At 40.5% G+C, this 142,785-nt stretch overlaps 8 protein-coding genes and 2 long non-coding RNA genes across 11 annotated transcripts in view; 5 read left to right on the forward strand and 5 right to left on the reverse strand.

Annotated features, from left to right (window-relative positions):
* The first annotated feature begins 1,683 nt into the window (after positions 1–1,683).
* plpp1a (phospholipid phosphatase 1a) lies at positions 1,684–18,136 on the forward strand. 2 transcript variants are annotated; one of them, XM_008291681.1, is made up of 6 exons: positions 1,684–2,207; positions 7,018–7,169; positions 9,043–9,323; positions 13,528–13,585; positions 16,018–16,194; positions 16,398–18,136. In XM_008291681.1, exons 1-6 carry the CDS (start codon positions 2,150–2,152, stop codon positions 16,515–16,517), a joined length of 846 nt encoding a protein of 281 aa, XP_008289903.1. In that variant the 5' UTR covers positions 1,684–2,149; the 3' UTR covers positions 16,518–18,136. The 2 variants fall into 2 exon arrangements, with proteins under 2 accessions (XP_008289903.1, XP_008289902.1); XM_008291680.1 differs by lacking the exon at positions 7,018–7,169 and adding an exon at positions 5,392–5,546 and having other exon boundaries at positions 1,695–2,207.
* mtrex (Mtr4 exosome RNA helicase) lies at positions 18,005–47,182 on the reverse strand. Its single transcript, XM_008291679.1, has 27 exons — positions 47,082–47,182; positions 46,600–46,740; positions 44,429–44,495; positions 44,258–44,320; positions 43,564–43,676; positions 43,245–43,419; positions 42,963–43,053; positions 41,756–41,880; positions 41,485–41,583; positions 41,141–41,261; positions 40,913–41,044; positions 35,669–35,748; positions 35,094–35,204; positions 33,371–33,472; positions 32,197–32,322; positions 31,441–31,591; positions 30,399–30,571; positions 30,249–30,317; positions 30,049–30,174; positions 29,856–29,966; positions 29,569–29,757; positions 26,271–26,434; positions 24,441–24,546; positions 21,980–22,036; positions 21,738–21,900; positions 18,859–18,963; positions 18,005–18,530 (listed from the first exon to the last, which is right to left on the reverse strand). Exons 1-27 carry the CDS (start codon positions 47,180–47,182, stop codon positions 18,478–18,480), a joined length of 3,114 nt encoding a protein of 1,037 aa, XP_008289901.1. The 3' UTR covers positions 18,005–18,477.
* Positions 47,183–47,240: 58 nt separating this feature from the next.
* On the forward strand, positions 47,241–60,771 carry dhx29 (DEAH (Asp-Glu-Ala-His) box polypeptide 29). The gene is made up of 28 exons (XM_008291682.1): positions 47,241–47,566; positions 48,533–48,606; positions 48,695–48,808; positions 48,921–49,050; positions 49,135–49,274; positions 49,349–49,492; positions 49,862–49,988; positions 50,220–50,378; positions 51,317–51,485; positions 51,740–51,860; positions 51,965–52,351; positions 52,434–52,700; positions 52,819–52,962; positions 53,062–53,238; positions 53,842–53,982; positions 54,720–54,864; positions 54,965–55,085; positions 55,598–55,682; positions 55,852–55,940; positions 56,910–57,038; positions 57,186–57,261; positions 57,339–57,563; positions 57,723–57,859; positions 58,733–58,823; positions 58,910–59,218; positions 59,292–59,423; positions 60,058–60,154; positions 60,388–60,771. Exons 1-28 carry the CDS (start codon positions 47,383–47,385, stop codon positions 60,441–60,443), a joined length of 4,170 nt encoding a protein of 1,389 aa, XP_008289904.1. The 5' UTR covers positions 47,241–47,382; the 3' UTR covers positions 60,444–60,771.
* Positions 60,772–61,986: 1,215 nt separating this feature from the next.
* Positions 61,987–64,949, reverse strand: LOC103364532 (uncharacterized). The gene is made up of 4 exons (XR_520550.1): positions 64,853–64,949; positions 64,615–64,699; positions 64,466–64,506; positions 61,987–63,129 (listed from the first exon to the last, which is right to left on the reverse strand). It is a non-coding gene; the product is annotated as an uncharacterized LOC103364532 (long non-coding RNA).
* A 649-nt stretch (positions 64,950–65,598) lies between these two features.
* On the reverse strand, positions 65,599–69,947 carry LOC103364546 (superkiller viralicidic activity 2-like 2). The gene is made up of 8 exons (XM_008291696.1): positions 69,847–69,947; positions 69,365–69,505; positions 67,194–67,260; positions 67,023–67,085; positions 66,329–66,441; positions 66,010–66,184; positions 65,728–65,818; positions 65,599–65,606 (listed from the first exon to the last, which is right to left on the reverse strand). Exons 1-8 carry the CDS (start codon positions 69,945–69,947, stop codon positions 65,599–65,601), a joined length of 759 nt encoding a protein of 252 aa, XP_008289918.1.
* Positions 69,948–70,005: 58 nt separating this feature from the next.
* On the forward strand, positions 70,006–83,585 carry LOC103364533 (ATP-dependent RNA helicase Dhx29-like). Its single transcript, XM_008291683.1, has 28 exons — positions 70,006–70,331; positions 71,298–71,371; positions 71,460–71,573; positions 71,686–71,815; positions 71,900–72,039; positions 72,114–72,257; positions 72,627–72,753; positions 72,985–73,143; positions 74,082–74,250; positions 74,505–74,625; positions 74,730–75,116; positions 75,199–75,465; positions 75,584–75,727; positions 75,827–76,003; positions 76,607–76,747; positions 77,485–77,629; positions 77,730–77,850; positions 78,363–78,447; positions 78,617–78,705; positions 79,675–79,803; positions 79,951–80,026; positions 80,104–80,328; positions 80,488–80,624; positions 81,498–81,588; positions 81,675–81,983; positions 82,057–82,188; positions 82,823–82,919; positions 83,153–83,585. Exons 1-28 carry the CDS (start codon positions 70,148–70,150, stop codon positions 83,206–83,208), a joined length of 4,170 nt encoding a protein of 1,389 aa, XP_008289905.1. The 5' UTR covers positions 70,006–70,147; the 3' UTR covers positions 83,209–83,585.
* A 1,166-nt stretch (positions 83,586–84,751) lies between these two features.
* pstpip2 (proline-serine-threonine phosphatase interacting protein 2) lies at positions 84,752–100,517 on the reverse strand. The gene is made up of 14 exons (XM_008291684.1): positions 100,440–100,517; positions 99,391–99,491; positions 95,382–95,456; positions 92,442–92,476; positions 91,969–92,075; positions 91,819–91,881; positions 91,180–91,272; positions 90,199–90,244; positions 89,484–89,563; positions 89,301–89,399; positions 87,612–87,708; positions 87,380–87,464; positions 87,231–87,271; positions 84,752–85,894 (listed from the first exon to the last, which is right to left on the reverse strand). The coding sequence occupies exons 1-14, from the start codon at positions 100,470–100,472 to the stop codon at positions 85,842–85,844; spliced, it is 1,008 nt and encodes a 335-aa protein (XP_008289906.1). The 5' UTR covers positions 100,473–100,517; the 3' UTR covers positions 84,752–85,841.
* Positions 100,518–108,469: 7,952 nt separating this feature from the next.
* LOC103364535 (uncharacterized) lies at positions 108,470–109,368 on the forward strand. Its single transcript, XR_520551.1, has 2 exons — positions 108,470–108,632; positions 108,735–109,368. It is a non-coding gene; the product is annotated as an uncharacterized LOC103364535 (long non-coding RNA).
* Positions 109,369–111,507: 2,139 nt separating this feature from the next.
* LOC103364537 (Golgi phosphoprotein 3-like) lies at positions 111,508–120,275 on the reverse strand. Its single transcript, XM_008291685.1, has 5 exons — positions 119,885–120,275; positions 119,234–119,365; positions 118,287–118,401; positions 116,713–116,873; positions 111,508–114,543 (listed from the first exon to the last, which is right to left on the reverse strand). Exons 1-5 carry the CDS (start codon positions 120,092–120,094, stop codon positions 114,280–114,282), a joined length of 882 nt encoding a protein of 293 aa, XP_008289907.1. The 5' UTR covers positions 120,095–120,275; the 3' UTR covers positions 111,508–114,279.
* Positions 120,276–142,110: 21,835 nt separating this feature from the next.
* itga1 (integrin, alpha 1) overlaps positions 142,111–142,785 on the forward strand; it is a 66,947-nt gene continuing 66,272 nt past the window's right edge. Inside the window, exon 1 of the mRNA XM_008291686.1 lies at positions 142,111–142,446. Within this exon, the coding sequence (XP_008289908.1) occupies positions 142,398–142,446 (49 nt within the window). The 5' untranslated portion in view covers positions 142,111–142,397. The remainder of the gene's footprint in view (positions 142,447–142,785) is intronic.

Consider the following 142,785-nt stretch of genomic DNA (forward strand, 5'->3'; position numbering starts at 1 on the left):
GACCCTAAATAGCCTAGGGTTATTTTCTGGCTTTCATCAGCGTCTATGTAATGTTTTATTCGTGTAGCTGTACCTCCATGTCTCTAGATGGCGTCAGCGAGCTAACATACTGCTGACGGACCTTTCTCTTAGTTGTCAGTGTACATGACAGCATTAATTATTACTGATAATTCATTTAATGCACCACATGTAACATTATCATGTCTTACAAGTGGAGTTATATATGTAAAATATAACTTTTAGTAACAATGTGGAGTTTGTTATATTGTAAGTTGCCGTAGCTACGATCAGTCTAGCAACATAATTATCAGTGTTTAGTGTGCTACAGTTAACAGATGTGGTCAGATTATTATTAGTTATTTAGCGGTGAAGTAGTTTCACGGTACAATTTTCCATACTTTTACAGGTTTTGATCTCTGTGACTGTGAACTGTCAGGATTCGTCCATTCTAAATGTGTTTTAAATTTCTGCAGCTGTTTTAAATGGGTGTAAATGTTATCTAACACTGATGTTGCAGTTAAAGTCATCAACATTTGAACTTAAAGTTAATCTTATATTTAAGTAACTAGACTGTATTGGTTAAAGTAACATTTACTTTGTGTAAAGGCGTCAGTTGGCGACAATCAGCATCAAGTAGTTGATATTTTTAATTTATCTTACACCAAAATTTAGAAGCACTCGGTGGTTTACCAGCTCTAAAAAAAAAAGAGAAAAAACAGAGAAACCTTGAAGTGGTAAAAGGCAAAGACGGGAACCTGAATAAATAAAATTAGAAACTGTTTCAGATTGCACAACAGGCCTAAAAAATACATAAATCAATACTGAAAAACCACCATTGCACTGCCACGGCAGAAATAAAACATGATACCACAGACAAATTTATTGCACCATATGAACAGGTTTGGTGAACTCCTACAGTCATCCTCAAATTTATTCCCATTAAAGAAAAGGCAAAATTCCCAATAGTCGCTCAAATAACTGGAAACTGAAAAAAGTAATAATAAATTAAAATTTGTTAAATTACAATTTAGCGAAATACGACATTGCTTTTGAATTGTGGTTGAAAAGAATAATTTTTAAAAAACAAACAAATCTGTCCTGGACAAATTAGAGCACTTTGCTGATGAGCAGTGGGCCAAAATCAGAATACCTACAATTCTACAATTTTATTTAGCAGACGCTTTTATCCAAAGCGACGAACATCTGAGAGCAGATACAACACAAGCAAGGATCTGGTCAGGAGGTCAACAGGTGCAGAAGTCTGATGGAGAGTTACAGAAATACTTGATTGCAGTGATTGGCTCAAAGGGTTGTTCAAGAAAATGTTAGTTTACGTCCCATCATGCTTGCTTTCTTGTGTGTGTGTGTGTGTGTGTGTGTGTGTGTGTGTGTTTGTTTTTTTAAAATATATTTGTTGAACCACAATTCAAAAGGAATGTCATGATTTTCATTAATCACGTTTGTCAATTTCAACTTATTTCAGTGACAGCTGTTTTCTTCCTTCTTTAATGGGAGGGTATGATTACATTTGAGGACGACTATAATCATCGATGGGGTATTTTTCATATTTGTGTGTTTGCCCCCACTCTGCCCACTGGTGCTGTAAACGCGCCACGAACTGCGTCGTATTTCCGACATTACGGCTGGGCCCTGAACGCAGCACCGGGGCCTGCCGCTGCGGTCAGCTTCGGGACTCTTCGGCTCCGACGTCGGCTCGTGTTTCAGGGGCTATAAACGGCGGCAGGTGTCCGTCCAGCAGACCGGGCCTCCGTCACGGCGGCTGTTGGTTCGATGCAAATTCCTCTTGAAGCGTTTTCTTGGTGATGTGAGTCTCCGGAGCGGCTGTAGGCCAACAACAACAACAACAACAACAAGCAGTACAAGGCGGGTTTCTGCTCCTGATATGAGCTGCTGCTGCGGACCGGACGCTCATCTATTTGTTTCTGACTTGGGCGTTTACTGAGCCTTTTTTTTTTTTTTTTTTTGAAACCTTCTGCTGCTGCTGGGTTTGTTTTGTTGAAGCGGAGGAAGCAGCAGCAGCAGCAGCAGCGACGTCCCGAGGAGGAGCATCGTCCCGCTGCTGTTTTATTACCGAGCAGCAGCAGCAGCAGCAGACAGAGACTCGACACCGAGACGGACGAGAGGCAACATGTTTGAGACCAGAGGGATCCCCTTTGTGCTGCTCGATGTAGTCTGTCTGGTTCTGGGTATGTCTTTAAACGCATTTTATTTTTGTTTTTTTTTTAATGCTGTGGACTGTTTTTTTTTTTCTGTGATAAGCGGATTTGTGAGCCGATATAATCCAGTGTTGGGATATTGAGCAGTTTGCCATCACGTGAAGGGAGTGGAGGGAGAGCTTCACTTTAATTAACCTCTTAATGCTGGTTCATGTATGTGATGCTTTTATTTTGTTAAAACCAATCATCAGATGCAGGGTATCAATACCAATCCTTGCCTTTAATATTGTATTATTGATTGTTTTACATGTTGTGCCATTCCCTCACATGGGCATGATTGTAGTCTATGCAGGCCACATGCTTGTCTTATTAACCGATTTAAACCATACAATTGAAGAAGAGAAACACTTTCTAACCACAACACTTGCTGCCTCTGTTAGTTTCCTGGCACATGTAGCCACACATGCCCCCTCGGAAGATCTGAAGCAGCCATAAAGCAGGTCTGAAGCTGTCCTGTACAGTCATAGGCAGAGTTTCTAAGTGTTTCAGCTCGCTGCAGTTTTCTCAGCAAGCCTTATATTTGCATAGAAGAGCTGGCAGGGCTGTTCTGATTCACTCTGTAGGCACCGGGGTTGTCTCAGGGGCTTTTTTGTGTCTTAGACTTGATTAGGAATGATTGATTTCTGCCATGACTCATGGTTTCCTCACACAGTCCTGCAGCATCTGCCCAGAGCTGCAATGATTAATCACTTAGCTGCTGATTGTTGTGTTATTTAGATAGTCAAATATCAGTTTGAGTAATTTTTTAAAGAAAAAAAGTCTGATTCTAGCTTCTTTACGTGGCGGTCAACTGAGTATCTTTGGGTTTGTGGACAAAACAAAACATTTAAGTCACTTTGGGCCCCGAGATCTGTCATTTTTCACCATTTTCTGACATTTTAGAGGTCAAACAACAAATCGGTTGTTTGAGAAAGTAATGGATGGAATAATAAACAATGGCAATGATTGTTGGTTGCAGTTGAGTTTGGATTAATGATCTGCTTTCTTCCCACAAAGGTGACTGTATTCAGTGGAGCAAACTAACAACTGCTGCTTCTGACTCATTGAAAAATCCCAAACGATTGTCAGTTGTTTGGTTTTATTGGCCTTCGTAGTAGTCGGTCAAACTGAGAGGAAGCTGAGCAGCCTTTTAGTGTTTGACAGCACAATGAACCTCAACCGTCCACCAACGATGAGCCAAAAACAAGCTTTTGAGAAGAGGCTAATTTCCCCTTTAAATATTATTGACCACCCAGGGCTACGGGTTGGTGCTACATTGCATAACTGTAATTTCGTAAGAGATTTGTTTACAGGGAGTATGGCTGTACAGTGTCCTGTTTGGGTTTGTCCTTCTGAATGAAGCAGACTAATAGTTTTTGAATTACTACCAGCAGGCATCTGTCAGAGTCTGTCTGCAGACGTACCAGCAGTCATGCCTCAATGCCAGCAATGCATGAAGCAGGGTCCACTTCATAAGAATGCAAGATTTGTTCAACTACACAGCATTCGTCCTGTTTTGCGTTATGTTATCTGGTTAATAGCATGTTTACTGCAGCAGGAAGAGAACCGGCGTTGACTCTCAGTCTTTGTGTTTGTGTTGGGAAGCTCCTTGTTGTGTCAATGGCAACAAGTTAAAGTGTAACGCGGCTGCTTGCTGCGGTGAGGAATTGTCCCGCTGCTGGTCTGAGTGGCGTCTCCAGCTGCTGGAGCCCATCAGCTGAGGGCGGCGGCAGCTGCAGAAACGGCACACTGAACACAAAATACCAGACACGGCTAAGGAGCAGCTCACTGGATGGTGGTTTATCAGCGTGCCGTGTTCCCTGTTTGTGCGTGTTCTTCCATTTGTGGCTTGTCAATGTGCATCAATAGCAGAGCTCCACTTTCTGCTCGAATGGATGACTGACTGCGTCTTTTCTCTTCGCTCTACAATGGGCTAAACCGGCCAAACAGTCAGAGAAACGACAGCGGCATTACATCCAGACTTTGGACTGTCACAACCAATTAGCATAATCTGTTATCTTTATGGTATTTTATCTGTAGGGAGTGCTTAGCTAAGTCCACAGCTCCCCTCACACCAGGATGACTCCAGGCAGGCATTTGGTGACATTAAGTCACTGGTGTTTCTGCTCTTTCAAACATCATGTTGTAGAGAATCTGGCTGAGCTCAGTAATGCACATTTTTGAGGCTCCAGCTTGAAGGATGTTTTTCTTATCTAATCTCATGAAAAGAGCGACCAACAATTAAACCATCCAACTAACAAGTGTTTCTTGTTTTGCCAAAGCCTGATTCAGTTTACGTTGTTGTCCGAAAACTGCCGAAACACTCGAGGGAGCCCCGTTGCCTGAGGCGTTCCTTTTATTAACACAAACAGGTACTTTAATCCATTTAAAGCAGTCGCACACACATCATCCTGCTGTCATATATAATCACTAATGCACTTATTGTGAAATAATCTGCAGCTGAAAATAGTCCCCAACAAAAAAACAACGCAACAAAACCAAACAAAAAAAATCCTGATAGATATTGTGATAGTAATGGCAGTTTTCAGTAGCAATACTCAAAACATTTAAAACAAAGCACGTGATTTTGCTGCCATCAGTAGCGAACAAGCAAGTTCCCTTTTTTCTGCGTGTTCTGAGTGTTATTTATAGGTCGAGGTCATCTCTGTAGCGCCATAGTGATTCATTAAGACGGTATCCTGTGACACATTTGGCCTCGATTCAAAGATTTCGACGTTGCTCTCATTCATGTTGCAATTTCGATAATATTTCAGTTGCTGCTGTAGCCTTGAGCTATGCCTTTGTTGGAGAGGAGGAACATGTGCTAAAAATACAGCGTCTAGTTGCTGGTGACAAATAGTTTACTGTTCTAATAATGAAGTGAGCGGCTTTTGAAGATGAATACATTGTTGGTTTTGCTCTTTTCATGAAATTTGATGACAGCAGGTAAACACAGAATAAATTAGGACGCTGTTGTGCTTGAACATTTCATTTCTGTAAGTAGGATTTTAAACCCTTAATGTTTGTTTTGCATTTGTGGAGTTTGTATGGATGCTGATGAACACAATTGTCCTCTAACTTGAGAACTTGTCTTCCTCCTGAAGGCCTCCACACTTTGTTTCAGCACCTTCACTCTCTCCTCTGTGATAATTCCTGCTAATCTCTCCCTCCACAGGAGGTCTGCCCCTGGCAGCCTTTAACCTGGGTAAGATCCGCCCCTACCAGAGGGGCTTTTTCTGTAACGATGACAGCATCAGGTATCCTTTCCACCACAGCACAGTCACCTCCACGGTGCTCTACACTGTGGGCTTCACCCTGCCCATTAGCTGCGTAAGTAGGAGTCGCTCCAGGCAGGTTCGGCTCACACACAACCTGTTTCACCACAAATATGTTGAATTGTTGAGCACATGGGCAAGCATGTGGGTAAAGGTGTGCCGTGGCCTCACCTCTAGTTCACAGAGTGACGTAAAGTAGTTCACTGCCACACCTACATGGAAAGCAGATGTTATAGTCACTGGGTCGTTTTGCTGCTGTGGCAAGTCAACATATCTGTGGTGACAAAGGTGTGTGATAGAGCAGCACATCAGAGAATGAACATCCAGAGCTTCATGTAGGATATCTTCTAGATAAAGTTCTGTGTTTGGTGCTACAGCCACGGCACAGCTGTGATATGAAGTTCTGCTACTCGTACAGGCTAAAGAGGATGTCCACTTAAACACAGCAGATTTAAAATACATCAACCTCAGAGAAAACTTTGAATCCATTTTGCACGCAAACACCCCCAAAAAAGTCCTTGAGTGTTTCTTTTACCAACGTAAGTCAGTGTTTAGTTTTCTTTACATCTGTTCTGTGAGGAGCTCTCAACTCCAGAGGAACAGACAATCTAGTATAAAAGACCCAAACCACAAATTAATCGATTAGTCTAAATCTAGATACTACAGAGTAAGGCCAGGCATTTAATCTTTAATTTAATTTTTTTGGCTTTTCATTGAATTATCTGTTGGGTGAACGTTTTATTACTGTTGTTAATCAGTGCAACAGACATGAAGGCTGCGTCCTCGAGGCCTTAAAATAGCTGGAACGCTCTTTGGATCAGAGCGAGTGCTTTTGGAGAATAACGGAGGCAGGATGTACGAGTGTGTGTGTGTGTGTGTCTGCCTTGTGTTACTTTTATGTTATCAGTGATTTATCTCTTGTGTCTTTTATGTATCACGAGTAGTCATAACCTCAAGAGCTTTTGTGTAACGTTGTTGTAGTAATTTTTTCCTTTTATGACCCACTTCGTAGTTCAGTGTGCGTTTATAGGAAGTGGGAGAATATGTGGTAACTTGAAGCTGGAACTTTTGAGGAAGAGAAACCTTTGCCATAAAGAGAGATATTAAAGTAACAATGAGTAACTTTAGAGAAAGTGTAACCAGAGCTTTTCATGTCACAGAAGCCCATCTGGAAACCCAATCCTTACTGCACCGGACAGTTCTAAAGAGAAAGTCACGGAGACGCGCTTGCCAGTCGCTCACTAACCTGCTCATAAATGTTGTTTTTGTGTGCTCTAAGGTGTGGGACTTTACTCCATTAACATCCACTTCTGATCGGCGTCTAACTCTCTGTTGCCATGCCAACACTTTAACCATTAACAGCGTTTTCTGAAAGCTGGCGAGGACGCCGCCGCCCGGCTGCAGAGACTCTCTCACCTGGCCGCTGCCTCCTGCTTTGCACGGGCACACACTGTTGCATCATGGGTAGACGTCCTACCGGCATCTAGTAACCTGTATTCTTTTCTCTCTCATTGCTTCTCTGCTAGCTGGACTCCCATTTGCAATACTCACTGCACAGCACAGGCCTTTCCGCCGGGGCTTTTTCTGTAATGATGATACGATCAAGTACCCCTATAAAGAGGACACCATTTCCTATCAGTTATTAGGAGGTGTTATGATTCCCGTCACTGTCCTCACTGTAAGTGTACCTGCTTTGTTTTGTAACGGTTCCCTTCTGTTTTTCTTTTTTTTCTTCCTGCTTTTTGTAATTGGTGTCTACCTTCATCTACTTACACACCTTCCTCCTAAATCCTTCCTCCTAAATGCAGTGTTTTTGCACTATTGTGTGCATGTTGTTTTGTCCGCAGCCACCATTAACCAGCTTGTTAGCAGCATGGTTTGAAAAAAAGCTTTCAAAGCTCTAACATTTGAAGCTGAGGCAGACTTTTATTTTGAAACTTACCATCCCTAAGCAAATCTCCAGCTACAAAAAAGAACATGACAAACGTGAAACTCTTCACAAAGAGTCCAGTAGTTATCTTAGATCAGCAGCTGCTGAATCTACCAAAATAAACAGTAGTTTTATTTTTAAAGCCTCTATAGAGTAGGTTTTATCCTAATAAGTGAAGAACTCATTTCACACAACATCTTTAACTGCAGTAAATAGAAATAAAGCAGCTGTCCCTTTTTATCCTTGTTGACCCATCAACAGTCAGAAGTTCAGTTCTTCTAGTGACACCTTTTAAATCTCCAGTATCAGGTCAGCATTAGTATGAATCCATCAACAGAAGACTTTAAACCACCTCGGCCTGTTGCAATGTTGCAAAGTACGCTAAACCACAACAGGAGTTAGCTGTTAGTCACTCAAGCTCAAACATACAAACACCTCACTTATAAGATTATTAGGAAGCTGGCTTTAATTCAGACTTCTAGATCAACCTAACTTAGGATTGTTTCCTATACTAAGTGGACATCCTCTTGTGGCCCTGATTGTCTCAGAACTGTGACATAAATGAGAACTCAGAGCTAACATTTTGCAGAAAAATACTTTGAAATATTGATATCACTCTACTTGAACTCATTACATAAGAAGCTACACCAGAGGATTAGCTTAGCTTAGCATTAAGACTGGAAACAAAGGGTCAGCCTGGCTCTGTCTGAATTTATCAAAATCCAACTTTATTGTTCAGTAGTTCCTGTAATTCCATAGACCATAGATCTGTGAAGTGCAACTTAAAAATGTCATTACTTGCACTGGTTCTCCTTTAGCAGTTTTGTCTATAGCTGACCACCTGCAGCTTGAGTAACTTGGACATAAGACACCTTATTTCACTCTTTTCAGACTCATTTTGAGTCACAGAGCTGTGACTAAAACTTGTTTGCATCTCTGAACCTAAGAGGAGACTAGAGGCTTCTCTGTGCTCAGACCTCTCGCAGCACGTGAGGCGTTTAATGAAATTCTTTGAACTGTAGCCTCTGTCGAATCACATGAGGTGTTTTAGAACAATCAGTAACTTGTAGCTTCAAGAAACAACCTGGGATACATGTTCCCTCTCTAACTGCATCAGTGTTTCCATGCCTATCAGTCACACTGTGCCACCCATCACCTTATCCTCAGCAGCAAAATGTGGGTGAACGTTTTGGGTGCACAGTTCGATGTGCCAGTGCAAATGATGTAAGAAGTTAGTCTGTAGCAGAGAGACAGAGCCAGGCTAGCTGTTTCCCTGTTTCCAGTCTTCATGCTAAGCTAAGCTGTGTGCTGGTTGTAGTTTAATACATGTAAAGAGAGAAGAACAGCTTATCTAATTGTAATGTGGAAAGTGAATAATCACATATCCTAAAAAGCCCAACTATCGCTTTAAACACAGTTTGGTTGCAACACAGACAAGAACCTTGTATGAAATTGGCCCAAACAAAATGTATTCTTATTTCCAACCCAGTGAGTGATGTTGGATTTAGGAAATATTTCTGGCTCTGGAGTTGTTCATTCAGCTGCATCTTCAATTTGAATCTGACGTCTCATATTTTCTGTACAAACCTCTAACTCCGTGTCCCTTCCTCCCCTCCCGCAGATGATCTTTGGCGAGTGCCTTTTAGTTTACCTAAACCGCCTCAAATCCAAGTCGTCGTTCGGCAGCTACGTTGCCTGTGTTTACAAAGCTGTCGGCACCTTCCTCTTCGGCGCCGCCATGAGCCAGTCTCTGACGGACATCGCCAAGTACTCCATCGGCCGCCTCAGGCCGCACTTCCTGGATGTGTGCAAACCCGACTGGAAGCTCGTCAACTGCTCGTCGGGGGCGTACATCGAATCGTTCACCTGCCAGGGAGACGCAACGATGGTCAATGAGGGCAGGTAGGTGCTGCTCAAAACCCTCTTTGTTTTGAAGAACTCTGATTAAGTAGAACTGCAGCGATGAATTGATTGGCTGATGGACAGAAAATGAAGTGCCATAATCAAACAAAATGCCAGAATTGTATCAGTTCCAGCCTCTCAAATTTGAAGATTTGTGGCTTTTTGGGCTGTTTGTTAAATGAAACCTCAAAATAAATCACTCAATTAGATGAGAGTGCTTTCGTGCATCCCTGGATGACTTCACCTTGAATTTGTTCATGATTTCAAATGTCCTCAATTAAACTTGCGGCTCTCCAGGTTCTTGTTTTGCTGTTTAAGCGATTACTGAAATCTGGGTCTCCGTTGTTTTGTAACATGCTGATGGTGTAAACACAAAGAGCAAAGGTTAAATGTGTCATTAAACGGCATTAATTGTGCAATTGCTCTTTTTCCATTTGATCCAGCAGCTGTTGAGGGTTTTATTACAGCTCTCAAGATTACACCTGGGAAAAAAATGCATCTACAATCTGTAAGAACAGCGAAGGATGATAAAGCAAACAGAGCAGTGTCTCTTCCAGTTTTCGACATCTCTTGTAAGAGATAAACACGTTACATTGAGTTTCATAGATAACAAACATTTATGAGCATTTATTCCAGACTTCCAGGGTTGATGTGTTTGGTTTTTTCCACTATTAAATCAGTTAGCATTGTGTTGTTTGCTGTTCCACATAAATAAGTGTTTTCACAGTCACGAGACGATCATGATTCAGAATTCTCTGAGCTCCAAGCAGTTTCTGTTTTTGTTCCCGTCACATTTTCACTGCACTAGAAAGACGAACACCTCTAAGGAAACAGCACAACCATGACTGGAAGTAGAGAGAACTCAGAAAGGTCCTATGAGCAATATGACAAAGTTACAATACCATAAATAATATAAAAAGAAAAAAACTAGGTAGATTTTTTTTTGTTTATTTTATCAAAACGAAGAGGAAAAACTGGAACAAGCATGTACAACACCCACAGGTGTTACAAATACTGGGGAAAAACATGGTGACTCTACATAGAATAGGTTTTTTACTACTTACATCTGCTCCACACAGCCCGTAGAGCTGCCAACACATGACTGTTGTTTGCAGCTGAGTCACTAACAGCTCTTCACTTGTGCAGAGAAGCACAGAATTTCTAAATGAGACATGTAGAGTCATGCCGTTTTGATGAAATATCACAATTTTGAAGCTTAGGTTTGCTTCCCAGTGGAACTTAAGTCACTGATGAGTAGTTCAGTGAATGTGGGAAAGTTGAACATTTGTCAGTTCTTTCTGTTCTTACACTTTCCAGCTGTGTAAATTGTGTAATTTTGGAATTTTTTTTGTAGCCGTTGCTTTAAACCTGCCATATTTTGTGTACTGGAGGGTTTAAGAGCTGTTAGACTTTCCAAATGTTAAAGCTGAAAACATTAATGACAAAAAGTTCGTTGTGAAAGATTTAGTGTTTATCAGTAGTAAAGACATGTAATGTAATGACATGTGGTCGTGTGTTCACTGAGGTGCAGTGTGAGGCAGTTGTGCGTCTCTTACGCTGAGTCACAACGCAAGAATGTGAAGCTTGTTTTCATTAAAGTCTCCGTCTCTTATCAGCTCCGAGCAGAAGGAAGAGTAGAGGGAGGAGAGGATATCCTCCGCTCATTCTGATGCAAGCACAACCACAGAGGATCACTTTGGTTATTATAGGCTGCACGGAGCTTTCTATTCTTTCATTCTGCCTAACTTTAATACGTGCAGGTTTCCTGTCCCTGACATTTATCCTGAGCTGCAGCCTTTGAGCCTGAGAGCCGAGACTAAACGTGCCCACCCACCTCTCGCCCTCCTCTGGGTTATCTGCTCCGTATTTACCGGGGTGTGGTGCTCTATGGCTTCCTGGAGCCCTGTTACTACTCTGCAGTCTGCTTATTTTTTTTTTTTTTTAATGGAGCATAAGGCTGCAAACATTCATCATCCAGCCAAGAGAAGGATCCGGTGATGCTCGGCAGATATCCAGGGCTTTTAAGATTAACGTCAGGACACATTATATTTCCAGCTGCCGTGTGTGTTTGGGATGTCTGCTGGACTCTAATGAGCGCAGCAGGAGAGCAGGACGGTGTGGTCTGTTCAAGATCATCTTACAGTAATTTGATTCCGTCTCACCTCAGGTTAACTTCCCTCCTGACAGACGACGTCTACCGTCAGTGTTTGTTTAAATGAGCACATGGTGAAAATATTAATTTGTGAGATGAGAAACTTTAGTCCTATTCCTGATGAACAGGATTGAAGTAGACAGAGTAGAGCAGGATCCTGCAGTTTTAATGTGCTGCACCGTGAATGCATAGAGGTCAGCATTATTATTGCATTCGCCAGCTGGGTCTTGTTACAGAGGCCTGTGTTAAGTGTCAGTGTTGGTGCTGGGATTAGCTAATTAATAGATTACCTGTAATGGTGATGATGATGATCGTGTCATTTATCAGTTACTTTCAAAAACATACACGCATTTGAGCTTTTCAGTTTGAGGCATTTTCTCTTTTTATCTTGTAGATTCAGTATCTTTGGGTCTTGGACTGTTGGCTGGAGAAAACCAGCAACTTCAAGATGTCTCCCAGATTACTACACTTTGACTATGTGACATTTTGGACTGTTAATTAATAAGACGAGTCTGTTGAGAACAATTAGATAAAACACTGATGGATGCATTATATTTTCAGAAGCACTTTCATCCTTAAATTTGTCTTTCATGTTCTAAGGGGCAAAATTATTACATTAAACTTTAAGGAAAATTCAGGCTTATGTCAACCTGACGCATTTCCCAATAATGTGGTTCTATGTATCAGGCCAACTTTGTATTCTGCACCATCAGTGACCAACAATAAGTTGCACAAAACAATGTTTATTGGCAAAGCATATAGCCAGGAAGTAATCCTTATTTGAGATTAAAGCTGCAACTAGCAGTCATTTTTATTGCCAATTAATCTGTTTATTATTTTCTCAATTAGTCAATTACTTTAGCCCAACATGACATCACTGATATTGTTTTAAAGTTTCCACTACCCAAATATATATTCAAGAAAGAATCCAGAGTATATTTGAATTAAAGAAGCTGGAACTGAAGAATTTAGACCTTTTTTTTCAGTTACAAAAACTAATCAGTTATCAAAGTAGTTTGTTATTATCAAATAACCAATCAATTAATCATTGCATCTCTGTTGTTGTTAGCCAATGGTTGTTCTGGATGACTAGCTTTTGTGTTTACTATTGATCAGACTTTACACTAAACACTCACACTAGTAACCTTTAATATTTGCTGTTTTGTGCGACTCATTGTTTCCACGAATCTCTACAACAGAGGTAGTTAGCCTGACCCTTAGACACACATTAATGGGAGATACAGCAGGTTGGAATAGACAGAAGTCGTCCTCTAAATGATACCTCGACATGCTCACAGTCATAATTCTAACATACAAGCATTTAGATTGTTTACCACCATCGTGTTTTAGTGTTAGAAAACCCATCAGATGGTGATCTATCCTCTGGCTACCATGAATGTTGTTGTAAAGCTTCATTGTGATCCATCCACTGGTGTTTCAGTTTGGACCACATTTCCAGAGCCGCGCTGCTTATGTGGATTAAAAATACTCCGAACCAATGACAGAACCTCTGTATGCGGCTGCAGTGGGTCAGGTTTGTTCAGTCGGTTTGCTGTGTGTAACTTGGCAGGAGACGCATCTTTCTGGTATTTACCTGCAAATGTATCCAGATAAGCTGCGTCTTAGATCGAGCTGTTGGTCCAAACTGCTGCAAAGACTCACCAGCAGAGCAGCCCAACGCTTCAAGTGTCAGACAGGAACGCACATGAAATTACCCAGTGTCCCGTAATATTACACTGTGTGTGTGTGTAGCTGCTGCTGCCGACGTGGTATAAAACCACAGCGCCGTTTTTATAAACAGGAACTAGTCCAGGGGGCTGTGGGGGGAGGAGGGGCTGCTGTCCACCATCATCATCCTTCTCAGGAGTCTCCAAAACACACAGCAACAAACACTGTAACAGCAGAGCGAGCCAGGACTGACCACTGACACTGATGCTAATAATACCGCCCGTATTAATACAACTGGACGCTCCAGTGACTGCAGCTATTTTAGACTGATGCAGGTTTGATGAAGCCACAGTGTTGATTCATGCTTTTGTCTCTGTGTTGCAGGTTGTCCTTCTATTCTGGCCACTCGTCCTTTTCCATGTACTGCATGTTGTTCCTCGCTGTAAGTACCAGTTAAATATTGATCTGCCATCATATCTACTGGAACAAAGTGTTCAACGGCATTTTACACAACCTGGCATTCATCCAAGATCTTGAACATTAAAGAAATGCGTCTATGCTGATTTACTGATATTTATCGCCTCGGCTTAAACCTGCAGCGCTGAGCTGTTGTCTACCAGTGAGTCATTGCACAAACACTGTCACTGCCTGCTTATGACCGAGGCCTTGACTGTAATCAGTCCTCTGATGCTTATTTTAACCGGAGCATCACAACCTTGTCTTGGATACGTCCCTGGTTTTTCCCACAATAAACTCCACCATAGTCTTAGTTGCTGTAGTTTACTTCGTCTCCATCGCACCACCTGCTCCCCTCTTCACTCCTGGCACACCAGTCATCACTGGTTAACATAAAACACATCGCTACCAGTGCAGCATTGTCGCCACAGAAACCAGATTTAAAACTACCATCAATACAGAGAAATGTAGCTGTGTAACCTTGACTGGACATTCATTTAAATGTCAGTCCAGCTTTAGAGGAGCAGTTTTATATGTTAGATTTGCCTCACAGGCAAGAGTTAGAAGAGAAGATCGATGCCACCCTCATATCTGTCCGTCAAAGCAGATAGCAGGCAGTTAGCTTAGCATCAAAAACTGTAGACGAAGCTAGCTCGACTCTGTCCAAAGCATCCATTAAAGACAAAGCTAAACGTAAAATCATCAGTTTGTGCTTTTAATGGAAGTTGGATGGTGGAATATTTCCAGCAGTGACTTCACCTTTACAGGAGGAAGAAGCTTTTTGTTTTTACAGGCCCAAACCAGTCAATATGCAGCTACAGCCACCAGTCAGTCAGACACACTCAGCAGAAAGACTGGAAACGAGACACTGTCCTGTAGAAGTGCAGGTGGAGCAGTTTTGTCATCGTTAGGCAAAGACAATCTGCTTGTTCCAGATCCAGTGTGAAACCTGCCAAACTGATATCGAGCATGTTTCATAATTACCGGTTGTGATCTGGATGGTTATAATCATCACATTACTGCTTGGAGCAGCAGGCGTTATTGCCAAGCTCTGCTGAATATTCTCACCCTCGAGGCCAACATAAGCTCCACATAGATAAAGTCGTACCTTATAACCAAATGAACAAACCGTGCTGGCTGCATCTTCCTGACCCCTTCCTCATCCAGGCTCGTATAACCTTCTGCTTTTGTTCTCAGTTTTAATACTGTGAAAGCAAAATTCTTGCACTCGTCTCTATTTTTGTTTTACATCTGCGTCCCCATGAGATCACGAGGTGGTGCACTGCTCCCTCCGACACCATAATCCTAACAATATCCTGCAGTGTGTGATTGTTTTCTTGTAGTGTGTGCAGCTCTGAGCTTAGAAAGACGAATATGTGTGAACGTTCTCCTCGTTTTTAAAATCAGTCGGGATGTTAAAATTGCAGTGCGAGCCCCGCCTAATGGACTCTTGGTTGCGGTCCCTAATTTAATGGGCTGATACGAGCTCGTTATCGATCTTCATTAGCTGTATTTTGGCTGACAGAGAGAACAGGGTAGATGGCTTCTCTGTCTGAGCGACACAAAACTCCCATAAATGCTGTGCAAAGATCAAAGTCTAGAAACAACAATATGTGGATGTCCTTACATGAAGACTAGCAGTTTCCTCTTGTCTTTATGCTAAGCTAACTGGCTGTAGCTTCAGGCAAACATTAGATCATGATCTTCCTAAAATGTCAAACTATTTCCTCCCTCTTTCCAGATTGTGCACCTTTTGATGATCTAGTGACACTTATCAGCAGCCAAGTGTTGTTTGTTCAGAGTTTTTCCATTTTACTGTCCATCCTTGATAAACTTCAGAGGCTGCTGATTCATTCAACAAGCAGCAGATAAAAATAGACTCGGGGACAAAGTCCTGGCACCAGCGGGAAGCTCTTCTCCCCCGAGTGCGCTGGAAGTGGGAGTATGAGAAACCGACGCCCTTTAAACGACAGTATTTGCGTCACAAATAAAGGGGTACAGGAAGATATGAAACGCAGATCCAGATAAAGCGGTTAGGCTCGTCCGTTTTGTCCTTGATGCAAACGGAAAGAACGGACACGCCCTGTTTGTAATCCGAGCAAATGAAGTTTGTCTGGTCAGCTGTGTTTAATTGTGTCATAAAGTCATAAAATCTTCATCTTCTTAAGTTATGAATTCTGCTTGGGATGGTCAAGGTCAGTTTGACGGTGAAATGTGAACAGCAGCGCCTCAGTTTTCCTTCTTGATGATCTAGTCTTGTGTTGTGGAAATGTGCTGAGTCATGTGCAGCTCATTTTCCTACCGCTGTGTCAGGAATGCTTCCCACTACACTAACACTTACTACAGGTTGACAGTGACAGGCTGGTGTTTATTATGACCAGCTGCTCTGGATTGTAAAAGCTCTTCCCCTTTCCCCAGCTCTACCTGCAGGCTCGGCTCCAGGCTGAATGGGCGCGACTCCTCAGACCAACCATCCAGTTTTTCCTGATTGCTGCCTCGGTGTTCACGGGATTGTCCAGAGTGTCCGATTATAAACATCACTGGAGCGATGTGCTGACTGGACTCCTGCAGGGTGCCCTCATGGCTATACTGGTGGTGAGTGATGTGCTCATCTGAGTTTACAGTGGAAGCAGTGACTTGACATTTTGTGATATTTGCTTATTTCATGTCTTTCTGGGAGTGTGATGAGAAAATTGACTTTTTTTTTAACTTTTGAAAAGAGGGCACAGCTAATCCTTTCACTGTTCCCGACAGTTAAGCCCCAGTTTCATTTACAGATTTTCAATTCTGTCCTGCAGGTCTTCTTCGTGTCCGACTTTTTCAAGCCTCGTGCGAATTCCCGTAAAGAGGAAGACATCCCCCACACAACCCTGCAGGAGACGCCAACGAATGGAAACCACTTTGAGAGTCCCAACTAAGCTAAGCGAGCAGCGGCGGAGACCTCTGCTCAGTCCAAACGCACACCAGGATCCCAGCTCTCTAGCCTTTCATCTCACGCAAATTCTCACCCGATACCCTGCATGGATTTACAGTATGAAGTACTTGATTATATGTCGAGTAAACTGTTGGATGTCTGAGCATCCCAGAAGAAACTCTTGGAACCACACCAGGCCTAATTGTAAGACTTTGTAATTTTTGCTGTCTTGTCCACCAGTTCTCTGCCTGGAGGGAAAGTGGTGCGACGCCCTGCCGACCCCCTGTAGATACGCTGAAGTGACTGAAGCAGACGTAGGTTAGAGGCTAGAGATTCTGAGCGGACGGGAACCATTTAGCATGTATCGATCTACTGAGCTGGTGGGAAGACTTGCCTGCATGCACCCACTAAAGGGTCTGACCACTGCTGGGAGAGAGGAGGGTTGGAAACCTGTGAATGTATCCTGCTTAGTGCTTTTCCTCACCTGGAGGATCTGATTTAGGGTCAGTTTTATCTCCAGCACCCAGAAAGAGAAATCTGAGACTTTGCTGCCTTAGGTCCAGTGTTAATAAAAGGGCTAATCAAAAGAGGAGTGTTTGTTTCTTAAGGCTACACTGTGCTGGAGGCTAAAGCTGATCCTGGACCAGAGGACAGCAGTGCTGCTCATCTACAGCAGCTGACTCCAGGAAACTACAGTCTCACTCTCCAGCTGTCTCACCGAATATTACAATCAAAATGTTTGACTTGTAGCATGTTTGGTCAGAGTGTTGCAGGGTAGACTGTCAGTTTGAAGGGACAGTTTGGGTTCTTTGAAGTAGAGTTCAGGTGCATATCCATGGTCAGTGTCTTACCTACTGGATGGTTGTCAGCTTGCTCCTAGTTTGGAGAAGCCCACAGGAGGACCAGTGCAGAAGCTAAGAAGTGTACAGCTGAGTACGGGGTCATCAGAATATATTGCAGCCACCTAAAAAATGTGAATATTAGTTTAAGGTGGTTATATTTGGAGAATTTCCATGCTTCACTTTGCTGTCAGACAGGAAACAGAGTTCTATCACTCTAAGTTAACAATTTACCTGAGGTTTACACCGAAGGGATCAAAGCACCAGACTCCATTGACGAAAACAGGAATTTTAGTTCTGATCTGAACTAATGTGTTCAAACACAGCAAAACCACCACAAAAACTACAAGTTCCTCATGACAGCAGGGAAAGTATTCCAAATATGGCATACACGTAAACAGACATTTTTCTGACCGTCTTCAGCAGCACATTGCTGAGCTTCTGTGCAGGGACACTTGTCTGCTTCTTCAGACTGAAGTAGAACCATCTACTATCTACTTTAGGCAATAAACTGTGGCTACAAACCTCCAACACTTCAAATAATCCAAACTATGCCTTTAAGTCCCGCGTTGCCTTTGCTGGACTGCTGCTGCTGCTGCTATCACAGCTCCCTGTGTATCAAATGTAAACATTAAGTGAACAGACAACGTGCTTTTATATAATCTGTATGTAAACAAATCACCATACAGACTTTTATTGAAAAAAAAATGTTACAAATATGTACAAATGTTTAAAATAAGGAAAAATAAAGCCATTTTACTTAATAACCATAACATCAATGAAACCTAAGTGTGATGTATTATGTCCAGAGTCGTCAGATAAAATTGAAGCATGTCGGATTTATCAGTTTGTCATTATGCATCGTTTTGCTCATGTAAGCAAAAAGCAAAATAAAAGCATGAATGTTGAATGTGTCCTGGCCGCATAGATGCATTCATCACGAGTGGAAACACGAGTCAGCAGGACGCTAATGTTAAGGTAAGATGTTGTGATGATCAGAACAATTTTCCACCTAAAAGCCAAATGAACGTTTTGGGAACAAACAGCTCACAGCTTGACATCTGTGTGACAGTTAAAGAACAAAAGACTAAGAAATCAGTGGATCAGGATCAAAGCTAAAGGCGACTATAAGTAGAGACTGGCAGCAAACACGATGTCTCTCTTGATCTTCGTTATACCTGCAGGGACACAAAGGAAATTCATCATTTATTCAATTCATTAAAAGTTTCTTTAGCATTTAGCAAAGAGGTTTTGCTGTTACTTGGATAAATTGCACTTAAAAAAACAAGAAAACAAAAAAACTGACTTGATGTTCGGTATCATAAATGAATAATGTGTAGGATTTAATTTACATATATCTGCCAGTAATACCTTTTAAGATTTACGTCTATTTCAAAGAAGACAAAACAGCTGCTTGTATTTATGTGAGGCTTGATGCTGTGACTTCTGCCTTAAAAATAACCAACTGATTTTCTATAACACTACATTATGAAGTATGTTTCTTGCCTTCAGCGAATTTGTTCTCCAGCTCCGTGTTGCCGATGGCTTTAGCTGCAGAGCACATTTGTCTCAGCACCTCCTCCAGACGGCGCATGCAGCGGATGATGCTCCCTACAAAAAAACAAGACATAAAATACAGCGTTGAAGTGTTTTATATAAAACAGATTATTAATAAAGCAGAATTTAATCCAGCATTAATTCACTTTGAAAGTTTGATGGCAAAACATCTCGGAGGTATTTGGATGTTTTTGGCCTTAAACAGAAGATGTCTATGATTACAACTCTGCCAAGATTTTTGGCATGTTCATCAAATGAATGACCAACATGCAAAGCAAAGGAAACATACAGCGTAGATACCAAATTAGTCAATGTGCTGAGATTGATAAACCGCAAAACTTAATCAAGCTGAAAACCTCAATGCATGAGGGAAATCGCAACACTCATAGTTCCCCTAAAAATACAATTCAAAAACCTTATTTATTGAAATATTAATTAGAAAGACCAAAAACACATTGATGCAAAACCTTCCTATTAAATTAAATCAGTAACATTTTAAACCCTTATCATAAGAAGGGAAAAGGGAGCAACTTTATATATATTTCCCAGACTCAGTCTAATATTTTATGTTTAAAAGCATTTGCAATAATGTTCTAAAATCTGCGATTATTTAAAAGAAAATAAATGTTTAAAAAAAAAAAAAGGTGCTTATTAATGAAGTCTGAGGCTCTTGGCAGAGGAGGAAGTTCTTTCTTCCAATTTTTTTTACAATGAAGTGTTAAGACAACAGATCGTCCTGTCAGAGGAGGAATTTTTCACGGCGTATGATCTGACTAATACGGGCTTTACACGTCTCCTGCGCCCAATGAAGAACCGACAGAACTGAAATGATCCTGGCAGCTGTAATCCAGAGTCATTCACAGAGTCATTTATCTCGCTGCTGACCTAAATATTTGAGACATGCACACACCGTCTTTCAGCACAACAGAAGATTACAGCTCACTTCTTAAAGGATAAGAGGAAAGTTTTGGAGTTTCTTTTACCATCGGTAATGATTCCTCCTGTTCATGCTGACCAGTAAAACCTTAGTTTCTGAAACATTTTCAGTATAAACAACAGCGGACACAGAAAATCCAGAGTTCAAAGCTGAAAACACAGTCAGAATGGCTCAGGCACATCAGCTTCTGATAACCATTCAATTAGATTTAAATATTTTAATGGCTAACATCAACATGAGAACCATTCCAGTGGTCAAACGAGCTCCTGATTGTTTGCTTTAAGACAGATTCCACGGCTGTGAACTTGTCCTTTAACCCTCTAAGTCATCTTCTGGAGAATTGTCCCAGCAGGATGTTTCCTGTAAAGACCGTCTCATGAGGAAAACACAGACATCGTATTCAACTGATGTAATCACCAAATTCCAAATTGGCGCAACAAGAATTATTTTGGAAATTTCTCTCTCTGTCGCCAAAAACACACACTGAACCTCCGTCGAGTTTCCCAACAAGAATTACTTCCTTGTTACAGTGACTTCAAATGTTTTACAGCTGAGGACAGCTGCTGGCACTCAGAGAGCTAAACTATTGGGAGAATGACGGGCTGGGAATCGAACCACACGCAGTAAATCAGTTTGTGAACCTCCAACTGGCTGCATGAAGGGAGATAGTGAAGAAACCAAAAGGTGAAATGGCCACGATAGCTTCAATTATTATTATTACTGTTCAGACTCTTTACAACATACTGAACAAGTTAAAGTGCTGTCGTAGTTACAGCAACATGTAGAGAAAGTTCAGTGAATCAACAGAACAAAACAGAGGCAGTGATATTATAAGATTGTTAGCTGGTTAACGTGGAGCTGGGTTTAACTACTTTATGGATTTCTGAGTTTCAGTCCAGACAAATCTGGAAGGTCACGAGATGATTCTTTAGAGATGAAAGAAGAAGAAGAAGAAGAAAAAAAACTGCCACTAAATTGTGCGTCCAAATAGTCATCTGACTTGACAACAAGGAGTCCCAAATACACACAATGTTCCTGAAACTGGCTACATGTCATAACGTTTGGGAATAACCAGTTTATTATTTATCAGTCCCTTATTTATCAGACACTTCCACCCTGGGGGAGCACTTGGACGGGGTGGAAGTGGCCGGACCACACAGGCAGTACTTGGCTGTTGATGCCAGTTCAGTTAGCGGTCACACTTCTGTTTCCACCATCAGTGGTGGCGGGGGAGTGGCAGATACGCTCCACCGTTACCATCCATGTTTACTTCCGTGAACAATAAGCACGCTCGCTGCATGTGATGTTGTCGTGTCCTCTTCTGTGCATGCGGAACACTTTTGGGTCGTATGAAGTTCACACAATAGATCACATACAAGCTGCATTTAATTGGAAATGTGAACGAACTCACAAAAAAACAAAAAAAGAAAACGGATTTCACAAAAAAATCCGAATTGGGCATTAAGTCCTGCAGTCTGAACGTAGCCAATGTGTCGGATTGTTAAGTCAGATAAAACGCCGCTATCCTTATTTGTCACATAAAATGTCACGTCAGAGTCTGAATCCAAGGCTATCAGTATGTTAAGGCTATTTTAATGGGTTCCATTAGTTTTTCCTAAAAACCTGTCGGATAGCAAGGTTTTCAGATTGTTAAGGGTCGGCGTACCGAGTCACGACTGTACCTCAAAATCACACAGTATTCACCTAAATGTACTTTCTACCACTGTGCCTCTGGGACATGTTTTGGTATAATTTCAGCCACATTATGGGCTTCTTCTGAAAACCTTAATGATCTAATGACCCAGAGGAACAAGTAAAGGTGGTCGGGTTCATACGAAAGGTTCTGTCATGTCTGTTGGATAACAATAATCAATAATAATCAATAACCTACCTTCAAAGACGTCCGTCATCTTGCAGATCTGAGCGAACGTGGCCCCGTTAGCCCAAGCGAAGATCACATCCATCAGGTGAGGTTTGAACTGGTTTAGATACGTCTCCTCGTCCACCTCCAACTTGGCGTCCGCCGACACCTTAGCGATGCGCTTCGCACACTCCTGAACACACAGCAGCAGCGTTAATATTGTCACCAAACATTTAACTTCTAGATGCAGCTTCTGTCTCACGGCGTCTCACCTGCATTTGTCTCAGCGGTGCAGCCAGTTGTTCTGTGAGTTTTGGCATCTCACTGGCCTGGAGGGTAAACGACAGAGGGAACAGATTATTGTGTAGTTTCTTTTTTAAGCCTGCTATAAACACGTCTGATAAGAAACTCATCAAATCTTGTCAGAGCAAAACTGTATAAATCCTGCTGCTCGTTGCTCAGACGTGTTCCTGAGCACTAAATGAGAAGAACGAGGCTTCTGCTGCTTCTGACAGTCAAACATTTGATTCCGCTTTAACAACTACTGGTTTTATTACTGCAGTATTATTTTTAATCTGAACATTGTCTGAAGCAGCTGTCAGCTGTTTCACATTCACACCTTCTGCTTCAGCTTCCCAGTACGAACACAAGCAGTAATTTATTGATGCTTTCACAGCTTTGACTTTCCTCTCAACAGGTTCATTCTGAGCCCTTAAAGGAATCACTCTTGCCCAGAGTCAGAGGAAAAGATCGACTCTCACATCTCTTCAGTATTAAGCTGCTGTTAGTTCAGCAAAGGAAAAGCTTCTTATTGTATCATAGCTTCACATTTAACAGCCAGAAATGAAAGCAGGACTGATGTCATCACCTTATTGTTAAAAAATCAAAATAAGAAAAAAAGTATTATTCTTTTACTGTGTCCCCCATGTAAGCATCACATTAGTGGTTAAAGGAATCACATATGAACAAACTTGTCAGTACAGCTGGACACCATTATGCTGCTTTTATTTGGGGTAGTTTAATCGATCCCCTTTAGTAGTTTTTGAATTCACTCAGGTCTCCTCTCTTATTTGCTCTAATGCAAAGCTTAGAAATGTGAAGAATAGCTCCAGGTGTTCTGCTTCAGAGATAAGAAGTGTCGTGCTGTGGATTTATGATCGAATGTTATCAATAACTTAGAACTTAGATGTGCACAACTGAATGTGTAGAAATACTTTGGATCTTGTTTCAGTCATCAGGGGTAAAAACAATAACAGGTCAAAGATAAGCCCAGTTCACAGGATGTTTGTGTAGGTATATAGAGCATTAAACATCCTTTAACTGCCTCTCAGTGAGACAATGTTGTGAAATGGGAAACAGAGTGACGATATGTTTTAATGTGATATATTGAGTTTCAGTACCTGACAACTGAGTATTGGTACAGACGCCGTTTTCATTATCTTCCTTTGAGGAATATAAACATATTTCTCTGCTAAAACATGTCTTTTCTCTTAAATGTTATTTCTTCAACACATGAATTATTTAGATATGAAAACAGTCTGAAATCAAGCACTCAGCGGCACCTTTAGTGACTGACGTTTGGGGAGTCTACAGGTCCAGATAACGACTTCTCCCAGCGCTGGATATTTTCTTTCAAAACCAACTGAAATCACATTAAGTCCTCTCTTTTTTGCAGTCTAAAATAATGTGCTAGTGTCTTTTTTTATTGTTAAAAGACAAACATTACTTCTGTTTGTCCCCGTAAAAAGGCTGAAGGGGTTGGTTGGTGTTTGATGACAGCTGATTGTTGTAAACACAGTAACCACAGCAGCATCTAACCAAACCCAAGCACACTTGCAGCTTATATGTTGTTGTGCTGCAGCTGAGCAGGGAATTTGCTTTTTACCTGCATACTGACATGAGCAGTGCACTTTTACTCAGTAAAAATTGTGTTGGCTCATTGAACAAACTTAAGTGCAGGAAAAGAGGCGTTTTCATGTCTATAAGTTAGACAAGAAGGTGAATTTAGCTGAAAAGCTCATGTTGTATAGCGACTGGTGTCATCTGTTCCACCTACAATACAATGAAAATTAATGCAAAACTGGTACAATCATTAAAAAGATTTTTGTTCACTTAAGATTTCAGATTTTTCTCTAAGGAGTCCACAGGACAATAGATTTTTTTTCCACTAAAGCAAAAATCCAATTCATTGTCGATTGGACTCACTTGGAATACGAGAGTGGTTTAGAAACACACACAGATCGGACGCTAACATCTGAGGCTAAACTAGCAGCAGGTGGTCTTTGATGGCAGGCGACAGCTGCGAACACACAGGTCTGGTATTGCAAACATGACAGCTGCTTGTCGATGGTCCCTCTCTGACGTAGCGTTTAAATAAGATAAGACTGGCGGAGGCGACGACGACGACGACGGTGGGAAACAGGACTGAGTTTGGCCAGAGTTTGGTTCTAGTCAGAGGACTGAGCTGATGTGGAGCCAAAGAAAAGGTTTGTTAAAACATCTGATGCTGGATTGTCTCATTGGGAGAACAGGGTTCATTAGACAAGACAAACTCACACCAAACTCAAGTTTCTGTTTTGGTTGCAAAGCGGGGGAAGAGGCCAAGAATGCGAACGGAGCTTGAATGTGTGGGAATGGGAATCGGTTGTTTGTGTCAGTGTTCGGGAGCGGCTTAAAATCTGTTTCTACAGAGAATTAGAGGAATTATATGTGTTTGTGTGTGTTGGTTCATACATTCTCCTGGAAGACAAAGCAGGACAGCAGGGCGGTGGCTTGTTCAACCGTCAGGTCGTTGAAGAGACCGTTGAACACCATCTCCGTCAGTAGAAGCTCGTCAGCGCTGGAAAGATGAATGCACAGAATTACGTTTCATGACATTTTATTAAATTATCAAACAGGAGCAGATACATTAATCCCTTGCTGTACTAAAATAGTAACTATAATTAAATGTGGGGTGGCTATTGGAGTCACAGGAGAAACCAGATGCCCGTTTAAATCTGAACCACAACACTGACATTTGTGCTGAGACTTGATGCTCACCAGATGAAATCCACGGTCACTGTCTCATCATCAATACACAAAGCAGGCTGGAATCAGAAGTGGGCACGCCGCCATAACTGTGGCGAAACCCCACTTGTAAACCCTCCTACTACACTGTAATAAAGAATTCCACTTATAAAGCACTTCAGCCAAGAGATCTGCACCATTAAAATCAAAGTTATAATAACAATTTCAACAGATGGCCAGACGTCTTTCAATCAGCTGCACCAATAACGAGCACATTTCAGAAGAAAAGAAAAGTAAAAACCACAAGCATCTGCTCCATGAAATTCAGTTTAAAACGTAATATTAACTGTCTGAGCCCCAAAATCCATCAGTGGGTTTGAAAACCATTTTTTCTATTAAAAATGACAAAAGTATTTTTTTTATTATTATATCAGACTCAGAAATTGTAAAACAAGGAAGTGTTGGATCTTTAACTTTCCAACAGTCTGTGAGCATATCGTGTGTGAAGTGTGGTTAGAAAAAATAAACCAAAAGAAGCTTAGATTGTGGTATTTTATCAAAACCCCAATTCTATGGGTCTCATTTAAAACTTTGCACCAGATCATGTGAAAAACTAAAATGTCAACACAACTGAAAAGCCACAACCGACTCAGCTGCAACCAACGATCATGTGACAAATATTCAGGGGCTTTTCGACTGAGTTTGCACAGAGCTGAAAGGAGACTAAATAAAGCATACCTGGTCAATAACATAAACGCAGTATGTTTCAAAACCTACATACATTTATAGCATTATAACTGTGTCATACAGCACAAACCACATCTTTGTGTTTCTTTACTCGTAGCTGTGGTTGTGCTGTTTTCACAGAGGTGCAGGACTTTACATTGCAGTGAAAATGACGCCCACACTGAGTAAAAATGTGACAGGAGCAAAGACAACTGCTTGAGTTCAGAGGGTTAGACTGTCGTGTGTTGATCTCCTTCTGAGCAGAACACAATCTGGTTTAACAGGCTGACAATGAGCCACCATGCTGTATGTATTTTTTATATATATTCATTTTTTTTAATAGAGTATTTATTTTATATTTTATTGCTATTTTATTGTTTATATCACTGTTAAACTTCTTGTCTTGTGACCATATTAGCTGCTGCAAAAAGGATGCCTAGCGTTGTATTTCTTGTACGATGACTATAAAGCTTCTTCTTATGATTTTTCTTTATGATCTTAATCATTTCTTCTGATCCACTCACGTTAAGGGCTTGTGGATTTTGATCATTTTACACCACAAGCTAATCTCTGCAGAGTTCAAGTATCTGCTCCACCGTGCAGTTCCATATTCACGCTGTGGCGTTTAGTGAATGAAAAACTTCCACTTTCACACTGACGAACTCCATCTGTTGGAGGAAGCGGCTGCTGACTGTGATAAACACGTCAGCTATGAAAATGGAAAACTGTTTAGTCCCATCTGCGTTAAGTATCCAACATAACTCAAAACTACTGATGGGCTACAGAGACAGCTGAGAAGCAGAAGCCTGTGTGTTCTCCATCCTTTCCTACCTGCTAATTTCACAGGCGACCCGGCCTTTCATCTCGATGACATCAGACGGACTGGCGAAGCCGAGTCTTCGTAGAACTCTCTTCCTGCACTTCAGCTTGTCCATCTGCAGGACGGTCCGAGCTTTCTTCAGCTCCCGTTTGGCTGTTCGAATGTCTCCTGCGATCTAAAACACACAAAAAAACATACCATGAGACCTTTATCATATGTAACTCAGTGAAGCTCTTCCAGGGTTTCTAAAAAAAGACTTTGTAATTATTAAAAGCTGTGCGATAGCTAACAGCTGTTTTCAGTATGAGATCATTTCAAACGGTACATTAACTGTCAAAGGGATGAAGCAGTGTGTGAATGTTGTTGTTCATCTGCCTGCTTATCTAGCACCAATCATGTCCATTATCCCCATTCAACCTTCAGCCCTCATCGTTACAACACACCTCTGAGCCAAGGAGGCAAACACAAGTACAAACATATCACCAACACAGCTCATTACTCAAAGCAAGACACTCAAAATTATTGCTGCACTCTCTAACTGGGGCCTACGTATGTGCTGGTAGAGAAAATTATTATACATGCACATATAAACTGGAAAACCAAGACCTTCTGGGGCTTGTGTGCTCAGGAGCTAATGCTAAAAAATGGTTCTGTCAGTACACAATCCAGGCTTCAAATGAATATGGCTTAATAGCTTCACTAACCACTGAGTATAATTGTAAGACGTGACGAGTTCAGACAGTGCTATCTGTTTTGCTGTTCAAACAAGGTAAGAACTACTGTGGCATCTGAGGAGATCAAACTGAGGATTAGCTGCTGGGGGCTGCCCACGGATTGCAGAGCTGTTAATAGAAAAGCAAGTTAATCTTTTACTCCACCAATCAAACTTAAAGTAATCCCATTTACACTGTACTGTTGAGCCTGCGATTTCACTCAACGCTCAAAACCACAGTGAGATGTAAATATTTATGCAAATTGTCAAACACAGCTCGGCTTGTTTTTTTTCTCACACTGGTAAAGCCACTCGTGGTGTTTTGCATCTATCACAATAGGCCTTGTAACTGCCACAGTATGAACTGAGAGAGGTTGTACTGAATTGAACTGAACAGTCTGAGTCTTCAGCAGAGCACACAGATGCAGCACGTGCCAATTCATGATCAGAACAGTACAGATTCCTGAAATATCCTATGTTAACTGGTTGGTCCTAGTGTTGACCTTGTACACTTTCCAGTTGAGGGGAATTTTCTAAGTTGTAACAGGAAGGTGATCAAGAGTGGATGTCAGCTGTACTTCCTGTTTCTGGTCTACGCTTCTACGAGAATTATAAATGTCAGTCTGACAGTTAGTGGTCCAGACAGAAATATCACCTCTTTGAGGTGGACAGTTTCAGTAAATGTCTCAACAAGTGTTTCATAGAATTCGATGCTAATGCTGCTGTACTAGCGTTAGCATCATCTAGCTCAAATGGTACAATATTTTCAATCCCAGAGCCTGGTGGCACATAGGTTTTTAGGGCATGTGTGTAGTTTGCAATGCAGGATATCATGGAGAATTTAGTGGCTTCAGGAGAATAAAGCGAGAGAGACCATGTGACAGCCTTCTAGAAAACTGTATATTCAAGTCAAGTCACCATTATTTATATTTATATATCTAAAGCAACGGCCGTTGACCCAAAGTGCTTTCCAACAGAAAAATAAGATTGCTGTTACCAATTAACCTAACAAGCTAATATAATGACATCAAGACTTAATTATTAAGGATCAAAACCCTACAACAAAATACATGAAACACAACTTTACCTAAATCATAAATATTAAGGCACAGAACAGTATTAATATTTAGGAGATTAACCTTACCATTTTAGAACTATAGTTCTGACTCTACTAACCAAATATGTCACTAAATATGTGACTATCCAACAAATTCAAGGATTCTCTGGATTCCCTATGAGCAAGCTTTTTATATTGAGATGACACCTGAGATGTTTTCTACGCGGCACAGTGGAGGGGGCACCATCATGATCTGGGGTGCTTTTTCCTTCAATGGAACAATGGAGCTCCAGGTTGTGCAGGAGCATCAAACAGCAGCTGGCTATGTGGAGATGTTGCAGCGGGCATCCCTCATGTGCTCTCGTCTGTGTGGTAATGACTGGGTTTTTCAGCAGGACAACGCTCCAATTCACAATGCCCGTCTGACCAAGACCTTTTTCCAGGAGAATAACATCACTCTTTTGGACCATCCTGCGTGTTCCCCCGATCTTAATCCAGTTGAGAACATTTGGGGATGGATGGCAAGGGAAGTTTACAAAAGCGGACATCAGTTCCAGACAGTGGATGCCCTTTGTGAAGCCATCTTCACCACTTGGAGCAACATTCCCACTAGCCTTTTGGAAACACTTGCATCAAGCATGCCAAAACGAATTTTTGAAGTGATCAACAATAATGGTGGAGCTACTCATTACTGAGTCAGTTTTATGACACTTTAATTTCTGATTTAGGGTTGTTGTTTTTTTTTTTTTAACCTGTGGTCTTAAACATTTGATCAGCTGATGAACAGCCTGTTGTTTTCAATAAACTGCCTGCTCACAACTTTTGGTCTCTTGTTCCCATTTCTTCTTTTTGCATTTTGAAGCTCTACTTAGAACCTTCCTAAGATCCAACAGTGCAAAATGCAAATTCATGCAATTGTTTAACTGGTCTTAAGATTTTGATCAGGAGTGTATATATACACACATATGTATATATCTTTCAGAAAGAATGTATCTTGTTTTTATTTATGAGAACTGTAATTATACTAAAATAAGATTAGTAAGCATTCTGCCTTCCGCTCGTTGTGGAGTTCCCCCTGGGGGATGGGTGGGACCACGGAGAGTATTTATGCAAGACAGACGCTGTGAATGATTTGTTTCTCTGCAACTGCAGGGGAGTGGTGCTGGTGCTTTGTGCTGAAACACAGTCTTAGCAAGTGTGGTTTTTGTTTGCTGTACAACAACACAGAAAGACCCATTACGTCAATGCATTGTAAAAGAAGATTCTTCAACTTGTGACCTCTCGTGGAAGTTTTCTGCTCTCTGACCTGACTTTCTTTCTTCCTGTATTTGTCTGCATGAGCATATATGGCCCCAAGCAAATGGCAAAATTCAATAAAAGGTCACAGATTGTTATCTAACAAAAGGTAAGCAACGTCGATAAATAGAAAAGATTAAACAGTTCAATTGTAGTCATACCGCGGCTGTTGTTTCATGGCACGCTTATGGTTATACTTTGACATTCAACTCTCCTGCACACACATGCACATAAAGTTTCTTACCAGAGCTTTCTTCTCACAGAGAGAATAGACAGATTCCAAGTTGGGGTCACTGTGCAGAGGGTGGGAGTACATGCGGTGCTCAAAGGCCTCCACCTTCTGAATAACCTTCTTCAGTGCAGGGTCTTTGATTCCCATGTCATCTATAGGGTCGAGAAGGGGAACTCCATCTGGAAAACGCTTCTGCACCTCCTACGGACAAAATGATTTAAGGGTAAGAAAAATGATTTAGAAAATGATTTTGGGTAACAGTTTAAATATCTTTGTTTCTAAATGGCTGCACTTTGTACCTGTATGGACTTAAACATGAGCTGTCTGTTGTCAAAGGGCCTCAGGTCTTTGGGGATGTATAGACGAACTGAGCTGATGGAAGTGAGGAGATGGAGCATCACTGGAACCACCTGGACAGAAACTGCTGGTTATTACAGTCATATTTGGGTATGCAATATGTACTTGCATGTGTTTTGTGTCTGTTTTACCCACCTGCATCTCTCCAGTCTCTCCCGGAGCTGCCGGTTTAGCAGCCTCAGTCGCAGAATCTTTTACACTGTCCTTACTACAATGCAGCAAAACCTCCACGACGTACAGAGGCTCTGAGTCCGTAGTGGCCTACATGGGGAAGAGGGCATTAGTCACACATGTTAACGCATTCATGTAGAGGTAACATAACGGCATGAACTCACCTTCACATTAGACTTCTTGCAAAAGTTCACAACAACTCCCCAGCCAAAGTCGGCCTCTTCATTTTTTACCTGTGGCATCAAAACAAAGTTATTAAGGGGGCATACGACAATCTACAATTACTGAAAGACTGCAAGCATGTAAATACGTACCTTAACGAGCCGCCCGGGCTGCAGAAAAGGCAAGCAGTACTTGGGTTTGTGGATGAATTCTTGTATCTCTTTACCCAGTTTGGCCAGCTGCTGCCTGATTTTAAAGTAAGTGACCACGCTCTCTTCATTCGGAATCTCAATGTTGACGTACTGCTCCTCCAGCTTCTTAATTTCTGCACAAAGAAATCAGAAATTTATTAGACCAAAATTTAACCATAATACTCTAAACACTCTAAACCCCCAAACCCACCAGCAGGTTTGCGTGGCATGTCAGATTTTTTTAACTTTCCAATGGTCCTTGAACTAATCACCTGTGAAGCACTGTTTGGTCGGGAGACTTAACCAAATGTAAGCTTCAAATCATTTCAGCAAAATTAATTTACCCTATATTTCTCATTTATAGATTCACTAAAAATAAACGGTTGTTCTCACCAGGTTCTGTAAAAAAACACAAAATTCTGTGCTCCTCGGTGCAACTGGGAAGTCATTAAAGACTCAGCTTGGACCAACAGTCACGTGACAAAAATTCATGAACTTCTCAACGGAAGTGCAGAAAGAAATACTTTCAATTTTCCCTTCATTTACTATTTATGGCATTATAACGTTGTAATAAAGCAGAAAAATGAGTTGAAACATGAGTTCTCTCTACATGCCATGGCTGTGCTGTTTCCGTAAAGGTCTAGGACTTTACACTGTAAAAAATGTATCCACAGTGAGTAAAAATGTGAACAGGAGCAGAACAGTCCCAGAAACTCAGAGGGTTAAACTAGTCAGCATCTTGACGTGGAAGTAATTCACACCAAACCGCTGATAGTGATCTTTAATCTGGCAATACAACACACATCACCCATGTGCTTATGTCAAAAATGTTTGTTTACCATTTGTAAATAACACAAAACACAGCATCAGATGCTGTGAAGGTTTCTCTTTGATATTTATTTTTTTCTTAAATACTTGGTAATCGATCCAGAGATTGCTTTGCTGATAGAATCAATACTAGAGTGTGTCTACCAGAGCAAAGGTACGTATGGAAAATGCTTACTTTCCACTACACCAGGCAAAGCCCTGTAGTGTTGGAACTGGTAGAAAGACTTCTCCAGCATGTATTCTGGGTTGATCTCCTCCACACGCAGCAGGTTAAGCACCATGTTGTAGGTCAGGTGGAAAGCACTGTTCAAAGGGTCTGCTGATCCCTGCACAGCATGGAAAAAAAACATAAAAATAAAAAGCTTTTACTGTAGTAAAATACAGCTGTGATTAATCATGCGTTTTGATAAAAATGTCAGCATTATACCTAAGGTGCCAAGAATGCATGAGGTCTAAGTAAAGGCAGACTGAAGTCATTTTCCCCACTTAAAACACTGATTAAGATTTTGCAATCACAACCTCTGAACCACAGATACGCGTTTGACAGCTTTCTCCAAGACTCCCTGGGAGTTAAGTGCTGTGCCAGAGCCAACAAACAGTTTTACATTAACACAACCTCTTTCAAAAGCTATGCAGCTACATATTTATAGCAGCAAGGCTATAAATGTGTCAAATCAAAGACGAAACACCAAGACTCTCTGGCTGCTCTGTGACTGTGTGTTGTCAAGTTTTGACAAAGCACCAAATGGACTTATGATCCACAGAGAGAACAACTTAAGAGTCACTTCTGACAATTTCCATTCAGTCGTTTTCAGCAAGACCGGAGGGAAATATGTTTAATACACGGGATAGTGGGATTATTTCTGCAACAATATCACACGTAGACAACAGTTGTGCAAAGATATGATGGAAGCAGCCAGTTTCACAATACCTTGAGTAGCTGTTTGCCCACAGCTGGACTCATCTTCTCGTCCACCATGAAAATAACAATTCCCCTGTCATCCATTCCTCTCCTCCCAGCACGCCCGGACATCTGGATGTACTCACCTGATGTAATCTACACCACATGCAAAGACACACAATATTAAGAAGAAATATATTACTGAATGCGACCCAATACCTGCAATACACGTGGCCTATCTGTGGTTTTTGACAAAGACATAGCCTGTTCTACAACTGAGAAAACAAGTTAAACCCATCTAAGGGTGAGAGAAAGTTGTTTTGATAATGTGCAAGTGCATATTTTCACAATTAGTGCTAAGTCAATTATCTGCAATTCTAGTACAGATATTTAGGTTCTGCATGAACCAGTTTCCATAAGCCCTTTAAGACTATTCCCTGCACCACACATGGCCCCGACTAAACTCCACATATCTGCTGGCCTTAGCAAAAAAACAAAAAAACAAAAAGGCAGATAAGATTATTATTTTGTGCTGAAACTGGAGCAGCTCTTGATTTGAAACACAGAGTGCTTCAGGAATGAGTCTCATGTGTATTGAAGTGTGAGTGCCTGCGTGGAGCTTTGGCACCATCAGAGGCCCCAGATGTTACTGATGAACCTCTTGGAGGGCAGTTTCCTTCTCCCCCTTGCTCCCTTCAAGCCTGTGTGTGTGTGTCTGTGTGTGTGTGTGACTCTTGGAAATGTATGAAGTGAAGATGAAGGGTGCTTCTAAGTGACAGCAGCTTCACACACAGCCCCCAGCTCTTATAAACAATACGTGGCTGTTTATGTGGCGTTGCAAGCTGCGCCGGTTGAAGACCTTATAAAGGCCTAAGAGCAGCACGCTGTGTAACAACTACACACAGGACAGAGCTGTTTTAAAGAGACAGCGCAGTTGGAGAGCTTTACTTTTTTCTGGACACTCACTGAAGGTACAGCAAGTTAGCTTTCTTTCTTCGTGGTAAACTTTTTCAGTGATGAATGCCTAGTTTACATAAACTACGTTATGTCAGCTCATCTTCCAGCTTATGTGTAACCACAGTCACAGCAATGGAAACTAAAGTTCCAAAACATAGTGTGCGGAGCAAATCCAAAAAGGCTGCTGAGATCATTTCCTCTTGACAATATAATGCAAGGAACAATAATTGTGTGTGTGGGTACTTACAAAGCGGTGACTCTTGCCATCAAATTTCCGTGCGCTGGTGAAGAGCACAGTTCGAGCTGGCATGTTGATGCCCATTGCAAATGTTTCTGTGGCAAACAGTGCCTGGAAACAGAATAAAAGGCATTACGAGAATGTCATCTCAATATTTACACTATGTCACTGTCAATTCAGCTCCCAAGATGCCCTGTAGAGTTTTCTACATGAAGTAAGTAGTTTCTCAGCCAAACAGCCCTCTGTGCTGTCTTAGGGCTGATAATCTTGTTCAGGGTGTTATGTTCCTTTAAAACATCTGGAACGCCAAATTTAAAGCCCAAAAAGATTGTAGTGTGCTGAGGTGGCGAATTATAGGATGACAAACAAATATAGGATCTCTTAAAGAAAATACTATAACGTGGTTGAACAGGAAAAGAGTCTGAGACTGGCAGCAGGAAAGTGTAAGTGTCACTGGGTGAGTCCATTCATGCACAGGCTTCGTCATACATGTGCAAATCGATACAAACAAATCTTTGGAGTTGCTTTCCTGTTTATTCTAGAGTGTTTACATTTGAGAGCAATATTTCTTCATTTTACGTTTAGATCTTGTAATGATTTTCCTCAAAAAGCTGCCCTCTGTCATAAATGGACTCTGCTTGGGTGCAGATGTGCTCTGCTCCTGCATAAACCTCAGATCCAGTGTCTACAAAAAGTATTCACCCCTCTTTGGAAGTTTTCCACTTTTATTGCTTTTCAACGTTAAATAAAAGTCAATACAATTTAGCTTTTGACAAGAAAGTCAATTAATTTCAAAAATATCAAATGTATCTTAAGTGTTTGTCTCATTTAAGTCAGTTTTCAGTGGATGCACCTTTGGCTGCAATTACAGCACTGACCCTGTGTGGAGAAGTCTTGATGGCCTCCTTCACTCATCTCTTTGATGCATGGTCACTCAGTTTTTGAGGACAGCCTTCTCCTTTGGCAGATTCACACATTTGCCATCTTCCTTGCATTTTTTATGGTAAATTTAGCTGTACTCCAAGAGATATTCAGTGACTTGAACCACATCTTGTATCCATCCCCTGACTTTTCAAGAAGCTTTTTCAAGGAGTTGTCTCGAGTGACAGTTTCTCTTCATGGTATAGTTATACCCATGGGTAGTGATTCACCAGCGACTGGACCTTCCAGGTACAGGTGCCCTGATACTACAATCCCTGAGACACGTTCACTGCACTGAGACGATCTACATTTCACTAATTGTGTGACTTCTAGCACCAACTGGCTGTGCCTGTTTCAAATTAGGTGAGTCACTTTAAAGGAGGTTAATATTTATGCAATCACTTATTTTACATTTAATATTTTGTAATTAATTGGCATTACTTTGTAGAAATCTGGTTTCACTTTGACATGAAAGTTTTCATTGTAAATTCTTGTCAAAAAAGCCAAACTACCATGATTAACTACCATGAACAATGAACGGGGAAAACTTCCAAGTGAGGTGAATACTTTTTTATAGGCACTGTACACCGTGGCTCTACAAATGTCATGTGGTTCAGTTTGAGTGCATCTCCTTGCTTTCAGAGGGCCCTTGTGTTCCTGCAAAACTTCTGCTCCTAGATTTGTGCTCTTGCATCTGTGTGAAACAACACTACAGAACTGTATCTGTCATTGCAGTAGAACTGCTGAGAGTAACAAGCCCTTATGGTTAAAGTGTGTGTTGAGAAGCATCTTCACATAGAGATGTTGGTACCTTAAGCAGGCCTTCAGAGAAAAGGATCTCTATGGTCTCCTTCAGGATGGGCAGTAATCCTCCGTGATGGATTCCTATGCCCCTCTTCAACAGTGGCAGCACATGCTCGACCTGAAGAACAGCAAGAGGCCCATTAATGCTGAAACACTCAATTAGAAAAACTGTAAATTCACCAGTTTTGTTCAAAGGATCACGGTCATGTAGAGTGGAAAAGCAACCCTAACCCCTGTAGTGGAAAAGAGTTGCTGTATGCTTGTGCCATAGTGGTCGACCCACTAACAGCTATTACCGCAAGACAGATGGTTTTCATAACGTGACGCAACACAGCAGGGTGAAATAACAGGAGCTCAGTGTTTAAGCCTGTGTTGACATTATATGGGCAACCATTTACATTAAGGCTGGTTAGCTGTTTTCTCTTAGCAGAAAATGACTGAAGGAAATGGTGAGGCTTTTTTTTTTTCTGAGGTTTTACAAGGTGGCAATGTTGGGTTCAAAAACTGGATGGTTCTAAAAAGCATCCCAAACTGTGAGGAAACCGGGTGAGAAAGCATGTGAGAGACAGCAGGACTGATTACCTGAGGCAGTTTCTTGTCTTCGTCAGAAAGACAGTCCACTGCATTGTTGAACACCTCTTCCACCAGACGTTTCTCGTCATCTGGAACAAACCAACAGTGCAATTCTTAACATTTTCTCATGGCTAATCAGACAGTGTTCTAGATATGAGCACAAAACCATTCCTTACATCTTCAACAGTTCTTCTTTATCTAATGTTATTTCAAATGTAATTCCTCTTGGCACACGTGGTTAATACGGGACACTGGGGATTTTAAGAGACTGCCTGCAGGGAAACTTCAACCACTCGGGACTTCAGGGAGTCTCTGTTGACTATAGATTTTATCTGATTTTGGAGCCATATGTTCAAACAAATATGTCTCTTTCTTGTATAATTCTGTACAAGTGTTTACAAATGTTTATACTGTTCAAATGATGACTGGGTTTTTCGTCTCTGATTGAAGCTCCATTACGAAAACAAACACTGTCTGGAAAATGATTGGTTGCTGACACACAATAAAATAATAAATATAAGTACCGACTATGCCCCCGCCATCCGTATCTCGTTATTGGGATAATTACATTACAATGTTTGCTGTCTCTGCCCATCGCTATCCATGTGGAAACTGAGTCACAGGTCTTTCTTTATTCATGAAACCATTCTGGGAAATGTTCCTTCTTATGTGCGAGTATTAGTCAGAGACTTGGAGTTCCACAAAGTCTGATGGCTCAATATTTATTTTTAATGTCACAAGACTTTAGAACCAATGAGACTGGCTTAATAACAAAGTAATGTCACAGTTAAATGGACTGCTAGGGTAAAGTAAAAGAGCAAGGTAAAGTTGGCTTCAGTAAACCAGTCTGATAAATAAAATGGAACACCCAGCACATCTACTTTACATCATACATTACACAGAGCAGGCTTATTTCAAGCTCAAGTTCAGTGTCTAAAGATCCTTTTACAGCTCCCAAAGGTCTTTGCACCTTAATGCATGAGAGCACACGAACATACACTAACAAGCTACAACACTACACCACTGAGGTGAAGTGAATGGCATTTATCATCTTGTTACAAATCGACGCTTTGCCAGGAAGCCTTGGGTCCTCACACACGTGGATGTTACTTTGGCCGATCATACCTTGCCATAGCAACAGCACTCCCCGATGGCAGCAGCTTCCTCCAGCAGTATATAAATCGCCCCGCCACACCACTAAAACTGCTCAGGAATCGCTCAAGGAATACAACAAAAAGCCCAAGGCAGTGATCTCGCCTCTGAACTTCATCATTTCCAACCAACAGGATCCACTGCCAAAATCCAGACACCCACAGGAGACCCCCAGAGGTTCTATGTCAATGTCCTGATGGGTCAGAGCTGTTTTAGAGGGCATGAGGTGGACCTACGTAATATTAGGCAGATGGTTTCAATATTGTGGCTGATTGGTGTACACTTGTACTATTGTTTGAGCCTTACAAGTACTGAGCCAAAACTGTCATGTTTGGTCGAAGCGAGGGAAAAGGCCCAAAAACACAAACCAATACAAATTTCTGAATAATGTGCATGTTTCATGGTAGTCTGACCAATCTGTGTTCGTTAGAAATTGAACACTTCTGACAGTAAAGGAAAGGGCAGAAGGTACCACAGTATTATGATTCATCGAACGGTGACATACGTATCCCAGTCAGCAAAGGTCTAATGAAAGATGTGAGTGAGCTTCATTATGGGAAATGGGAGTCAGCGTTATTGGAGCTTGATATGATGGAGAAAAAGTCTTTATCTTGGCTTGTGTTGAATCAATATTGAGGGCGAACACTAAATTTTAATTCTATAAATTCCACAAAAGGTCAGTTGGGTCAACAAAATCTTTAGGAATCATCCTTTGAGGAGCATCAGTATGCAAACCTAACCCACAGCTATGTGACCAGTATTTGCTGAAATATTTGGTCTTGGATGAAACTGCTGGATGTGCAGACTCCATCAACCTCAGGCTCAGCCAGTAGTGGCAAAAACATCTGTAATGCTGCTGTACAGCCAAAAAACAACTACAGGTCAACATCACAACATTACCATCTAGATATATGCCCATTCTGTCAGTCTTTGCATAAATCAGCCAAGACTTTTCTAATTTGTCTGTTTGTTGCTGCACGCGGTTAGCTGGTTTGTGTTTCGGCACCAGCTGGTCCCCTGACTCCATCACAGCCCTGCCACTCCACAAACACTGCCAAGAAACTATGTGTCACAGCCAGGGAGGGAGAGGGAGTCTCTAAATAAAAAGAAACTGAGTAAAAATACATGGACGAAATGAAGAAAGTGCAAAATAAAAAATGTAGACGAGAGGGCAGGGGGTGGAGAGTAGCTGGTTGAGAAAGAGAGAAACCAGAGGAGCCACGTGGCTTCGTGTCCTCATCACAACCCACCTACACACACACACAAACAGAGGAACCTGTGTACATACACACTGGTTAAACAATGTGGCTTCTCAACTGTTTGCTCGAGAGAGAGTTGGTCTCTGCAAGTTTGTAAATGACAGACAAAAAAGAGAGAAGACAAACGACTGATGCATTTATAAACTGCAAATTTAGGTTTGTGTCAGTGTTCATTTCCTGTAATTATTTCAACAAAATTTGTTGTGCAGTTTTTCTGAGGCTCTAAAATAAAATCCTACGAGTAGTGAAAGCTTCTCTGTTTAAAGACTATAAAACGTCACTGCAATAATTTAGCGATCGTTACAAATCTGATTACGTTGTTTCAAATGTTTTCCTCAATCAAGTGAAATCTTCTTCTGTCTAATGAAATTATCTGACTATTACTGCTGGATGTAATCTGCACTAATTTCTAAGAAAGCTAGCTTGCTCAAGAAAACACATGAAACTCTTGGAAATAAGCAGTTATCTTTGGCAGAGTTTCTCCATTTTTTTTGCAATATTGATAAAAATTGGCAGATATTACAAAATAAAGGCCTTCAGTGCTGGAAGAGTTTGCTGATAAAACAAACCTCCTCATTTATAATAATGTCACAATGCAGCAAAAACAAACCAAGACGAGGGAGGGAAACCTTTCCCAAGTAAGACTACATAATCATGTTTTACTTCACTCAAAAAAGCCTGCAGCAGGTGGATATGAGCCAAGCTCAGTGTACTGCTGGACTATTTCCAACCATGCAGAGATTTGTCCTCATGAAGTAACTCTTCCACTCATTCACTGGACCAAACAGCAGGACCAACTGTGCAGGCACAATAAGCCATATTCATGGTGGTGAGGATCCACTCAGCGCAGCCTGCCAACAATTTAGCATTTTGGTGGGCGGTTTCGCCTGCTTAATTTCAACTACTTCCCCAACTCTCTCAGCGATTTATCACAAAAATGTATTTACGACATTTCGGTGTGCAAAGTCAGTCTGCTCACCAGCTCTAGACCGAATCAAAAGTATGCTCGATGACTGATGTGCTGATAGTTTGATGTTTATACCTGATAAGTTTCAAATGCAGTAAAATGGCTGCTAAAATCAAAGTAGTTTAATATTAGCTAGTAAGAGGTGCATTAAGTCAAGCTCCTATTTAAGCACAGAGGTTACACAGTTCTAGCAAAACGATCAAAATCATTCTGATCAATATCGAGATCACAACTATTCACTGATATTAGAGACAAAATATTTTCATTACACTTCCATGTTTGAATAAACAGAGCACTACTTTAACTTCTATGATGTACTGCATTTGTGTTAATGTACAGATTACTGCATCACACTACAACGTAACTTAAGCTGAAATGAGTGCATCTCCTCAGGACAAAGTGTAAATAAAACTTCAGCCAAATCACATCACTTGCTGAACATGTGCTCTTTGATAGACACTGCAACGTACCAATATTCCCAAAACGCCTCACATAAGATGCTAGCTACGTAGCTGTGCGCAGAGAAGCCTCTAGTCTCCACTCGGTTGCTGCATCTGACACAGGTATGTAACCAAACATTTGTTAGAAAGAAGTGAAATAGGGTTTTCTAATGGCCAATTTATCCAAGTTTAAAACAAGTGGTTTTATCCACATGTTTTTTGTTTGAGTGGAGACTTCTAGGAGTTGAGTTTTCTATTTACATATCAATATCAAATCCAATCATGTTCATTTAATGGTACTGAGCCCAAATTGTCACAATGATTAATATATATGATGATTTGTGCAGATCTGCTTTCTGCCAATTTGTACTATTGGGCAGCAAAGACCTTTCATTAATGGCATAACAGATGTGCTGGAATGCATTCAGTATCATCGCAAAATTCCAGTAATCAGAAGAATTACAACAGTCAAAACTATTTAGAGCTGCTAAGATTAGTTGGCATAACGGATGGTGCTGATGTTAAAAAGGTGTCAACATTAATATTTTGAACCAGCACATGGTTTTTAGTTCACTATCCTATAACAAATGTTTTGTTGTCAGCACCACTGCGTAATTATTGCATCGTGGTATCACCAAAGTCACAGTACAGTTACACAGTAAGTAAAAAAGGAGCTGCTTTAGCTGGTCTGAGCTTTTAAAATACAGAATGTCTATGTTGCACTGTGTTTAATACGCAGAACTTTCTCACTTTGTTAAAGGAATTAATAGAAATTTGGAGTTCCTTTGGAAATGCACAACTAAGTCAAATTAATTCAGCCCTCTTCTTTGTTTACTTCTATTATGTTGGAGATTTTGGTGTAACCCAACAGTTTTGTACTTTCACACGTAAACCTTTGCTCACATTTTGCACTGTGCTGCAACATACAATGACATACAGTCTGTCAAAATAAAATGAACTTCAAACAAATGGTCATTTTGCTTTTTTTGGAGAACTATTGTTTACATTAATTGACTCATCGGTAATCTACTTACAATGTAAACACAGTTGTTGTGGGCAGCGCTACAACTATTTTACCCCCCAGTATATATGCTTGGTAAATACAAAAATGACTGATCTATTTTATTTTGAGTGTACATTGAGTTTGAAATCACTTAGCTTCTCAAGGAAAATAAGACGACTGATAAGTGATCTCATGCCAAAAACACATCACTTGCATTTGATCTACTGCTTTAGTGCCCCAAACCACCGACACCATTGTGTATATCTGCTCAACCTGAACATGTGCTTGTTGGATTGTTACAAAGGTCAAACAACTTGACCTGCTGAATTACTACCCATGTTGTCGTCCTCAGCAGAGTGACAGGCCAAGTATAGCTTTCTTGAGAAAATGATTACAAAAAGAAACACGCAGAATTTCCACAAATGCACATACCCCTGTTAAAGTCCAGTTTGGCCACCTGCAGAGCGTAAGCCTCACACTCTTTCTTACTGAAGCTGAAAATGATGACGGGCTGGAAGTTCCTCTCCATTATCATCTTAACTATCTTGAACACACTGGATGGACCTAATGGAAATACAGAAACATATATTCTGAGGTGAATTACTTACATTGAAGACATTTTGAAGACACTTAAAAACTGGCATGCGCACACACACACACCTTTGGTTCCTCCTTTCCGTCCTCTTGGGTCCCACTTGCCACCTCCACTGCTGCCCCCAGAATCCCCAGAGTCTCTCAGCACCTGCATAGCTGTGTTGAAATTGTCTTCTCTGAAGTCTCCCTAAAGAAAAGCACAAACACATGCAGATCATTCATATCATGTAATGTCTGGTCCTAAGTGACATATTCAAATTTAGAACACACAAATGGTTACCTTGATCCAATATGATACCAAAATATTATGGTCTGATGGCAGAATCATCAATTTAAAGATGGTGTCTGACTCCTAGTCACTGATTGATTAATTCTGATAGACACTGAGTGTAGTTTTTACATGTACTTACATTCTCATCAACAACCAGATGGAGTCCGTCACCCCCTGCTGGAAAGATGTAGTGTTGCAGTGGAGTGGGGCGGTAGTCTGTGTAGACCACATGACAAGGCTGCAGGGGACATTAAACAAACACTATTAATTAATGAATTACATAAACATGACAAACACAATTAGCCTGATTACCTCATATAAATAGATGGCTAATTATCATATCTATTTTTCATACAGGAGGATGAAGTAGCATCATCTCTATCAATATGTAAGGCAGTGCAACATCATACCTGTTTATGTAAGTGACAAATCCATTCAGCAAACTGTTTGGCATTGGGGATGGTGGCTGACAGGAAGACGTAATGCACATTGTCTGGAAGAAGAATGATCGTCTCCTCCCACACCACACCACGCTCTGAAAGACACAGAAAGCAACGGGACGTGTGACTAACAATGGACCTCTCTACCAACCTACAGCTTAGCCTTCCTCACATGAATGTTCAGAGTCAGATTCAAGGTGGCCTGTTCTGCTCAGTTTGTGGGAAAGTTTCACTCACACAAATCTCAACAAAGAATAAAAAGAAGGCTTTCACACTGCAAACTATTGCATGTTACTTTGAGAGATCAGCAGAGAAAAAGTTAAGAGATTAAGCAGCGTTTGTCATTAGAGCAGTGCAGTCATAAATAAAGAGGGAATGGTTTCAAATAAAGGATGGCAAGAAACATCTGTGTAAAGCAAAGCATACCATCACGTGTCAAAGTCATTAAAAAATGTAATGTTATAGCCTCCAGTAAATGACATTAAGTGATGGGTGCAATATTTGACCCTTTATGAAGACTAACAGCCGTCAAAGTGAAAGAACTTTACTTCATTGTAGAACATGCTGTGCTGAAAAATGCCAATCCATCAAATATTCATTTTGCATTAGGTTTGTGTTCGTTACATTTTAATTCATTTTAAGTAATGCCACCATATGTTAACCCCCAAAATCTACTAGAAGGTATGAATGACATTACTGTAGTTTTCGTATTTTTGTGTGTTTTTTTTTTTTTTAGTATTGTCAGATTTTCAAGCTTTTCTTGAACTTCTCATTTACAGCCTGATGTGCCATCAGGAAACTTAACCAAATCTAAGATTAAATTTGTAATATTTAATGAAAGTCACTTGTACTACATGTCTTATTTTAAAATTTCCCAAAAATAACTTTCTCTAACCAGATTCTTTAAAAACAAAAAAAAGAAAAAAAATCTGTGCTCCTAAATCTAACTATGAGGCCGGAAGTCAGCTGTGAGTCCCTTCACAAATATAGTGAAGCACTACTTATATATCACTGACACATTTTGTTTGCACCAAAACAAAAAATGGCAATCAAGATAAAAAATCTGTTGTTACATAACAGCAAATCTCTTTATTCCAGTAGTTCTTGCATGAGGCTCAAATCACACAAACATCAGGTAGGCAACTGCGTTTGTGCTGTTTTTCTATTTTGTACATACCTGCATCTCTCATGTAATGGATCTCGTCAAAGACGACCCACGCCACTTCCCTCATGATCTCCGAGCCCCTGTACAGCATGCTCCTCAGGATCTGGGGTAAAAAAAAATAAAAAAAAAACAACAACTATATCACATCAGAACAACCTCTTGGCTCTGTCGCTACTCGCCAGCTGGACACTGAATCTGCAGTACACTTTTTAAAAAAAACAAAAAAACATTCTCCAATAAGGGTGATATCTACTATATATTATAATGCCTCCAATCCACACAAAACTGTCCTACCTCTGTCGTCATGACAAGACAGGAGGCCGTGGGGTTGATGGTGACGTCCCCAGTCATCAGACCCACATCCTGGAACTCTTCGTATATCTCTCTGTACTTCTGGTTGGAGAGAGCCTTGATGGGGCTGGTGAAGATCACTCTCTGCTTCTCTCTGAGAGCCAGTGCAATGGCATATCTGCAAGAAGATGATGAAGAAGTAACACGGGCTAGACCACTTAGCTGTCAGGAATGTATTCTGAGCATTATCAGATGCTGAAATGAAAACAACAACAACAACAGTGATTCCTTAAATAGTGTTGTGTTTATTGAGAATACTCACTCAGCACAAACAGTTTTGCCAGCAGATGTGTGCGCAGACACAAGCACAGACTGGTTGTTGTCGATACATAAGATGGCCTCACGCTGGAACGGGTCAAGAATAAAAGGGTACTCCTGCAAGACAAACAAGATGCATCAAAACAAAAACAACAAAAGCGTGACGCAAGTTCGTGTAAATTCACAAACACAATGCAGTGCTAAAGGTATTTATCTAGATTGTTTTCTCCTGACTAGATCCTTTTATGTGTTGTATCTGCTCTCTGATGTACGTTGCTTTGGATAAAAGCGTCTGTGAATGAAATTGTAGAATTGTAGGTGTGATAACATGAAAGTACATTTCTTTTAGAAACCACGTGATGCTGTTACAAAGTGAAGAAAATGATTCCAATAATGAGCCACCATACATAATAGAAAATGCATTACCACAAAGAATTTGAAACAAAATGAAAAAAGTGTTTTCCCCCGACACTGTCACAAAGTGTTTGTTCAAAGGGAATCGCTGGATTTGTTTCACTTCTCTCTGTAATACAATATGGTAAGGTCTTGACCTTACTGTGTAAAGTGTCCTGAGATGATTCATGTCGTGAATTAGTGCTCTATAAATAATACTGAATTGGATAGTTGGCAAACATCCAACACTGAACAAAGTAAATTAACTCCAAAAGAGAACTCTGACATTCAAAAGGCTGTTATACCTTGGCTGCTTTCCCCACACGTGGTTTCAGCGGTTTATATTCATCACTGGCAGGCAGAGCAACCTGTTAGGAAAAGGCAGACATTTTGACATGTCAAAGGAAATCAGTCAGGTAACAAGTGACCAATAAAAAAAAAAGATACACCAAATACATCAAATGTGCTTTCTTTACCTCATGTGAGCATCCTTCCACAGTTTCCACTTGCTCCACTTTCACTTGAGGCATAAACTCTGCAAGACTGAAATAAAAAAGGAAAAGACAACTAAGTATCTCCAACAAATAATTCACCCACCAACACTGAAAATAATCAATTGATATGACAGCGTATGAAAGGAGATATGTTTCCACTCAGAGAGCCACTCAGTTGCCAGTTTATTACATACACTTTGCTAAAACTGTAGATCAATACTGAGTGTAGTCTGAACACTACCGACCTTTCAGTGTAACAAAACACCATCGAAAAAAAGCACCACAAGCCGAAGCCTCCAAGATGTCCATGAAAGCTTTCTAAAACAGTGTAAACAAACCATAGTGCTCTCATCTTCATGAGGTTTTACAAAACTGTTGCACTGAACTGCATTGGTGCCAGAAGTAGGACTTAAGAAAAATGATCCAGCAATGCAATAACCCCTGTTTCACATAAAAGCACTGCAATCTGAGACTAGACTGATTGAATAACTGATTAGTAGATCTATGGAAAAATAATGATTAGAAACCATTTTGTTTAACTGATTAAAATGTTAGCATCATATTGTAGTCAAGAAAAAGTGAAAACATTTCTAGTTATCTATGAAAATTTAAAACAGTTTCTTAAAAAAAAGCATCTTCTGTTGATATCTGTTTTTCAGAAAACATAAAATAACACTAGACATTCCTTGGGGCTTGACACTCTTGATAAACTAAACCATTTCAAAATCATTTAATAATCGAGATAAACATGCAAGTTTTTCAACCCCACCATGATGTCCACATGCTGTTTTTAAATGCTAAAAGACATCATGAGCAACACTAGCGGTCAACAGAATGTCCAAGTATTTCTGCCTTGAAACAGTAGCACACCAATGACTGTCTCAAAAACACAGATTCACACATTCAGGGTTTCATACAAAACAAACCTAAGTAACCAATCCTGTAAATTTGAAAGTTAGGGCCTCCTGTATCTATATTCTTTAAAATTGGGTTTCTGGCTTGAACATGTGTTTCTGAACTACTCCAATATTTCATCACTGTGTAGTGTATGGAGTGCATGGTGTGCTGGAGCTGCTGTGAGAGACGACAAAGGCAAGAACTAGAACTAGGCCCAATCCCAACCTTTGAACTAACAGACTTTGAGGTCCTACCCTGTTTAGTGCCTGAGGATTTAAGGCTGTTAAAAGTCAAATAGTCAGGTGCACAAGGGCTCTGATACAGACTTTCTAATGCTTTAATGCACCCTTTCTGTAAGTCTGTATATCTGCAGACTTTGCTGAGGGACCACTGTGCCTATAGGTCACAGTAATATTGGCGATATATAAATATGGCTGTCCTGCCCCCACGCAAAATGTACACAAACTAAGAGTGAATAATGCAGTAAAGAAAGTCCAGAGGAAGGTTATCTATCAATGATAACATCTGGCTGCTTGCAGGGTCCATTTATTGCATACTTGTGGAGTTGTTTGTATAGTCAGTTAAATGTCTGCGTTGGATTTTACATATGTTCATGGTTTACCTGACTTTTGGTAGTTTGCTAAAATGAAACACTAACATCACAAACACGGAGTGGTCAACTGAGCAGCTTTTGACAATACAAATGAAACGCGAGTCAAAAAATCACTTTTCCTTTCTTTTTAAAAAAAAACCTGGGACATGTTGTTTCCACACAATGTGTGCTGTTGGGATAGGGGGTCCCATTTCTCTGTTATATATAATTTCAAGCCCTCACAAACTCACATACTACAGCTGTAATGCCAGTTAGGTGTATGAGGGTATAAATCTCAGAAGTTATGGTGGAGATTGGGACTGTGTTTTAGGTTTGCATTTTCTAGAGAAAGCAACAGCATAGTATTACATCTAGGACATTTCTAGCTAGGAAAAAAACGAGGTAAAATCAACAACCTGAGCAGACCTGTTGGTATTTTTCTGAGCAAGCATTTTAATTTGCTTTATACATATTTGAGTAGTTTAATGTACCAGCAACTGATAACAACGCTTGAATAACTGTTAATACAGTTAAAGATAGACAGTATTTTCCAAAGGAGCATAAATTTCAACATTGCTCATAAACCTGCAAGTGACTCTTCACCAACAAGTCCAGTTAGCATTAGCATCCTGCACAAGCACAATAAAGCTGCACTTGAACTCACTTCAGGTCATTAGCTGAGACTGTCTCATGTCGAGGCTTCTTCCCAAACACCACATCATCTTCACAGTCACCTTCTGCCTCCCTCTTGCCCCGGGTAGATGGACCCGAATCCTTTTCGGTGCCATCTTTACCTTTATCTTTCCTGGAAAAGCGAAGAACACAAGCAAACAGTTGTTAGCCGAGCTGCCTGAACCTGAACGTCACACCGGCCGTCAGCGCGATACTTGCACCTATAAACTTTACAGTCTCACAGAAGAAGCGGTTAAACGGTATTTGTAACGTACCACCTGTTAAACGTAACGTTTACCGGCACTATGAGGGTGTTTCTCCGTTGTTTAACGGACAAGTTAACCAGCTAACTAGTTAGTCGGTTAGGACTGTTTCGCTGACTGCACGCGCACACATGATGCTGCGTTCAGGTTCCCTGGTCGACAAAAGTTGCTAATTTCAATCACAAAACTTCAGTCCACGAATTAAACTTACCCTGTTTCTGTCGCTACACCGGCGGGAGTCTTTTTATTCGCCGTAGCTTGTTGTTCATCATCAAACACGCTGAACAAACCGTCTCCAAAGGGATCCGCCATGTTTGTTGTCGGCACGCTTCCCACAATCCAACACGAGGTCGTTGCACTTCCTCTACGGCGGCCGTGTGGTCCAAAAGCAGAGGAGAAACACCTCACAGCGTCGTTTTTGATCTGTGCTCGTCTATCCAGCACCTCGTCAATGACCCGGCATCTTATAGCAACGTAAAGGACCCACACACAGGCAGTGTTTTAGTGAGCTAATGGGCGGAAAGAAGAAGAAGTCGGCGGGGCAGGCGGCCGCTCCGGTGGCAGCAGCAGCAGCAGGAGGAGCAGCGGCGGGCAGGACTGGTGCTGCCGCAGCAGGGACCGGCGTGGCGGAGGAGCCGAAGAAACAGGCAGCAGGCAACAAACCGGCCAAACCAGGCAAAGAGAGCAAGTCTAAAGGTGGGGATACCTGACAACGCAGCAGATTCACCCCACACTGTGTTCACTCCACTTTATTTATGCTGTGTTCAGGAACATCACGTTACCTGCAGTGTTGACCAGCTGCATAGGTAGTCATCTGTCTGGAGTTAGTGATCAGCAGCTATTATGAAATGTAGAATGACTTTATCACACTTATATTTTTACTGTGCTGTTACATAAACTGTATTTTTGTTGTAGCTTCTATGTGCTAACAGTATATTGATTTTTTGACTGATAGGCTTAAGTGTTCTCCAAATTCAATGCCAGACTTTTCATATAGGACCCTTTTGTACTTTCCATACAGTTATTTGTAATTTAGTACGATAAAGAGTAGTATTGTGGTTTGGTTGCTATCCTGATTATGAACAGTTTTCTGGTCTGAGGTCTGGTCTCCTTATGTTTGTTTACCCTGATTAATACTCTGCATTTATCTGCTAACTTTCTCGAGTAGGTAATATTATAGAGTCCTGATGTTAGTATTTAATTTAGTCAGGTAAAACTGCATATACAGTTGTAGGGTTGTAACCTTACCATTTATTTATTTACATTTGTTTTCTAAATACTGGGGGCTCGTCTTGATTGTTAAGGTTTTACAGCTGATGTTTTTTGACTTGTATTTATTTTGCAGTTTTGCATCTGTAGATGTTTTGTTTCTACCTGATCTTATGGATAGTACTTGTAAATAGATGTGAATGTATAACAACATGAGATGCCATCAAATGCGTCCTCTCAAAGAGGACAACATGAATTTGTAAAACCATTGACATGATTGTTTAAACCCTAAGTGAGACACTCATAATATTATTAGACACCAATTTGCAAGGCAAAAGGAAAACAAAATGCATTGCTTCCATAAATGAGCAAATTGTGAGAATATAAATTGTAATCAAGGCCAAAAAAAGTGCCTCTGACATTGTCTATTGCTCTGTTTTGTCCTCATCTCAGCTCCAAAGACCTACAGTCTCGCCAACACCGCTCAGGTTGACACAGGCGGTGTCTCGGACAAATCAATTCTTAAAGTAAGTCTATTTCCGTTTATCAAGCGTGTTTCATGCTGGAAAACATTAGAAATGTTGACAGTGAATGTGATTCGACCCTTTAACTCAGGTTTCCATTCAAGCTGACCTGGAGAAGAAGATCATCAAGCTGATCAACGACTTCAGACAGGAGAATGGGGACAAAGGGCCCATATCAGGCAGACTTACAAGCAAGAAATTGCTGGTAAAGACAAAAATCATCCCTCTGATGCTTCACAAAGTTACTACATATAGATATATTTGGTGCTGTGACAGATTGTTGTATCATGGTTGTTTCCTTCTGAATGTTCTTGCAGGACCTGTACACAGCTCTGCAGAGGTTCAAATTTAAGAGAGAGCACATCGAGGAGGCGATGAAGAGCAGCGTGCTGTACGGAGGAGATCTCCACTCTGCTCTCGACTGGCTCTGCCTCAACCTTAGAGATGGTAACAGAGCTTCAGCTGTCATTTAAACATTGTCATCATAGTAGTTCTTCAAGATGAAACCAAATTTATCTCCTGTTTTACCAGAGGAGCTGCCGGATGGTTTTAGCCAGCAGATGCAGGAGGAGAGTCAGAAGAGCCGGCCTCGATTTCAGCCCGCTGTCCAGCCGAAACCTGAAGCCCAGAGCCCCAAAGCAGCCAACAACACCCGCAAAGAGACATCCAAGGTGTGTGTGTTTACTTGGCTGGTCGGATTTTGAGTTCTGTCACAAAGCTTATAAGTGCGCACGGTGTTTGCCAGGTCACTGAGAAGGATGAAGCTGCCAGCATGAAGGACTGGATCTTAAGATATGCAGAGCAAAGCAGTGATGAGGAAGAGGAGGATGAGGAAGAGGAAGGGGGAAAGAAGACACGCAACCCTGAGCTTGATGAAAAATTTGATCCAGTAAGTACAATTAAAGCAACTTAAAGCTGAGATCTAAATTATTTGTTGTCAGTTAGTGAACTTTATGATTCTGGTAGGCAGACAGCGTCACGCTAGCTGTTTCCTACTGGTTTCAGTCTTTATGCTAAGCTAAGCTAACAAGCTGCCAGCTGTACCTTCATATTTAATAGAAAGATATGAAAGTGGCATCAGTATTCTCATAACTGTGAGTAAGACGGTGAAGGTTTCTCAACATGTTGAACTGTTGCTCAAGATTTCTTTTTTTTTTTAGCTTTTGTATGCAGATAGAAAGTTGTGATAATCTGGTAAAGTAAATAACAGTATGGTGTAGTGATCCAATAATGGTGTCTATTATGTCTCACTGTGTAGAATGACAGGTATTTGATCCTTACTGCTCAACTGTATGACGCTAAAGAAATGGCAGCAGCTGCCAAGACCAAAGGAGACAAAGCGGGTCAGAGGACAGCACAGGACCGGATACGTGTCATCCAGCAAGGTGTGTGATGGTGTTTAAATGTTCTAGAACTTTTGGCTCACTTTCGTCAAATGTGATTTCTTTTCTTACCTCTTAAATTAAACATGTGCAAAAGCAGCAGCTTGTTCATACAATAAATGAAATAATACAACAGAACAAACACCAAAAAAAAAAAACAGATCACGTGTCATTTCTTATTGTGTTATTTAACCAACATTTTCCCGCTAATTTAACAGTGTTTTGTCTTTCTAGAAATGAAACAACTGGAGTCCCACCCTGTGTTCAATCCAGCGATAAAAGTGGTAGACGTGCCTCAAAAAGAAAAGAAAATAGTCCCTGTCAGTGAGGACAAAGAGGATCTCAGCTTCAACTTGTTTGAACAAGCCGAGAAGGCCCCTCCTGCAGAGAAAGGTACCTTCTGATCCAAGCTAGAGTCACAGGTTCTGTTTTTTATAAGATATAGTCAGTATAAAATATAACAAACAGAATATTTAAGGTTTGATAATGTGATGGTTCAAGTTCAATATACTGCATTGCACCACTGTAACAGACGCTGTAGGCATGAAAGTCACATCCACATAACATGAGTTTGTTTTCAAATTCAGAACATTCCCAAAACCTCCTGTTGTACTAGTTTCAAAAGCTGTTTTAAACGGTTCGATGACCTCCTCTTACATGATGTGGCTTAATCTTTTAAACCTCTAGGAGTGTCAGAGGGCACAGATGGTCCAAAAGCAGGAGGGATACAGTCATTTAAGTGTGTATGGAAGAGATTTTTAGGATGGTAATGTGGCACAGACAACATGCCAAACTCACAGCTGAGGAAACTGATACCATAAACCTGACAACTCATCGTTGCATCGTTATGATTAGAGCTGCAACGATGAATTGATCAGGTGTCAGCAGTTCTGTCAGTCAACAGCTATTTTGATATTCGATTGATCAATTTGAGAAAAATTGTAAAAATCCTCTGATTACAGCTTCTTAACCTTGAGTTTCTGGTTTCTTTATTCATCTGTGACAGTAATCTGGATGTCTCCGGGTTGTGGACAAACAAGACATTTGAGGAAGTTGTCTTCGGCTTTTGAAAACATATATCATATTACATTTCATTTAACATTGATCACAATTTTCTGACATCTCACAGACCAAACAACTGATTGATTTATATGGAAAATAATTGACATATTAATCGATATTAAAAATAATCGCTAGTTGCAGCCATGGTAAGACATATTTATGATCCCAGCCATGCTTTCAGGGCCTTCTGAGGACAACCTGCAGTTTTCAGAGGCCTCTGTGTGAGACAGATTTCGTTGCCGACATCTTTGTTGCATTTCTCTATGCAGTTGTGAAAAAGAATGAGCCGAAGGACATTCGCAACTTTGACTACACGGCCCGCAGCTGGACCGGAAAGTCTCCCAAGCAGTTCCTCATCGACTGGGTCCGAAAGAACCTGCCCAAAAGTCCAGCGCCGAGTTTTAACAAAGTTGCTGCTGGTCGATATTGGAGATGCAAGTAAGTATGAGTGTGCCTTTCTGTGGTTCACCCACACAACTGCTGCCACTTTCAGAGGCATGCATTCTGTTGTATATTGCTCTCTGAATAACTGGGAATTGCTAGTTTTTATTTGACATAGCATCCGTGCTGCCTGGACTAAAGCATGTAACAATCAGAAGATACAGAATATGGTGGCAGATGATGTTAGAGATTCTTTTTTTAGAGGCTTATTTAAATATATTGATTTCATATGATGTCTTTGAATGCGTCAGGGTGCGTGTTCAGAGGATTGATGACGTTCTGGAAGTTTGTCCCACCATCCTGACTGAGGACAGCATGCAGGCTCAACATCTGGGAGCCACCCTGGCTCTCTACAACCTGGTTAAAGGGCAGGTAATATGTGTGACATGCAGAAGCCAGCTTGGCCTGCTCCATCTCACATTTTTTGCTCCGGTTGTAGCCATACCTCTGTTCTCCTCGTCCCCTCTTTCGCTCAGTCAGTGCACCAGCTGCTTCCTCCAACCTACAGAGATGTGTGGCTGGAGTGGAGAGACAGCGAGCAGCAGCAGCAGGAAGAGAGCCGCACTGCCGCCAACAAACCTCGAGACCAGTTCATCTCCCGCCTCCTGACCAGACTCAAACAGCAGCAGAACCAGAATCAAGGGCAGGACTCTGAATCCCAGGGACAGCTGGGGCTGGGCGGGGCGGACGATGACGAGCCCGAAGAATCCTGGGAGAACCTGGCCGGTCTTGATATCGGGGAGCGAGGAGAAGAAGTGGAGGACAAGAGTGAGAAAAGAGGAGGGAGGACAGAAGGAGCACTTGAGGCGGCCAGAGAGCTCTTAATGAAGCTGAAGAATTCACCGCTCGCCCAAAAACTAAAGGTAAATACACTTTAGGTTTTCCTCACAGTGCAGTTTGCATTAAATAGAACCATGTGATTGAACGAGGATCCTACCTTCCAAGGCAGAGCGAGAGCAGCTTCCTGTCTTTCAACACCGACATCGCGTCCTGGAGGCTCTGCAGCGCCACCGGGTGGTGGTGGTGGCCGGCGAGACGGGCAGCGGGAAGAGCACTCAGATCCCTCAGTTCCTGCTAGAGGAGCTGCTGACTGGAGGAAAAGCAGCACAGTCCTGCAACATCGTGGTGACTCAGCCCCGCAGGATCTCCGCCATGAGCCTGGCCTGCAGGGTCAGCGAGGAGATGGGCTGCGAGGACGGACCAGGATCTAAGGTGGACATCCGTTTTTGACATATTAAAGCTTGTGTAAAACATCTTGCATATGTGTCTGTGTAGGAGGACTGGATGCACGCTCACCTGCTTTAATGACCGCTTTTCATGTTTATTTCAGTCGTCGCTGTGCGGATACCAAATCCGGATGGAGAACCAGTCCGGTGACTGGACCCGCCTGCTGTACTGTACGACCGGAGTTCTGCTCAGGAAGCTGCAGCACGACAGACACCTCAGCTCTCTGACCCACATCATCGTGGACGAGGTGACGGCTCCTGATCGAACACAGAATTTGCTGATTAAAGAGATTGTTTAAGCTTTGTTTTCACCGTCGGGTTCATATATTCAACTGCATCTCTCTCAGGTCCATGAACGCAGCGTCCAGTCAGACTTCCTGCTCACCATCCTGAAAGACGTCGTAATGAAGAGATCCGACCTACAGCTGATCCTCATGAGCGCCACGGTGGACTGTCACAAGTTCTCCAACTACTTCAACCGCTGCCCTGTTATCAGCATTCCTGGCAGGACTTTCCCAGTGGAGGTAAGAGCAGCAGTTTGTGTTTACTGTATGGAGAATTTCATGTGACTATCTGGTTGTCTTTTTTGAGAGTGGCTACAAGGAAAAAGCTGTACCAAAATACAGACGCAGCAACACCCCTGCTCATGTTGTGTCTCAATTACACAGACAAATTTCTTGCTCAGTTCGTCTTTGTAACTCCTTACAGCTTACTCAACTGATCAGCAGCAGTCTTTGAGCAAAGTCAAGTGTCAAACACAGACACATCTACAGGAGGCCCAGTGGTGGACTGCTCAGTCACAGCCACCCTGTCAGATTTGGTGCAAATTTTAACCCACTTGTGGACATTCCTGCAACCTGGTCACAGCAGGTGACGGGGCAGTGGTCAAAACAGTCAAACGTTAGACATTGAGAGGAACAAAGAATGGAGTTTCAGGACAGTCTGTCAGGATTGCAAGTCTAAACGTGGAACCAGAAAAGGCACCACTTCTTCAGCAGCCTGCATAAACCAGTTAGCATGTATGAAACAGAGTCAAGAAACTCTACCAATGGCTATAGCACAACCAACAACCAAAGATACAGCCAAGGAAACAGGACGTTTTTAAGCTTCTGTGTTTCTGCTTCCAGGTGTTTCATTTAGAAGACATAGTGGAGCAGACGGGATACGTCCTGGAGAAGGACTCAGAGTACTGCCAGAAAATTCTGGAAGAAGAAGAGGAAGTCAGCATCTCTGTCACACAGAAAGGAGGCAAGACTTTGCAGCACCAGGTAATGTTGGATCGTTTTAATAGTTTTATGTCTGGTGTTGATGTGTCAGTTGGGTTCTGTGTTTTGTTTTGTTTTTTGTTTCTCATCATAACATATTCTGGCATCATTTTATTTATTTGTATTTTATCTTATATGTATATTCAAGTTGATCTTGTCTTCATAGTTACCTCAGCAAATGGCCTCATCTCAAGCAACCAGCAGTGAATGCAGTTAGTTTAGAGGTTGTGTTACTGTCTTTTAGCTCTGTTTTTGGTCTCTACCTTCTCCTAGGGAGAGCTATTTGGCTTTTTCAATGCTACAATCACCCCTATGTTTACCAGGTAGCTGTTAACTTTGTTTAACAGAGCTTTACAGTGACCTTTGGTGCTGAACCAAAGTATACGTGCAGCTTAACAATGAACTAAAAGTCAGCGTAAAGCTCTGTAGACTTGAGGAAAGTTGGAGAGTCCAGTGATTATTCTCTGCTCTGCTACTACAAGTGACCCATTTGTTGCATTTTTTTGAATTGTTATATCTGTAAAAGTGACATTTCTCTTTGCAGGACTAATTGTTGTTGAAGGATGCTATCGTGCTTGTTTAATTGAGGTTTATGGTGGTACCTCCTGATTTGTCGACATTGTCTCAAACCACTCTGCTTAACTGACAGAGTGGACTGTTTGTTTGTTTTGTTTGTTTTTTTGTGTGTACTGTAAATTATTCCAGATTGAAGTTGATCTGTGTGCTGCTCTTTGTTCCAGGAGGTGATCTTGAGGGACTCGTCCTCCGGCTGGGACCTCGGCCCCGACCTGGACCACTTCAGCAGCAGGACTCGGCAGGTTTTGCAGTACATGAATCCCAATAAGATCAACATGGACTTGCTTGTTGACCTCATGGACTACCTCGGTACAACACATCAACCAGTCCCAGGCAGCATTAAGTACACAATCATACATGTTTTGGTTTGTGTTTTAAAGGCCTGTATGTGCATTTGTGTCTCCGCCAGATAAATCCCCACAGTTTGCTGATGTGGATGGAGCCGCTCTCGTGTTCCTCCCTGGACTGGCTCACATCCAGCAGCTGTACGATCTGCTCTCCTCAGACAAGAGGTTCCGGGACAAGAACAGGTGATGCACACACACTAGTGAATTATTAATAGAGAAATAATTCACAAATCAATCAATAATAAAAAATACCTGGTAGTTGAACTGAAAGGTTGCCATGGATTTTAAATGTTGGCCCTAAACACACCTGTGGAAAAACCCTAGATAAAGGTGTAAGGCATAAATGGAAAAGCTCCAGCATAAAAGGGAGCTGAAGACCATCAGGTCTGGTCCAAAATAAAAAGAAAGTACTGTAGACCCAAGACAATGTAACACCTGATCCAAAATGTGATCCTCTTGAATAGACAGAACACCAACAAGCTACAGAGCAAGTCCAGAGAATCAGTGTTCAGAGTCACACTGAACATTAAAGTCTCCATGTCTGTGACATACTGAGGACAAAAACAAGGATGACAGTGAGACAATTTACTTTAATACAGTATACACCTCCAAACTTTGGAAACAGGAGAAATGGTGAAGCACATTGAACTCAACCTTTTCCCTCCATCTCACTGTGAGTTTTGTCGATCTTTTAGATACAGGATTGTTGCTCTCCACTCGACCCTCTCATCAAAGGACCAGGCGGCTGCCTTCACAGTGCCCCCCGCTGGAGTTAGAAAGGTACTTTTGAACGTGATATAATAAGACACTGAGAAATACAAAGTTTGAACAATCCAAGAAATGTAGTACGATTCAAGAAAGTGAATTTATAACATTGTATTCATGTGTCTCACACTACCAGGAATTCTTTTGCATGTTTAAACTTGTCGTGGTTTTTCTTCTCTTCTAGATTGTGTTGTCGACTAACATTGCAGAGACGGGTGTGACTATTCCTGATGTTGTGTTTGTCATCGACACTGGGAAGACCAAAGAAAATAAGTAAGTATATATTATGTCGCTTGAAATTCAACTAGTTTTGCTGTTTTCTTTAGAACTAAATCATTCAGTCAGTTTTATCACTTTAACATGTGTTTTATCTGGTTGTCTGTGAATTGATACTAACACAAGACAAAGAGCCAGAAGGCACAACTGCTTTGAACTAACAGTTGCTAATTGGCACAAAACACAAAGTACAGCTGAAACTATCTTCAGTTTTGTAGGAATTTAGTGATTAAATAAAGTTAGACAAATCATAATTTTGTCCTGATGATGGCACTAGAAAACCAGGAAAGAGATCCTGAAGAGGAAGAGCTGAACCAAATATCTGAACCAAATTTCATAAGATAAGATCAGCTTTTATTGATCCCAACATTCAAGACGATGGTGCAGACATGTAGGGAACATCAGTAGAAAAGTTAAAAATAAGCAAGAAATGTACATAAGTGTTGTTGATGTCAATCTTCTGGTTGTGGAAAATAATGTTACTGTAAAGTTTTTCTATATGTAAAAACAACCACCCATTAATATTGCACAAATTCTTCAATTTGTAGAAAATACTTAGAATCTACTGATTCTTCTATATAGCAAAAAATGACATTGTAGAAACTCTTTAAAACTGACAAAATATGGATAATGAACAGGTTTAAATGCATCAATGATGCTCCAGAGTGAAATATAAATAACTGTCCATCATTTGACACATAACAAAAGTTAAAAGTCGTTACATTGTTGCTACAAAAGTCACGACATTATCAGGGAAATTAATATTTTACCTGATTTTATGGCAGTTCAGTCACTAGTTGCTGAGAATGAGAGATTTCATTCAGAGACATAAAGATAGGCTGACCACAGATCACATTCCCCACCGCTAGGAACATACCAATAGCATGAATAGTAGTGACTGTAATTGGAAAACATAACTGAAGCTGTTTGCAGGTAGACTTATCTCTGTTCTCTTGTGTCGTTCAGGTACCACGAGAGCAGCCAGATGAGTTCTCTGGTGGAAACGTTTGTTTCCAAAGCCAGCGCGCTGCAGAGGCAGGGGAGGGCAGGACGTGTTAGAAACGGCTTCTGCTTCAGACTCTACCCAAAGTACAGGTGTGGAGTTCATCATTCACTGTGTGGAGATGTGGATGGAAGCAAGAACACAAATGATTCTCCATTAGATGTAGAAGATGTATTCCAACAGCCAAGTCACACAACAAAACTGCATTCCTGTTTTAATTCATGGCTCTTTGGCTTCAGGTTTGATGCCTTCATGGATTACTCCATTCCAGAGATTCTGCGGGTCCCACTGGAGGAGCTTTGTCTGCATATTATGGTATATAAGTCACTCTCAGTCACACCTCAAGAGTAGGAATATACACAAAGGCAAACACTTTTCCTCCTGTCTGGTAGAAATGTCAGTACGGCTCCCCGGAGGACTTCCTGAGCCGAGCACTGGACGCTCCACAGCCCCAGTCGGTCAGTAACGCCGTCAACCTGCTGAGGAAGATCGGAGCGTGTCACCCCAGCGATCACGTCCTCACCCCTCTGGGACACCACCTGGCGAGTCTGCCGGTCAACGTGAAGATCGGAAAGATGCTCATCTATGGAGCCATCCTCGGCTGCCTGGAGCCCATAGTACGTCCCTCTGCCTTGTTCCTCCAAAAACAAACACTCTGATCATTTCTAAGTGTTTGACAGTTACATCTTAGTACTACAAGATTTATTCATTTTAGATATTTCAAACCATTACTAGCTTCTTATATTTTGTGAAAATTAACAAAAGACTTGTTTCAGGCGACCATCGCAGCAGCCATCACAGAGAAGTCTCCTTTCTCCACACCAATGAATAGAAAGGAGGAAGCTAACCTGGCTAAAGCTGCGCTGGCGTTAGCCAACTCTGACCACCTGACCATATACAACGCATATCTGGGGTACGGACCAGTCGGAAAACGTTCAAGTGCTTGACTGTTCTGTTCTGAGATCGATCGCGCACAAATATTGAGTTATTACCACTGAGATGTTTTCAGTGGAGACATTAAAACGAATAAATCAGTCATGGAATCTGTAGATACTGAAGAGCCATCCTTTTATGATAACCTTAGTTGTGTTTTCATGACCTGTCACGAGACAATATACATCTATAAAAAGCTAGTGGGGCTGATGCAACAGCGGCAGGAGGCTGCTTAGTCTATTTTTAGGCATTTCTTTTTGTCACCGTCAGCAATCGTGTAGCAAATACTGTCACTGCTGCTAATCAAAGTAGCTACAAAGGTCATTGTCTCAAATTGAAAAGCTTGAATGATTTATTTTTTAAGCAGCTATTGCATGAATCAAATTCATCCATTTGGTTCTCTTTCATCATTTAATCATACAGCATTGCTAAGAGTTATTGTACAATGTGCAGGAAGGTACAAACAAACATATAATTCAAATGTTAATGAATTCATGTTGTCGTAAATAATTGTAGGTTTAGTGTCCTGATTGGTTTTCTGTCCATGTTTGACTGATGAGAGTGTGGAAAATGTGTTTAATTGAATCCCATATGGTTAAAAAGGCCTTAAAAAGTCTTAAATCTTATTTGGTAAACACTGAAGAAATCTTGGAATATTTGCTGTCTATGTAAACAAATACACATAAACAGTTGTTATTAGTTGTTTTTGGTCCTTATTTGATAGATGTAGTAGAGACAGATGGGAGAAAAGACAAATAAAGCTACCACTTCACTCAAAAACAAACATTTTGGGGTATTTAAACAAATGATCAGTGTCAGGATTCATTTCTCATGACCTCCTTTATTCTTTTAGGTGGAAGAACTCACAGACGGAGGGCCAGAGAACAGAAATGTCCTACTGTAGGAAACACTTCCTCAATCGAACAGCTCTCATTACAATAGAGGTAACATGTCACATCTACGTACATTCTCATCTAGGATTCACTCATTTCTGTCTAATCCGTCGTGCTTGACTCCGTCCTCCCCACAGGATGTGAAGCACGAGCTGATGAAGATGATGGAGCAGGCGGGTTTCTGGTCGTCTCGCTCCTCCTCGTCTCGCTTGAAGCAGCAGCAGCAGCAGACGTCCTCGCTGTCCAAGCAGCAGATCTCCATCCTGAACGCGGTGCTGACGGCGGGGCTCTACGACAGCGTGGGCCGAGTCCTGTGCACCCCGTCGGTGGACGTGCTGGAGCGAGTGGCCTGCACTGTGGAGACGCCTCAAGGAAAGGCGCAGGTCCACCCCTCGTCTGTTAACCGCAACCTGCAGACACACGGCTGGCTGCTGTACCAGGAGAAGGTATGGATGGAGGATGCTGGTGGTCTTTTTATCTGTATTTTGCACTTGTGTTTACAAATGTTGGTCCCCACAGGTGAAGTACACGAAGATCTACCTGCGAGACACCACTCTGATATCGCCTTTCCCCATGCTGCTGTTCGGAGGCGACATCGATATTCAGCACAGAGAGAGACTCATCACTCTGGACGGATGGATCCACTTCCAGGTCAGACATCACAGAGAGTTATTGTGGGATTTGGTTCAGTGTGGCATCAAAACTTTCCATGAATTCATTTGTCATCTCCTTTTCTGTCACTTCCTGTAGCAGCAGCAGGTGTGTTCTGACAAACTTTACTTTGTAGGATGATAGATTGGATCTTCTCTTGTGTCTGTTACATTTCATTTGTGATGCTCTTGAGAGTAAAAGCCTAGAAAATATCACATCAGTCTAGTTCTTTACGGTGTCATCAAACTGATATTGAACTCTCACTATTAGTCTACGAAGCTGCAGATGGTTTAGAACTAAAATACATTTCTGATCAGTCCAGACCTCACAAGTCTACCTACTGTCACCAGAGTCAAAATCAAACATCAGATTTTATTCTCAACATATCTGGACCAAACTCCCAGAAAACTTGAGATCTGCTTTAAATCTCTTCTTTAAAGTCAGAGATTAAATCGCCGCTTTTAATTACATTTAATTTGGAACAATTTATTCCCATCTTGCGCTGCACTGTAATTTTATTCTCCAGTTGAATCTGTTTTATTCTGTTTTGACTCATTTATATCTTACATTATATTTTGCTCTTTTTAAATTGGGGTTCTATAAAGATAAACTTTCTCTACTTTCACTTTTAAAGGCTCCTGTGCGGATCGGTGTGATCTTCAAACACCTGAGGAAACTGATGGACTCTTTGCTTGAGAAGAAGTTGGAGAATCCTCGGATGAATCTGGAAGGTAAACCCAGGAAACACAGTGACAGTTTTCCCTTTAAGTCCTGGTAGTGTTCCTCCAACAACCAGTCAAGCTGCAGTTTACATTCATGTCTGTCTAGACTTGTGACCTTTTGACTATACACTTTCATCACTCCATCCATCACTTTATACTATTGGACATTTGTGTGAAGTGTTGTCACAATTGTAATTATAAATTCTTGTTTGCTGGATCTCACTGTGTCTGTCTCTCTGTAGGTGAGACGACCATCCCGGTGATTCTTGATCTGATCAAATCGGAGCATGCTGTGTAACAGCGAGCCGCCACAGGTTGCTACTGAAGAACGACCAACACCTTTTCTTCCATGATCAACTACAGCTACTATCAGCAGGCTTCTGTCTTCAGTTGTCCTGAAGGACTTCAGTACTCAAGATAAATGCCTGCAGACACACTGTCACCCAGTGGACAGATGTGGTGTCCGAAAGATGAACTGGTGCTTACCAGGAACTCTTAACTCACATTGAGGAGGACTGTATAATATGAAATGCATAAAGAGATGCTAACATTTAAAAGGACAAAACAAATAAGATAATGATGATGCCAAATGTGATGGAAATAAAGCTCTTTGTTTTTATTTGAAATGTTCATTGTGTCATGGTTGACAGTGAAAATAAAATCTTCAGTATTCTATTCATTATGTATCACATTACATTGTGTACATGAGGGGTATTGTTGGCTTTTTTTTTGACATATTTGAACAAGCAAAGGTTTGATCCTCTTTGAAACAGTACCTACAGATGAAGGTGACATACTCAAACAAATGACATTCTTCAGTTCTATAAAATCAAAATCAGTAGATCTGGACTAGGTGCTAATTATTGGAACATCCTTAGAGAGTGACAGGTTGAGCCTGACTTATTTAAACCTCTGCTATCTAGGGTCTGCTTTTCTAGTTGCTACTGAAGTGTGTGGTGTCATCATGCCAAGATTTACAGAGCTCTGTAAGGCCTTGAGGATAAAAGGTTGTGGGTGCCTGAGTCTGGCAAGGGATCTGATAAGAACAGTAATCTGAGATGAATCACTTATCTTAGTAAATCTTTACATTGTTAGGAACATGATCCACAAGTGACGTAGATTCTAATGACAGTTTGTCCAGGATCGGCCCAAGAGCAGAGTGTTTGATACAGAAAGGAGTCCCCATGAGCTATAAAGCTTTATCACTGGGTCTGCAGGTATCTGTTGTAGCTTCTGGTGTCAAAGTTCTGCCTCTACAATCAGAAGGAGACTGAACAAATTTTACCTGTACCTGAGACGCAACAGATTCAGCTGTACAATAAGAATATTAGAACAAAACTGCAATTTGACAGCAAACTTACAGGCAAAGACCAGGCTTGCTCTGAACAAATGAATCAAAGACAGAGTTGTTTGGCTTCAGTAAAAGCAGATATGTTCTGTGCTGACTTAAAAACAACTGTCCAAAAATTGAAGTTCAACCAGAGGTGGAGCCTTTAACAAGATTATGAAGCTACACACAATAGATCTCATTGCATAAAAAGAAGAAATGTAAGGTTGTGGAAGAGTACATTTAAATACCATTAAATGTTGTGAAGGGAATTGAAACAGGCAGTATATAGAAGAAAACCCTCAAACTATTTTGGAATTTTGCACTAAAGAACGTTGAAAAGTTTCAACAAGCTGATGTCAGAGATAATGGACTGCTATGGAAAATGTCAACAAGAAGTTACATCTGCTAAAGGGGACGATACCAGCTCCTGAGTGGACTTACTTTTTCAGAAGAATATCACATTTATTTATGTTTTTGTTGAATAAATGACTGAAAAAGCAAATTGTCCTTGTTTTGTTCAAGAAAGCCACCTTTATTTGTAGGCACTTTTTGGATCAAATGTTTGCTTGTTCAAATATTTAAAAAAAAAAAAAAAGAAAATTCCCATGAGATGTCCTTATTCATTCACAGTTGTACATAATAACAGGTGAGAATAGAACATTACACCATGTTAAAGATGTAATAACACAGTTTAAATTGGTGGACAAGGTTTGGACTACTGTCAACAGAAAAGTCTGAAGAACAGAAAACCAACACCAGGATCAATTAGAGAATCTTTACTTCTGGAACTTCAAATGCAGCCAAATTTTGTAGCATTTCTTTTTACAAATTGTGCATTTTTTTGTATAAATAAAGCAAAATTAAAGTGCAAAATTTTCAACAAAACTCCTCCAGTGATCATCACACATGCATCTGACTGACCGGAATGTCACCATAAAACTTGACAGTTCACTGAAGAATTAAGAAAACAGTGTGTTGCAATTTTGTAAGCGACCCTTTCCAATCACAGGATTGCTGTCAGCTGACACGCGACTTTCACAACATGGAGGAAATGAAAACAAGTAAACAGATGAAAATTTGTCCTACTTTGTCAATCTCTATTTTAAAACGCGATGATTTGGAGAAATAAATACGAGGCTGAAAGATGTAGTTATGTAGAAGAAAAGAGCCCTGCGTGACACACACAATAGTAACTACCAGGCTCTGTGTAGGAGTTCATCCAGTAATTAGACAGATGTCACTGTTTTCGGTTTGTTTAATCACTTTTATGTGTCAAGTTCAGCAAAATATGAATCAGAAATCCCCTTTGTAGCCTTTTTTAAATTTGAAAAATACATACTTTTGGATTATTTTAATATTTTTTCTCCTTAAAATAAAATAAAGACATTTCCTATACTGTTTATAACACAGTGATATGTTCAAAACGCCACACAACCTCGCCTTTAACTCCTTATGCGCACAGTTATGACACAAACTTTGCGTCTGGTATGAACTTATGTTTACAGGAGCTCACAAAGGAGGAAGTAATGACATGTAGTCGGTAAACTCGCTGTCTGTGCTGCACAACATGTACTATATGTCCTCAGGCAGATCTGTGTGCGTTAGTACTGGATAAGACTGTAGCCGGCGTCCTGCACCGTGGCGTAGACTGCATCTGCAATAGAGACAAACAGAAAAACAGAGGAGATTTTAGGCATGAAGGCACACGATCAAACAACGAAAAACACCTTCTGTTTCACACAAACGCTGAGCAGCCGCTACACTAAAACCACCTACATGAATGACACCAATCATCCCGATACATTGCAACGTTCTGCTGGGAAACTTGGGTCCTGGCACTCATGCTGATGTCACTTGGACACCTAAACATTGTCACAGGCCAAGCGCACAACCCTCATGGCAGCAGACTCCCCCAGCAGAACAACGCACACTGCAAAAACTACTCGAGGAACACGACCAAGAGCTCAAAACATTGACCCGACCCTTCTAACTCCCGAGATCTCAATCTGTCCTCTCTTCTACACATCGGCCATAATTCTTTTAGGTCTAGTGAATACATCAAGTTCATCATACACAACACTTCTACTGTTTTTGGCCTTAACTCCTTTCACTTTGCATCAGCTAATGAAACACCCTCAAACTTGCAACTGTGACTCCACTCACCACCTTCAAGCTTAAAATCCAACAGATTGTAGTTGACTGTTGCTCCTGCTGATCACGCCAGACTTCACTTGCACACACACTTATATATAAACACACATTTTCTTACACCTCATGCACATCTTTCCTCACTCACATGCATATGTTCCCATACTTCTTCTATGCTATGTTCATGTGTCTATTTGTGTCTGTAATTTACATGTACTGTATTTGAAGAGTTCATTTGCAAAAACAGATAACTCCATCTTGATAAACCTTCAGAAAACCCACTTTTCCGTCGTCTACCTAAGACAATATCAATCAAACTTGTCATTTCTACTGAGTCAAATCCACTCAACTTCAGTTTGATTAATATTATTTCTAGAAAACAACAACAAAATAAGTTTGGAGTTATCTCTTTTTGTATATGAACTCTTTGTTTGTTCCTGCTGGCGCCTCTTGGCTAGGTCATGTTTGCAAATGAGAACTGGTTCTGAAACTTTTTACCTGTTATAACAAAGGTAAAATAAAAAAAAATAAATGATCAAGCATCTGTGGAAGCCGCTGGAACAAGTCTAACCTACGGAGGGTCCATCCCACAGCCCACAGGACCCAAAGGATCCTCACCCCCAGAGGTCCCACAGCTGTTTTGGCGGCACAAGGGAAGCCCACACAACTTCAGGCAGGCGGTTTTTGTGTTGTGGCTGACTGGTGTGTTGACATCGCTGATACGGTACATTTGCAGTAATCAAAGTATGATATGGAGTAAACCTGAGATAGCCGCCTGCTTTGCCCGGTTGGTAATTCTAACTTGACTGCACACTTTACTGAAGCTGAAAAGGAAAACGTACCCTGACTGTTTTGTGTTGGCTCAGGTGGTGGCCGCCCTCTCCTGTAAATTCACCAAAACAAGGAAAATAATCAACACTGTGCCTTTAGTGCTCTATAAAAGTAGCAAAGAACAGGAATGAAATCAAAAACAGACAGATTTCTTGTTTACCTTGTGATTGGTGGAGGCTGCCGAGAGGGAGGAGCTACAATCGGAGACCTCTGACCACTGTAGAAGTTCTCATACAAAACAGCAGCTGTCAGAGAGGAAGATGGACACTGTTCACATAAACTGCAGAAACAGCGTGTGCTTGTGCATCATCTGATAATCACGTCCCCCCCGTTGCATTCCAGCGCCGGTTAATTGTTCATGGCACGATATTGTCACTGAATTGTTGCTGCATTCACACCTGCCGGTTTGTCGCCGGTCCGTCTGAGGTTTACAAAGTGTTCGATATCTTCCTGGATGTCACACTGCTCCAGCGACTTCCTCACTTCCTCATACAGCTTCACACACACATGCACACAAAGGGACAGAAATAATTAGGTCAGAGTCTAGTTAATATATGACTTTGGAGATAGAGTTAAAAGTTTGTCCTAGGAGGGGTTTTTTTAAACTGAGGTTAAAAATAACCTGCTTTGATTGTTTTTTTTGGCCACTTGCATACAAGAACAAGTTAGAAACACAACACTGATATACTTTAAAAAGTTGATATCGCAAATGTCTTAGCACCTGTTTTAACACCCATTCATTCATTTAGTATCGGGTTTGTGTTCATTTGATGAATGCATGTTCAATATTTACTCTCCTTTGTTTGTTTGGGTCTCTGGCAACTCCTAATGGAAACGTCCTTAGCTGCTAAATGCTCCATTATGTTCGGCTGATAATCATCTGCTGTTTGGTTCGAGGCTGATAGTGAACACTGGGTTTATCAGAGCTCTTTCACTGAAAACAGTTAGTCAGAACAGCGAGAGAGCTGTAAAGTTACAGGCTGTAAAACCATAACAATGAGCTAAAAGACAGTAAAACGACGTGATGAGGCACCACTTACACAGTTTGCATGCTCATTTGATAGGTTGTTAACTTTTTCTTGCCGTTCTTTGCTCCTGTCACATTTTGACTCACTGTCGGCTGATTTTTCTGAATTGTAAAGTTTTACAGCTCTAAAGAAACAGCATGACCATGTCTGGAAGTAGAGAAAACTCAATAATGTCTATTTTAAATAAAGAAATCACAAAAAATTAGAACATTGANGTTTGTGCTGTTTTTCTATTTTGTACATACCTGCATCTCTCATGTAATGGATCTCGTCAAAGACGACCCACGCCACTTCCCTCATGATCTCAGAGCCCCTGTACAGCATGCTCCTCAGGATCTGGGGTAAAAAAAAATAAAAAAAAAACAACAACTATATCACATCAGAACAACCTCTTGGCTCTGTCGCTACTCGCCAGCTGGACACTGAATCTGCAGTACACTTTTTAAAAAAAACAAAAAAACATTCTCCAATAAGGGTGATATCTACTATATATTATAATGCCTCCAATCCACACAAAACTGTCCTACCTCTGTCGTCATGACAAGACAGGAGGCCGTGGGGTTGATGGTGACGTCCCCAGTCATCAGACCCACATCCTGGAACTCTTCGTATATCTCTCTGTACTTCTGGTTGGAGAGAGCCTTGATGGGGCTGGTGAAGATCACTCTCTGCTTCTCTCTGAGAGCCAGTGCAATGGCATATCTGCAAGAAGATGATGAAGAAGTAACACGGGCTAGACCACTTAGCTGTCAGGAATGTATTCTGAGCATTATCAGATGCTGAAATGAAAACAACAACAACAACAGTGATTCCTTAAATAGTGTTGTGTTTATTGAGAATACTCACTCAGCACAAACAGTTTTGCCAGCAGATGTGTGCGCAGACACAAGCACAGACTGGTTGTTGTCGATACATAAGATGGCCTCACGCTGGAACGGGTCAAGAATAAAAGGGTACTCCTGCAAGACAAACAAGATGCATCAAAACAAAAACAACAAAAGCGTGACGCAAGTTCGTGTAAATTCACAAACACAATGCAGTGCTAAAGGTATTTATCTAGATTGTTTTCTCCTGACTAGATCCTTTTATGTGTTGTATCTGCTCTCTGATGTACGTTGCTTTGGATAAAAGCGTCTGTGAATGAAATTGTAGAATTGTAGGTGTGATAACATGAAAGTACATTTCTTTTAGAAACCACGTGATGCTGTTACAAAGTGAAGAAAATGATTCCAATAATGAGCCACCATACATAATAGAAAATGCATTACCACAAAGAATTTGAAACAAAATGAAAAAAGTGTTTTCCCCCGACACTGTCACAAAGTGTTTGTTCAAAGGGAATCGCTGGATTTGTTTCACTTCTCTCTGTAATACAATATGGTAAGGTCTTGACCTTACTGTGTAAAGTGTCCTGAGATGATTCATGTCGTGAATTAGTGCTCTATAAATAATACTGAATTGGATAGTTGGCAAACATCCAACACTGAACAAAGTAAATTAACTCCAAAAGAGAACTCTGACATTCAAAAGGCTGTTATACCTTGGCTGCTTTCCCCACACGTGGTTTCAGCGGTTTATATTCATCACTGGCAGGCAGAGCAACCTGTTAGGAAAAGGCAGACATTTTGACATGTCAAAGGAAATCAGTCAGGTAACAAGTGACCAATAAAAAAAAAAGATACACCAAATACATCAAATGTGCTTTCTTTACCTCATGTGAGCATCCTTCCACAGTTTCCACTTGCTCCACTTTCACTTGAGGCATAAACTCTGCAAGACTGAAATAAAAAAGGAAAAGACAACTAAGTATCTCCAACAAATAATTCACCCACCAACACTGAAAATAATCAATTGATATGACAGCGTATGAAAGGAGATATGTTTCCACTCAGAGAGCCACTCAGTTGCCAGTTTATTACATACACTTTGCTAAAACTGTAGATCAATACTGAGTGTAGTCTGAACACTACCGACCTTTCAGTGTAACAAAACACCATCGAAAAAAAGCACCACAAGCCGAAGCCTCCAAGATGTCCATGAAAGCTTTCTAAAACAGTGTAAACAAACCATAGTGCTCTCATCTTCATGAGGTTTTACAAAACTGTTGCACTGAACTGCATTGGTGCCAGAAGTAGGACTTAAGAAAAATGATCCAGCAATGCAATAACCCCTGTTTCACATAAAAGCACTGCAATCTGAGACTAGACTGATTGAATAACTGATTAGTAGATCTATGGAAAAATAATGATTAGAAACCATTTTGTTTAACTGATTAAAATGTTAGCATCATATTGTAGTCAAGAAAAAGTGAAAACATTTCTAGTTATCTATGAAAATTTAAAACAGTTTCTTAAAAAAAAGCATCTTCTGTTGATATCTGTTTTTCAGAAAACATAAAATAACACTAGACATTCCTTGGGGCTTGACACTCTTGATAAACTAAACCATTTCAAAATCATTTAATAATCGAGATAAACATGCAAGTTTTTCAACCCCACCATGATGTCCACATGCTGTTTTTAAATGCTAAAAGACATCATGAGCAACACTAGCGGTCAACAGAATGTCCAAGTATTTCTGCCTTGAAACAGTAGCACACCAATGACTGTCTCAAAAACACAGATTCACACATTCAGGGTTTCATACAAAACAAACCTAAGTAACCAATCCTGTAAATTTGAAAGTTAGGGCCTCCTGTATCTATATTCTTTAAAATTGGGTTTCTGGCTTGAACATGTGTTTCTGAACTACTCCAATATTTCATCACTGTGTAGTGTATGGAGTGCATGGTGTGCTGGAGCTGCTGTGAGAGACGACAAAGGCAAGAACTAGAACTAGGCCCAATCCCAACCTTTGAACTAACAGACTTTGAGGTCCTACCCTGTTTAGTGCCTGAGGATTTAAGGCTGTTAAAAGTCAAATAGTCAGGTGCACAAGGGCTCTGATACAGACTTTCTAATGCTTTAATGCACCCTTTCTGTAAGTCTGTATATCTGCAGACTTTGCTGAGGGACCACTGTGCCTATAGGTCACAGTAATATTGGCGATATATAAATATGGCTGTCCTGCCCCCACGCAAAATGTACACAAACTAAGAGTGAATAATGCAGTAAAGAAAGTCCAGAGGAAGGTTATCTATCAATGATAACATCTGGCTGCTTGCAGGGTCCATTTATTGCATACTTGTGGAGTTGTTTGTATAGTCAGTTAAATGTCTGCGTTGGATTTTACATATGTTCATGGTTTACCTGACTTTTGGTAGTTTGCTAAAATGAAACACTAACATCACAAACACGGAGTGGTCAACTGAGCAGCTTTTGACAATACAAATGAAACGCGAGTCAAAAAATCACTTTTCCTTTCTTTTTAAAAAAAAACCTGGGACATGTTGTTTCCACACAATGTGTGCTGTTGGGATAGGGGGTCCCATTTCTCTGTTATATATAATTTCAAGCCCTCACAAACTCACATACTACAGCTGTAATGCCAGTTAGGTGTATGAGGGTATAAATCTCAGAAGTTATGGTGGAGATTGGGACTGTGTTTTAGGTTTGCATTTTCTAGAGAAAGCAACAGCATAGTATTACATCTAGGACATTTCTAGCTAGGAAAAAAACGAGGTAAAATCAACAACCTGAGCAGACCTGTTGGTATTTTTCTGAGCAAGCATTTTAATTTGCTTTATACATATTTGAGTAGTTTAATGTACCAGCAACTGATAACAACGCTTGAATAACTGTTAATACAGTTAAAGATAGACAGTATTTTCCAAAGGAGCATAAATTTCAACATTGCTCATAAACCTGCAAGTGACTCTTCACCAACAAGTCCAGTTAGCATTAGCATCCTGCACAAGCACAATAAAGCTGCACTTGAACTCACTTCAGGTCATTAGCTGAGACTGTCTCATGTCGAGGCTTCTTCCCAAACACCACATCATCTTCACAGTCACCTTCTGCCTCCCTCTTGCCCCGGGTAGATGGACCCGAATCCTTTTCGGTGCCATCTTTACCTTTATCTTTCCTGGAAAAGCGAAGAACACAAGCAAACAGTTGTTAGCCGAGCTGCCTGAACCTGAACGTCACACCGGCCGTCAGCGCGATACTTGCACCTATAAACTTTACAGTCTCACAGAAGAAGCGGTTAAACGGTATTTGTAACGTACCACCTGTTAAACGTAACGTTTACCGGCACTATGAGGGTGTTTCTCCGTTGTTTAACGGACAAGTTAACCAGCTAACTAGTTAGTCGGTTAGGACTGTTTCGCTGACTGCACGCGCACACATGATGCTGCGTTCAGGTTCCCTGGTCGACAAAAGTTGCTAATTTCAATCACAAAACTTCAGTCCACGAATTAAACTTACCCTGTTTCTGTCGCTACACCGGCGGGAGTCTTTTTATTCGCCGTAGCTTGTTGTTCATCATCAAACACGCTGAACAAACCGTCTCCAAAGGGATCCGCCATGTTTGTTGTCGGCACGCTTCCCACAATCCAACACGAGGTCGTTGCACTTCCTCTACGGCGGCCGTGTGGTCCAAAAGCAGAGGAGAAACACCTCACAGCGTCGTTTTTGATCTGTGCTCGTCTATCCAGCACCTCGTCAATGACCCGGCATCTTATAGCAACGTAAAGGACCCACACACAGGCAGTGTTTTAGTGAGCTAATGGGCGGAAAGAAGAAGAAGTCGGCGGGGCAGGCGGCCGCTCCGGTGGCAGCAGCAGCAGCAGGAGGAGCAGCGGCGGGCAGGACTGGTGCTGCCGCAGCAGGGACCGGCGTGGCGGAGGAGCCGAAGAAACAGGCAGCAGGCAACAAACCGGCCAAACCAGGCAAAGAGAGCAAGTCTAAAGGTGGGGATACCTGACAACGCAGCAGATTCACCCCACACTGTGTTCACTCCACTTTATTTATGCTGTGTTCAGGAACATCACGTTACCTGCAGTGTTGACCAGCTGCATAGGTAGTCATCTGTCTGGAGTTAGTGATCAGCAGCTATTATGAAATGTAGAATGACTTTATCACACTTATATTTTTACTGTGCTGTTACATAAACTGTATTTTTGTTGTAGCTTCTATGTGCTAACAGTATATTGATTTTTTGACTGATAGGCTTAAGTGTTCTCCAAATTCAATGCCAGACTTTTCATATAGGACCCTTTTGTACTTTCCATACAGTTATTTGTAATTTAGTACGATAAAGAGTAGTATTGTGGTTTGGTTGCTATCCTGATTATGAACAGTTTTCTGGTCTGAGGTCTGGTCTCCTTATGTTTGTTTACCCTGATTAATACTCTGCATTTATCTGCTAACTTTCTCGAGTAGGTAATATTATAGAGTCCTGATGTTAGTATTTAATTTAGTCAGGTAAAACTGCATATACAGTTGTAGGGTTGTAACCTTACCATTTATTTATTTACATTTGTTTTCTAAATACTGGGGGCTCGTCTTGATTGTTAAGGTTTTACAGCTGATGTTTTTTGACTTGTATTTATTTTGCAGTTTTGCATCTGTAGATGTTTTGTTTCTACCTGATCTTATGGATAGTACTTGTAAATAGATGTGAATGTATAACAACATGAGATGCCATCAAATGCGTCCTCTCAAAGAGGACAACATGAATTTGTAAAACCATTGACATGATTGTTTAAACCCTAAGTGAGACACTCATAATATTATTAGACACCAATTTGCAAGGCAAAAGGAAAACAAAATGCATTGCTTCCATAAATGAGCAAATTGTGAGAATATAAATTGTAATCAAGGCCAAAAAAAGTGCCTCTGACATTGTCTATTGCTCTGTTTTGTCCTCATCTCAGCTCCAAAGACCTACAGTCTCGCCAACACCGCTCAGGTTGACACAGGCGGTGTCTCGGACAAATCAATTCTTAAAGTAAGTCTATTTCCGTTTATCAAGCGTGTTTCATGCTGGAAAACATTAGAAATGTTGACAGTGAATGTGATTCGACCCTTTAACTCAGGTTTCCATTCAAGCTGACCTGGAGAAGAAGATCATCAAGCTGATCAACGACTTCAGACAGGAGAATGGGGACAAAGGGCCCATATCAGGCAGACTTACAAGCAAGAAATTGCTGGTAAAGACAAAAATCATCCCTCTGATGCTTCACAAAGTTACTACATATAGATATATTTGGTGCTGTGACAGATTGTTGTATCATGGTTGTTTCCTTCTGAATGTTCTTGCAGGACCTGTACACAGCTCTGCAGAGGTTCAAATTTAAGAGAGAGCACATCGAGGAGGCGATGAAGAGCAGCGTGCTGTACGGAGGAGATCTCCACTCTGCTCTCGACTGGCTCTGCCTCAACCTTAGAGATGGTAACAGAGCTTCAGCTGTCATTTAAACATTGTCATCATAGTAGTTCTTCAAGATGAAACCAAATTTATCTCCTGTTTTACCAGAGGAGCTGCCGGATGGTTTTAGCCAGCAGATGCAGGAGGAGAGTCAGAAGAGCCGGCCTCGATTTCAGCCCGCTGTCCAGCCGAAACCTGAAGCCCAGAGCCCCAAAGCAGCCAACAACACCCGCAAAGAGACATCCAAGGTGTGTGTGTTTACTTGGCTGGTCGGATTTTGAGTTCTGTCACAAAGCTTATAAGTGCGCACGGTGTTTGCCAGGTCACTGAGAAGGATGAAGCTGCCAGCATGAAGGACTGGATCTTAAGATATGCAGAGCAAAGCAGTGATGAGGAAGAGGAGGATGAGGAAGAGGAAGGGGGAAAGAAGACACGCAACCCTGAGCTTGATGAAAAATTTGATCCAGTAAGTACAATTAAAGCAACTTAAAGCTGAGATCTAAATTATTTGTTGTCAGTTAGTGAACTTTATGATTCTGGTAGGCAGACAGCGTCACGCTAGCTGTTTCCTACTGGTTTCAGTCTTTATGCTAAGCTAAGCTAACAAGCTGCCAGCTGTACCTTCATATTTAATAGAAAGATATGAAAGTGGCATCAGTATTCTCATAACTGTGAGTAAGACGGTGAAGGTTTCTCAACATGTTGAACTGTTGCTCAAGATTTCTTTTTTTTTTTAGCTTTTGTATGCAGATAGAAAGTTGTGATAATCTGGTAAAGTAAATAACAGTATGGTGTAGTGATCCAATAATGGTGTCTATTATGTCTCACTGTGTAGAATGACAGGTATTTGATCCTTACTGCTCAACTGTATGACGCTAAAGAAATGGCAGCAGCTGCCAAGACCAAAGGAGACAAAGCGGGTCAGAGGACAGCACAGGACCGGATACGTGTCATCCAGCAAGGTGTGTGATGGTGTTTAAATGTTCTAGAACTTTTGGCTCACTTTCGTCAAATGTGATTTCTTTTCTTACCTCTTAAATTAAACATGTGCAAAAGCAGCAGCTTGTTCATACAATAAATGAAATAATACAACAGAACAAACACCAAAAAAAAAAAACAGATCACGTGTCATTTCTTATTGTGTTATTTAACCAACATTTTCCCGCTAATTTAACAGTGTTTTGTCTTTCTAGAAATGAAACAACTGGAGTCCCACCCTGTGTTCAATCCAGCGATAAAAGTGGTAGACGTGCCTCAAAAAGAAAAGAAAATAGTCCCTGTCAGTGAGGACAAAGAGGATCTCAGCTTCAACTTGTTTGAACAAGCCGAGAAGGCCCCTCCTGCAGAGAAAGGTACCTTCTGATCCAAGCTAGAGTCACAGGTTCTGTTTTTTATAAGATATAGTCAGTATAAAATATAACAAACAGAATATTTAAGGTTTGATAATGTGATGGTTCAAGTTCAATATACTGCATTGCACCACTGTAACAGACGCTGTAGGCATGAAAGTCACATCCACATAACATGAGTTTGTTTTCAAATTCAGAACATTCCCAAAACCTCCTGTTGTACTAGTTTCAAAAGCTGTTTTAAACGGTTCGATGACCTCCTCTTACATGATGTGGCTTAATCTTTTAAACCTCTAGGAGTGTCAGAGGGCACAGATGGTCCAAAAGCAGGAGGGATACAGTCATTTAAGTGTGTATGGAAGAGATTTTTAGGATGGTAATGTGGCACAGACAACATGCCAAACTCACAGCTGAGGAAACTGATACCATAAACCTGACAACTCATCGTTGCATCGTTATGATTAGAGCTGCAACGATGAATTGATCAGGTGTCAGCAGTTCTGTCAGTCAACAGCTATTTTGATATTCGATTGATCAATTTGAGAAAAATTGTAAAAATCCTCTGATTACAGCTTCTTAACCTTGAGTTTCTGGTTTCTTTATTCATCTGTGACAGTAATCTGGATGTCTCCGGGTTGTGGACAAACAAGACATTTGAGGAAGTTGTCTTCGGCTTTTGAAAACATATATCATATTACATTTCATTTAACATTGATCACAATTTTCTGACATCTCACAGACCAAACAACTGATTGATTTATATGGAAAATAATTGACATATTAATCGATATTAAAAATAATCGCTAGTTGCAGCCATGGTAAGACATATTTATGATCCCAGCCATGCTTTCAGGGCCTTCTGAGGACAACCTGCAGTTTTCAGAGGCCTCTGTGTGAGACAGATTTCGTTGCCGACATCTTTGTTGCATTTCTCTATGCAGTTGTGAAAAAGAATGAGCCGAAGGACATTCGCAACTTTGACTACACGGCCCGCAGCTGGACCGGAAAGTCTCCCAAGCAGTTCCTCATCGACTGGGTCCGAAAGAACCTGCCCAAAAGTCCAGCGCCGAGTTTTAACAAAGTTGCTGCTGGTCGATATTGGAGATGCAAGTAAGTATGAGTGTGCCTTTCTGTGGTTCACCCACACAACTGCTGCCACTTTCAGAGGCATGCATTCTGTTGTATATTGCTCTCTGAATAACTGGGAATTGCTAGTTTTTATTTGACATAGCATCCGTGCTGCCTGGACTAAAGCATGTAACAATCAGAAGATACAGAATATGGTGGCAGATGATGTTAGAGATTCTTTTTTTAGAGGCTTATTTAAATATATTGATTTCATATGATGTCTTTGAATGCGTCAGGGTGCGTGTTCAGAGGATTGATGACGTTCTGGAAGTTTGTCCCACCATCCTGACTGAGGACAGCATGCAGGCTCAACATCTGGGAGCCACCCTGGCTCTCTACAACCTGGTTAAAGGGCAGGTAATATGTGTGACATGCAGAAGCCAGCTTGGCCTGCTCCATCTCACATTTTTTGCTCCGGTTGTAGCCATACCTCTGTTCTCCTCGTCCCCTCTTTCGCTCAGTCAGTGCACCAGCTGCTTCCTCCAACCTACAGAGATGTGTGGCTGGAGTGGAGAGACAGCGAGCAGCAGCAGCAGGAAGAGAGCCGCACTGCCGCCAACAAACCTCGAGACCAGTTCATCTCCCGCCTCCTGACCAGACTCAAACAGCAGCAGAACCAGAATCAAGGGCAGGACTCTGAATCCCAGGGACAGCTGGGGCTGGGCGGGGCGGACGATGACGAGCCCGAAGAATCCTGGGAGAACCTGGCCGGTCTTGATATCGGGGAGCGAGGAGAAGAAGTGGAGGACAAGAGTGAGAAAAGAGGAGGGAGGACAGAAGGAGCACTTGAGGCGGCCAGAGAGCTCTTAATGAAGCTGAAGAATTCACCGCTCGCCCAAAAACTAAAGGTAAATACACTTTAGGTTTTCCTCACAGTGCAGTTTGCATTAAATAGAACCATGTGATTGAACGAGGATCCTACCTTCCAAGGCAGAGCGAGAGCAGCTTCCTGTCTTTCAACACCGACATCGCGTCCTGGAGGCTCTGCAGCGCCACCGGGTGGTGGTGGTGGCCGGCGAGACGGGCAGCGGGAAGAGCACTCAGATCCCTCAGTTCCTGCTAGAGGAGCTGCTGACTGGAGGAAAAGCAGCACAGTCCTGCAACATCGTGGTGACTCAGCCCCGCAGGATCTCCGCCATGAGCCTGGCCTGCAGGGTCAGCGAGGAGATGGGCTGCGAGGACGGACCAGGATCTAAGGTGGACATCCGTTTTTGACATATTAAAGCTTGTGTAAAACATCTTGCATATGTGTCTGTGTAGGAGGACTGGATGCACGCTCACCTGCTTTAATGACCGCTTTTCATGTTTATTTCAGTCGTCGCTGTGCGGATACCAAATCCGGATGGAGAACCAGTCCGGTGACTGGACCCGCCTGCTGTACTGTACGACCGGAGTTCTGCTCAGGAAGCTGCAGCACGACAGACACCTCAGCTCTCTGACCCACATCATCGTGGACGAGGTGACGGCTCCTGATCGAACACAGAATTTGCTGATTAAAGAGATTGTTTAAGCTTTGTTTTCACCGTCGGGTTCATATATTCAACTGCATCTCTCTCAGGTCCATGAACGCAGCGTCCAGTCAGACTTCCTGCTCACCATCCTGAAAGACGTCGTAATGAAGAGATCCGACCTACAGCTGATCCTCATGAGCGCCACGGTGGACTGTCACAAGTTCTCCAACTACTTCAACCGCTGCCCTGTTATCAGCATTCCTGGCAGGACTTTCCCAGTGGAGGTAAGAGCAGCAGTTTGTGTTTACTGTATGGAGAATTTCATGTGACTATCTGGTTGTCTTTTTTGAGAGTGGCTACAAGGAAAAAGCTGTACCAAAATACAGACGCAGCAACACCCCTGCTCATGTTGTGTCTCAATTACACAGACAAATTTCTTGCTCAGTTCGTCTTTGTAACTCCTTACAGCTTACTCAACTGATCAGCAGCAGTCTTTGAGCAAAGTCAAGTGTCAAACACAGACACATCTACAGGAGGCCCAGTGGTGGACTGCTCAGTCACAGCCACCCTGTCAGATTTGGTGCAAATTTTAACCCACTTGTGGACATTCCTGCAACCTGGTCACAGCAGGTGACGGGGCAGTGGTCAAAACAGTCAAACGTTAGACATTGAGAGGAACAAAGAATGGAGTTTCAGGACAGTCTGTCAGGATTGCAAGTCTAAACGTGGAACCAGAAAAGGCACCACTTCTTCAGCAGCCTGCATAAACCAGTTAGCATGTATGAAACAGAGTCAAGAAACTCTACCAATGGCTATAGCACAACCAACAACCAAAGATACAGCCAAGGAAACAGGACGTTTTTAAGCTTCTGTGTTTCTGCTTCCAGGTGTTTCATTTAGAAGACATAGTGGAGCAGACGGGATACGTCCTGGAGAAGGACTCAGAGTACTGCCAGAAAATTCTGGAAGAAGAAGAGGAAGTCAGCATCTCTGTCACACAGAAAGGAGGCAAGACTTTGCAGCACCAGGTAATGTTGGATCGTTTTAATAGTTTTATGTCTGGTGTTGATGTGTCAGTTGGGTTCTGTGTTTTGTTTTGTTTTTTGTTTCTCATCATAACATATTCTGGCATCATTTTATTTATTTGTATTTTATCTTATATGTATATTCAAGTTGATCTTGTCTTCATAGTTACCTCAGCAAATGGCCTCATCTCAAGCAACCAGCAGTGAATGCAGTTAGTTTAGAGGTTGTGTTACTGTCTTTTAGCTCTGTTTTTGGTCTCTACCTTCTCCTAGGGAGAGCTATTTGGCTTTTTCAATGCTACAATCACCCCTATGTTTACCAGGTAGCTGTTAACTTTGTTTAACAGAGCTTTACAGTGACCTTTGGTGCTGAACCAAAGTATACGTGCAGCTTAACAATGAACTAAAAGTCAGCGTAAAGCTCTGTAGACTTGAGGAAAGTTGGAGAGTCCAGTGATTATTCTCTGCTCTGCTACTACAAGTGACCCATTTGTTGCATTTTTTTGAATTGTTATATCTGTAAAAGTGACATTTCTCTTTGCAGGACTAATTGTTGTTGAAGGATGCTATCGTGCTTGTTTAATTGAGGTTTATGGTGGTACCTCCTGATTTGTCGACATTGTCTCAAACCACTCTGCTTAACTGACAGAGTGGACTGTTTGTTTGTTTTGTTTGTTTTTTTGTGTGTACTGTAAATTATTCCAGATTGAAGTTGATCTGTGTGCTGCTCTTTGTTCCAGGAGGTGATCTTGAGGGACTCGTCCTCCGGCTGGGACCTCGGCCCCGACCTGGACCACTTCAGCAGCAGGACTCGGCAGGTTTTGCAGTACATGAATCCCAATAAGATCAACATGGACTTGCTTGTTGACCTCATGGACTACCTCGGTACAACACATCAACCAGTCCCAGGCAGCATTAAGTACACAATCATACATGTTTTGGTTTGTGTTTTAAAGGCCTGTATGTGCATTTGTGTCTCCGCCAGATAAATCCCCACAGTTTGCTGATGTGGATGGAGCCGCTCTCGTGTTCCTCCCTGGACTGGCTCACATCCAGCAGCTGTACGATCTGCTCTCCTCAGACAAGAGGTTCCGGGACAAGAACAGGTGATGCACACACACTAGTGAATTATTAATAGAGAAATAATTCACAAATCAATCAATAATAAAAAATACCTGGTAGTTGAACTGAAAGGTTGCCATGGATTTTAAATGTTGGCCCTAAACACACCTGTGGAAAAACCCTAGATAAAGGTGTAAGGCATAAATGGAAAAGCTCCAGCATAAAAGGGAGCTGAAGACCATCAGGTCTGGTCCAAAATAAAAAGAAAGTACTGTAGACCCAAGACAATGTAACACCTGATCCAAAATGTGATCCTCTTGAATAGACAGAACACCAACAAGCTACAGAGCAAGTCCAGAGAATCAGTGTTCAGAGTCACACTGAACATTAAAGTCTCCATGTCTGTGACATACTGAGGACAAAAACAAGGATGACAGTGAGACAATTTACTTTAATACAGTATACACCTCCAAACTTTGGAAACAGGAGAAATGGTGAAGCACATTGAACTCAACCTTTTCCCTCCATCTCACTGTGAGTTTTGTCGATCTTTTAGATACAGGATTGTTGCTCTCCACTCGACCCTCTCATCAAAGGACCAGGCGGCTGCCTTCACAGTGCCCCCCGCTGGAGTTAGAAAGGTACTTTTGAACGTGATATAATAAGACACTGAGAAATACAAAGTTTGAACAATCCAAGAAATGTAGTACGATTCAAGAAAGTGAATTTATAACATTGTATTCATGTGTCTCACACTACCAGGAATTCTTTTGCATGTTTAAACTTGTCGTGGTTTTTCTTCTCTTCTAGATTGTGTTGTCGACTAACATTGCAGAGACGGGTGTGACTATTCCTGATGTTGTGTTTGTCATCGACACTGGGAAGACCAAAGAAAATAAGTAAGTATATATTATGTCGCTTGAAATTCAACTAGTTTTGCTGTTTTCTTTAGAACTAAATCATTCAGTCAGTTTTATCACTTTAACATGTGTTTTATCTGGTTGTCTGTGAATTGATACTAACACAAGACAAAGAGCCAGAAGGCACAACTGCTTTGAACTAACAGTTGCTAATTGGCACAAAACACAAAGTACAGCTGAAACTATCTTCAGTTTTGTAGGAATTTAGTGATTAAATAAAGTTAGACAAATCATAATTTTGTCCTGATGATGGCACTAGAAAACCAGGAAAGAGATCCTGAAGAGGAAGAGCTGAACCAAATATCTGAACCAAATTTCATAAGATAAGATCAGCTTTTATTGATCCCAACATTCAAGACGATGGTGCAGACATGTAGGGAACATCAGTAGAAAAGTTAAAAATAAGCAAGAAATGTACATAAGTGTTGTTGATGTCAATCTTCTGGTTGTGGAAAATAATGTTACTGTAAAGTTTTTCTATATGTAAAAACAACCACCCATTAATATTGCACAAATTCTTCAATTTGTAGAAAATACTTAGAATCTACTGATTCTTCTATATAGCAAAAAATGACATTGTAGAAACTCTTTAAAACTGACAAAATATGGATAATGAACAGGTTTAAATGCATCAATGATGCTCCAGAGTGAAATATAAATAACTGTCCATCATTTGACACATAACAAAAGTTAAAAGTCGTTACATTGTTGCTACAAAAGTCACGACATTATCAGGGAAATTAATATTTTACCTGATTTTATGGCAGTTCAGTCACTAGTTGCTGAGAATGAGAGATTTCATTCAGAGACATAAAGATAGGCTGACCACAGATCACATTCCCCACCGCTAGGAACATACCAATAGCATGAATAGTAGTGACTGTAATTGGAAAACATAACTGAAGCTGTTTGCAGGTAGACTTATCTCTGTTCTCTTGTGTCGTTCAGGTACCACGAGAGCAGCCAGATGAGTTCTCTGGTGGAAACGTTTGTTTCCAAAGCCAGCGCGCTGCAGAGGCAGGGGAGGGCAGGACGTGTTAGAAACGGCTTCTGCTTCAGACTCTACCCAAAGTACAGGTGTGGAGTTCATCATTCACTGTGTGGAGATGTGGATGGAAGCAAGAACACAAATGATTCTCCATTAGATGTAGAAGATGTATTCCAACAGCCAAGTCACACAACAAAACTGCATTCCTGTTTTAATTCATGGCTCTTTGGCTTCAGGTTTGATGCCTTCATGGATTACTCCATTCCAGAGATTCTGCGGGTCCCACTGGAGGAGCTTTGTCTGCATATTATGGTATATAAGTCACTCTCAGTCACACCTCAAGAGTAGGAATATACACAAAGGCAAACACTTTTCCTCCTGTCTGGTAGAAATGTCAGTACGGCTCCCCGGAGGACTTCCTGAGCCGAGCACTGGACGCTCCACAGCCCCAGTCGGTCAGTAACGCCGTCAACCTGCTGAGGAAGATCGGAGCGTGTCACCCCAGCGATCACGTCCTCACCCCTCTGGGACACCACCTGGCGAGTCTGCCGGTCAACGTGAAGATCGGAAAGATGCTCATCTATGGAGCCATCCTCGGCTGCCTGGAGCCCATAGTACGTCCCTCTGCCTTGTTCCTCCAAAAACAAACACTCTGATCATTTCTAAGTGTTTGACAGTTACATCTTAGTACTACAAGATTTATTCATTTTAGATATTTCAAACCATTACTAGCTTCTTATATTTTGTGAAAATTAACAAAAGACTTGTTTCAGGCGACCATCGCAGCAGCCATCACAGAGAAGTCTCCTTTCTCCACACCAATGAATAGAAAGGAGGAAGCTAACCTGGCTAAAGCTGCGCTGGCGTTAGCCAACTCTGACCACCTGACCATATACAACGCATATCTGGGGTACGGACCAGTCGGAAAACGTTCAAGTGCTTGACTGTTCTGTTCTGAGATCGATCGCGCACAAATATTGAGTTATTACCACTGAGATGTTTTCAGTGGAGACATTAAAACGAATAAATCAGTCATGGAATCTGTAGATACTGAAGAGCCATCCTTTTATGATAACCTTAGTTGTGTTTTCATGACCTGTCACGAGACAATATACATCTATAAAAAGCTAGTGGGGCTGATGCAACAGCGGCAGGAGGCTGCTTAGTCTATTTTTAGGCATTTCTTTTTGTCACCGTCAGCAATCGTGTAGCAAATACTGTCACTGCTGCTAATCAAAGTAGCTACAAAGGTCATTGTCTCAAATTGAAAAGCTTGAATGATTTATTTTTTAAGCAGCTATTGCATGAATCAAATTCATCCATTTGGTTCTCTTTCATCATTTAATCATACAGCATTGCTAAGAGTTATTGTACAATGTGCAGGAAGGTACAAACAAACATATAATTCAAATGTTAATGAATTCATGTTGTCGTAAATAATTGTAGGTTTAGTGTCCTGATTGGTTTTCTGTCCATGTTTGACTGATGAGAGTGTGGAAAATGTGTTTAATTGAATCCCATATGGTTAAAAAGGCCTTAAAAAGTCTTAAATCTTATTTGGTAAACACTGAAGAAATCTTGGAATATTTGCTGTCTATGTAAACAAATACACATAAACAGTTGTTATTAGTTGTTTTTGGTCCTTATTTGATAGATGTAGTAGAGACAGATGGGAGAAAAGACAAATAAAGCTACCACTTCACTCAAAAACAAACATTTTGGGGTATTTAAACAAATGATCAGTGTCAGGATTCATTTCTCATGACCTCCTTTATTCTTTTAGGTGGAAGAACTCACAGACGGAGGGCCAGAGAACAGAAATGTCCTACTGTAGGAAACACTTCCTCAATCGAACAGCTCTCATTACAATAGAGGTAACATGTCACATCTACGTACATTCTCATCTAGGATTCACTCATTTCTGTCTAATCCGTCGTGCTTGACTCCGTCCTCCCCACAGGATGTGAAGCACGAGCTGATGAAGATGATGGAGCAGGCGGGTTTCTGGTCGTCTCGCTCCTCCTCGTCTCGCTTGAAGCAGCAGCAGCAGCAGACGTCCTCGCTGTCCAAGCAGCAGATCTCCATCCTGAACGCGGTGCTGACGGCGGGGCTCTACGACAGCGTGGGCCGAGTCCTGTGCACCCCGTCGGTGGACGTGCTGGAGCGAGTGGCCTGCACTGTGGAGACGCCTCAAGGAAAGGCGCAGGTCCACCCCTCGTCTGTTAACCGCAACCTGCAGACACACGGCTGGCTGCTGTACCAGGAGAAGGTATGGATGGAGGATGCTGGTGGTCTTTTTATCTGTATTTTGCACTTGTGTTTACAAATGTTGGTCCCCACAGGTGAAGTACACGAAGATCTACCTGCGAGACACCACTCTGATATCGCCTTTCCCCATGCTGCTGTTCGGAGGCGACATCGATATTCAGCACAGAGAGAGACTCATCACTCTGGACGGATGGATCCACTTCCAGGTCAGACATCACAGAGAGTTATTGTGGGATTTGGTTCAGTGTGGCATCAAAACTTTCCATGAATTCATTTGTCATCTCCTTTTCTGTCACTTCCTGTAGCAGCAGCAGGTGTGTTCTGACAAACTTTACTGTGTAGGACGATAGATTGGATCTTCTCTTGTGTCTGTTACATTTCATTTGTGATGCTCTTGAGAGTAAAAGCCTAGAAAATACCACGTCAGTCTAGTTCTTTGCACTGTCATCAAACTGATATTGAACTCTCACTATTAGTCTACAAAGCTGCAGATGGTTTAGTACTAAAATGCATTTCTGATCAGTCCAGACCTCACAAGTCTGCTTACTGTCACCAGAGTCAAAGCCAAACGTCAGATTTTATTCTCAACATATCTGGACCAAACTCCCAGAAAACTTGAGATCTGCTTTAAATCTCTTCTTTAAAGTCAGAGATTAAATCGCCGCTTTTAATTACATTTAATTTGGAACAATTTATTCCCATCTTGCGCTGCACTGTAATTTTATTCTCCAGTTGAATCTGTTTTATTCTGTTTTGACTCATTTATATCTTACATTATATTTTGCTCTTTTTAAATTGGGGTTCTATAAAGATAAACTTTCTCTACTTTCACTTTTAAAGGCTCCTGTGCGGATCGGTGTGATCTTCAAACACCTGAGGAAACTGATGGACTCTTTGCTTGAGAAGAAGTTGGAGAATCCTCGGATGAATCTGGAAGGTAAACCCAGGAAACACAGTGACAGTTTTCCCTTTAAGTCCTGGTAGTGTTCCTCCAACAACCAGTCAAGCTGCAGTTTACATTCATGTCTGTCTAGACTTGTGACCTTTTGACTATACACTTTCATCACTCCATCCATCACTTTATACTATTGGACATTTGTGTGAAGTGTTGTCACAATTGTAATTATAAATTCTTGTTTGCTGGATCTCACTGTGTCTGTCTCTCTGTAGGTGAGACGACCATCCCGGTGATTCTTGATCTGATCAAATCGGAGCATGCTGTGTAACAGCGAGCCGCCACAGGTTGCTACTGAAGAACGACCAACACCTTTTCTTCCATGATCAACTACAGCTACTATCAGCAGGCTTCTGTCTTCAGTTGTCCTGAAGGACTTCAGTACTCAAGATAAATGCCTGCAGACACACTGTCACCCAGTGGACAGATGTGGTGTCCGAAAGATGAACTGGTGCTTACCAGGAACTCTTAACTCACATTGAGGAGGACTGTATAATATGAAATGCATAAAGAGATGCTAACATTTAAAAGGACAAAACAAATAAGATAATGATGATGCCAAATGTGATGGAAATAAAGCTCTTTGTTTTTATTTGAAATGTTCATTGTGTCATGGTTGACAGTGAAAATAAAATCTTCAGTATTCTATTCATTATGTATCACATTACATTGTGTACATGAGGGGTATTGTTGGCTTTTTTTTTGACATATTTGAACAAGCAAAGGTTTGATCCTCTTTGAAACAGTACCTACAGATGAAGGTGACATACTCAAACAAATGACATTCTTCAGTTCTATAAAATCAAAATCAGTAGATCTGGACTAGGTGCTAATTATTGGAACATCCTTAGAGAGTGACAGGTTGAGCCTGACTTATTTAAACCTCTGCTATCTAGGGTCTGCTTTTCTAGTTGCTACTGAAGTGTGTGGTGTCATCATGCCAAGATTTACAGAGCTCTGTAAGGCCTTGAGGATAAAAGGTTGTGGGTGCCTGAGTCTGGCAAGGGATCTGATAAGAACAGTAATCTGAGATGAATCACTTATCTTAGTAAATCTTTACATTGTTAGGAACATGATCCACAAGTGACGTAGATTCTAATGACAGTTTGTCCAGGATCGGCCCAAGAGCAGAGTGTTTGATACAGAAAGGAGTCCCCATGAGCTATAAAGCTTTATCACTGGGTCTGCAGGTATCTGTTGTAGCTTCTGGTGTCAAAGTTCTGCCTCTACAATCAGAAGGAGACTGAACAAATTTTACCTGTACCTGAGACGCAACAGATTCAGCTGTACAATAAGAATATTAGAACAAAACTGCAATTTGACAGCAAACTTACAGGCAAAGACCAGGCTTGCTCTGAACAAATGAATCAAAGACAGAGTTGTTTGGCTTCAGTAAAAGCAGATATGTTCTGTGCTGACTTAAAAACAACTGTCCAAAAATTGAAGTTCAACCAGAGGTGGAGCCTTTAACAAGATTATGAAGCTACACACAATAGATCTCATTGCATAAAAAGAAGAAATGTAAGGTTGTGGAAGAGTACATTTAAATACCATTAAATGTTGTGAAGGGAATTGAAACAGGCAGTATATAGAAGAAAACCCTCAAACTATTTTGGAATTTTGCACTAAAGAACGTTGAAAAGTTTCAACAAGCTGATGTCAGAGATAATGGACTGCTATGGAAAATGTCAACAAGAAGTTACATCTGCTAAAGGGGACGATACCAGCTCCTGAGTGGACTTACTTTTTCAGAAGAATATCACATTTATTTATGTTTTTGTTGAATAAATGACTGAAAAAGCAAATTGTCCTTGTTTTGTTCAAGAAAGCCACCTTTATTTGTAGGCACTTTTTGGATCAAATGTTTGCTTGTTCAAATATTTAAAAAAAAAAAAAAAGAAAATTCCCATGAGATGTCCTTATTCATTCACAGTTGTACATAATAACAGGTGAGAATAGAACATTACACCATGTTAAAGATGTAATAACACAGTTTAAATTGGTGGACAAGGTTTGGACTACTGTCAACAGAAAAGTCTGAAGAACAGAAAACCAACACCAGGATCAATTAGAGAATCTTTACTTCTGGAACTTCAAATGCAGCCAAATTTTGTAGCATTTCTTTTTACAAATTGTGCATTTTTTTGTATAAATAAAGCAAAATTAAAGTGCAAAATTTTCAACAAAACTCCTCCAGTGATCATCACACATGCATCTGACTGACCGGAATGTCACCATAAAACTTGACAGTTCACTGAAGAATTAAGAAAACAGTGTGTTGCAATTTTGTAAGCGACCCTTTCCAATCACAGGATTGCTGTCAGCTGACACGCGACTTTCACAACATGGAGGAAATGAAAACAAGTAAACAGATGAAAATTTGTCCTACTTTGTCAATCTCTATTTTAAAACGCGATGATTTGGAGAAATAAATACGAGGCTGAAAGATGTAGTTATGTAGAAGAAAAGAGCCCTGCGTGACACACACAATAGTAACTACCAGGCTCTGTGTAGGAGTTCATCCAGTAATTAGACAGATGTCACTGTTTTCGGTTTGTTTAATCACTTTTATGTGTCAAGTTCAGCAAAATATGAATCAGAAATCCCCTTTGTAGCCTTTTTTAAATTTGAAAAATACATACTTTTGGATTATTTTAATATTTTTTCTCCTTAAAATAAAATAAAGACATTTCCTATACTGTTTATAACACAGTGATATGTTCAAAACGCCACACAACCTCGCCTTTAACTCCTTATGCGCACAGTTATGACACAAACTTTGCGTCTGGTATGAACTTATGTTTACAGGAGCTCACAAAGGAGGAAGTAATGACATGTAGTCGGTAAACTCGCTGTCTGTGCTGCACAACATGTACTATATGTCCTCAGGCAGATCTGTGTGCGTTAGTACTGGATAAGACTGTAGCCGGCGTCCTGCACCGTGGCGTAGACTGCATCTGCAATAGAGACAAACAGAAAAACAGAGGAGATTTTAGGCATGAAGGCACACGATCAAACAACGAAAAACACCTTCTGTTTCACACAAACGCTGAGCAGCCGCTACACTAAAACCACCTACATGAATGACACCAATCATCCCGATACATTGCAACGTTCTGCTGGGAAACTTGGGTCCTGGCACTCATGCTGATGTCACTTGGACACCTAAACATTGTCACAGGCCAAGCGCACAACCCTCATGGCAGCAGACTCCCCCAGCAGAACAACGCACACTGCAAAAACTACTCGAGGAACACGACCAAGAGCTCAAAACATTGACCCGACCCTTCTAACTCCCGAGATCTCAATCTGTCCTCTCTTCTACACATCGGCCATAATTCTTTTAGGTCTAGTGAATACATCAAGTTCATCATACACAACACTTCTACTGTTTTTGGCCTTAACTCCTTTCACTTTGCATCAGCTAATGAAACACCCTCAAACTTGCAACTGTGACTCCACTCACCACCTTCAAGCTTAAAATCCAACAGATTGTAGTTGACTGTTGCTCCTGCTGATCACGCCAGACTTCACTTGCACACACACTTATATATAAACACACATTTTCTTACACCTCATGCACATCTTTCCTCACTCACATGCATATGTTCCCATACTTCTTCTATGCTATGTTCATGTGTCTATTTGTGTCTGTAATTTACATGTACTGTATTTGAAGAGTTCATTTGCAAAAACAGATAACTCCATCTTGATAAACCTTCAGAAAACCCACTTTTCCGTCGTCTACCTAAGACAATATCAATCAAACTTGTCATTTCTACTGAGTCAAATCCACTCAACTTCAGTTTGATTAATATTATTTCTAGAAAACAACAACAAAATAAGTTTGGAGTTATCTCTTTTTGTATATGAACTCTTTGTTTGTTCCTGCTGGCGCCTCTTGGCTAGGTCATGTTTGCAAATGAGAACTGGTTCTGAAACTTTTTACCTGTTATAACAAAGGTAAAATAAAAAAAAATAAATGATCAAGCATCTGTGGAAGCCGCTGGAACAAGTCTAACCTACGGAGGGTCCATCCCACAGCCCACAGGACCCAAAGGATCCTCACCCCCAGAGGTCCCACAGCTGTTTTGGCGGCACAAGGGAAGCCCACACAACTTCAGGCAGGCGGTTTTTGTGTTGTGGCTGACTGGTGTGTTGACATCGCTGATACGGTACATTTGCAGTAATCAAAGTATGATATGGAGTAAACCTGAGATAGCCGCCTGCTTTGCCCGGTTGGTAATTCTAACTTGACTGCACACTTTACTGAAGCTGAAAAGGAAAACGTACCCTGACTGTTTTGTGTTGGCTCAGGTGGTGGCCGCCCTCTCCTGTAAATTCACCAAAACAAGGAAAATAATCAACACTGTGCCTTTAGTGCTCTATAAAAGTAGCAAAGAACAGGAATGAAATCAAAAACAGACAGATTTCTTGTTTACCTTGTGATTGGTGGAGGCTGCCGAGAGGGAGGAGCTACAATCGGAGACCTCTGACCACTGTAGAAGTTCTCATACAAAACAGCAGCTGTCAGAGAGGAAGATGGACACTGTTCACATAAACTGCAGAAACAGTGTGTGCATCATCTGATAATCACGTCCCCCCCGTTGCATTCCAGCGCCGGTTAATTGTTCATGGCACGATATTGTCACTGAATTGTTGCTGCATTCACACCTGCCGGTTTGTCGCCGGTCCGTCTGAGGTTTACAAAGTGTTCGATATCTTCCTGGATGTCACACTGCTCCAGCGACTTCCTCACTTCCTCATACAGCTTCACACACACATGCACACAAAGAGACAGAAATAATTAGGTCAGAGTCTAGTTAATATATGACTTTGGAGATAGAGTTAAAAGTTTGTCCTAGGAGGGGTTTTTTTAAACTGAGGTTAAAAATAACCTGCTTTGATTGTTTTTTTTGGCCACTTGCATACAAGAACAAGTTAGAAACACAACACTGATATACTTTAAAAAGTTGATATCGCAAATGTCTTAGCACCTGTTTTAACACCCATTCATTCATTTAGTATCGGGTTTGTGTTCATTTGATGAATGCAACTTCAATATTTACTCTCCTTTGTTTGTTTGGGTCTCTGGCAACTCCTAATGGAAACGTCCTTAGCTGCTAAATGCTCCATTATGTTCGGCTGATAATCATCTGCTGTTTGGTTCGGGGCTGATAGTGAACACTGGGTTTATCAGAGCTGTTTCACTGAAAACAGTTAGTCAGAACAGCGAGAGAGCAGTAAAGTTACAGGCTGTAAAACCATAACAATGAGCTAAAAGACAGTAAAACGACATGATGAGGCACCACTTACACAGTTTGCATGCTCATTTGATTGGTTGTTAACTTTTTCTTGCCGTTCTTTGCTCCTGTCACATTTTGACTCGCTGTCGGCTGATTTTTCTGAATTGTAAAGTTTTACAGCTCTAAAGAAACAGCATGACCATGTCTGGAAGTAGAGAAAACTCAATAATGTCTATTTTAAATAAAGAAATCACAAAAAATTAGAACATTGACGATTAAATTTTTTGATTACCTATAATGCAAAAATGTAAAATTCAGATCAACATGTGCAACATTGCTGCAAGGTGGAGCGGTGGTTAGCACCGTTGCCTTGCAGCAAGAAGGTCATTGGTTTGCGTCCCATTGAGGACATCTGGGATCTTTCTGCATGGAGTTTGCATGTGCAGCATGGGTTCTCTCCGGGTTCTCCGGCTTCCTCCCACAGTCCAAAAACATGTTGAGGTTAATTGGTGATTCTAAATTGTCAGCTGGGACAGACTCCAGCCCCCCCACGACCCTAGTGAGGATTAAGCGGTGTATAGATAATGGATGGATGTGCAACATTCTTCTAAGTGTCCATACATGTTACCAATACTGGAAAAATTGTGATGCTACACACATAAATAATTTGTTTTCCTCGCCTATCTGCGTTCTGCAAACACATCCTGCAGTTCAGCCGAAAAAGGTTCCTGAATTTTTGTGACATGACTGTTGGTTCAGCTGAGTCAGTACCAGCTGACCAGTTGTGCTGAGGAGTGCAGATTTTTCTGTTTTTCTTTTTACAGAACTTACTTTGAGCAAACAGTTCATTGTTGTCAATGAGACATGTAGAACAAACAATTATGATGAAATATCACAATTTTAAGCTTTGGTTTGGTTGAATTCCCACATGAAGTCACACATGAGTAGTTCGAGGACCATGAGAAAGTTGTAAATCCCACTATTCTTACTGTGTTTACAATTTGTGCCTTTACTAAATTGTGTACTTTGGTGATCTTTGAAAAGATAAGCTTTTAAACATACTGGTAGGTAATATAGGCTGTAGCATTTTCACAGTTCCTGTAGTTCATGTCTTTACCTCGTCACTGGTCACACACTGCTGGGACAGCTGGTTGAGGTGAGTCCACACTGTGTTTCTCAAGAAGTTAATACGTTCCACTGACTGTTTTTCAAACATCTATGACAAAAAAAGAACACAAAAGAGTGACATTAGCTCATTTACGTGACACACTGAAACTTTGGGAGTGATTCTCAGTCTCACCTCACAGGCCTTTATGTGTTCCTTCATCCAGTCGTCTCTGAGCTTCCCTAGCATGCTCACACTCTGCTGATACGACTTGTCTGCCAGTGAAACGCAGCATAAACATGATAAATAACCCACACACAATGCACCAGCCACAACAATAACTCATCCGCTGCGACATGTTATTAAATCATATCCGGTCATGCATCCATGCAATCCCACATCGGCCCCTGCCATCAACTGTAAATACTATAACGCTGCACATGAGAGGCAGAGCGGTAGATGTCAAGCATCATAAGGAAGGTACAGCTCGTTCAATATTACTGTAACTTTGATTCATAGCTGCAACAATGGCTCTGACAGGGGCAGGTCTTTTTTCTTCAGCATGTCAGACTTGTATGATGTGTCCTAAATGTGCAGAAAGTTTGAGTGGAAATCTTGCTGAATCACATCTAAGCTGGTAAAGTGCAGAGCTTTAGAAATGAATAAAAATGAATGAATACTTGTGTGGTGTCATGTGTATATGTGTAAGACCTTTCAGCCATAAATTGATGCAGAAAAGGAATGAATTGGGGCATTAAAATCCACCAGATGAAATGTACTGGGGGAGGACGCCCGGTCCCCTGATGACTATGTTTTCACCAAAGTTCAAATTGTTTTATGAGACAGTAATGAGAGGCTAAATGTAAAGCAGTGCAGACACAAGCTCTGTATCTATGAACGTAGTTCTTACCTGCTTCTTCAGCGTTCTGTTTTGCCTGCTGTGCTTTAGCGTAGAGCTGAAAAGATGATGACAAAGGTCAAGCGAGAAAAGCTCACGGAGATCAAATAACAGATAGGAAAACTGCACGAGGTTTTCTTAAACTGTCTGGTTCTTTATCTGAAACAAATGAGTTTACACACTAAACGGAAGCACAGCGATTAAAAAAGGTGCAACTGCTGATGCTAAACCACAGCTTCATGTGCACTGAATTAAGTCTACGTCAGCATGATAAGACTCCTGAAAGAGCAAACCTCTCACAACTTGGCTCACTTTTGTTACAGTTTCACAAGAGATCAGACATGATAATGGCTAAATTCTACCCACTTTTAAATGTGTTTGTCGATTAAAATAACACCACGTGTCAAATCAATAGTCATTGTTCGAAGCCACGCGTTTCCACTCTGCCCTTGGCACTGTGTTAACAGCACCTACAATGTGGACAAAAGCTTTCTTCAGGGCCAATAATATTTTTAATATTTAAATTTAAAAATTGTCTGGGGCTTTTCTTGACATTTATTCTTATTGTTATTCCGTTTACAGTAATATGAAGCAAAATAGGGTTACATCTGAGAGGCTGGAGCCAATCAGTGAACATTTCTGAGATGTTCAAATTGTTTATAAGAAACTGCTTGTGTGAAGTTTCGGGCTAAATAAAGTACATAAAATCCATTTTTAAATGTGTTTTTACAAATAGTAATTACTTTTTTATGCGTGACTGTAACATTACAATGTTTTATTGTATTTAAATTGGCTAAAAAATATAACTATTGTCACATATTTGCATTAATTTTCACATTTTTTCACAGTGTTTAAATATTAGAAAATTCAACCTGCATGTAACATATGTCTTTACAGCACCCTTGCTGCCTGCCAGATCTTTTCTGTTTTTTGTTCAGAATTCTTTTGACAGTGTTATTTCACAAGTGTGGATGTCCACTGACGCCTGTGTACCTTCTCCAGTTGCTTGGTGTTGTTGGTGTTTCGGTTCATGTTCTGATCCGCTTCTTCTTTGTCTCGGCACTTCTGATCGTACGTCTTCTTAGACTGGAGGACGTCACCGCAGTTAATATTTGATGCATCATTATAAGCTCATTGCTCATCACCGCAAAATTTGCAAAGCAAAACATCTGCCAGCAAAACAATTCAGTTTGCTGGCATCAGCTTCGTTGAGACTAATATTCATGTTCATTTTTTTATCATGCATGACAAATACTTCTTCTTTTGGCGAGGTCTGTCATGATGTTAAATGATACCCTACGGTTCACTTCCCAGACTGGTAAACACAACTTCCCCCCTCCGAAGAGGAAGAACAGGGAAAGGATAAGAATGGCGTTTTCACAATATAACTGAAACTCCTCCTCCGTGACTCACAAATGGACAACCTGCTGGTGTTGTGTTGCTTTAATACTTCTGGTTTTCATTTCACTTTAGAGGTAGCACGACATGACCTAGAAAACCAGCTTGGAACTTCGATGCCTTTAAATGTTTGACAGGTCAGTCGCTGTAACTGTGAGTCCACATGATCCTCAGCTCAGTTTATCAATAACGTATTACAAGGAAAAGTTGGGAAAGTCTTCCTTCTTTACTTACATCCATCGTCTTCTTGAACTGCGAGGCCTTCTGTTTGTGGAGAACATCCATCTGCTGTTCTATCTAAGATGAAAAGGTCATCAGTGTATTGTGCGTTGGGTCGATGCCGTCGTCACATCAGTGCATCACGGCGCTGATAGAACCACCCACCTTTTTTCTCGCTTCTTTTTGTTTTTCTCTGAAATCTTCCAGTTTTTTGGCCTCCTCCCTCATATTCTGTGCAAGAGCCAAGTGTGCTAGACTCACGTGTTCCATCTCTGGGGTGGAAAAAGAGCAGTCAAACCGTGAGCCGCGAAGAAAAATACGAACTGAAACGTCCAAGTGAGTAATAGCTGAAAGCGTCCGTTTCCAGCAGAGACGGCAAGAAACTGAAGGCAAAAGTTTTCATGGAGACAAAGCTAAATACAGACCATGAAGGGTTCAGTCAGATATAAACAGAGACGTATTAAACAGAAACCTCTCTTTGTGTCAGAGAACTAAGATTTAAAGGTGCTAATGAATAGATCCAGGGTTTCATATGGAGGCAGATGAGACCCGTTGTTCTTTATTTAGGTATCATAATGAAGTTCAAAAAGGACAGAATACTTATATAACATCAGAATACTCAAATGTGTTGCACTCACGTAATTTGAACATGTCCAGGGATCTTTTCAGTGTGCTTAAAGAAAAGAAAAGAAAACATGATTATGAAAAGATTCCACACATTAGAAAAAAATGTGCACACATATTCAGAGTTGCACGATACTAGCATCGTAGATATTGGTCGATAAAGGCTTTAAACTGAAATGTCGGCATCGGCCCACAATAAACACTAACTAGTATAAAACACCCGTGAGGCTATAAGTTTATAGTTTGCTATAGTAATGTTACATAAAAAACAAATATGGCAAATTTTACACGTAAGTCAGAGTAGTTTTCGTATTTTTTTATTTTGTATTGTATGTCTGCTCCTGCTAGACCAGGGGTCTCAAACTCGTGGCTAACTGAGGCCAATATTGTGGCCCTCTACTTGACATCAAAGTTTAGCGTTAGTGCAGCCCGCAGGTTTTTCTCACATGCACCTGCGTGAGTCACTGCCCTGGGCGTTTTCTACTTTTTTATCAGGCTCGTGACAGCAACACGAATTAGCAGCGTTACTTGAAACACGATTTGGGTGTGTCACCGAGTGGACGGAAAATATATCCTGTCATCCAGTGCAAACGCACATTTTTTGGTGTGGTTTTTTTTCTGTCTGTGTGAAAAGCTCTTCTCCACCATGAACTTTAATAAGGTCCAAAACTTACTGATGAGCACCTTCAAGCCACACTGAGGTTCTCAAATGTTTCCTCCCTCAAGCCAAATGTGGCTCAGCTGAGTAAGAGGAAGCACTGCCAGGTCTCTGGTAGCAAGGAGTAGGTAGGAGAAGCCTATGTTCTGAAGAATGTTCATGTTCTAATTGTTATTAATACAGATTGAGAAGATTCAATCAGTTGTTTTTTTTTTTTTTGGAATACTTGAAACTCTTTTTTTGTGGAACACGTGATGCAGCCCAGTCTCATCCAGACTCTATCTCCAGCAGCCCCCAGGTACGTTGACTTTGAGACCCCTGTGCTAGACAAAAAGAAAAATCCTATTCCCTCCCACACAGCCTGCTATTGGCATCAACGCCCTATTACACTTGAACTTGTTCTGTGGCACTTATCTGGATAGTTTTCTCCTGACTAGATCCTTGCTTGTGTTGTATCTGCTCTCAGATGTACGTCGCTTTGGATAAAAGCATCTGCTGAATGAAATTGTAATTGTAGTAGTGGGCCATCACCATAAAGATAGACATAAAAATATGTTAATTCACTACAGCAGAGACCTAAGATTGTCTACGATGAGTAGGAAAAAAAATACGCGAACATATCAGTATCAGCCAATAGGAACTTTGGCACAAAATCCAATATGCCGCATCACTACAGTCTGGAGTAATGTTTCTATGATGGGTTCCCTTTCTGTTTGTAACTTCCATGATGACACAAATGATGATGGACAGTCGTGCCGGTGACAGCAAGCTAGCACAAATCTAAGCAATACACAATTTAAATGTTTTTTTAAATTGCAGTTTCAAATGTTTTATGAGGAAGGAAAAGCACTCAATGCGTCTGTTACAGCTCGAGAAGGATTTCTGCAGGGAGCCAAATTCAACCCAATTTATGACCAGTCACTCAGCATAAACTGAACAAAGTATGAAAGTCGGAAGGATCAGGAGCATAATTATTAATTGTTACATCCTCCTTGCCAGTAGTTTCCTCATGGTTAAAATATTTTTATTAATGCAGCCTTGACACTATCAGATAACAGATAAATCAACCAAATGATTTAAGTTCCTCTCTGGTCATTGATTTAACCCCTAAAAACTCCCCACAGTGTATCAACGCTCCATGTTTAGAAAATTTCATCCATGTAAATAATCCATTCCTGCCTTATAATGATTGACATGTGACACCCCTGCCTTTCTCTTCACCCATTCATCCCCACGTGCTGCAGCTCAAGCACACCAGCTCACCTCAGACTCTGCTCAGATACTGTAAAACTACTTTACACTACACAATGACAACTTGTAATACTGGAGTAATTCAGCCAGACATGTTCAAGCCAAAAATAATGATAAGGAAACTCCCACACCACTTTTTGTGATGTAAGAAATCCTGGCTGTTTGAATCTGTGTTTTTGAGACGGGACACTGCAGTCCAATAGTGGAAATGCTCAGCCAGTAGTCAGTTGCTTATTTTACTCATGACATGTCTTCAAGCATTAAAAAAAAAAAACACCCCGAATGGGCATGCTAACTAGGTGGGAAAAAAAAAAGTGTCTTTAGCGAAACTATCAGCTTGCCCACAGGAGATGATAAGCTTCTGGGGTGCAGTAATTAGCTGTAGTGGCCTTTGTTGTTCGTGATGGTTGCTGATACAACACAGCAAAGTTTTCTGCTGCACACTTTTAGTTTGCACATGTATAACATCTCCCACAGTCTTTGAAATGTCTCAGTGCTGACCCAGGATGGACAACACACAAAAAAGTACAAATTAATAATAATTCAATTTAAAGCTTTTCATTACTGTCTTTTCAGGGAAACTATATTTCCCTTGAGGATTCATACCACGCAGTTTTGGTTGTTTGGTTTATGTAAACGTAGCTCATCTGCTTACAAAGAAACCACAAAGAGCATCTTTACACTCTGATGTTAACAAGTAAATGATGTTCACTGCATCACACCTCCTCCCCCTCATTGGTCTTCCTTCCTCTTCACATGTCTGAACAGTAACAAAAGCCACACTGATGATGTGAGCACTTAATGGGAACTTAACAAGTTCATCAACAAGTCAACATGAGAAGGTCAATTCTGACCATCCTAAAATACCATTATTAAGAAACTCTGAACAGTCTTATAGTGCAATAGATTGTTTCCACTTTTAACATGTGAACCACACAGTCAGAACACTGTCACGTTTGGGGGCCAGTTCTGTGCATTAAAATACGCGAGGCGTCCTGTAAATAAAGCTCTTTAAACACACAACGGCGGAAATGAGGTGGCTTACTTCATCTCATTGTGTCCACACACCTTCTTGGACAAACCGAGGAGATCTTTGGCGTATTTCTCTTCAATTGATGCCCTAAAAAACAACCAGAAAAAACCTGACTTTAGCATTCGAGCAAACATACGATGAACATAAAGACAAAAAGGGCGACCTGCAGGAGGATTTACATGGAAATGTTTTATCACTAATTTACATTTTATATCCAGTAGACAGTTCTAGAGACAGACATCTTAAATTCGCAAATGTAAATGTTGGGTAACTGCTAAGAGAAAGACAGGCTACATTTATATTTGCATACATGGTGCTATGAAGAGAGTTTATGTGTCTCCTGCAGACACACAAACTGAGAGTCATCACAGTCACTCCTTCATCCACCATCACGTTGTGGTGTACCAGTCAATGCAGGCAAAATTAACTACGTATAAAAACGTTTATTTGGAATTTGTCTCATACAGGGGGGCTGGAGTCTATCCCAGCTGACTCAGGGTGAAGGCAGGGGACACCCTGGACAGGTCACCAGTCTATCACAGGGCTACACTTAGAGACAGACAACCAAGCACACTCACATTCACACCTACGGACAATTTAGAATCACCAATTAACCTCAACATGTTTTTGGACTGTGTGGGAGGAAGCCGGAGAACCCGGAGAGAACCCACGCTGCACGGGGAGAACATGCAAACTCCACACAGAAAGATCCCAGGTGTCCTCACCGGGATGCGAACCAGCGACCTTTTAGATGCGAGGCAACAGTGCTAACCACTGCTCCACCCTGCAGTCCCCATATATATCTATATATCTATATACAGTATAGAAGATAACTGTGATACTTTAAAAATAAAAATGCTGATATCATGTTAATAACACACATGTAGTAATGGAAATAATCCAGTCTCAGTAACTCTGATGGACACTCCAACACAAATAGAGCACAGTTGTGGTTACAGACTGTCTCCCTCCACCTCCCTACATTTGCATTTTGAGTGTAATTCGCTTGCAATAAAACACACATTAAACAAAGTTAAGCCTGAATTTGACTTAGCGTTCCCTTTTTTTTCTAAAGTTTTCATAGATAGCTGGACTGTCTGATCACTATGTAGTCTCTCACATCGTAAGCATCTGATGGAAACCTGACAGTCCTGAATTCCAGCGACAGGATCATAAAGAAATATACAGTCTGTGACTTTTAGAAAAAGGTTGGCAACGAGGAAGTAACTGCCCACTCAAATTTTATTCACAATGAATGACATTTCTTATTCTTTTATGGGCTCTGACTAATAAGGAACTCCAAAGGGAAAATACACAGACTTAAATGATAAGGTGTAACAGAGGAACTTTCTGTTTGACGATTCTTTGGTGCAAATGCATGAATGTGTTTCTGCACTAACAGACTGACAGTAACTGATCCAAAGCTCCATGTTCTGTAATCACATTTATGTTTGCATGCCAAGACATTCACTGCAAGATTTCATTGGAGTTCCCCCAAAGTTATTTATAGATACACAATTATGTTTCATTTGCACTGTAAAAAACAAATATGTAAACAGTTTTACTTGTCTTTTTTTTTTGCAACGATTTATTGTATTTCTAATCATTTTCACTGTTTTGTTAAATGACTTGTAAAATCTGAGAAAAAAAAGTATCAATTTATTTGTTAATTGTAACAACAAACAAAAAAAAACAGAACAATAAATAATATCCACCTCAGAAATCTGTATTTTTACAAAAGGTCATTTGTATTTTTCAGACCGTAAACTTGTCCAATTTTACAGATATTTGCTTTTATTTGAGAGAAAGAAGTTTAACTGTTTTAAACTGTTGTTTTAAAGATGTTCCCTGATCATTTAAATTGCCGAAATTATCAAATAAAATCACAGGGGAAAAAAATATTCACATGTTGAATGATAAAAAATAATAATTAAAATAACAGGACAAAACTGTACAAGATGTCCACACTGAAAATATGTATTTTTACAAAAGGTAATTTTTTCTTTTACCACGTGTGACCATAAAATTATACTGTTCTACTGTATTTAAATCAGCTAAAAAATCATTATTTTACAGTTATTTGCTGCTATGTTCAATGAGTTGCACACTTTTTAATTGTTACAGAAGCCCACACAAATTCCATTCATCCATCATCTATACACCGCTTAATCCTCACTAGGGTCACGGGGGGCTGGAGTCTATCCCAGCTGACTCAGGGTGAAGGCAGGGGACACCCTGGACAGGTCACCAGTCTATCACAGGGCTACACTTAGAGACAGACAACCAAGCACACTCACATTCACACCTACGGACAATTTAGAATCACCAATTAACCTCAACATGTTTTTGGACTGTGTGGGAGGAACCCAGAGAACCCGGAGAGAACCCATGCTGCAAAACTCCACGCAGAAAGATCCTGAGTGTCCTCACCGTGAACCGGCGACCTTCTTGCCGTGAGGCAACGATGCTAACCACTGCCCCACCTTGCAGCCACACACAAACTCCTTGTGTGTGTAAACAAACTTGGCCAATAAAGCTTTATTCTGATTGGCCTTTTCATTTTCAGACAGCACACTTTACTTGTAGCAAGTTTCATTACTGTACTTTTCATTTCAAGAAGTGTTACTCTTGTTATTTTGCAAATTACTGTGGTTTAAAAAAAATACTTTCTATACACTAAATTAGGGAACTTTTAGTTACGTTGTTAAGTAATATCCTTCCTCGTTATTTCCATTGCATTTTACACAATATTATGCTGCCGCAATTACCATTTTGCTCAGTTGAACTGCATCATTTCTGCAGTTTGAGGAAGATGACGTTCACGTCGGCTGCCGACTGAACCTGTGCGCTTGTGTGTGAGTGTGCGAGAGAACAGTGGCAGATTAATCATTATTTGAGGAAGAAGGATTTTAAAATTCAAATGCGCACCTTTGAGCGACTCCATTATAAAATCTTTTTAAACGCGGCTCCACAGTAAATGATTTGTTATAAAAGGCTCAGAGCTTTAGTCCTGCAGGCCACAAACACTTTTTCAGTTCCTGCTCAAAGAAGAAGTAATTTCCGTTGCTCTAACATGATGCAGCTATGTGCAGATTTAGGTTAAAAGGAGGGGGGAAACAAAACTTCATTTAGATTCACTTCAAATACAAGTCATGTTAGACTTCAACACCTTTAAGTAACTACTCCTCTGTTCCTGACGAAATGTGTATATTCAGAAAGTTCTGGCATTCAGTGGGGTCTTTGCAGAGGCCCTTTCTTTCACATTTACAGATTTGTGGCTTTTGCTTGCAGACTACTTCTCATTTATGTGTTTTTGCTTGAACTCTGCAGAAAGCTGCACCACTGGAAGGCTTAGACAACAGTATTTGCTGTAAAATTTTAACTAAATGTTCTGCACATGTAATCATTGAAACACATGTCGCTCCTCCTGAGAGTTTTGACCTTAATACCCCCTAAAATCTACTTCTCTGAGCCTTTCATTATCCAGTTTACCCGCCCGCCTCCACTCCGACATAAAGGACTCCACTCCTCTCGCTGATAAACTTCTCAACTCCACACAATAATATCTGTGTTGATTCTCAGTCATCTGATAATCCGAGAAGTTTCAGTAAAAAGCAAGTGAAAGAGAAGTCAAGAACCTGAAGGAGAAGTCCAGCTGCTTTTTTTTTTACTGAAGCTCCTCGGATTCCCACAATAATGATTCGACAAAGCCAGCGGGTCATGTTCTTCCTCCTTCTTAGGTTTCTATTTCAACTCACTCTTTTCAACTTTTGTTTATTCTCCACAAGTTCCGTCTCAGTCCAGTCATAGTTACTCAACTAACGTTGTGATTCAGTGCAAACCCAAAGTATTTATGATTTTACTACACCGGGTGGTTTCTGTATAAACTTATGTTGTGCCCTTTGACCTTGCTGAAGCACTGACACGACTTGTATTCTCAGTCTTACAGTCCTTCTGATCTGTGCTCAAGCAGCATCGACACACACACACTTAGCATCCTTTCATTCTGTACGTGGATCACCTGGCTTTCATGAACTCCTCCACCTCCTTGCACGCTCTCTTGCCGTCGTTGAGATACTGAATAATGGCATCGTAGCCTCCAGTGCTGGTCAGGTCTGAGTTCTGAGATGAAAAATATTTGTTTGTACACTTTATAAATAGAAACTATCTCCTAAAATCACTTCAAAACAATTTTTCATAAACTTGCTTATGTCACTTCCTCTGCTGCCAACTAACTCTCCATCTAAACTCCTTTAACAGACATAAATGAACGCTTCAGGACATCAGGATCTTCAGCGCAGAGCGTAAATGAATGTTTTGAACTGTACACCTCCATAATTTCGGTAAGATGAGGGCAGCACCTGTAATCATGCTAACCACGGAGACTTTCTATCTCCTTCACCGACATGAGGCCATGTAATTGAATTACTGATTCAAATATACAAGAGTTAATACACTACCTATTCATTAATACATTCCTGAAGTAGTGAACAGAGAAGTATTTCTGTTTTACCGCAGAGGGAAATGCTGCACTGTTTACTCCACTGCAAGTATCTGACAGCAGTATTTACTATTTAAAATTGCAGTTTAGGATTTCAGATCCAAAACATGTGATCAGATGAGATGCACCAATTAACCACAGCAGTAAATACAACTTAAACATTAATACAGCAGTAGTGAGTGTATGTTAGTTTTTAGTTTTTGAATCTTAGTATTATATCCAAATGGGACTTTTCCTTTCCAAAAATACAATGACTATAAACAATAATAATGTTCTGATGCTCTTGAGTGTCTACTTTCTGTTCTTTTACCAATATTTCCAAACAGGACCTTTATTTTTTTATTATTTTTTTTGGCTTCTAAGTAAAGGAACTGAATGTTTTTTTCTATGATGAGGCCAAAAATAAAGTGCCCCTAATTCCCATCACAACTGAATAGAAAAGAAACTACATTTAAACAAAAAACTACTTTACAAAACGCTTTCTTTTCATAATTGTGTTGCTGCTTCTACTAAAAGTTACTACTACAACGAATAATGAATAAATAAAACACTAAATAAAAACAACTCACCCAGAAGAAATCCTTGAAATGAAGGTTTTTCATGACTGAACCGCAGCAGACAGCAGCTCAATCAGACGCTCAGCGACACTCTGTGAGGCGACACATGAGAGAGCGGCAGGAAGCCGGTCACTCACGCATGCGCAGTGATGATAGTGAAAAAAAAGGCAGCCCTAAAGATTGATTATAGATTATCAAAAGAAATTCAGTTAGTGTGCTGCCATCCCGTGACTGATGGAGGTAATTACAGGGTTTATATGCAGTTTAAATCTTAAAAATGAATAAATAAAAGCAGCCATAGAGCACAATGATGATATTTGTAATCTGTTTTTAGTCCAGGTTTGGAATTAATTACAACAATAAAAGATGTAATAAAAGATCCAATAATATTTTCAGTATGTAAAATAATAATGTGAAAAGTAATAAGTAATTAAGTCTGGTAAATATTAAATAGTAAAAGAAGTAGTACAGTCATGGAGTAACTCAATATCCACTGGTGAAGAGGCAAAGTATTACTGTATGTATTTGAATAAATGTTAGAATTTATATTAATATATGGGATATTAAGGTTCCAGCCCCCTGCGACCCTACTGAGGATTAAGCGGTGTATGGATAATGGATGGATGGATATATGGGATATATTATAAAACAATACATGATGAACTTGTAGTCAATTCTAACCTTTTTTCAGCATACCTTAAGTCTGAATTAAATAAGCCTGAGTTTATACCTTACATCTTTAAAAAATAAATAAATTAAAAAAAAACTTATTTAATGTGGGGATCAATCATTGTCATTAATCTGATTACTTACTTGAATAACAAGTTGGTATATTAACGCCAGAAAAAAAAGTGTAAAATGCTTATCTTTGCTTATTTTGTCCAACCACTCATCTTAAACCTAAAGTAAATTCAGCTGCTAAATATTCTTCTGTTGATCGTCTCTTTAATAAATCCATTAGCTTCTTTCGCTTTAGCTGATCTGTTTCAGAAATGCAGCTCCTTGAGTGTAACTGAGACGTTAACAAGATGCAGAAGTGAAGCTCAGAGGCGGAAAGAACTTAAATACTTTTACCAAAGTGCAGCACTTATGTACAAACTTGAGTTGCCTCCTTATACTTCACCTCCTGTACAGCAGAGGGACATGTTGCTCCATATTTATCTGACAGCTGTTGGTTCACTCACACATTCACACATGCAAAACATACGAGCTAGTAAAATATAAACTTTTGTTATTAGAAATATAGTCAGAGCTGAAAGTAATCAATTAATCAACTAAAAAAAACAGTCAAAACACTCAAATGATTGACAGAGAATCCATTTACAAGCGTTCCAGTTTGATAAAATGAGCAGCGGGAAGGTTTCACTTTGAACTCTGACAAACCAAACAGTGAATCATACAGTCGAGTTAATCATCTGCAGGTGAATTTATAATGAAAAAAATGAGCTGCAGCCTGTCGGTATAAAAAAAAGAAAACTCCATGTACACATGAATGCTTTAATAATAACAATGTAATGATATAATACATAATAAATAAAAGGCAGCAAGATGCATCACTGTTTGCAGATTGTACTTGAATATTCTTATTAAAGTAACATTTTAAAGGCACCATATTGATTTGTAATAGAGCGTTTTAACAGCTGGTAGGAATAAATAAATCACTCCAATAGAGTTTCACTTCCTTTGGTATCAGAATGTGTCAGTTTAGACCGTTTTCATATGTTAAAGGTGTAACTCCTGGTATTTCAAATCTACTGTATTTCTGTCGGTAGCAACTCATTTAAGGCCTTGATTCACAAATCTGATTATTAACGCCACATCATGTTTACTCTTTATTTTATCGGTTTTCTAATCGTGGTACATTCACTGTTTATACAATTAAAGAACGGAGCCCAAACTTTTTGTTTAACCAATCTGCCCGCTCCCAGTATGCAAATATGGAGTTCAATCCAACTTGTCAAACCCAACTACGCTGTTAATGCTTTATAATTTACTTAATATCTCTACAGACACACACACACCTTGGTTATTGTTCCTGTCCAGGGTGTGGTGGAGCAGTTGAGGTAATTTATTTTCAGAAGCGCCTTTCACAACAACATCAACTTTGTGGTACAAAATATGACACGACTAAACACTGTGAAGGTACACAGACTGTGATAAGCACGTTCACAACACATTTACACTGAAAACAGTCTCTCTCTGGACAAACTATCTTCATGGTGCAGCGATAAAAGACAACCTGAGACATTTTACAGTGCTGTTATCTGTTAGCAGCAACACCCTCTGCAAACATGTGCCCACTGTAAATGAACTGTGTGAAATTATTAGCAGTGGAAAACACTTATTTACTCTATTTGAGAATATTTATTTAAAAGTATAGTTATATAGGTATATTTATCTACCAGCTTTAGTTGCTAGTTGCTTTAGAGATCACCTTATAGTGACGATTCTAATGGAGACATTTTTCCCTTCTCACATTGTTTTATTAAACGGCATAACATGGAACCATTTCACATTAAAATGTCTAAAAATGCCCAGTGTTATTCATTTTGTTAACCTGCAGACTTACATTAACACAAAAGTTTACAACCGTGTCCAAATCTGGAGTTTCATTTTCTGTAAGTGGGCGTTTTAATTTGGTTACCCGACACCGACGTCACATCCTGTAACCTGAAATGCACTAAACACATGATGACACGTCAGAGAATGCGGGCAAAAGAAGAAGTCATCAGACGAGCCAGCCACTCTCTAGTTTGTTTGTTTTTGGTTTTATTTTCTATCCACCGTATTGCTCAGTCATGATGAATCACAGGTACCTGAGTGTGAGGGTTGTAATCATCCATGTGCTGAGCTGTTCCATGACCCAATTCCTGTCATGACTTTGACAACAGTACGAGTCTGAATGATCTGCAAAAAAAAAATCATATTGCAATTATTTTCACGGGTATTGTAATGTTCATTCTTTTACACTAAAACAAATATGGAAATGGTACTGAGATTTTGATGCAGAGTGTCCCAAACACACTGTTCTCTTATGCAAGGTAGGGCAGTTGTTGGCACTGTTACCTCACAGCAAGAAGGTCGCCAGTTCGCGTCCCGCTGAGGACACCCGGGATCTTTCTGCGTGGAGTTTGCATGTTCTCCCCGTGCAGCGTGGGTTCTCTCCGGGTTCTCTGGCTTCCTCCCACAGTCCAAAAACATGTTGAGGTTAATTGGTGATTCTAAATTGTCTGTAGGTGTGAATGTGAGTGTGCTTGGTTGTCTGTCTCTAAGTGTAGCCCTGTGATAGACTGGTGACCTGTCCAGGGTGTCCCCTGCCTTCACCCTGAGTCAACTGGGATAGACTCCAGCCCCCTGTGACCCTGGCGAGGATTACGCAGTGTATAGATAATAGATGGATGGATGGATGTTCATTGGGGTCATTCCACTTCAAACCATCAAACCAACAATTTTTACCTGACCACATCTTATTGCCAGTGTTTTTACAGTATAAAATATAGATATATTTACCTAAATTTAAGAAATTTAGCTGGATGTACTAAATACTTGTCAAGATAGTTAGAAGTTTATATATATAAGAAGTTTTTTATATATTTGCCTGTCAACCCAATTTCAGCCTATTTTGTCACATATTGAAATTTGAGGCCATCTTTCATCTCAAGAACTGTTACAAAAAAAATCCCCCCCAAAAAATCCCTTTAACGTCTCATCGTTCCATTGATTCAGAAGATACAATATTGGACCAGTGGAGCAAATAGTCTGTGGTTATGAGTGAGTTGAAATAACTAAAAATGAAGCTGTCATGAAAAGTTCCAACTTTGACGACATATTAGCCAAAAAATGGAAGTCAACTAGTAGTGTTTTCTGAATCATAAGTGGTTGGATAAAATAATAATACAAGACAAAAAAACACAAAAAAACTGAATCCCTTTTAATGTTGAATACTTGGTGACACAAATGAAAAGGAAGTTTCATAACTGCCTATGCAGGAAGGACAAGTTGCACCACTACAACTAAACTATTTGTAGGTCGCCTCAGGAAAGCAGAAGTGAGTTCCAGAGTTTCAAAATGGTTCTCTAAATATGTGTAAGTTGTTCCAAAAAAATAAAATAAAAATAGGTTTACATTTTTAATTTTCGAACCCCACTTTGTAGATTCAAGTTAAGTCATGTCGTTCTGTATAATTTCTTTGGTAATTATCACTGCCTTAGGGCCTCAGGATGACATCAGCATAATGTGACCATGACCAAATACATAGATGTGGGAGTATAGTGGAAGTTTCCTGGGTGGAAATGTTCATGCCTTGACATATATTTAATGCTAATCTGATGTACTTATGTGAGAAAGACTTTAGTGGTAAATATATTCTCATGATGAACAGTTTGAAACGCTTTCTTGCTTTGTGTTCCATTCAGAATAAACGTGGCCTTCAAGACCAATATCACTGTTAAACTGTGAGAACATGTATATTTTTTTCCTTCAAGCATCTCCTTCAATAATTATATGAATTTAGTAAGTATAAAAGATAACAGTTCACTCTGTTTGTCCAGGCTACAAAGTGGTGTCCAAAGATAAAAGAGGTCCATATTAAAAAACATTATTTTGTTAGAAACTTGTGAAATATTCTAGATTCTGAATCAATGACATGATGGGATATAAGAGTGAAAATATCTGGCTTTAAACGGTAATAGTTCCTGAGATATTGTCATCCAAACATACACTTGTGAAGAGCTTGTATATCATGGAAGGCTTGAGTTTATAATGACTCCTATATCTCTGGGTTTTCTAAGCTGGATGTATTGAAACAAATGTGTCTTTGTCACACACAAAATAAAACAACTATGCATTTAATTGGTCATTAATATACATACAGCAATGTTAATATTTGGTTAAACAACCCTTGGTTATTCTGACCTCAACTAGGCTCTTTTGGTGGCCATCTACAGTTACCTGGTTGTATCTTTGATCACTTCTCTTGACAAAATGACGACAGTTAGACTACGTTTATTGGCTCTCTGACACAAAATTGTTTCTTCAATACAGTCCACAGATTTTCGACCAGGTTTAAATCTGGACTTTGGGAAGGCCAGTTTAAAACTTTACTTCTAGCCTAATAAAGTCATTTTGTTGATGTGTGTTTGGGGTCATTGGAGGTAATTCTTCTTCTTGATTATTCCATTTACTTTGTGTAAAGCATCAGTTCTACTGGCACTAAACCGGCCCTATAGAGCATAACACTGCCACCACCATGCGTGATGGTAGGTTTGGTGTTCTTGGGGTTAAAGGCCTCACCTTCTCAGATCAGAACATATTTCTGATCACTGTGGCCAAAAAACGACATTTCTGTTTCATCTGATCATGTGATCAGCAGAAGCTCCAGTCAGATTTTATGGTGTCACTTCCTTCTTGCACAGCAGCCTCATAGCTCATGTTGGCGTAAAACACTATGAACATCCGTCTTCTAATACATAGCAGATCTGCTTTTTGGTGGTTCTTGGTTGACTCCTGACCATCCTGACCAATTGTCTTTCAGCAGCAAGTAATAGTGTTTTCTTCCCCACTGTGGTAGTGAAACAACTGTACGATGCACTTTATCCTCACAAACAATGGTGTGCGTAGACAATTGTGGAAACTGTGGCTGCTTTGAAGTGGCTCCAAGTGACATTCTTGACTTGTTTACGTCAGTGATTTGTTTTTTCTGCTCATTGCCGGGCCTCTCAGACTGTTTGTGACTGAATCTAATGAGGATATCAAATGTGCCCTATTTAAATACTCTCAGAGGAGTCAGCAGCTGGAGTCAGGTTCATTCATTCACAAAATGTAAAGGCCATGCCACTAAGAAAATCTGATTAACACAGCTGTTGACAGTTTTGTGTGTGTGTGTGTGTGAAAAAGAAGCATGTTTGATTCTATTAGACAGATCAGCAGCGGTGGTGAAGACAATTTTTTTCAGTTTTGCCAAAATTCCACATTCACAAAAGTGACACAAACAAAAACATAATTGTGTTTATGGAGGAATTGGAGCAATACATTTCAACAATGTCTTCCTCACAGAACAAGGAAGTTTTGTTTTTTTTAAGCTTTAATAGCTCTCAAGGTTTTAAGTGAATGTACTGCCCTGCTCTCACTTAGTCCTGATTGCTTTTTAGGTTGTTTTTGCCGTCCTTTTCTGTTTACTAGGGGTCCACTAACTAGGGGTCGGGTTACAGTGGCAGCAGCTAAGACGGTCATTCCAGACGTCACTCTCCCCAGCAACATTTTTCAGTTCCTCTTGGGGGATCCCCAAGGCGTTCCGAGGCCAGATGAGATACATAATCCCTTCACAGAGTTCAAGCTCTACTCTGGTATCTCCAGCCAGTCGGACATACCTGGAAAACCTCCAAAAGTAAGAGGCACCCAAATCAGATGCCTGAAGTTCCTCACCCCGACTCTACATAAAGCTTCCTACGGATGTCAAAGCTCCTCCCTCTGACTCTAAGGAGGTTTGAACTGGATGGACTGGGAAATAGAAGGTGTTGTCTTCCATCTCAGCAGCCTCTTCACCACAGCGGTCTGGTAGAACGTCCACATCGCTGCTGACACAGCACATATTTTGTAATAAAGATTTTAAAAAAGAAAAAAAAAGAAAAACGACAAGACCTCCCATGATCCTTTGCGTCTTTACGATGTCATTAAACAGTGTCTTTTGTTATCTCCAGGCAGCAGAAATCGCATACTGTGTATTTAGACAATGAAAAGTGAAGCCTTAAGAGAACTTAGTAATTTTCTTGAATTAAAAAAGGAAATTTAAAAAGCATATGTGACTCTTTACTCTATCATTTGTCATCTCATAACTGCTCAGATTTAAAGATTTGAAGGAGTTTGACCCCGAGGCTGTAAACTATTCGACTAAAACACGGAGCTGTAGATAAAACTAACTCCACTCAACCAGGTGCAGCAGTAAAACGCTGCTCACACATTGTGCCGTGAGTCTTAACAAACTTACAGTGTCAAACACATCAGATATTTATGTGATCTGAATGTCAACACATTTCCTTCAGCTTTTAATGAATTAGTTATACGTCTTTATTTCTTCTTCTCTTTACATCAAAAGGTTCACACAGCCACAATTTAATATTTTACTGATTCTCAATGACATATTCTCTTTCATCCGAGTGAAGTAATCTTCTGCAATGCAGCCAGCAGCGGTCAGATCACCTGATTGCACACGACTGTATTTTCCTCGGTACTTCCCCATTTCTGCTAAACAGACATTCGCTGCATCTGTTCTGCAGAAACGGAGGCATGTCTTGGCATGTTTATGACGCCCGTGCTGCACAGTGTTGAGACTTCACACAGTTTTTCAAAAAGTACCAGGCATTTGATGTAAATGGAGCACACATGTTCACGTTTGACATTTAAGTCAGCGTCTTAATGTGCGTAGTTTAATTCGAGGTGGTTTTAGTTGAATGAAATGACTCATTGCTTGTGCTCAGTGGAGAGCAAGATGTTTGTTAGTGCAATGCTTTGATGCAACAATAATCACATGACAAGTTGGTTGTTTTGAGTATTTTTCTGTTTATATAATGCATGAAATGACATTAGTGCTCTGTACATTCTGAGAAACAGACATTGTGATTAAATATCTTATCGCTACTATCAGGCCATTAGGACACAAAACAGGCTTGTTGTTGTTCATTCAAAGTGCCCTCTGGGAAAGGAAAATAAGAGTTTATGGCGGAATTATGTAAGCGTCACTTCGAACTGCGTGGCCTGTTGTGATGAAACGTTTTCCATGTGACGCGCTTGCAGCTACTTCAGATGTTGTTTTACTTTCGATCTTGATATGTCATCAGATTTAATGTTTGTTAGTCATCTAGTAGCTTTCAACATCAGTGTCTGGCACAGACAACACCAGTGTGTGGTCAAGTAAGGGTTTCAAAAGGTGTATGTTTATGTGGCGCTGCTGATTAAAGAGTCTAGAACAATCTTGTAAACGAACCTAAGAGAAGGAGGAACTTGGCAGTGACTGACGGGGATTCCTCGCTGTGTGCTTACGTCACGCCCAGTATTTAAGCCTGACTGCTATCAATAGTGCAAACCTGTTCCTTCTTGTCAAGCTACAACTACGGAGCTTTATAAGCACTGAGAGGGAAGCAAAAAGCTGAACTTGTGAAGTTTTCGCGTCGAAGAGACCAACGTCGCTGTAAGAAATGGCTGCCAATGGTGAGTATCTGAACAGATTTCATTGAATTACTTTTATTTAAGCTCCATCTACATCATAATTTTAAGTGTACCTAACCTGTTTTATCCAAATTTTGCCCTCAGATCTCACTGCTGCAATCGAGCTCTGCGCTCGTGAGCTCCGCCAAGCTGGAGACGAACTCTACTGGAGATACAAGCTCCTGGAAATACTGATCAAGAACTACAAGACTGTCGCCAAAATAAGATGAGATGTCCGACCACATCGAGAGGGATCGGATGTTTTAAAACTGGAAGGCGGTGAGCCAAAGCAGAAGAGTCTTGGATATAGACTCATCCCGGATGGGAATATGGCGGCTCTCAAGTGGGATGTACATACACTTGTGGAACTTGTGGAAACACCTTGCTGGAGTCCCTGGATAGGGACTGGCAGTGGACTTGCTTGAACACCGGAGCTTTACGGAGAAATAAAACATGGCGGATGGTGTTGCTCCACTGATTCAGACCGGCGGCTGAGTGGACCAAAGAGGAACATCAGAATGGAAGTCGTCTGCTCCAGATGCTGATAGTCACATGTACATACTGTATGTGGACATTAATGCACATTGTACTCTGTTATAAGGCTGTCACGTTCATGTTAACTGAAGATTTAGAGGACATGTGAAGCGCTTGTGAATCTGCTCAAGACTCTTTGAAGAGTAGCTGTTTAATGGGAGCGCTTAATGGGTTGCTAATAAACGATGCATATTCAGTCAACTCAGTATGTGGTCATATGTATTGTCTGTAATGGTTATGATAGAAAAGAACTCATTCAAATATATAAAAGTATACAAAATATATATATAAAAGTATATAAAAGTATATAAAAAAGCTCTAATATGTCAGCAACATGAAACCTGGCCTTATTCAATGCTCAGATTTCTGTTCTAGAAGTTAATGTAGCACATTAGCACATTTTCAATTAGATAAAACATCATTTGCATGTTTAAAAATACAATTTTTGAAAATTTGTACTACAAAAAATAATTGTCGGAATGAAAGTAATCAGCTGTGGAAGTTTCATGTTGATATCTGTCAGTGGATTTTACCCTAAAGTTCATTTTAAACTGCTGATGAACAGCATCCACTACAGCGGACAGTCGAGTATCTCATCAAAATATTGAAAAAAAATCCAATTCAACATGTTTCACGTCTAAATTATCATATATTCCGCTAATATGTCGACATACTTTAGTTTTTAAGCTAAATAGCTTAAAAAGTTTTAGCCATGACCACAGCATTGACCTCCACAGAGTTGGAAAGGAGCCCCACTTGAAATATCACTTTTAATGGCAAACACAACATTAGTCAACACAGATTCACAGGAGTTTGGTGGATAAATAAACAATACTACAAGATTATGTTGTTAGCTCCTAAACATGTCAGTTTCATTTCTGAGAAATCTTCTGTCGATTCAGTACGTCTGATGGCAGTATAGTGAGAGAAGTTCTGACAGAAATACTTCAGGAAGTACGAAGAGCAACAAAAAAACACACAAGATGGAGGTTGAATGGATTAAAAACACAAAACCATTACCCTGCAAACTGGGATTCATGTAAAACAAGTCATTGCTGAGTAATTCTTTAAGTTTAATGAACTTGGCCTTTAGTATATTGAACAGTCTCAACATTTAAGTTAAATTTACTCAAGTTTACCTGACACACAGTACTTCTTTTCAAATTAATTTCCTTATTTTTTAAGTAAATTCCACTTGTCCATGCTCATAGTGTGAGCTTTATTATTGTAGGTCATCAGTAATTTGTTGCATTGTTTTTTCTTGTCACCTGTAACTCGACTATTGTCTGTCTTAGTTTCGGGTGGATTATGTTTTTAGCCGTTAATGTAGCCTTCAATGAGTAATCTTTAGCAGAAATAAGAAACAGGTCAATGAGATGTTTGTTCTGAGCCCACACACCCAAAGTCAACACACCTTTTCCCTGCAAACAATTTGACTCACCGTAGCAGGAAATGCACAGGTGGAACAGCCAACATTAACAATAGATTTGTTTTACCAAGAAGCTCAAGAAGTCTTTCCAGTGAGCCAACATGAACAACAGCTAACCCAGAACTGAGCTCAGTTTAATGGAACGCAGCAATCGTCAATGTGAATACTTTCACCTGAGCTTTTCCTGCTTTGATGTGTCAAAATGCCTTCTGGGAAAAGAGTGGTTTGAGCGGTTTATTACATGGTGCACAGCCCCATCTAGAGCCATAAAAGCTCTTACTCATGACTTGTACACAGACTTACTGGACATTATCATTGAAGGCATACTGTAGGAAATAGTATTTTGCTCTGGGAGGGACGAGAAGACTGATACAATTCCCATAATTGAGACAAAGATGGAGCCAGCACACTGCTAGCTTAGCCCAACATAAAGACTGGAACTAAAGCGTTAGCATGCACCGCTAAAGCCCGCTAACAAACATGTTATATCTTGTTTAATCAGTAAAGAAATTTTAAGTCTGTATGGGGAATAATGTGGCAGCTTATTTCCTGGTTGGGAACACAAACGTCCCGTCCTGTAACATCCAATGATGGCATGGCAGCTGCTAATGCTAAAAACCCAGCACATAACCCCACCTTTGCTTGTAAAACTACAGATTTCCACTTGTAAACTATCCTAAAAATCAAACAAATAGGTTTTACAACATTAATTAGTGAGTTTTAGAGGGACTGATGTGTTTTTTTTAACCCCTTGGACAGAGCTACGCTAATAGTTTTCCCTTTTTCCGGTCTTTATGCTAAGCTAAGCTAAGCTAAGCTAGGCTGCTGGCTGTAGCCTCTTATTTAGCATTCAGACATGACATGATATTGATATTTTCATATTTTCATCTCTGCAAGAAAATGAATAAACATATGTACCAAAATGTTTAATTATTTAATTAATATGGAAGTTATTTCTCTAATTATTAACTGCGGAGGCTAACATGTTACAAATATAACCATCACCATTTCCAAGATCTCAAGATAAATCCTAAAATTGTTTAACAATGAAATAATTATACAAATAAAGAAAGAAAAAAAACGCACTCAATTTAGAATAACATAAAAAGCAGCAAATGCCTCACATTTCAAATGAAACACCAAGTTTGGCATTGTTTGCTTGATAAATTATTTACACAATCCAATATCAAAATAGTCATTAATCTTCTGTAAACGGATTATTCTACTAATTGTTGTCAATAACTAGATACATGTGGGGAGAAAAAAAAAAGTTCCTGAAGTCATTTCACACATCTAGATGAAGGAGAACACACTGGTGACACACTGACGGAAATCAAACCCATAAACATACACAAAACGTGAAATAAAAACAGCAGCAGAACATTGTAAATTCAGGCACTTAAAGGATCCTTACTTTATTTTGTGTGGTAATACAAAAAGCATACAGAATTATAGAGGATAGGAGAGAAGATCCCTTTCATTGAATTCCATTAGATCGTACACATAAAATGACTAATAATTACATACAAGCCTTTTCTCTGTAGCTACATCCACAAGTACCCCAGCCTTCCACCAGTAGCATGCATGGTCTCGTTGCTGTAAACGCATCTCAACAGTTCTTCATACCCATTGGTATTTCGCAGGTTGAAGAAGAAGAAGGAAAAAAAAAAAAAAAACAAAAAGACAGAACTATACTGTTAAGTATACCATCAAGCGATGTAACTTCATCCACAGATCACTCCCATCACACCAGGATGACGCTTCTAAACGTGATTTTAAACGTTTTCCCCAGAGCTGCACTGAAGCACGTTGGGAGTTAGTTGTTGTTCCAAAAGGACTGCGAGTTGTTTTAATGATTCAGTCTTTGACAAGGATTAATCTGGGCCCCCCCCTCCCCAAGTAACCCCTCCCATCATCTGCATGTATAAAACAATACAACGAGCCAACGTGGGCCTATTAGACAGAAATAACATCTAATTATGACATGACATACAAACTGAGAGATACATCATATTGCAGGAGGGAAAAGGATCAGCTCACCCAAATCACACCAAACATTTCCTCACTTACCTCTAGTGGTAACTAGTGGTATAATCCGCCCCACATGCAGGTTTTTATGGGTATGTTTTCTTTAGTGGAAGGAAAATGGGTTTTACTGTCAGGCTTGTGGTTTAGTCACAGGGATGCTCCTGCCTCGACAATGATTAGGAGGATTTTTACCCTCACTGTATTCAGACAGAGACAAATATCTCAAAGTCTATGACTGTCTGCATGACTAGATACCACTACTGTTAAGTGAGAAAATATGTTTAATATATATATATATATGTATATAAATTTGGGTGAATCAACCCTTTAACATTGACTCAACTGAAGCTAGCCCACTTGGCTAACAATTCCCAGTCTATTAGTATAAGCAGCCACTAATAATCATTGTAAAGTTTGTGTAGCATGTTCAAAGATCCAAATCTGAACCTGTTCTTCCTGCATCATCAGATTCAGTACTTAAAAAAAAAAAAAGTAGCAGAAGCATTGTATTTATTTTTTTCAGATGTGCAGAGGAATGATTTTAGAGTATGCACATAGCTCAAAAGCTGTAGACAAAATAAGTGAGATCTCTTTTTTTTTTCCTTTTACCATAGTTGCTAAGGTTCATAATTTTCAATCTCTTCTTCACAAGTGGGTTCCTCAACCCATGAAAAATACCTATAAATACTATCCTACCTACAGGGCTATTGACTGTGCAAAATAGCTGATAAATGGCAGGCTACTCCAAGCATCGACTAGCAACATAAATAGAAATGGAAGACTAGCCGCATTCTAGAAACTCAGAATGGACCCTCGCAAGAACAGAAAAAGTAATAAAAGAAATTCGTCAGACTTGAGGTTTATTTCTTCATTTAAGCCAAATTCTATGAGGGCCAAATTACCCACCGCACACCTACTGATGCAGGAACTCGAGTGTTGATCCTCTGTGTCCTCCTCAAAAATACAATGAGGAAGAAAAGAGGATGGAAAATTTAAAGAGAAAAATCAGGTAAACATTCAGGTAGTCTGTTCTAACAGTAACCCTAAGCATGTACTCCCAACACAAGTGGGAATGATCAGGTGGAAGCAGGAGACCTGCGCAAAGAGTGCAAAGAGCATCAATAGCCGTGTGTTTTGCTATCCGTTATCCTTTGCATAAGCATGTGGGAGAGTGTGGAGACCAGCTTTCAGATTCTGGCCAGATCTTGAAGTGATGTAGAGATGATGTTTCCGTGGTGTAGAAGGGGAAACTTGGCCTCAGTCAGTATCTTCATATCCACCATGACTACTGTGGCTGCCACCTGCTGTGTTGTCTGATGTCATCTAACGTTAACAGAACCCCCATCTGTTCGTAGTGTTGATGTTTTTAAGTAAATCCAGCTTTGCGGCGGCAGATTATTTACCTCAGCCAGTCGTTTTTCATTTAGAGACCGTTCCATCCAGCCAACTGTTACTTGGTGAAGCCCACCACCGATCAGATTGCACTGTGATAATATGGACAACCACCAAAATGTCATCCGGAATAGATGTATAAACAGGCTCCCCAACCAAAATAGATTGTCTCATTAACGTGAAGTCTGTCTTATTACGTGAAGTCCTTCAACCAATTAAATAACACAGACCATAGCCAGATCTTTCAGTCCAACAAATCAGGTGTTTTCATTTAGTAAATGCGGCCACCACGGCCCACATGAGTTCGTTGGCGTTGGGCTTTGTGCTCTCTTTCTCGGGCTCCAGCTCTAGCAGAGTGTGGACTCTCTTCATGCCCAGGTCGTACTGGTCGTCTTGGAGTGGGGCGAAGGCGTTCTCAAGGACGTCGGAGGAGTGAGCCAGAAGAATCAGGGCCAGAACTCGCTTGTCCATGCGGTGGGGATCATTGACCCACTTCTCCAAAACCGAGTCCTGGACTTTCTTGACAAGGCGCTGCAGGCAACAACACGAAGATGTGTTTTACCGATGCATCACATTTGAACATTACACACATTCAACCAGGTGAAAGGTCGAATTCAGAAAATACAAATAGTATTAGCTTCACAATGTGTTCATTAAATGAGAGTTAAAGGAGAAGAGCGACACGAATCACATTTAACACAGTGAAAGGTTTAGCATAAAGACTTGAAAAAGAGGAAACCACTACCCTGGCTCTGTTCAAAGGTAAAAATACACACTAACCACAAGCAGCAGCTCTACAGCGTACTATCACGTCGCTCATCATTTCAGAGTAATTGTGTTGTAATGTGTTGCTTTAAGCTCTCAGACTTTAGAACAAAGTCTTGGCTTTAGCTTCATGTTTAGCAATATCTTGAACCTGCAGGAGTGAGACAGCAGTTTTTACCCCTGAAGAAAAAAACTCCACTGTTGTTAATTAGCATAAATTGCTAGAGGATTTTTTTTCCTCTCTTTCTTTCAACTTATATATTAAAATGAGGACAGTAGCCACTACATGAGGCACACGTCTAAAAATAATCACCAGTAATTACTCGTTTGCAACATTATTATGCTTTCTTGTAACGCCAGATCAAAAGGAAGGCTTCGTTTGAACTACGAGAAAATGAAAATATCATCATGTAGCTTTAATGTTGTAACATAGAACAAATAACATCCTGATACCCAGGAACAAAAAAATTCTCTTTTCTGATCCACTGATGTGTTTAAGTCCTTCCTTTTCACCATCAATAATAAACATAATGTTATTTTACTGTTAATAGTTTCACATCATTAACAATAAAGAAAAGGAAATCAGATTTCTTTGCTAGCAGGCTGAACAGAGGACAGAGAAACAAAATAAACATGCATGTTTTTTGGAGTAATACTGAAGAGTAAGGACCACACCAGTATTTAAATGGGCCAAAGTGGCATCTGCGGCTAAATTTATATGCCATTTAAAGAACTGTAGCTAAGCAGCTCTTTTGCTTTGGCAGAGACATGAGATAAAATAAATATAAACTTCCCCTCATTTGGATTGCGATTTTTATCAAAAGAGAGCACAGGGGATGTAATTTGTAGAGCTGTATGTCAGTCGTACTTTAATGAGGTCTGCTAAAAGATAAACTGTGCAAATATAAGACAATGAGGATGTGACTATTTCTCTCATAAAAGATGATCACCTGTGTGCAGACTAAACAAAATTGACAGGGATGCACGATATATCAGCAACCACATCGGTATCGGCTGATATTGGTGTTTTTTCCCGCATATCGGTAAAGGTCCGATGAACAAATTTACAATTTCATTCAGCAGACGCTTTTATCCAAAGCGACGTACATCTGAGAGCAGATACAACACAAGCAAGGATCTAGTCAGGAGACAACAATCTGGATCAGTGCCATAGAACAAGTGTGATAGGGCGTCGATGCCAACAGCAGGCTGTGTGGGGGTTAATAGGATTTGATTGTGTGTTTGTTTTCGGGCAGTCAAGTACAAAGGTGTTCAGTGAAGAGCTGGTCTTTAGTCTTTTCTTAAAGACTGAGAGTGAGTCAGCAGATTGAACAGAGTTTGGTAACTCGTTCCATCACCGCGGAACCACAGAGGAGAAGAGTCTAGCTATCGACCTCGGGCCCGGTTGTGATAGTTGTATCAGGAAGGAGTGTAGATCTGAATGAGAGAGTTCAGGTAGGAGGGAGCTGTTCTCGTTGTGGTTTTGTAAGCAAGTGTCAAGGTTTTGAATTTGATGCGGGCAGCAGCTGGAAGCCAGTGAAGCGATCGTCAATATGAAAAAATATGTTTAAATATGTTTTATTTTTGTAGCGTAGTGAAGAAGACTATGTGGTCTAATTTGGGCTTCTTTTCAATAGTTGTCACGTTCTCACAGTCCTTACTTCTACTCATTTTTCGATGTGAACAAAAACTGAGTATCGACATTAGTAGCATCGGTTATCAGCGCTATCAGAAATCTTAATATCGGATATCGTATCGGCCAGAAACTTTAATATCGTGCATCACTAAAAAAAAATGACCGTGGCGCCGTTAAGTATTAACTTCCAAGTCACAGGGTTCACGAAAAACCGGCTGAGCTATTTTAACTCCAATACTTGCAAAGCTTGACTGACTTGATTTTGCAACAAAGATAAAGTGAACATTCCTGCTCCATACCTGTTTAATGGTGCTGTTGGTGAGCGGATGTGTGGTCATGTCAAAAAGCAAGAAGTTCTGTTTCTCTGTAGTGAGAACTCCTTTCTCCACCAGGTTTTTTGCCAGACGTTCTCTGACATTTCTCAGCTGGTAGTGCAGCTTGAGGGGATTCCAGGTCTCTCCTGCAAGAAAACGTTTTAGGCATAATTAAATAATGCAGTGTACATCAATGTCATGTCATAACTTCCCCTTTTTGAGTTGAAAGAAGAGTATAATAGATCATTTCAAAGCTGCTTTTGGTGCTGCTGTGTTGTTAAAGACAATGCTCATAAACTATAACATTACAAATGACTGTCAACTTTTACCTTTCGATGCAATAGTACTCGCAAATCTGATGGTATACAACAGCAACAACAGCACAAACTATTAAAATAAAAACATCCAGTGACCAAAAGAGAGGCGTACTACGAAGCAAGTTTGACATAGCCAGGCTTTCTTTGTTTGAACTGGTTTAGTTTCACATAATAAAGAATAATCTGGCTCTGAAACGCTCTGGTGAAGGAAGCGGCTTCGGTGTTCATTCAAAACAGTAACAGCACTGAGATTAAAGTGGATTATACACCAAAGAAGCTAGCAGGGCTGCCTGAGAGCCTGATCCAAACCATCAGGAAATCTTCACATTTTCACTGTGGTAGTTTGCTGTAGCGAAGAAAACAGCAGCAGAAGGGAAGGACAGAGCTCCTGAAATGAGCAACCAATGACAGCCTTATACCTGCAATCCAACATCAGAAACTCAGATTAAAGTTGGGTAGACAAAACCTAAAACCCACACTGACTTTCTTTGTTGACCCAGGCTCTTTTCACAAGGCCTGCTCTCATAAAAGTATTTTATACGCGTCACGCAACTCTTCCGTCTGCACAAAATGTACCGATTGTGTGGCACCTACTTCAGTCCAGAGGAACAGGTTGTTACAATGGAGAGCCATGAAGAATATTAGAAAAATATTATGGTTTAAAGTCCTGCTGCTGCAAAGGATGTAAGAAAAAAAGGGTAGTAGAAAATTGATATTCCACCAAGTTAATATATTTATTTAGCCACTCGTTGCACTCTGAATGCAGCTGCTTATTGACAGCTGCTTATTAGAACTCTGAAATTTTAAACTTCACACGTTTAAACACGATACTCAAGAAGTGCATTTAGGTCTGTTTAGGTAACTGCACAGCTTTGTTCAGTGGGATTACTCACACACCGCTCAACAGGTTTATGGGTATAATATATTCCCTCAGGAAAGAATGTGTATCACTCATAGAGAATATCTTCAGGAAAAGAATTAGTGAAAGGGCGATGCTTCTTACAAATCATTTACATACCAAACTCTGATCATACAATCTTCAGGTTAGCGGCGTAGCACAAGTTACCGCAGTGATCTAACCAGGTTAAAAGAGAGCCACCTTTGTCACACTGCGAACTCTGACTGTCACCTCAACACACCTCGCTAACCCATCAATCTTGCTTCATAATACACTGCAACCCTCAGGTGAAATAATGAGTAGATTACAGGTTTGGTTAGCAAACTCAGCACGGCTTATCTCACCACTCAGTAACTCTATCCAGCTCTGGACAGTCTCTGGAGGTTGGGTTTCTTTGATGTGCTTCAAGGCCTCATCCAGCAGCACATCTCCTGTCGGAGCATCAGACTTGCAGATCACCTAGCCAAACAAAAGGAAACATATTTAACTAGGGTGATGGCTATAGTCTCCCTAACTCTTGACCTACACTTGCATCCTGTGTAAACAGGATTTACAGGGAGTGAGAGGCGCGAAATTGTTGGCAAGGAACCACCTCCTAGAAGAAATACAAACAGAACCAAAGAGTGACGAGTGTCTAGAACTATACTCAGGCCTAGACTTCAGGGGTGATGGAAGGGAAAGGTCCCCTTTACTATATTATATTAATATGTGTATTTGCCCCTCCCTTTGAGAAAAACATACAAGAAGCAAAGGATTCCTTCAAAAGTTTACTTATAGATGCAACAACGTCCCCAACAGAGGCGGGTCTTTTTTTTCCCCCTTCAAGAAGCAAATATGTGGAGAATGTGCAGAAGGTTTTCGACATGAGCAGAAACATATGAGTTGTTGGAGCAACATGCATTTTTGAAAGGGCTACTTTGGCAAATAAAATACAGAAAAGGGAGGCGGAAAAAAGTACATCATGCCTCCTGTATGTGTGTTGACTCATGAGGGACAGCAGTAAATAAGAAAAGTTGGATCTACAGAAAGCTAGCAAGAAAGCCTAAGAGCTTTTCTCCATTATATCCCATTATATTGTAAATTGTCACCCACATCCTGAATTGTGTGTTTTTCCCATACATGAATAAAGACATTTCCACCATAAATTGATGCAGAAAAGGAAAAATTCAGAGATTTCACAAGAATGCATATTCAAATTCAATCCATGCCTCTAGTGCTACCAAAAAAACAAAAACCATTTGGCATGGCATTTTCCCTCCCAAACACCTGACTCCATTATCATGCTCCTCACCTTCCTGGCCAGGAGGCTTTTCCTCCTCACACCGCAGGCCTCCAGCTGTAGCCTCCCCCTGAGGGCTAGCTCCACCAGCATACACCCACGGAGGCCGGAAGAAATACAGTCGTTCCAGAAAGACGTGTAGCCCTGGAAGGAGGAGTGAGAGGAGAGAAAAAAAAAACACACACTTGCTTACTTAGCTGACGTGTTGGTTGGTGGACATGCAAAGCGGCTAGCGGTACTTCCAGGTTGTAGGAGGGGGGTGGTGGGAGTCACGTCGCACCTGGCAAGTTGTCAAGAAAACTGGACAGGTAACGCAAGAAACCACAGCGACTTAGCTAAAACTGCTCAGTTAGCTTCGGGCATTTGCTGTCATTCGAGCAAAAACCAATAAGCACAAACAACTGTTAGCTAACTTAGCTAATGGTATTTTGACAGCTTTATATACAAGCTACTTGGCAGGTTTGCTAATAAGCTTAACAGCAACACACACTTGACACACAAATCCACGAAAACATCAATACAACTCGAATAAACCAAGTTAGCTTTGTTGACATTTGCAAACACGGTCGGTGACGCAACGTAAACACTATGTTAGCTAATGTTGCACATAACGAACAAGTTACTAGCTAGGCTGGGTGACGGATTTGTACAGACTGCCCACACCTCTCGATCCTTGAGGCCCAAGAGCAGCACTTCCTCCATGAGTGTGAGCCTGGTTTCCTTCGAGTCCCCCTTGTCGTCGTCTTCCTCCTCCCCGCGGCGCGCCTCGTCCTCCTCCCCGCCGGACTCCCTCTCCTTGTCGGCGGCGGCGCTGCGAATGGCCTCGGTCCTCCTCTGGACGAGGCCCGAGGTTCTCTGCGTGAGAGAAGTCATAGCTGCGGCTGCGAAACGAACAGATCCGAAGAAAAGCGTCTGCCTCGACCAGAGGGGGAGCCGCGCAGCATGTAACCTGGATGTTAAAGGTGAAAACGGCGAAACGGTAGACCGATCGACTGAAGACGGCCGTTGGCGTTAAGCTCGGCTCGGGATTCCTGCATAGACTCTGCCCACTTCCTGATCCAACATGGTGGCGCTGCCCGTGACGTCGATGTGCTCTGAACGCAGCCGCGGACGCGTCCCTCGTGGTGCCTTCAGGGCCGTCGGAATTACCGTGAAATTAAACGCTGATCACATACGGTGCTGTACAGACGAGCGTTGTTATGATCCTGAGACACTGGGGGCCTTAGTCCAGCCCACAAATCAATCAAAAACACTGACAACTCTGATTTTATTTAAAAAAACAAAAACAGCACAAGTTATGATTATACGAGGAACAGGTTGTTATAATGGAGAGCTGTGAAGAATATAAAACATATTATAGTACAAAGTGCTGATACTGCAAATTATATAAGAGAGGTATTCTGGCAGAAAACTGTTAGTCGTGAAAGTTAATATATTTATTTTACCACTCAGTGCACTCTTTAAAGGTCATGCATTAGCACCTAATGCTCAACAAGGACATTAAGGTCTGTCACCTAATGGAGGGAGGGTATCACTTTAGTTTTTGGCCAAATCAAAGTGAAATTAAAGTTAATGATTGAATATTTTCTGTGATAAATACCAATAGACGAATCAGTTTTTCTAATCCGTGTTCTATTAGCTGCAGTTCTCTCAAATGTTTTTACTTTAACCTCTTAATTGCACCATTCTTAAATTATTTCAGAGGAAACGTGATATATATAAAAAAAGGAGACATTTACTTTCTTTCTATGCTCAACCTATGTTCCACATTAATATCACAGTGATCGCAGGTTCTTCTAGAACTGTTTGCCTGGAATTAGTCTTATTTAGGATGATTCACAAAGATGTGCCATGTGATGAACCTTTAGCTAGACCAGGGTTACTAATTTTACCTGTGAGATTACATATCTTAAAGGTTATTGATGCTTTTTATTCTTAATAATGACAATAATAATCAGAATTTTATTTTATTTTATTTTATTTAAGCTAATTTAAGTTCATTAGAGTAATTAATCATTAAAATAGTTCAGGAGAACAGATGCAGGTGCTTGTGAGGGTAGAAAGTTAATCCATAAAGTCACATATCACAACATATCAAAGAATAATCAGAGCAAATCTGTTGTCTTGAGGTGACAAACTTAGTGTTGCACTGAACAGTGTTTTGGATCCACAGATTGACTTCAGTTAAGCTTTTTAAAACAAGTACATCTGTACTGAGACGTTCAGAGATGTGACTGCTTTCTAAGAGAGACAAAAAAAACGAGATTATTTTGTGATCTTTGAAAACAAAAAAGATGTTGATATACAGGAAATACATTTATATTATTCAACAAAAAAAAATTCACTCAAGACATCATGTAAAACCAGCTGTAACCACAAGGTGGCAGGCTGCAGCTAGGAGATGTGCAGCTCTGGTGTCCTTTCTTACTTCCTTAACTTGGTGCTGCTGAATCCCCTTATATATGTATATTTGTTGTCACAATCTCTGAGACTAAATTAGACTAGCTATAGATTTAAAATAAACTCATCAGAGGGAAAACTATCTCATTAATTAACCCTGTGTCAGCGGTATTTCTGACACTGTGCTTATAGTCAATGCTGGTATCTCTTTGTTGGCTCGTGCTGCTGTATGTCAGGTATTATAGGAGCACTTCACCCTGGCAGAGGTCCACCGCTGATGATGATTTAGCAAATAAGCTCCCAAATGTCCTCCACTTGACCTCTCTCCCTTTCCATCTCCTGTGCGCCAGTGCTTTCTGCAACTTTCTTTAAGAGAGGCGTAGCAGCAAACCTCAGGCCAATTCCATGTATACAGATCTGGATAGTCAGCTGGTCTTTTTTTATGGCAGATAGTTTGCCTTGTAGCATTAAAGGCACAGGTGGAACTAATAACTTTAATAAGGCCGACATTCACAAAAGCCGGGTCCTGGAACTGGAACAACTTATTCACGTTATTAGTTACACTTGGGATTTTTCCTGCTCTGATGTCAAATGCCTCCCATTAAAAAAATGTCCTTGTACACATCACAAGAAACAGAAGTCTTTGCTACAACATAAAATATAATCACATTTCTCTATTGTTTACTTGTTTTACCTCCAGAACTACAACACAGGAAAATCATTAGCAAGGACATTGGTCATTTTATGCAAAAAAACATGGAAAGCATTCAAAAACTATTCAAATAACCCCCAATTAAGTCCTATGCAAATAGGCTGGACAAGGCTTTTGACATTGTTTCTCTAATGCTGTACCAACTTAAGTGACAAACTATTCAAATGGTCTGCAATGACAGTGAAAAACACGACTAAACTGGTTCCACAAGTGAGTATAATGTCATTTTCATGCTTGGAGTATCAGTGTAAAGTGTAAATACAGCAGGTGCTTCTTTCCTGCAGCTAATATTCCAGAAAAGATCCAGAGTTTCTACATAAAAAAAACACATTTCTTGTTGTTTTTAATACCAATTTTGCACCAATTTTACTTTATTGTTCAAAATAGCACTTTTGCTGGTATCTTATTCATTGAGGAATTCTAACTACATAAGGTCCAAAGTTAATTTCTTTTTCTCATATTTAGAAATCACAGTGTTGCACGTGCTTCCAAAGATGTTCTGAGAGTTGCTGCTGTGAGAAGTGAGCCTGCATTCAATCTGCCAATAAGGAGGAGTCCCCGCACTGGGAGACGTAGCTGTCCTTGTATGGTTAGTTTTGTCAGGTATTTATTTTGTCGGGCTCTGTCCTCTCAGTGAGAAATGTACACACAACAAGACAGTCTGTGTGTGTTTCTGAACTGTTTTCCGTGAAGTCAGCATTTAATCCTGAAGCAAAAAAAAAAAAAAGATTTAAGCAAATATGAGTTATCTTGATTAATGTTTCTGTAAACAAGAAAATCTCCCACCAGAGGAAAGAACACTGTTAAAGATATTGATTATTGGGGTGAAATGAGGTTAGATTCAATCAGCACTGTTGGTATTTAGGCTACATTCTTAAGCATTTGTTTCTGATTTCATTAAGCAGTATGATCATTATCAGCCACAGTTCCTGAGTGGTAATGAGTAAAGCAAACAACTGGCTCTCTGGCCTTGCATGTTGCGTAAAGCGAAATCAATTATGCAGCCTATTTGGGGTTAAATAACTCATCTCGTAAAACTATGGGCCCAGGATATTAAATCATGTGCTCTCTTGAAGAGGAAATGTTTGTAAATGCCTGCAGATCACATGAAGCGACCACAGCAGATCTGGAACGAGAGGATTTAATCTGAGATAAGACGAAACCGTTGACCCCTGTAGGGAAATGAGGTCTCTGCAGCTTCAAACACTGATTCAGTGACGTTAAAGTCAAGGTACAGAGTGTGAACACACAGATATGATATAAAATAGGCAATAGAAGAGTTGGAAAAGCCACCAGTAGCACCTAAATATAAATAAAGATAATATGTGGCTTCTATTTTTAACGTATTAAGCAGCTTTATTTCAAGCAAAATAGTATTAAAAAGCAACAGTACTGCAGACAGTAGAAATGGTAAACAGTCTTTTTAGGTTTGTGATTGAACCGCTGACCTTGCGACTATTGGACAACCTGCTTCACAACCTGAGTTACAGCCTGAACGAAGTGATGCATAATTAATGATGGAGAGTACATAAGACCACAATGCATTGCTTATTTTTTTACTGAGCAGGGACTTTGTTCCTTTATTTTCTTCTTTTTATTTAAATTAAAAGGTGTCTCGAAATGATTTGCCATCTCATGTTGACCTGGGGCGAGTGTAACTCACTGTGAATGAATTTCAACCACTTCAACACACATCTGTAAAGTAAATAGTTCTACTTTTTTTTATTATTGTGCTATTTTTTCAGTTGGGTGTCTCGATTTACGTCCCCAGCTGAGGTTTGAGGTCTCAGCGTGTTTCTGACCTGGTTCAAACCTGAACAGAAAGTGGGCCTTGTGTTTTAAACGGTGGCAGCAGAGAGCAGTTTGAACTTGAGCCCCTTTCGTGACACCTAAAAGCCTCAGTAAAGAAAAGGCAGTTAACCCACTAATCTGCTGTGTGAGGCCCCCAGAGAGCGCTGTTCAAAGGAAGCCGGGGCTTTGATTTTATTGTTGCGGTGGGCTATAAATGTGATATACTGATTATAAGCTACTGTGAACACAATGCACAGCAGATAATGTTGCAACTGCAGCTCATAAAGCTTTTGCTGTTAACCTTGAAGCTAATCTCACTAAAATGCTCGCGCTATTACTATAAATAGTCTGTCTTTTTTTTCCTTCTAAATCACTGTAGTATTGTTCGACTTTTATTATTCGCCCACTGAACTCGTGAATACCTGCAGTGAGACTTCTGTTTAGCTTGCTTTAAGAGAGATCTGATTAAACTGGCATAACATCAGCACTACTGTTGAATGATTAGCTCATATAAATGTATTATTATTGATTATTTTTTTAATAAAGGCTGATTAAATTAATCTAAAATGTAAACTAAGCACATCAGTGGTGGAGGACACATTACCACAAGTACTACCTTGTAAAAATGCTTAAAATGTTTCATCCATAATGTTAAAAATGAAAGTTTAACATTAAAAAAAAACTGTACTTAAAGTAAAACTAAACGCTCTCAATGTAGAAAAAAATCCATCTTGTAAAATAACTATTAGCTATAGCAAACTTCAAATCAAATATCAAGTGTATTCTTGCACTTGCCAAGCTGTCATTGTGTTGCCTGGTTAAATAAAGGTTAAATAAAATAAATAAACAAACATCCATCCATCCATTATCTACACACCGCTTAGTCCTCACTAGGGCCACGGGGGACTTAGGGTGAAGGCAGGGGACACCCTGAACAGGTCACCAGTCTATCACAGGGCTACACTTAGAGACAGACAACCAAGCACACTCACATTCACACCTACAGACAATTTAGAATCACCAATTAACCTCAACATGTTTTTGGACTGTGTGGGAGGAAGCTGGAGAACCCGGAGAGAACCCACGCTGCACGGGGAGAACATGCAAACTCCACACAGAAAGATCCTGGGTGTCCTCACCGGGACGCAAACCAGCGAACTTCTTGCTGCGAGGCAACAGTGCTACCAACTGTTCCACCTTGCAGCCCCATAAACAAACATATATATATATCATTATGTAATTAAATTTAGTTATGTATCCTATCTTGTAAAGTACTGACAAATGAATGTAGAGAGTCAAAACTACAGTATTTTCCTCTAAAATGCATCCTCATGGTGTAGAAATAAAACAAAAATAGTCAAGTAGAAATTCCCTAAATACCTACTTAATTTCAGAACTTGAATAGATAAGCTTAGCTTCATGACTGATGACCGATCACCTCCCTGATTGAAGCACGCCGTGAATAAATGAACTCGATGTTTGCACGAGACAAACGGATTAAATGATGTGCTTTGTTCTTTCTTCATTAACTCTGTAAAGAAAGTCATAACACGTCAGAAACAGCCTGCGGGGATAAACACTGTCTTCTTTTCTGACGTTAAAGAGCCCTGTAAGTGTGGCCCTAAAAATTCCTTGGAGAGATGATTCTCCAGACGCTTGGAAGTATGCTCCGTGTAAACAACCATCGTGGCCTAGACAGTCGTCCGACACTCTGACCATCTATGTAGAATATTTGCGCGCAGTCCAAGATGACAAGATGCTCAAGCTTTAGAGCACGAGGCCTGGAACAAAAAAAATCTCCTCATGGTGAAGTCAGGTGAAAACAGTGCTGTAACTTAAAATTACATAATGATTGAATGTTGATAAACCGTACTAAATTTGCCAACAGCATAAACACACATTAGTAGATCCTAATTAAATGATTATTAAAGTTATGAAAGACAGTTCTAGCCACTGAAAACTCGCTTCTTTTCAATATGTTAAATTTAAACTGGACATAAATTTCTCCTGACGTATCAGCTCATCGTGTGCTGCCCCACTGACACTGTTAATAAACCTCTGGATCCCTATGAAGCCTACCAGAGATCTATGGTTTCAAATGGCCCCAACAAAACATCTGTATTTTCCACTGTGTACATTTTTGCCCACTGATCTTGAAGTTTCTGGTCCTGACAAGCGGCCTAAATCACTCCCCGGAGCTTTAAAGGAAGCCACACTCAGGCCCATATTGGAGCCATTTCCTGTCTCTGGAGTGGGCAAAGGGGTGACCCTTGGTGACCCCCACATATAACCGCACATGAATGCACTCGCATACACACATGTGCGCACTCTTTTTCAGACAACACCCCCACAGAGAGAACTGGGGAAATCACTTACCACTGCACTGCAGTAAGTGAATTATAGAATCTCTCGTTTGCCTGCCACACAGCATCTCACAGGAGAATAATGGCTGAGAAAATATAATTAGATTTAATAGCCTGTGATATTCAAAAGCTCCGAGAAGGCTGAGAAAAAGCAGGATCACAATTTTGGAATCATACGTACAAGGGCTCGAAAATGAAGATCCTATCAATTTTCTCGCACTTTGTTGCAATAATAAGAAACCAGATAGTACAAGAGGCCGATCTGTGTGGAAATAATTGCAGAATGAAAGGTCACATCTGCGGATTTCTAAGTGGTTGGCATTGTTTCTGTGTTTCAGGCTGGTGTGAACTTGAGCGTCAGGGGGGAAACAGAAGCTCGGTGCAAATCATGGTGCGATTACGACAGCAGCGTCCTTGGCGAGGAGGGCCAGGTGGGTTAAATGAGACTGTGTGCCATACAGTAAGAACACCAAACAAGAAGGAAAGTGAAGGAGAAAGAATAATGAGGTGAAAATACGAAAGCGGCGAAATAATGTCTGTTTCAACATCTGCTCCAACTCTGCACAATGACGGGAAGTGCTTTGCTTCTGCCCCATACACAGTGACATGAATAATAAACATAACAATGACGCAATCCATCTACGGCTTATAATGCGTTTGACTACAGAGTAGCTTTACTCCCCAGCAGAGGCTTGAATACATGTATTGAAAGCGTTTGTATTTGGGACACAATCAGTCAGTGGACAAAGGAAGTCTTTTATCGCACGCGCTTTGGCTGAATGAAGTCGTTGTTTCAGGATCAGGCAGAGACACTTGAATGTTAGAATTTTAAGATCCAATCTTGTCCAAATTTTACAATCGGGTGTGGCTTTTTTTCTTGCAAGAATGAAAGCTGAAGCTATAGTTATCGCGATTACAATTTTTGTACGTTAACGTTAAAGAAAACAGTGTTGGCGGATTGTAATGATAAACCCTCACACCCAAATCTGAAACCTTTTTTTTAGTGAGCTCATTGTTTAGTTGGGAGGAGCACAATTTTAATGTGTTGGTTTACTCTAAGGGTTTTTTCAGAACTGAGAAACACCTCTAAAAAAAAAAACCCCACTGAAGGCAATCTGCTCAGCACACAGTTAACGATTATCTAGAAAAGGATATCTTTTCTTGCCATTGTACATGCACAACAAAATTGTGTTGATCAGATTTTTTAGCAGTAAAAGAGCCACATATTTCTCCGTGGAGTTGGTGGAGACCAAAAACAGAGCAAAAAGAGAGTGAATATTATCTGAAACACAGCTCTAAATGAATAACAGTGATCTCAAAGGCCCCTCAATAGCACAAAACTCCGTTATATCAGGTTTAAGAGTAAATATTGTGTAAATTTGCTACAGAATGGACACTACGAATGGGAGTAGCTCAAATGCAAATGTTATGTGGCCTTGTTTATATTATTAGTTTGTTAAAGTTAGCCCGTATTGTCCAAGAAAATGTACTTTATTGTATCCCATATATCAAATACAAGTTCTACAAAAATGGTTTTGGGTTTTTTTTTTGCTTATGAATTCAACTTTTTATTTCAAAAACAAACTGAAACATTTTCGTGGACTGGAAATAATACAAGGCTCTGCGTTAAGACGAAAATGAAAATTCTCGTTTTCTCTTTAGCCTCCACATTTGTGTGATCCTCCCTTTCCTCTCTTCTCCCTGCTAGATTTCTGCAGGAAGCCTTCAACAATAGGACCCTCCCGAGGTTCTGAAAGCAGCTGTAAGAAACTCCACACACACACACAGTGAAGACACACATGGGACCACGTTTACATTTGCACGTACACACACATGTCCAGTCTGCACAGAGAAAGTCAACACGCGGCCATCCATTTACTCCAACATTAAATAGAAGCTTCCCTTGTTTGTATGATGAGCTGACTTGACAGGAGACCCACATGGTTCATTCAGGTTTCTGATTAACGGAGACGGGAACAGCTGATGAATCAGCAACACAGCTGACCTCATGTGTAACATTTGGTTTATTTGCTCAGCAGAAGTGATGAAGCAACTCCAAGTGCCCCTTCTCAGTTTAAGACTAAACAACCAGCGGCTAAAAGTAACATGAATACATATACTCAAATATTGTAATTAATTTAAATTTGAACTGTGAAAGAAAAAATGTAAACATAAAAGTTAATATTCTGGTGGCTGGGATACCAACAAAAGAAAAAGAAAAAAAACTTTAAAATAATAGAAATCGATCTTCTCATAAAGATGATTAAAACACATTATGGAGCTGTAATTTAACATGAGATCATGTGTATTTATAAGACTTTTTAGTGTTTCATGAAGGGTATTTGCATGTGTATAACAATGAAATTATATAAAGTATACTGTATGATAATAATATAGATGGACAGGTAATGTCTGTAGATAATGTATGATGTATTTCATAATGATGAAAATGCATTCATTCAACACTTTTGCTTTGAAAACTTATTTAATTATAAAGGAAATCTCTCATTTAGCAAACAAATCTATGTAAAATTACACAACCAATACTTCTTTTTCTCTCAATTGTCTGTCATTGTATCTAATACTATAAATATATTAAAAAATTAAACTTAAATGTAAAAATTTGCATCTATTGAAAATCAATAGGAAATACTTGTGGAGTTACGTGAAATTTTTCTATTTCTGTCTTTTCATGGGGCAGCGTACATAAATTGTTAGTATTATATAGAATTTGTTTGCAAACAGTGGCTTATTTACACATCATACAGTTACAGAGCAACAGTATTATTTATTATTAAGGCCACCGTCTGAATCTAAGGACATTAGCTCTCTTTTAGCTCCGTTTTTGGTCCCTACCACCTCCTCCTGCTAGCTTTGTCTATTAAACAGGAGTAAAGGTTTTCTAAGAGCACTTTTACTGTAGTACCTGCTTGCTGTGGCCAAGACCAACACTATCAGAGCAGTGAGCATAAACGGAAAAAGAGTAATGAGCCATACAAATAAATAATGAGCCGAAACCTGGGGTAAAGGTCTGTACAGCAGAACAGGGCTTTGGCTTCAGTTGATAAGTCTCTGCAGGTTCATCGGCACAAGTCACTGCTTTCAAACTGTCCTTTAATGTAGTTATTAACAAATAAAACAAAACTATTTTAAGTACATAATGTGAACTCAGTCAAAACGATATTAGTGTCTGAAGAGTTAAAAATGTGTCGGTTCACTGCATATTTCGCCAGTTTCAGGTAATAATCCCAACCAGATGACTTCTCACGCTGTTCTCTAGCTGTGGTCAGAGGCCAATCGATGTTCACCCCAAAACATGAGATCTGCGGCAAAAGAAAGTCGAGTAAACGTGAACATGATGATGGGGCATGGAGACCTTATGATCTTAATCATCATCTGGTTGCATAGTGGGAGGTTGAGTGTTGCCGGGTCAAACACCGATGAGACACGACCATACAAGATAGTCCCACTGAGCACTGCAGACTCCACCTGAGGAGATGTGACCCCCTGAGAGCCTGAACTGGAGCAGTTTGTGCCCTTCTCAGCCTTCTGGACTCATAACCACCACGGGAGACCTGTCAACATGACCAAAGTTAAATCTGTCAAAACCTAACTTCCTCACAGTTATGACTTGAGAATTCATAAACAAAAAAAAGGGGAAACTTCCAACAACGCTGAAGCCACTGCTTTGGCTGCTGTCGCTTTTGACCTACATGATGTTTTACTCAGACAGTAACAGAATCTCCTGTTCACTGTATTTTACTGCTACATGTGGTGTCGTATTCCTTATGTGGGTGTGTTGCGGATAATTTTTTTTTTTGCTGACAGTGTTCAGGTTTGCCATCGCAGACAGCCAACTAGTAAACAACTTTCTTCCTGTTATAAGGAGAGCGTCTGGACTGAACGGTCAGACTGAGCTGGCAAAATAAAATGTAATAAAAGTCAGGAGCGTGGCATTAAAACAGTCACTATGATGTTACACTGAAACCATATGAGGGGAAATGGCATTAACTCACTGTTCAGTAGCTACAACAGAGAATCTGAATATAGGACACTATGAGTGAAACATACTCTCCTCTATACAAAATCTGTGACAAGTTTCAATCTTAGCTGTTGTTTTTTTCAATTTCATAGAACAATCAGCTTTGGAGTAAATGACTCAGTTAAACGGTGTAAAACACAAATTTCCTATTTTTTCTAGATAATACTGGAGCTTGTATCTGCCCTTGAATTATTACCCAGTAGCTGTGTGATCCACGTACATGTGATTTGCATGAAGTGATGTCTTTTAAAGTTGATAGTAAAATGATAAAGGCTTGGTTAATATTTTACATTACACTTACTATGTGCGTTTCAACAGTTGAAGGTCACCGGATATATAGATTCCTTCAAGGCATGACTCCAATACAAGAGACAAGGGGCAAAATCCGCAGTCGTGGTTGTCAAAGTTCAGCTGAATCTAATCTGTTCTTCAAGCTTAGGGTTATAGACAACACTGATACACAAATGGGAAATGTTGTATTCAAGTGGCTGCAACTTTGAAAAGTGGTTATTTGAAATGACTAAACCAGATTGCCATTAGTTTCGTCTGAACTTTAAAATGAGCAACAAGAACCTCTGATTTTGTTTCCATAACTGTATAGGGCTTTGCTATGTTGGATTTCTTTACTGTCACTATGAGGAAAAGGAACCAGTTTAATGTAAATACAATATTTGATTTCTACTGAGTTAAAACTTACTTCCATTTGTGCTTCATGTAATTCAACACATCCATCTTCCAATCACCATCTCTGGCCCGCAAAGTCGGTGAGCCTTTTTGACTTTAAGGTGCCGCACCGCTGCCGTGAGATCGTGAGAGTATAATTTAGTGTTTTTTTGTTGCGTGTCCTCGATAGATCAAAGTATTCTTGCATTTCAACCAGCTCCGAAAGTCGGTTCATGTAAAACAGACACGGACAAGAACAAGCACATGTGTTACTAATAATGTTAGTTCTGGCTCTGTTCCATTCAACTGTCCCACTCACAGCAGTGTGATAGGTTTGACTTTGTCATTTTTTTAGATTATCTTTCGGGCTTTTTTGTCCTTGTTATAGGGGCAACAGAAGAGAGACAGGAAAGAGGGGGAAAAGGAGGATAGCATGTAGAGAAGGGAATCAAACCCAGACTGCTGCAAAAAGGACTCAGTCTTAGTAAGTGGTTCCTTGAACTACCAGGCATTTTATTGCTTTTATTTTTATTATGTACACCTACACTTTTGTCAAAGCATCCTCCATAAAAATTTCCAAGACTTACTACTGCTTCCTTTTTGTAAAACAAAACAATATGCAAGCCTTCTCCATCATAATCAGTCCTCTCTGTGAATGTGCGATCTGCTTCTTTTCATGAAAATGCCCAAAAACGCACATTGAGCTTTGTCTCCAGTTAGTGGGTGGGCCCCAGCACACCCCTGTAAAGCTGCTGTCTGCTTCTTGAAATGTCACCGACTGCAGGGTTCATAGGTCAGTTGTTCCGTTCAAAACCAAATGGATGCACGCTGCTGGAAGCATGGAAGGCACACAACGCTTTCTTGTGTTAAATTGTGAACATAACTTCAGGAATCCCCTCCACACATGCGTCTCCTCCTGTGTCTGCCATGCTGTCATGTCAGATGTCACGCCAAGAAATGACTGCACCCTGAGCAGAATATGATATCCTCCAATCACAATGGCCGTGCGACATGCCAAGAATGCGATGTCACATGCTGGAAACAACTGTGCGCATGTGTACGCGCCTCCAGATATATGTCCGTTTATGTCCGTGTGCTTGGACAAAAGAGAAAAGTCATTATAGCAGCTCATTCCTCAACAGCAAGTACTAAAAAGCTACTCTGATTTTTGAGGGGAACTTGTTGTGAAACTGCCTGCAGGGAGGGACCACAGTACAGTTTTGGCACTCATCATTCTTCAAACAATTTAGTCCGCTGAGCGAAGCCCCACCAAATTTCCTGTATACTGACACCATGGGCTGGGGACAAACTTAGATGGAAATCACATTCCTGTCATTGTTAGGCACTCACAGTCATAAAAAACAGAAACATAATGGCTTTCACCTCTACTTCCACAACAGTGCAGCTTGTCAGAGGGCTCCGCTACGCTACTTTGACGCTGCACTGCTTTGACGTAAATATTAACATCGATAATATTCCTACAACTTGAATCCGAACATGCTGATGCTAAACAGGTTGATTGCTTGTCATGTTCACCATCGTCAATTAGTGTAATAGCATGTTAATGTTTGCTAATTAGCACGAAACACAAATTTAGAGATGGAGCTGATGAAACTTTAATCAGTACTGAACAGTGTACCAAAGCATTTAGTAGATGTTGAGAAGAACTAAATAAATAAAAAATGTAACCTTCTAGTGGCCTTAAAGCAACAGTCAAGACAAAACTTTATCTTGTTAATATCTGCACCCATTGCTGGAGGGATTATATCTCATCTGGCCTGTGAACGCCCCCAAGAGGAACTGGAAAATGTTGCCGGGGAGAGGAATGTTTGGAATGCCTGCGACCCGACCCCGGATAAGCAGAAAGAAAATGGATGGATCCAATAACTGTTGAATTATTTGTCAGTCTCATCGTGACATTTGAGGAAAAAATCAGGGGATCATTAGGATACATCACCTGGGAACCATGAGTGTTTTAGGTCCTGTGAGTGTTGTTGAGATATTTCAGTTTAGCACAATCGGACCAAACAACACTAACAGAAATACTTTTCAAATCTATGCACGCATCAACCTCTGCTTGTCTACAATTCTGTAGCTGATAGGAATATATATACTTATTTCAGTTACACGACAATTATAAATGAATGGTTAAAAGCAGGGATGACTTTAAAGACCGGGCTGCACGGTGGCCTGGTGAGGATTGAGCAGTGTGTAGATAATGGATGGATGGATGGATGGATGGATGGATGAATGGATGATGGATGGATGGATGGATGGATGATGGATGGATGATGGATGGACGGATGGTTGGATGGATGGATGATGGATGGATGATGGATGGATGGATGGATGGATGGATGGATGGATGGATGGACTTCAAAGACCCTCTGGTGAAAATAGGAAACTGCAGTCTTCCAATGGCAGCGTCCAGGACAGACTTCCAAGGTTTTATTCGTAACAAACCAAAGGAACCAGTTCTGTCTACTTGCAGGGTAATGCTTAATCTTTTTTACAATGTGTTTTCAGGTCAAACATGTATAGCTTTGTTTTTCCAATATTACAATTTGTTTTGCATGAATAGTTATACAATGTTGCAGCAGAGTCGAAGGTGAGCTGGTGTGATCCAACTGCAGTGAGCGGGCAGGTTTGATTTAAGATAGCGGCAGGGATAGATCCACACATTCTAGAGAAAGTAACGGTGTAGAGTTACATCTGAGCCATTTTAGGGTAGGATGAGATTCATTGGGGAAAAATACAACATATTTAATTTTGATTTAATTTTAGAGATTAAATCAACAACCAGAGTGGGACTTTAAAGCCTAAATATAAGTATACATAGACTTATGTTAGATCATTTTAAAGTTGCAAGACTAATCTCAGCAGAGAAGAAAGACTCACCATCACTGTAATGGAGTGCAGAAGTGTCCAGCGTATCTGTGGAAGACAGAGGACCAGTGGCCAGGCTGAAACTGAAACTCTCGCTCAGTGTTGACAGAGTCAAAGGGTCTCGACCCCATGTTGGCCCTCTGCAGAGTGAAGTCAGATCCATGTGCTGTCAGACAGTCAGAGGGGGGGAGAAAGGAGGAGGCTGATGAGACCTCTAATTGCTGTCCACAAGTGTCGCATTGTTGTTTCCTTGTGTGGAGACTGCAGGGTTACTTTGAAGATAGCGTGCTAATTGTTCCTCACATGCTTCCATTTAACCATCAGTGTCAATTAGGGAGCAGAGATTGATCAGCTTGCTCTTTGACACGTTTGTTGACCAGTGATGAATGCCCTTCTGCAGCTTTCTCATCTTTAGACTGTAGGGCGTTCCCTAAAGGGGGAAAAAAGTATTTCTGTAAAGTCCTGAATAAAATAATCAGTTCATGATGACTAAACGGTTGTGGCAATTCAGTGGAAACTTTAAAGTGGCAGAGTTTGTACTTCAAGGGTTCTGTCCAAAGACAAGACAGTGTCTGATACTCAGGAAATAAAGCAGAACAACTTGTCTGTTTTTATTATTTGAGTGTTGATGACTGTAAAAGCATTTACATTCTGACTATATGAGAATCAAAGAGAGAACAGTGCACGTGAGAAGAAGGAACAGTGAGGAACATGGGGGGAGTTTAAACTCTGAACTCCAGATATTTCCAGTTGCTCTCCTTGGTCTGGTTAATGTTAGAGTTCAGAACATAGTCAAAAGCTGTTCTCATCAAAGAGGAATCAGTTCGGATGGATCTGCTTTCTTTCACACTGAGCTGACACAGGACTCAGTTTTTTTTCCCCTTGAAGTTCTTCCTCAGTGGTCTTGCCGAGTCACGCTTTACAAGCCACCGGCCGCGCTGCCACCGCCGAAGGAGCAGCATGAAAAACGAGTCTTATCGTACACATTCACTGCCGTTGTGGTTTGTTCAAGATTAAAAAACGGTAGCAAAGATTGAGCTAAGTCATTTTGAGAACCAACACCGAGCCAACATGTCCATATATAGCTATGAGCTGATGTATTGGTCTTCTTATTCATATGACCCCTGACAGAAGAGGCAACCTTCAAAAGCAGAATTGGCTGCTGTAACCTCTTTTGGTTTTTAAACCTCCCCCTTTGAGTATCTTTAAACTTATGTGGTTACACGTTCACACCATAAAAACTGTGCTTCTCCTCACATTTGATCTATTACAGGAAATACTTAACACTCAAAAGAAAAAACAGGTTTGATTTGCTTATTTATTTAAAGCTTATTTATTGGAAATCCTGTGCAAAAAACTGGGCTGTGTAGAGTATAAAAGAAGCCAAAATCTACCATTCATAAAGGGTGCTATAAAGAGAGTTGTTCTTGCCAAATGTGAAATGTGAGAGTCTTTAGAGCTTGATATTAAGGACTGCAAGGATTAGTCAGCCTCTAATGATTTATAGTTTCTTTTAAAGCTGAATTAATTGAGCTTTTAGCCACATGGGGGCAGCAGAGAGAGAGCTGTAAACAAAACAAACTTATCAGCTTTAAAATGTGTTGTTTATTTGTTAAATTTATTGCAAAATGTTGCGTATGTGCACATCCAGCACAGCAACATTAGATGTCATGTCTCTGGCCACCTTGTCAAAAATCAATCTGATATTTGGTCTCCTTTATGCTCTGTTTTGGTCTCCACTATCCCCTCTTCAGCAGTTGTTGATGTTCAACAGCTAGTCTCTGACTGTTTTAACAGCATTCATTGGGTTTATCGGACACATGGTTGATGAGATCAGTGAGAATAAACCGAAACAATAAGCCAGACGCTAAAAAGCTCCATAGATCTGAAGGGAGCATTGGATTAGTCATTAGACGCACAGTCAGTATATTATGAACCTACGATTCCCGACACCCTAAACTCTGAACTGTATCACTGCAACATTATTGGCTTGAAAATATTAATACTGTCAGACAAACAACATTAAAATCTCAATCTACCTCTTTAGGACCAGTTTCCACAGTTTGATGTGTGTTGTTTGACTTGATTCTAAAGATGTATAGTGCTAGAAAATTGTAATATTTTGCAGTATGTTAGACATGCTGGAGGGTTTTTTTCAGCACACACACAACAGGCCTTATCAGAAGTAAGTTCCTCAGTCATGTCCCCTATATATTAGTAGTATGCGTACTAGTATATAATATTTCTCCAATGCAACAACTCTGCTATAAATTCTACTTTTACAAAACTTGCTTTCATTTTCACTTGTAGCTGATATTGTCCAAAGGGGTTCACTCGTGTGTTAAATATAGTCTCAAATTTCCAGGAATCATGTCAGTTTTCAATGCAGCAAACAGTGAAGACCATAGAAAGTATATGTTTACTGCGAGCTGTCATCTACCTTCACCGTAAGCACTATCCTCTTGTATACATTACAGATTCCTCAGATGCTCACTGGAAATAGCTTTCACTGGAGGGGAACGCTTGTTATTGAGGGGGAGCGAGTCTCCTGCTTGGCTTTAGCGTGAGCCAGCGATTGACTTAGTCTGCCCGGGAATATTGTCTGTCACACTTTATGAACGGAGCTAATTTCCTTCACTTACAGGGATTCGCTGTGTCTGAGATGCACAGTTTGTCTTCATTACCTCAGTGGGTCTATATGCCACAAAAAGCCACTCAGACCAGCTACTGAGTCCACAATACGAATGAAAAAAAAACTATTCAAGCAAAGTATCGGTGCAACTGAATCAAGATGCCTTTGATTCATTAGGGAGCCAGAGAGCTTTGTTTCTCCTACACTCCTAATGCGCTCTTCCTGTCTGTATGTATACAGGCAGTTAAAGAGGAGAGAGAGAAGAAAAACACATTAGAATAGACTTCCAGGCCTAATAGAGGAATATAGTATGTCAGAATGAAAGGCAGGGGACGGAGTAGCAGGGGAGGAAACTGTGTAGGGGTCACAAATGAAACCGTGGAGTACCATTAGTGAACCCTCTATACATTGTTACCATGAGAAAAGAAAGCAATATGAGCGGGCCGAGGCATGTAAGAGGATGAGGAAAAGGAGGAGGGGGGGGAGATGGGTGGGGAAGGGTATGTTGCAGCGAGGAAGTGCATGGAAACTAATCAGAGTCTTCCTGAGTCTCAGTCGGAGATATCTGCAGGGCTGAAGACAGGAAGGACTCCTGTAAACTGTCTGATTCACTGGGAGTTCCTGAGATTCTGTCTGATACAGATCTGCGTCTGCATATTTAAAGTGTGCATGTGTTGTATTTGTTGTTCGTTGTGTAGTCTCGTAGTTTTCCTCTCCCGTGTGGCGCGTTCCAACGGATGTGCTCGTATGTTAAATAACTCATCCTGCATGCTTGCGGATGAGATGTTCTTTATGTTTGTGGGTCTTTGTATATAAAGAGATTCCTAATATTTACAAGCAGAAATGGAGAAGGTGGTTCTGTTACTCAACTAGTGAGGAAATAGATACCATCGTGCAGGTGTGCATGACTGTATGTGTTTGTGTGGGTTGCAGTGAAAGAGTATGATGTTGTGAGTAGTAAATGTTCACATGAGAGGGAGGACAACTGCAAGAAGGAGAGCAACAAAAGGCTGTAGAGTAAATCGAAAAGCAGACAATAACACAAGACGTCAGGTCTGAGTCTGAAATTGTAGTTTCTAATATTGTTGTAGCAGATAATTACAACAGTGGATGTGTCTGAAAGGGGGTTTTTATGGCAAAAAATAAAGTTTGCACACTGTCCTCGGCACTCACAGTGATAAGCTTATGAGACTGTGTTAGTAATTTCAACAAAATCAATAAAACAATATCATTTTATGCTGAAGTGGCAAAGCTGCTGCAGTAATTAGGGCACAAACAAGGTATGTTTATTACAAAGCAACGTAGTCCATGTAGGGAGGAGGTCGGGGTGGATGGATAACCACTGTTCACAATTGTATCCCCACCTGAACCAAGTAGTTATTATTGTATTGTTGTATTTATTATTGTTTTATTATGTGATTTGTGTTTCCAGTCGGGGCTGCAAAATGGTGCAGTTAGTAGCATTGTTGCCTCGCAGCAAGAAGGTCGCCAGTTCGCGTCCCGATGAGGACACCCGGGATCTTTCTTTGTGGAGTTTGCATGTTCTCCCCGTGCAGCGTGGGTTCTCTCCGGGTTCTCCGGCTTCCTCCCACACAGTCCAAAAACATGTTGAGGTTAATTGGTGATTCTAAATTGTCCGTAGGTGTGAATGTGAGTGTGCTTGGTTGTCTGTCTCTAAGTGTAGCCCTGTGATAGACTGGTGACCTGTCCAGGGTGTCCCCTGCCTTCACCCTAAGTCAGCTGGGATAGACTCCAGCCCCCCACGACTCTAGTGAGGATTAAGAGGTGTATAGATAATGGATGGATGGATGGATGGATGTTTCTAGTTGAGGCATCAGATGACAAAAAGCAATGTGTCCTTTTAGACAGCACACTTAAGCAACATGTTTTGTTTTGTATGTTCTGCATTCATGGCACAAGCACCAGCATTAAGATCTAACACATATGAAGAGTTCATTTGCAAAAACAGATCACGCCATCTTCACAAACCTTCAGAAAATCCACTTTTCCATCGTCTAACTGAAACAATATCAATCAAACATAAGCTATCTCTATTTTTGTCATGTCATTTCTATTGAGTCAAATCTACTCAACTTCAGTTTGATTGACATTATCTCAAGCAAACAACAACAAAAGAAAATTTCTGAAAATCTACAAAAATGGAGTTATCTGTTTTTGCAAATGAACTCTTCATATAGAGAATACACACATCTCACAACAATGCCCTAATCTTTAACAGGTAACCAACCTGAACTGTAACACAAAACAATATGATAAACATATCAAAATTTATCAAGACATTTTTAGAAAAAATCTTAATAATAACAACAAAAACAAAGAAAATGTAGAAAATAAATATATCTTCTGGATTAGGCACTTTTTTGGGAGTTTTTCCAGATGTTTGCAGTTCATTTCTTCCACAGACTCAGAGCTACTGTAATGGTAGCTGTAGCAATTTGTGCGTGAGCTAAATTATCCCAGAATGGTTGGCTATCGATGAATGGTGGTTACTCAGGTGTCGGCTGGCATTTGAAAGGTAAATACTGGTGGTTTCTAAAGTGTAATGATGTGGCTTCCGACTAGTAATTAGCTTTAGGAGGCTCATACTGCTGGCTTTATCCCCAGCAGTTTTATATGACTTCAGTCTGCTTTCGGGGGATTTATGTGTTCTGCTTGTTAACTATTTCAAGATGAGATAGAAAATAGAGCAAAATTGTTGAGATTTGGTGCAAGGATATTAGGAGCACGGAGACTTTATTACAGGATTACGGCCAAAACTGTGCAAATACTGCAGAGAGTGTCATGTAAGTGAGCCTGTTTGCTCTTAAGATGATGTGTTCGACCGGAAAACTGTTTTTTGCATTATAGGGTAACACTACACTTATATAGTTGGTTGTAATCAACGATCTAACTTGAGGGCCTCCTGAACAAACACCATCCAACACCCTGTAATAATCCCTTCATAATCATATTGGGATTTTTGTGAGTTCTCTCCAGCTGTTGGCCTCTGAAATTGGCACAACATTTTAAATATATAACCCAGTGCTCATTGTAATCATATGACTCCTCAGGGGCTGAATAATAGTGGGAATAAACTTTATTTGTATAACACCTATTAAAAACAAAGTGACAAAGAGGTTCACAACGAATAATATTGAAAGTAAAAAGACCGGAACTTATGATATAGACAAGATAAAATAATGTAAATTAACAAAACAATTACCATCCATTGAGGAAATGCCAAATGATGTAAGTTTTAAGAGAATGTTTTTGATACTGACTTTGCCTGAGGTCTGGCAGAAAGTCCCACATCTGAGGGGCCCAAACACCTTCAGTGACAAATCAGGAATTATTAACCATGACTCAAGCAACAGGCTCATAGGGAGTTAGCAGATACATCGACAGGAGCCAGATTTTTGATATCATGCGGTCACTTCTCTTTGTATGTTAAAAGTCAAGCAGCCGTGTTTTCAATCAGCTGCAGTTGTCGGATGTTTTCTTCTGCTGCTACCAGAGTAAAGAGCATGAATGACTTGTTCGTTCCAGGAACTGAGCTACTGGCCTCGTTTGTGTGGCCAAACAAGCGTGTCAATCGTAATTTGTTTTTCTCTTCTGAAAATGTGAGTGTTTTCTCTTTGTCGCTCATTAACTGAGCTACGAACTCACAGTGAACAACAGAGCAAAGTCTAATATCACAGCTGTACTTCCATCATTGGCATTATGTTCATTTTGGTGTCAGATGAAGATGTCAAAGACTGACTTAACAACGCCCGTCATCACTGAAATCTGCTGTATGTTGTTCTGACATCTTTGAGCTGCAAGGTGCCAGAAAATGCACCATAAAAAACCTCTGTAAAAAACAAACTATGAAACAAGGGTGGGTACATTTTTAAAAAAATATTGCAAATATCTATAAAATATTTATATTTTTAACTGATTTAAATACAGTGAAACAATGTAATGTGATGTTGATGGTCACACATAAAAGAACAAATTAATGTTTTGTAAAAATATAGATTTTAATATGGCTGTTCTGTACAGCTTTGGTCTGTTTTTTTGTTTGTTTGGTGTTTTTTTTTTTTTACAGTCAACATGTAAATTTATACTATTTTCAATGGGAGTACTTATTCGTAATATAAAATAAAATTTTACAACATTTGATTTTTAAAAAATCCTTAATATACTATTTTTTTCTTGCAAATAACTAAAATAAATATATGTAAAATATTTTTGCTGATTTTTACTACGTTAAAAATGTGTTATTTAATGGGACAAAGAACAAATTGTTGTTTATAAAAATACAGATAACTTTTTTAAGGGTTAACATGTAAATTAGCACTGTTTCCCCCAGTTATTTTACTAGTTATAACCTGTAATTTAACAAAACAGAGAAAATCTGTAAAATAACACTAAATTGTTTAAATGAAATTACAGGTAAAAAGTCCTACAAAACGTTACTTTTTTGGAAAGTTTATGTGACAAAAAAGTTAGATAATGCTATTGATAGAGTGTTTTTAATCAAACATCAAATGTTTGGACAGGAACTCATTGTTTTACCTAAAAAATAATAATAATCAAAGCCTTTCTTTGGCACATTGATGACTTCTTCATAACCGTATTGCTCGAATACCACCTAAAAGATCATAAAATTAGCGACTAACGAGTTGCACAGTACATGGTGGGAAACAACTGACATCTTTCAGGTGCTGCACACTCACATGTTGAAACGTATTTTTAATATATTACACTAGCCCCAACTTTCAGCACCACAGCTGGTAAATGAACACGGACCTCTGGGAAAAGCATTACTTATATGGAGGGCCAAGTGCCAAAGAGGCCAATTTTACTATATTTATCGAGAAGCAGGAACAGCAGTGTTGATGTTTCCACAAAATCCCATTTACGTCTCATTCTTCCACAGTTTTTTGAATGTTCACAGGCTGTCACTCACACTTGCAATCAAAACCTAAAGATCTTCAATTGAATCTTTGACTTTTACTGTTTAAATGTGAACATTTTTAGAAGAAGGAACATTTTTTCCCTCCATATTGGGTGCCAAAGATGTGTTTTCACACCATGACACCTCCTTAAACTGGCCAGATTTGTGAGGAACTTTTACCCAATCACACTGTTGTTCAGTTATGGCTCAATTATATTATGAATTTGGGTTATGAAAACAATTCCAGTGAAGGATCAGCTGTCACAGACTGAATCCTGAGTGTTGGACTGAGTCTATTCTGGTCTAACCGTTCAGTTGTGGTCTTGTCTCCAGACATCAGTGTGCTGCTGTTATTGGACTGCTAAGATTTTCCCATGCTGGCAGACCAAGCCCCCGCAAACGTAGCTTATAAGGTCCTGTGCATGAGTGAACTCCTTACAACTCTCCCACCCGCCTCCTTCCTCCTCCTCCTCCTCCTCCTCTTCCTCCCTGTTTCTGTTGGTGCCGCTCAGCTCAGAAGACGCGCAGTGGACTCGACCTCATCCCGAGCAGTGCAGCCGGTTTTCAAAACAGGACTTCATACTGTAAAAACTGTGGATGCTGCGGCTCAGGAAATGCCTTGTGGACTCTTGGTAGTCATTTAGCGAATTTTGTTTTGCTCCTCTGAGGAATCTGTGTTTATCTGAGCAGCGAGCGGGAGAAGTCCGTGGAATAACTGAAGCTGCAGGACACGAACTGGTGCGTCAGGATGCTCTGGCTGCGGCAACATTTCACTTTGACAGCAGTGGCAGTTGTTGGTGAGTAAAATCTAAAACGGAATCAGACATTTCTGCTGGTTTCCAGACAAAGTAATCGATGACAGACGCGGAGGGCGCGCTTAGTGCCACGCCGAGGTCTCCAGCGCATCTTTGCGCACACGCCGGACATCAGCTTAGATCATGGCAGTCTGCATAATTGACGACTAAGCAGCTAAAAGCATCCATTAGGTGTGTCACTCCACGTTGCCTGCGCGCCCCGTTAAAAGGTGGTGGCACCACAGTGTCCTCGTAAACTGCCCCTAAATACTTTCCGTCCGTATTGCCCAGATGTTACTTATTCTGACTGAAGGGGAAACCGCAGCGCACTTAATTGTTTCT

Source organism: Stegastes partitus, unplaced genomic scaffold (genome assembly GCF_000690725.1).
Source record: "Stegastes partitus isolate 25-593 unplaced genomic scaffold, Stegastes_partitus-1.0.2 Scaffold755, whole genome shotgun sequence".
In the NCBI taxonomy this organism is placed as follows: Eukaryota; Metazoa; Chordata; class Actinopteri; family Pomacentridae; genus Stegastes; species Stegastes partitus.

Coding starts and splice junctions, on each gene's coding strand:
- LOC103364546 (XM_008291696.1), bottom strand. CDS start 69,947: ATGGCGGATCCCTTTGGAGACGGTTTGTTCAGCGTGTTTGATGATGAA. Junction 67,261..69,364: donor GTCTCAGCTAATGACCTGAA/GTGAGTTCAAGT, acceptor TTTTTATTTCAG/TCTTGCAGAGTTTATGCCTC. Junction 65,819..66,009: donor GTCTTGTCATGACGACAGAG/GTAGGACAGTTT, acceptor TTTTTACCCCAG/ATCCTGAGGAGCATGCTGTA.
- plpp1a (XM_008291680.1), top strand. CDS start 2,150: ATGTTTGAGACCAGAGGGATCCCCTTTGTGCTGCTCGATGTAGTCTGT. Junction 9,324..13,527: donor ACGATGGTCAATGAGGGCAG/GTAGGTGCTGCT, acceptor TCTGTGTTGCAG/GTTGTCCTTCTATTCTGGCC. Junction 13,586..16,017: donor ACTGCATGTTGTTCCTCGCT/GTAAGTACCAGT, acceptor CCCTTTCCCCAG/CTCTACCTGCAGGCTCGGCT.
- LOC103364533 (XM_008291683.1), top strand. CDS start 70,148: ATGGGCGGAAAGAAGAAGAAGTCGGCGGGGCAGGCGGCCGCTCCGGTG. Junction 72,258..72,626: donor TTGATGAAAAATTTGATCCA/GTAAGTACAATT, acceptor CTCACTGTGTAG/AATGACAGGTATTTGATCCT. Junction 73,144..74,081: donor GGCCCCTCCTGCAGAGAAAG/GTACCTTCTGAT, acceptor TTCTCTATGCAG/TTGTGAAAAAGAATGAGCCG.
- LOC103364537 (XM_008291685.1), bottom strand. CDS start 120,094: ATGACTTCTCTCACGCAGAGAACCTCGGGCCTCGTCCAGAGGAGGACC. Junction 119,366..119,884: donor TGGGCCTCAAGGATCGAGAG/GTGTGGGCAGTC, acceptor TCCTCCTTCCAG/GGCTACACGTCTTTCTGGAA. Junction 114,544..116,712: donor CCAACAGCACCATTAAACAG/GTATGGAGCAGG, acceptor TGTTGCCTGCAG/CGCCTTGTCAAGAAAGTCCA.
- mtrex (XM_008291679.1), bottom strand. CDS start 47,182: ATGGCGGATCCCTTTGGAGACGGTTTGTTCAGCGTGTTTGATGATGAA. Junction 43,054..43,244: donor GTCTTGTCATGACGACAGAG/GTAGGACAGTTT, acceptor TTTTTACCCCAG/ATCCTGAGGAGCATGCTGTA. Junction 29,758..29,855: donor TCATGTTTAAGTCCATACAG/GTACAAAGTGCA, acceptor TTTTGTCCGTAG/GAGGTGCAGAAGCGTTTTCC.
- dhx29 (XM_008291682.1), top strand. CDS start 47,383: ATGGGCGGAAAGAAGAAGAAGTCGGCGGGGCAGGCGGCCGCTCCGGTG. Junction 47,567..48,532: donor CAAAGAGAGCAAGTCTAAAG/GTGGGGATACCT, acceptor TCCTCATCTCAG/CTCCAAAGACCTACAGTCTC. Junction 57,039..57,185: donor AGACTCTACCCAAAGTACAG/GTGTGGAGTTCA, acceptor CTTTGGCTTCAG/GTTTGATGCCTTCATGGATT.
- pstpip2 (XM_008291684.1), bottom strand. CDS start 100,472: ATGAAAAACCTTCATTTCAAGGATTTCTTCTGG. Junction 92,477..95,381: donor TGTGGACACAATGAGATGAA/GTAAGCCACCTC, acceptor CTTTTCTTTAAG/CACACTGAAAAGATCCCTGG. Junction 89,400..89,483: donor AACACATAAAGGCCTGTGAG/GTGAGACTGAGA, acceptor TTTTTGTCATAG/ATGTTTGAAAAACAGTCAGT.